A 142,762-nucleotide genomic window follows, 5' to 3' on the forward strand; every position below is an offset into this window, starting at 1 on the left:
TGCCGATATATTTCAACCCTCGAAGCCGGCAGTGTAAACTATTCGTTCCATCGGAATCCGCACGTACGTGTGTAACTCGACATACGCTATTATGCTCGGTCCCGTACTTTAACGTATATCAGATAATGAATGTAATGCTAAAATAAACTAATAAATTTTGCATTAAATTTGCGCAAACAATACCTACTGTTTTACAACAACAAAAGAACAAAACATTAATGCAAACCTCGGTACCGTAATATAATATTCAGATAATAAATCTAATGCTAAACTAACGCGCTAACCGTTAGCTCTCTGGAAAACTCTGGAAGCCACGGCGCGCCACCAATCGCAACCTAAAAGGGGCGAGGACAAGCCTCCCATCTATCCGAACAAAAAAAAAACAAAACACTTTTCTTTCTTTCTTTTTGTTTATTTTTATATCACCAAAAACTTTGAGCTCTTCGTGGCGTACCGGAACGATGAAAAACCAGCAGCTGCAGCTACCAGCAACCTGAAAAAAAAACAAAACAAAACACTTTAAAATATGAAGGAAATAATAAAACTTATTTGTGATAGAAAACCTACCAGCTACCAGCAACCTTCCAGCAATATAGCCCTTCCCGCAGCTGCAGCTATCAGCAACCTTCCAGCAATACAGCCCTTCCCGCAGCTGCAGCTACCAGCAACCTGAAAAAAACAAAACAAAACACTTTAAAATATGAAGGAAATAATAAAACTTATTTGTGATAGAAAACCTACCAGCTACCAGCAACCTTCCAGCAATACAGCCCTTCCCGCAGCTGCAGCTACCAGCAACCTTCCAGCAATACAGCCCTTCCCGCAGCTGCAGCTACCAGCAACCTAAACAAAACAAAACAAAACACTTTAAAATATGAATGAATTAATATATAAAATAGAAAACCTACCAGCTACCAGCAACCTTCCAGCAATACAGCCCTTCCCGCAGCTGCACGTACACGAACCGTGCTGTCGATCGTTTGTTGCGAGCTACCTGTATGGAATATACATAAAAAAAACACGAATTAATAAGCATCGATAATTATTACACTTAGAATGTAATTTTAATTATAATAATACCTCGCGAAAGATATACAAAAATATTAAAACAAACCTTCACAAAGGGACGCCTCATTTTTTATCACAACAAAACACAGCTTGACAGCTTCACAGTGGGCCGCGAGGCGAGTTTGACCAGCATAGCATTTTGCACTGAACAAAAATTCGAAGTTCGAAAGTAAAATTAAAAACGAACCTCCGGTTTGATTCAATTCAAAAAATTTATTCTGAATCTAAAAACTCTGTGTTAAATTCAGTAAGAATCGTATAAAACGGTTAAATTAATTTTAGAGCCAAACTCTAAAACATTAATGCGGCGAACCTCTGTGCCGATATATTTCAACCCTCGAAGCCGGCAGTGTAAACTATTCGTTCCATCGGAATCCGCACGTACGTGTGTAACTCGACATACGCTATTATGCTCGGTCCCGTACTTTAACGTATATCAGATAATGAATGTAATGCTAAAATAAACTAATAAATTTTGCATTAAATTTGCGCAAACAATACCTACTGTTTTACAACAACAAAAGAACAAAACATTAATGCAAACCTCGGTACCGTAATATAATATTCAGATAATAAATCTAATGCTAAACTAACGCGCTAACCGTTAGCTCTCTGGAAAACTCTGGAAGCCACGGCGCGCCACCAATCGCAACCTAAAAGGGGCGAGGACAAGCCTCCCATCTATCCGAACAAAAAAAAAACAAAACACTTTTCTTTCTTTCTTTTTGTTTATTTTTATATCACCAAAAACTTTGAGCTCTTCGTGGCGTACCGGAACGATGAAAAACCAGCAGCTGCAGCTACCAGCAACCTGAAAAAAAAACAAAACAAAACACTTTAAAATATGAAGGAAATAATAAAACTTATTTGTGATAGAAAACCTACCAGCTACCAGCAACCTTCCAGCAATATAGCCCTTCCCGCAGCTGCAGCTATCAGCAACCTTCCAGCAATACAGCCCTTCCCGCAGCTGCAGCTACCAGCAACCTGAAAAAAACAAAACAAAACACTTTAAAATATGAAGGAAATAATAAAACTTATTTGTGATAGAAAACCTACCAGCTACCAGCAACCTTCCAGCAATACAGCCCTTCCCGCAGCTGCAGCTACCAGCAACCTTCCAGCAATACAGCCCTTCCCGCAGCTGCAGCTACCAGCAACCTAAACAAAACAAAACAAAACACTTTAAAATATGAATGAATTAATATATAAAATAGAAAACCTACCAGCTACCAGCAACCTTCCAGCAATACAGCCCTTCCCGCAGCTGCACGTACACGAACCGTGCTGTCGATCGTTTGTTGCGAGCTACCTGTATGGAATATACATAAAAAAAACACGAATTAATAAGCATCGATAATTATTACACTTAGAATGTAATTTTAATTATAATAATACCTCGCGAAAGATATACAAAAATATTAAAACAAACCTTCACAAAGGGACGCCTCATTTTTTATCACAACAAAACACAGCTTGACAGCTTCACAGTGGGCCGCGAGGCGAGTTTGACCAGCATAGCATTTTGCACTGAACAAAAATTCGAAGTTCGAAAGTAAAATTAAAAACGAACCTCCGGTTTGATTCAATTCAAAAAATTTATTCTGAATCTAAAAACTCTGTGTTAAATTCAGTAAGAATCGTATAAAACGGTTAAATTAATTTTAGAGCCAAACTCTAAAACATTAATGCGGCGAACCTCTGTGCCGATATATTTCAACCCTCGAAGCCGGCAGTGTAAACTATTCGTTCCATCGGAATCCGCACGTACGTGTGTAACTCGACATACGCTATTATGCTCGGTCCCGTACTTTAACGTATATCAGATAATGAATGTAATGCTAAAATAAACTAATAAATTTTGCATTAAATTTGCGCAAACAATACCTACTGTTTTACAACAACAAAAGAACAAAACATTAATGCAAACCTCGGTACCGTAATATAATATTCAGATAATAAATCTAATGCTAAACTAACGCGCTAACCGTTAGCTCTCTGGAAAACTCTGGAAGCCACGGCGCGCCACCAATCGCAACCTAAAAGGGGCGAGGACAAGCCTCCCATCTATCCGAACAAAAAAAAAACAAAACACTTTTCTTTCTTTCTTTTTGTTTATTTTTATATCACCAAAAACTTTGAGCTCTTCGTGGCGTACCGGAACGATGAAAAACCAGCAGCTGCAGCTACCAGCAACCTGAAAAAAAAACAAAACAAAACACTTTAAAATATGAAGGAAATAATAAAACTTATTTGTGATAGAAAACCTACCAGCTACCAGCAACCTTCCAGCAATATAGCCCTTCCCGCAGCTGCAGCTATCAGCAACCTTCCAGCAATACAGCCCTTCCCGCAGCTGCAGCTACCAGCAACCTGAAAAAAACAAAACAAAACACTTTAAAATATGAAGGAAATAATAAAACTTATTTGTGATAGAAAACCTACCAGCTACCAGCAACCTTCCAGCAATACAGCCCTTCCCGCAGCTGCAGCTACCAGCAACCTTCCAGCAATACAGCCCTTCCCGCAGCTGCAGCTACCAGCAACCTAAACAAAACAAAACAAAACACTTTAAAATATGAATGAATTAATATATAAAATAGAAAACCTACCAGCTACCAGCAACCTTCCAGCAATACAGCCCTTCCCGCAGCTGCACGTACACGAACCGTGCTGTCGATCGTTTGTTGCGAGCTACCTGTATGGAATATACATAAAAAAAACACGAATTAATAAGCATCGATAATTATTACACTTAGAATGTAATTTTAATTATAATAATACCTCGCGAAAGATATACAAAAATATTAAAACAAACCTTCACAAAGGGACGCCTCATTTTTTATCACAACAAAACACAGCTTGACAGCTTCACAGTGGGCCGCGAGGCGAGTTTGACCAGCATAGCATTTTGCACTGAACAAAAATTCGAAGTTCGAAAGTAAAATTAAAAACGAACCTCCGGTTTGATTCAATTCAAAAAATTTATTCTGAATCTAAAAACTCTGTGTTAAATTCAGTAAGAATCGTATAAAACGGTTAAATTAATTTTAGAGCCAAACTCTAAAACATTAATGCGGCGAACCTCTGTGCCGATATATTTCAACCCTCGAAGCCGGCAGTGTAAACTATTCGTTCCATCGGAATCCGCACGTACGTGTGTAACTCGACATACGCTATTATGCTCGGTCCCGTACTTTAACGTATATCAGATAATGAATGTAATGCTAAAATAAACTAATAAATTTTGCATTAAATTTGCGCAAACAATACCTACTGTTTTACAACAACAAAAGAACAAAACATTAATGCAAACCTCGGTACCGTAATATAATATTCAGATAATAAATCTAATGCTAAACTAACGCGCTAACCGTTAGCTCTCTGGAAAACTCTGGAAGCCACGGCGCGCCACCAATCGCAACCTAAAAGGGGCGAGGACAAGCCTCCCATCTATCCGAACAAAAAAAAAACAAAACACTTTTCTTTCTTTCTTTTTGTTTATTTTTATATCACCAAAAACTTTGAGCTCTTCGTGGCGTACCGGAACGATGAAAAACCAGCAGCTGCAGCTACCAGCAACCTGAAAAAAAAACAAAACAAAACACTTTAAAATATGAAGGAAATAATAAAACTTATTTGTGATAGAAAACCTACCAGCTACCAGCAACCTTCCAGCAATACAGCCCTTCCCGCAGCTGCAGCTATCAGCAACCTTCCAGCAATACAGCCCTTCCCGCAGCTGCAGCTACCAGCAACCTGAAAAAAACAAAACAAAACACTTTAAAATATGAAGGAAATAATAAAACTTATTTGTGATAGAAAACCTACCAGCTACCAGCAACCTTCCAGCAATACAGCCCTTCCCGCAGCTGCAGCTACCAGCAACCTTCCAGCAATACAGCCCTTCCCGCAGCTGCAGCTACCAGCAACCTAAACAAAACAAAACAAAACACTTTAAAATATGAATGAATTAATATATAAAATAGAAAACCTACCAGCTACCAGCAACCTTCCAGCAATACAGCCCTTCCCGCAGCTGCACGTACACGAACCGTGCTGTCGATCGTTTGTTGCGAGCTACCTGTATGGAATATACATAAAAAAAACACGAATTAATAAGCATCGATAATTATTACACTTAGAATGTAATTTTAATTATAATAATACCTCGCGAAAGATATACAAAAATATTAAAACAAACCTTCACAAAGGGACGCCTCATTTTTTATCACAACAAAACACAGCTTGACAGCTTCACAGTGGGCCGCGAGGCGAGTTTGACCAGCATAGCATTTTGCACTGAACAAAAATTCGAAGTTCGAAAGTAAAATTAAAAACGAACCTCCGGTTTGATTCAATTCAAAAAATTTATTCTGAATCTAAAAACTCTGTGTTAAATTCAGTAAGAATCGTATAAAACGGTTAAATTAATTTTAGAGCCAAACTCTAAAACATTAATGCGGCGAACCTCTGTGCCGATATATTTCAACCCTCGAAGCCGGCAGTGTAAACTATTCGTTCCATCGGAATCCGCACGTACGTGTGTAACTCGACATACGCTATTATGCTCGGTCCCGTACTTTAACGTATATCAGATAATGAATGTAATGCTAAAATAAACTAATAAATTTTGCATTAAATTTGCGCAAACAATACCTACTGTTTTACAACAACAAAAGAACAAAACATTAATGCAAACCTCGGTACCGTAATATAATATTCAGATAATAAATCTAATGCTAAACTAACGCGCTAACCGTTAGCTCTCTGGAAAACTCTGGAAGCCACGGCGCGCCACCAATCGCAACCTAAAAGGGGCGAGGACAAGCCTCCCATCTATCCGAACAAAAAAAAAACAAAACACTTTTCTTTCTTTCTTTTTGTTTATTTTTATATCACCAAAAACTTTGAGCTCTTCGTGGCGTACCGGAACGATGAAAAACCAGCAGCTGCAGCTACCAGCAACCTGAAAAAAAAACAAAACAAAACACTTTAAAATATGAAGGAAATAATAAAACTTATTTGTGATAGAAAACCTACCAGCTACCAGCAACCTTCCAGCAATATAGCCCTTCCCGCAGCTGCAGCTATCAGCAACCTTCCAGCAATACAGCCCTTCCCGCAGCTGCAGCTACCAGCAACCTGAAAAAAACAAAACAAAACACTTTAAAATATGAAGGAAATAATAAAACTTATTTGTGATAGAAAACCTACCAGCTACCAGCAACCTTCCAGCAATACAGCCCTTCCCGCAGCTGCAGCTACCAGCAACCTTCCAGCAATACAGCCCTTCCCGCAGCTGCAGCTACCAGCAACCTAAACAAAACAAAACAAAACACTTTAAAATATGAATGAATTAATATATAAAATAGAAAACCTACCAGCTACCAGCAACCTTCCAGCAATACAGCCCTTCCCGCAGCTGCACGTACACGAACCGTGCTGTCGATCGTTTGTTGCGAGCTACCTGTATGGAATATACATAAAAAAAACACGAATTAATAAGCATCGATAATTATTACACTTAGAATGTAATTTTAATTATAATAATACCTCGCGAAAGATATACAAAAATATTAAAACAAACCTTCACAAAGGGACGCCTCATTTTTTATCACAACAAAACACAGCTTGACAGCTTCACAGTGGGCCGCGAGGCGAGTTTGACCAGCATAGCATTTTGCACTGAACAAAAATTCGAAGTTCGAAAGTAAAATTAAAAACGAACCTCCGGTTTGATTCAATTCAAAAAATTTATTCTGAATCTAAAAACTCTGTGTTAAATTCAGTAAGAATCGTATAAAACGGTTAAATTAATTTTAGAGCCAAACTCTAAAACATTAATGCGGCGAACCTCTGTGCCGATATATTTCAACCCTCGAAGCCGGCAGTGTAAACTATTCGTTCCATCGGAATCCGCACGTACGTGTGTAACTCGACATACGCTATTATGCTCGGTCCCGTACTTTAACGTATATCAGATAATGAATGTAATGCTAAAATAAACTAATAAATTTTGCATTAAATTTGCGCAAACAATACCTACTGTTTTACAACAACAAAAGAACAAAACATTAATGCAAACCTCGGTACCGTAATATAATATTCAGATAATAAATCTAATGCTAAACTAACGCGCTAACCGTTAGCTCTCTGGAAAACTCTGGAAGCCACGGCGCGCCACCAATCGCAACCTAAAAGGGGCGAGGACAAGCCTCCCATCTATCCGAACAAAAAAAAAACAAAACACTTTTCTTTCTTTCTTTTTGTTTATTTTTATATCACCAAAAACTTTGAGCTCTTCGTGGCGTACCGGAACGATGAAAAACCAGCAGCTGCAGCTACCAGCAACCTGAAAAAAAAACAAAACAAAACACTTTAAAATATGAAGGAAATAATAAAACTTATTTGTGATAGAAAACCTACCAGCTACCAGCAACCTTCCAGCAATATAGCCCTTCCCGCAGCTGCAGCTATCAGCAACCTTCCAGCAATACAGCCCTTCCCGCAGCTGCAGCTACCAGCAACCTGAAAAAAACAAAACAAAACACTTTAAAATATGAAGGAAATAATAAAACTTATTTGTGATAGAAAACCTACCAGCTACCAGCAACCTTCCAGCAATACAGCCCTTCCCGCAGCTGCAGCTACCAGCAACCTTCCAGCAATACAGCCCTTCCCGCAGCTGCAGCTACCAGCAACCTAAACAAAACAAAACAAAACACTTTAAAATATGAATGAATTAATATATAAAATAGAAAACCTACCAGCTACCAGCAACCTTCCAGCAATACAGCCCTTCCCGCAGCTGCACGTACACGAACCGTGCTGTCGATCGTTTGTTGCGAGCTACCTGTATGGAATATACATAAAAAAAACACGAATTAATAAGCATCGATAATTATTACACTTAGAATGTAATTTTAATTATAATAATACCTCGCGAAAGATATACAAAAATATTAAAACAAACCTTCACAAAGGGACGCCTCATTTTTTATCACAACAAAACACAGCTTGACAGCTTCACAGTGGGCCGCGAGGCGAGTTTGACCAGCATAGCATTTTGCACTGAACAAAAATTCGAAGTTCGAAAGTAAAATTAAAAACGAACCTCCGGTTTGATTCAATTCAAAAAATTTATTCTGAATCTAAAAACTCTGTGTTAAATTCAGTAAGAATCGTATAAAACGGTTAAATTAATTTTAGAGCCAAACTCTAAAACATTAATGCGGCGAACCTCTGTGCCGATATATTTCAACCCTCGAAGCCGGCAGTGTAAACTATTCGTTCCATCGGAATCCGCACGTACGTGTGTAACTCGACATACGCTATTATGCTCGGTCCCGTACTTTAACGTATATCAGATAATGAATGTAATGCTAAAATAAACTAATAAATTTTGCATTAAATTTGCGCAAACAATACCTACTGTTTTACAACAACAAAAGAACAAAACATTAATGCAAACCTCGGTACCGTAATATAATATTCAGATAATAAATCTAATGCTAAACTAACGCGCTAACCGTTAGCTCTCTGGAAAACTCTGGAAGCCACGGCGCGCCACCAATCGCAACCTAAAAGGGGCGAGGACAAGCCTCCCATCTATCCGAACAAAAAAAAAACAAAACACTTTTCTTTCTTTCTTTTTGTTTATTTTTATATCACCAAAAACTTTGAGCTCTTCGTGGCGTACCGGAACGATGAAAAACCAGCAGCTGCAGCTACCAGCAACCTGAAAAAAAAACAAAACAAAACACTTTAAAATATGAAGGAAATAATAAAACTTATTTGTGATAGAAAACCTACCAGCTACCAGCAACCTTCCAGCAATATAGCCCTTCCCGCAGCTGCAGCTATCAGCAACCTTCCAGCAATACAGCCCTTCCCGCAGCTGCAGCTACCAGCAACCTGAAAAAAACAAAACAAAACACTTTAAAATATGAAGGAAATAATAAAACTTATTTGTGATAGAAAACCTACCAGCTACCAGCAACCTTCCAGCAATACAGCCCTTCCCGCAGCTGCAGCTACCAGCAACCTTCCAGCAATACAGCCCTTCCCGCAGCTGCAGCTACCAGCAACCTAAACAAAACAAAACAAAACACTTTAAAATATGAATGAATTAATATATAAAATAGAAAACCTACCAGCTACCAGCAACCTTCCAGCAATACAGCCCTTCCCGCAGCTGCACGTACACGAACCGTGCTGTCGATCGTTTGTTGCGAGCTACCTGTATGGAATATACATAAAAAAAACACGAATTAATAAGCATCGATAATTATTACACTTAGAATGTAATTTTAATTATAATAATACCTCGCGAAAGATATACAAAAATATTAAAACAAACCTTCACAAAGGGACGCCTCATTTTTTATCACAACAAAACACAGCTTGACAGCTTCACAGTGGGCCGCGAGGCGAGTTTGACCAGCATAGCATTTTGCACTGAACAAAAATTCGAAGTTCGAAAGTAAAATTAAAAACGAACCTCCGGTTTGATTCAATTCAAAAAATTTATTCTGAATCTAAAAACTCTGTGTTAAATTCAGTAAGAATCGTATAAAACGGTTAAATTAATTTTAGAGCCAAACTCTAAAACATTAATGCGGCGAACCTCTGTGCCGATATATTTCAACCCTCGAAGCCGGCAGTGTAAACTATTCGTTCCATCGGAATCCGCACGTACGTGTGTAACTCGACATACGCTATTATGCTCGGTCCCGTACTTTAACGTATATCAGATAATGAATGTAATGCTAAAATAAACTAATAAATTTTGCATTAAATTTGCGCAAACAATACCTACTGTTTTACAACAACAAAAGAACAAAACATTAATGCAAACCTCGGTACCGTAATATAATATTCAGATAATAAATCTAATGCTAAACTAACGCGCTAACCGTTAGCTCTCTGGAAAACTCTGGAAGCCACGGCGCGCCACCAATCGCAACCTAAAAGGGGCGAGGACAAGCCTCCCATCTATCCGAACAAAAAAAAAACAAAACACTTTTCTTTCTTTCTTTTTGTTTATTTTTATATCACCAAAAACTTTGAGCTCTTCGTGGCGTACCGGAACGATGAAAAACCAGCAGCTGCAGCTACCAGCAACCTGAAAAAAAAACAAAACAAAACACTTTAAAATATGAAGGAAATAATAAAACTTATTTGTGATAGAAAACCTACCAGCTACCAGCAACCTTCCAGCAATATAGCCCTTCCCGCAGCTGCAGCTACCAGCAACCTTCCAGCAATACAGCCCTTCCCGCAGCTGCAGCTACCAGCAACCTAAAACAAAACAAAACACTTTAAAATATGAAGGAAATAATAAAACTTATTTGTGATAGAAAACCTACCAGCTACCAGCAACCTTCCAGCAATACAGCCCTTCCCGCAGCTGCAGCTACCAGCAACCTTCCAGCAATACAGCCCTTCCCGCAGCTGCAGCTACCAGCAACCTAAACAAAACAAAACAAAACACTTTAAAATATGAATGAATTAATATATAAAATAGAAAACCTACCAGCTACCAGCAACCTTCCAGCAATACAGCCCTTCCCGCAGCTGCACGTACACGAACCGTGCTGTCGATCGTTTGTTGCGAGCTACCTGTATGGAATATACATAAAAAAAACACGAATTAATAAGCATCGATAATTATTACACTTAGAATGTAATTTTAATTATAATAATACCTCGCGAAAGATATACAAAAATATTAAAACAAACCTTCACAAAGGGACGCCTCATTTTTTATCACAACAAAACACAGCTTGACAGCTTCACAGTGGGCCGCGAGGCGAGTTTGACCAGCATAGCATTTTGCACTGAACAAAAATTCGAAGTTCGAAAGTAAAATTAAAAACGAACCTCCGGTTTGATTCAATTCAAAAAATTTATTCTGAATCTAAAAACTCTGTGTTAAATTCAGTAAGAATCGTATAAAACGGTTAAATTAATTTTAGAGCCAAACTCTAAAACATTAATGCGGCGAACCTCTGTGCCGATATATTTCAACCCTCGAAGCCGGCAGTGTAAACTATTCGTTCCATCGGAATCCGCACGTACGTGTGTAACTCGACATACGCTATTATGCTCGGTCCCGTACTTTAACGTATATCAGATAATGAATGTAATGCTAAAATAAACTAATAAATTTTGCATTAAATTTGCGCAAACAATACCTACTGTTTTACAACAACAAAAGAACAAAACATTAATGCAAACCTCGGTACCGTAATATAATATTCAGATAATAAATCTAATGCTAAACTAACGCGCTAACCGTTAGCTCTCTGGAAAACTCTGGAAGCCACGGCGCGCCACCAATCGCAACCTAAAAGGGGCGAGGACAAGCCTCCCATCTATCCGAACAAAAAAAAAACAAAACACTTTTCTTTCTTTCTTTTTGTTTATTTTTATATCACCAAAAACTTTGAGCTCTTCGTGGCGTACCGGAACGATGAAAAACCAGCAGCTGCAGCTACCAGCAACCTGAAAAAAAAACAAAACAAAACACTTTAAAATATGAAGGAAATAATAAAACTTATTTGTGATAGAAAACCTACCAGCTACCAGCAACCTTCCAGCAATATAGCCCTTCCCGCAGCTGCAGCTATCAGCAACCTTCCAGCAATACAGCCCTTCCCGCAGCTGCAGCTACCAGCAACCTGAAAAAAACAAAACAAAACACTTTAAAATATGAAGGAAATAATAAAACTTATTTGTGATAGAAAACCTACCAGCTACCAGCAACCTTCCAGCAATACAGCCCTTCCCGCAGCTGCAGCTACCAGCAACCTTCCAGCAATACAGCCCTTCCCGCAGCTGCAGCTACCAGCAACCTAAACAAAACAAAACAAAACACTTTAAAATATGAATGAATTAATATATAAAATAGAAAACCTACCAGCTACCAGCAACCTTCCAGCAATACAGCACTTCCCGCAGCTGCACGTACACGAACCGTGCTGTCGATCGTTTGTTGCGAGCTACCTGTATGGAATATACATAAAAAAAACACGAATTAATAAGCATCGATAATTATTACACTTAGAATGTAATTTTAATTATAATAATACCTCGCGAAAGATATACAAAAATATTAAAACAAACCTTCACAAAGGGACGCCTCATTTTTTATCACAACAAAACACAGCTTGACAGCTTCACAGTGGGCCGCGAGGCGAGTTTGACCAGCATAGCATTTTGCACTGAACAAAAATTCGAAGTTCGAAAGTAAAATTAAAAACGAACCTCCGGTTTGATTCAATTCAAAAAATTTATTCTGAATCTAAAAACTCTGTGTTAAATTCAGTAAGAATCGTATAAAACGGTTAAATTAATTTTAGAGCCAAACTCTAAAACATTAATGCGGCGAACCTCTGTGCCGGTTTTCAGCAGGCGACCGACCAGTGTACATTATTTGAATTAAGAATATTTTAAATTGAGATGAAAAAAAAGTTAATTGCTGTAAGATGAACCGATTTCAAGGAGATTTAATTTTTAAATAACAATTAAATAACAGGTTTAATATTTTTCATTGTTGCATTATGATTAATGAAAAAAAGTCTGAAAGAAAGAAGCTCATGAACACCCCAAAAGCTTTCAATTGGAGTAACATTTTCTATGATTAGAAAATATAAAATATTCAAATATTTTTAATCAAATTATATATATGAAATATAACTACCCAAGTGCCACAAATCCACTAAACGACCACTAAACGGCTTCTAAACGACTCAAGTTCTCTACCTAAACGGAATATAGAAAGACTTCGTTTAGCAGACGGCAAACGACTCATGCATTCTAAAAATAGAGAAAAAGCTGGTGGCGCTATCTGTTGGTGGGATACCCCAACCAGTTGAGCTTCATCGCTTGGAGGAGAGCTTTCTCATTTCCGCTGTACTGTTGTATGGTTTCGCATTGAAGTTATGCATCGCTAGAACTAGAACGGCGATACGATTGTTTAAATACTAAACTCCAACGGAAATCACCAGCACTGAAGCAAGTGAGATTTGAGTAATGGTCGTTGGTGTTGATACCCACGTATCTGACCACACGACCATTCATGTAGATTTTTGCTCAGAAAGTGAGAAGGCTATATAGGTCATGATTAGATGAAACTTGTCGAAACACATTGCAAGAAAAGGATAGCAATATAATGATGAGTTGTAATACGCCATCTATTGATGAAACCAATGAAGCTGTGGAGCTTTCATTTTTTTTTCTATGGATATTCAATTTTCCAGTCGTTTAAGCCTAACCTGTGGCGCTTGGGTATTAACTTTTCAATCTATGTTTCTGGCCATTTTGAATAAAAATTACTTTAGATGCAAGGGCTCTTTTTAAAATGAGGTTAATGAAGTTAATAAATACTTGTAAGTATTTCATTATACTACTTTATCAATAACTGGGTAAATAAATAAATAATCTTTTTTTTATTATTTACATATTTTATTTATAAGATTGTTAAAATTATAATTCTTGAAGTTGTGACAACTTTTCTAATTATCAACAAAGCTTTTCTAATTATCATATAAAAGTAAACAATAATAAGACATGATTATCTATTAATTTGCTCATCCACGGCGGTTAAAACAAACGTTCAAAAAGATTGCTTGGGTTTGTGATTAACAGGCGTTACGCGTAACGCTAGCGTAACGTAGAGGGCTGAGCCTTACTTTTACCAAACGTGCAAAAGTAAGGCTCAGCCCTCTACGTTACGTTGGAGAAGCGTTACATTCCTTATAACATTCCCAAGCAGCATTTTTATGGCCGTTTTGTCATCCACGCGGTCGAGCAGTGTAGGTTATTGAATTAAAACAGGGGTATCCAAAATTTTCACTTCGCGGGCCGCAAATATCGTTTTTGGGAGCAATTTGACGTCACCTTTAGCTAATAGTCGAACATTTAAAGCTCCTTTTGATAAGAAAAAGCAAATGGATGTATCAAAATTGTGTAACTTACTAGTATTGAAGCTACCCGAATAGCCAAAATTGCTTAAGCAGCCAATTTTGGCAAGCTAAAGATCGTTGCTTGAATTCGCTTTTTGCAGTAGATAAACAGCATCAAAGTTCCAGGTGGACATTCCAAATAGTGCCTGAGCAGCTTCCATATGCCAGGGTGTCGGGGATTATTTTTCTTTGTGTTTTATTTTAAAGCAAGTTGTCATCATTGAAATAGAGAACTCATTTTTTTGTTCTTTTTTGTGTGCATTTTTATTTGTGAACTGTAAATTTTCATAACGCTCACAGAGTTTTGAATAATTTACAGATAAATCAAAGTCACTTCACTTAATATTGCTACTTCAAATAACTAATCTAACTGGAGTAGTGGTGTTAAACAGGAATCACGAGGCGAAGAAATCCAGTACGTGTAAACGAGCGAACGAATGAGATTATCAGTTATATTTTCATCATCATTGCCGCGTGCACAATCGCTAAAGCTTCATCGATTAGCGAAAATTTTATATGGAATTGACACCTCGCACGCAGATTTCTGCATACGATTGCAAATTCTGAACAAATGTGCTATTCGTGTATAAACGCCTTAATAGACATGGGTGGTCGAATTTGAATCATTAGTAGGATCGGAGCGTTGTGTATACGATTGCACATTGTGAACAAATATGCTATTGGTGTATAAACGCCTTAAAAGACATGGGTGGTTGACTTTAAATGATTAGTGGGATCGTAGCGTTGTGATCCGGCTTTCTCGGTATGGTATACATAATCACATGCGTGTATATGTCTGATCTGCTATCTGAAGAGAGAATAATGGAATTCCGAAAATGATACAGGCTCACTTGCTCAATTGGCTCATTCGAGCAATCGCCTTTGTTTCGCTCAGGGAGGCGATGATCCGGATCTTTAAAAAAACTGATGCATGTTTCACTCGCTCAATTTACTGATCCGGATCATTTGAACGAATCCGGATCTGATCTTACATCACTAAACTGGAGCACAAACCACGAGCCGGCGTCTGTCTTTGACACTTGGACACACACAAGAGCCACCTTGTACCGATGCCATGCATTAAAAAGCTTTAAAGTTCCACATAGTTTGGAACAAGTTCTTAGCAAACCTTCAAGTTCTATCTTCAAAACGAAAACTCCATAGCTTCATTGGTTTGGACAATAGATGGCGTATTACAACTCATCATTATATTGCTGTCCTTTTCTTGCAATGTGTTTCGAAAAGCTTTTTCTTATTTTAACCTATATAGCCTTCTAACTTTCCGAGCAAACATCTATATGAAGAGTCGAGTGGTCAGATACGTGGGTATCAACACCAACGACCATTACCTCACTTGCTTTAATGCTAATAGTTTTCATTGGTGTTTAGTACCCCAGAAGTGAATCCGTTCGATATACTCTCTCTTCTTGAGTATAATGAATAGTTGCTCAAGTTGGCCCCTCTAACAGAAGTAAAAATATCTAATACACCGAGGGTGTCAATCAAAGCGATCCGGAAAACCCGGAACCCCTATCCGGGCTGATCTCTTTGGCATTTCTTTTGCTTAGAGGAATGGTCAGGCAATGGTTATCAAAATGGCCATGTCTCAGTATAATGGTCCGCTTCGATGATGATGGTAAATGGTTGGTAAAGCATGTTGGTAAATTGGTTGGTTTTTCAATATTGTGGTCGATGAAAAATCAATTTTAATTATTCAATCCGCGTAATTGGCTTAATATCCTACGGGGACGCAGCTGAAGCTATCAGCAACCTGAAGAAAAACAAAACAAAACACTTTAAAACACGAAGGAGATGATAATACTTATACGTTTGGACAGGTTGCTGGTAGCTTCAGCTGCGGGAAGGGCTGTGTTTCTGCATCCCTCCGGTACGCCACTTCGACGATGAATGCAGACAAGTGACCGAACGTAAGAATACTGCATACCGAGCAATGCAGCAACGGCATAGAACGCGGGCATGCGCAGAGGAATATTCACGGCTCAGACGCGAAGAGAAACGAGTTCACCGCTCCAAGAAGCATGCTTTGGAAGAGCAAAACATGCGGGAACTCGAGCAAACCAGAGAGGCGTACAGACCGACACGAAAGTTTTACCCAGCGATAGCAGGTCACCGAAACAACGTTGTACCTAAGGTAACCTGCTGTCGCAACAAGGATGGAGATCTGGTTAGTAACCAGCCAGAGGTCCTCTCGCGGTGGGCTCAGTACTTTGATGAATTACTCAACGACCAGTTAAACGAACAGCTAGAAGCGCCACTAGCAGATGGTGTCATGCTACTGCCACCTAGCATAGAAGAAACACGAAAGGCTATTCGTCGGCTGAAAAATAACAAGGCACCCGGAACCGACGGAATTGCAGCTGAACTGGTCATGAATGGAGGTGCACGACTAGAAAACGAGATTCATCAAATAGTTACTGAGGTGTGGGATAGCGAATCGATGCCTTGTGATTGGAATCTCGGCATCATCTACCCCGTATACAAGAAGGGAGACAGGTTGGACTGCAACAACTACAGGGGTAATACGGTGTTGAATACCGCCTATAAAATATTCTCCCTGATCCTTCAGGATCGCCTTGTCCCGCACGTCGAAGAGATAGTAGGAAACTATCAAAGAGGATTCCGAAACGGAAAATCAATCACTGATCATATCTTCACCATGTGGCAGATCTTGGAGAAGATGGCTGAATACAGAAACGACACATACCATCTCTTCATAGACTTCAAAGCCGCATACGATAGCATAGCCAGGGTAAAACTGTACGACGCTATGAGCTCATTTGGAATCCCGGCCAAACTGATAAGGCTAGAATGACTATGACCAACGTTACATGCCAGGTGAGGGTGGATGGAAAACTCTCAGGACCTTTTGCTACCACCAAGGGTCTGCGCCAGGGGGACGGGCTTGCCTGTCTCCTATTCAACTTGGCGCTAGAGAGGGCCATCCGCGACTCGAGGATGGAGACTACGGGAACCATCTTCTATAAGTCAACCCAGATCCTGGCATACGCTGATGATATAGACATCATTGGTCTGCGGCTCTCCTATGTAGCAGAAGCCTACCAAGGGATCGAGCAGGCGGCAGAGAGCCTCGGATTGCAGATAAACGAGGCAAAGACCAAACTGATGGTGGCAATATCAGCGGGCCTACCAATAAATAATCCGAATCTACGTAGGCGTGATGTACAGATAGGTGAACGCACTTTTGAAGTCGTCCCAGAATTCACCTATCTGGGGTCAAAGGTCAGCAACGACAACAGTATGGAAGCTGAGTTGCGCGCAAGGATGCTGGCTGCCAACCGGTCATTCTACAGCCTGAAAAAGCAATTTACCTCAAAGAACCTGTCGCGACGGACGAAGCTGGGACTATATAGTACCTATATAGTACCAGTTCTCACATACGCCTCTGAGACATGGACACTGCCCAAATCTGACGAAGCCCTCTTAGCCGCGTTCGAGGGGAAGATGCTCAGAAGGATACTTGGCCCCGTATGTGTGGAAGGACAATGGAGGAGCCGATATAATGACGAGCTATACGAGATGTACGGCGACCTCACTGTCGTACAGCGTATTAAGCTCGCCAGGCTCCGGTGGGCTGGACATGTTGTACGCATGGAAACGGACGACCCAGCCCGTAAAGTCTTTTTAGGCCGTCCACAAGGACAGAGTAGGCGTGGTAGGCCCAAATTGAGGTGGCAAGATGGCGTGGAGGCGTCCGCCATTAAGGTCGGGATAACGGACTGGAAGACGAAGGCGCGAGACCGTGAGCGGTTTCGGACACTCCTGAGGCAGGCCAAGACCGCAAAGCGGTTGTAGCGCCGGATAAGTAAGTAAGTAAGTATCCTACGCGGACATGCCCTACCTTATACAGGCTTTCGACAATTAATTCACTACCACGTAGGTGGATACCCAAGCGCCACAGATTAAGCTTAAACGACTGGAAAATTGAATATCCATAGAAAAAAATGAAAGCTCCATAGCTTCATTGGTTTGATCAATAGATGGCGTATTAAAACTGATTATTATATTGCTATCCTTTTCTTGCAATGTGTTTCGACAAGTTTCATCTTATCATGACTTATATAGCCTTCTAACTTTCTGAGCAAAAATCTATATGAATGGTCGTGTGGTCAGATACGTGGGTATCAACACCAACGGCCATTACTCAAATCTCACTTGCTTCAGTGCTGGTGGTTTCCATTGGAGTTTAGTATTTAAACAATCGTATCGCCGTTCTAGTTCTAGCGATGCATAACTTCAATGCGAAACCATACAACAGTACAGGCGGTCCCCGAGATACACGGTACCTCTTATACGCGGATTCGGAGATACGCGGTTTTCTAAATTTGACAATTCTTTGAGCAAATTGTACTGATTTGACACATCAATTTCAAATTGTCAAATAATTTCCGTTTTGATCGAATGTTAAAAACTATTTCAAAAGGTTTAAAACAGTTATATTCAGTCAGAATCATATCAAATAATTCATAAAGTGACTAAAACCGCCCCCTACTTGCAAAATTACACGAAAATTTGTGATATTTTAGCAGGAAATCACGAGATTCGACTTACGCGGAAATTCGAGATACGCGGTATTTTGCGGCCGTTTTCGGTCCCCATTAACCGTGTATCTCGGGGACCGCCTGTACAGAGGAAATGAGAAAGCCCTCCTCCAAGCGAGGAAGCTCAACTGGTTGGGTATCCCACAAACAGATGGCGCCACCAACTTTTTTGCTATTTTTAGAATGCATGAGTCGTTTGCCGTCTGCTAAACGAAGTCTTTCTATATTCCGTATAGGTAGAGTGCTTGAGTCGTTTAGAAGCCGTTTAGTGGTCGTTTAGTGGATTTGTGGCACTTGGGTAGTCAATCCTTGCTACGAGGGGCTCATGACGTCCATTACAGGCTTGAACTCATGACGGGCATGTTATTAAGTCGTTCGAGTTGACGACTGTACCACGGGACCACTCCCTTTGCGGAACTATGGAGCTTTTTAACAAGCACTTGGTACTCTCTGGAACCTTGCAGCTGGTTAGCCTGATGTGTATGGCTCACGATGGAACTTGAAGGCTTGTTAAGAAAGTGTGCCGAACTTGATGGAACTTCATAGCTTTTTAATGCATGTCATCGGTACGAGGTGGCTTTTGTCAAAGTGTCTGTGACTGGTGCCGTCAAACATCTCATTGCTGCTGCACAAGTTAGATAAGTTAAATGAAGAAGGAATATTGAGTGAAGTGATTGTGATGGTTTAGTAAACTATGTGAAGTTATGTGGAATTCAAGAGCTTTTAGAGTTTTAAAATAAACATGCACATAAAAAACACAAATCGTGTTGTTAAATTCATTGATGACGCCTTGCTTAAAAATAAAACGCAAAGAAAAATAATCCCTGGCACCGTGGCATAAGGAAGCTGCTTAAGCGCTATTTGAAAGACCCACCTGAAACATTGATGCTGTTTATCTACTGCAAAAGGCGAATTCAAGCAGCGATCTTTAGCATGCCAAAATTAGCTTCTTAAGCAAATATGGCTATTTGGGATTATTCCGGGGAATCGTGCAAACTATGGGCTCGTCCGTTCTATAAGAATATTACGATACTTCAAATGCTCACAATATGGACACACCAAAACATTTTGTAAAAATGAAGAAACATGTTCAAAATGTGGTGAAAACCACCTAACAGTAACGTGCAAATCATTATGCTTCAGGTGTATAAATTGTGAAAATGAAAATCTAAAAAATAATGCCATGCTAGATACAAACCATGCAGCCAATAGTAAATGGTGTCCAATATATAAACAAGAATTAGAAAAAATGTCCAAACTTGTACAATAGCAATCAAAGAATAGCACCCCAAAAAAATGGGGAAATAATTTACTTAAACGTCGCAGGTCTTTCTACACATTATATTCTGCTAAGAAAAACTGTGGAAACTATTAAACCCTTATTAGTTTTCATTTCTGAAACTCACATCACAGAAAGTGAAGCATTTGAACAATATTATATTCCTGGATATAGATGTTCCTTTTATTTATCTCATTCAAGACATACAGGAGGTGTGGCGCTGTATATCAGAGATTCTGTTCTTTTTAAACAAATTCTAAGCAAATCAATTGATGGAAATTGATTTTTGGGTGTCAATATTTTGAGAGGCATGTCTCCAGCTTTATATGGTGTTATATATCATTCACCAAGTTCTAATGAAACTAAATTTATTGAGCAACTAGAAATATGGATGGATAGCTTCATTCATTGGACTAAACAATGTATAATTGTTGGAGATTTTAACATAAATTGGCTGGATCAAGAAAAATCCAGAAATTTAAAAAAAATAATGTGTTCAGTAAATATGCATCAAAAAGTAAACGAGCCAACTCGAATCACCAATCGCTCGAGAACTTTAATTGATCTCGTTTCTAGTAACATTGATTCGATTGTAGTACAAACTGAACCATCTTTAAAAATCTCCGATCATGAAACAATTAGCATAAAAATAAATGAAAAAAAAAAAAATATGGACAAAAAGTCAATTATTAGCTGGAAGAACTATTCACCGCAAGGGATTTGTTATTTAGTTTCAACAGCACTGGAACAATCGAACTTTGTAGGGGTTGAAGAAAGTGCTAATGGATTACTAAACATAATGGAATTAGCGATTGATAAACTAACCGAAGACACAATGATTAAGTCTACGAAAACAAATAGATGGTATTCGCGTGAACTTAAATCACTAAAACAAAAACGAGATAGGTTGTACACATAATTCATTACTACTAATTGTGAAATATGGTGGCATCGTTATGCATGTATAAGAAATGAATATGTCAAAAAACTAAATACAATTCGTCAGAAATATAATTATGAGGAAATCAACAAAAACAAGGGAAATAGTAAACAGTTGTGGAAATTCTTAAAATCTTTGATAGAGCCTGAGAAAAAATCTACATCAGTAGTAAAGTTTGATGGTCTAATTAAAATAAATGAGTCTGCTATAGCAACAAAATTTAACGAATATTTCATTACCAGCATAAAAACAATTAATGATAACACACAAGTGGTTCCTAAGCCAAATCAACTAATACAGACTGAAGATTCGAGACATTTGTTCAACTTCAAAACAATATCCCTGAATGATTTAAAAACAATTTGTTTCAATCTAAAAAATACAGCGGCTATAGGGAAAATAAATTCCAGAGTGATTAAGGATAGTTTTGATATCATTGGAGGACAGCTTTTATCAATAATTAACGAATCTTTGGTAACTGGTATATTTCCAAAAGTGTGGAAGATATCCAAAATAATTCCTATTCCAAAAGTTCCTGGTACTATTGAGGCAGAAGAATTTCGACGATTAATATCTTGCATATATTTGAAAAAATATTAGAATTGGTAGTAAAAGAGCAGCTAATGAATCATCTTTCCACTCATGGCTTATTGATACCAGAACAATCTAGATACAGAGAAGGACACTCCTGTGAAACTGCACTTAATCTTGTATTGTCTAAATTTAAATGTTTTATAGAACAAAAATATGAGGTGCTTGCAGTGTTTTTGGATCTCAAACGTGCGTTTGAAACTATAACGAGAACTTTATTATTGGACACCCTGCAATCTTTTGGTATTCAAGGGGTTCCTCTAAAATGGTTTACAGATTATCTCGATGGAAGAACGCAAATTACCTCTTTTTTAAATAGTTCTTCAGATCCACTAGAAAACACCCTGGGAGTTCCACAAGGAAGTGTTTTAGAACTAAATGTTTTAGATGGCTGGCTAAAATTTAAAAAACTGGCTCTAAACATTAATAAAACCAAATACATGATCATATCAAACAAAAATAATCAAGAACAGCTGTGTATTTCAATAAATCAAGAACATATAGACAATACTTCTGAACTAAAATATTTAGGGGTTATAATTGACAATAAATTAACGTTTGGGCCCCACATAGCTAATGTCATAGCGAAAGTAGCAAAAAAAAAAGTGGTGTCATTAGCAGGCTTAGCAAAAATTTAAACTTTTTTGGTAAACTGCAACTTTACAAGTCGCTTATTTCACCACATTTGGATTTTTGTGTTTCTATTCTTTTTCTTGGCAATAAAACACAGATACAAAGATTACAACGTATCCAAAACAAAATTATGAGGGAGATTTTGGGTCTTGGTTCAAGAACTTCTTCTAACGTTATGCTTGACATCCTGCAATGGATGTCAGTAAAACAAAGAATAATATATCAAACAATGATTTTCATACATAAAATATTGAATGGAATATTACCAAGATATCTCGGGGAACAAATAGTTCTAGGAACGGATGTCCATCGTTACCCTACTCGTAGATCAAATGAACCGAGAACACCAAGCTACCTTTCATTAAGAGCTCAGAACTACAAGAATTTACAAGTAAATTTGGATTTTTGCGGTTAGCAATACGTAGTATGATTGGACCCAAACGCCTTTTTTATGACGATGCCGAAACTGACTCCGTTTGGTAGCCGATTCTAATTTATGAGCCATTTCCGATTCGAGAGCCAACTTCGATTCCGGAACCGATTCCGGAGTCGATTCCGGAACCGATTCCGATTCCGGAGCCGATTCCGGAGTCGATTCCGGAACCGATTCCTATTTCGGAGCCGATTCCGGAATCAATTCTGAAGTCGATTCCGGAGTCGATTCCGATTCTGGAGCCGATTCCGGAATCGATTCCGGAAACTGATTCCGGACCTACTATCCGGAATCGATTCCAGAAAACTGCGGAGCTAGCCGGAATCGATTCCGATAAAAACTTCATTTTTCCCATCACTAGTAGTATAGTGTAATGTAGAATGTATACTTCTAGAAGTGCTTGCTTGTTTGTATTGTGTAATAGTATTTAATCATAACCGCATTTATCTACTTGATGATGATGGTGTATTTTTTAATTTGTTTTTGTTTAACAGCTATTATGAAAAAATAAGATAATTTAGAATAAAATTTAAAAAATAATGTGAGTCTTGAAAGATTCGAGGCACGCGCGTGTATAGTGGACTTTGGGGTTTAGACCCACTGGTTGTAAGATGATAGGACTTAGCGGCACCTTATCGGATTCATTAGTGGGTCGAAAACATTCAATCATCCACTCGAGTGTTATGTAGAAATATTACTTTCATTTTTATACCTAAATAACTTTAAGATAATTTCGTCCTTCTCGAACCTTTGAAGGGGAAAGTGGAGGGACCATCATCATCATCATCGTGCAAACTATGGGCTTCACTAACTGCTGAGATCCAGAAGACTTCGAGCCCGCACGAAATGTGAGATATATCAGACATTGAGTCACCTGGTGGTCCTCTATGGGCACAAGTCTTGGACCATCCGAGCAGAGGATACAAAAGCTCTGGGCGTGTTTGAGCAACGCATCCTCCGGACCATCTTTGGTGGAGTGTTCGAGCATGGAGCGTGGAGGAGAAGGATGAACCACGCACCTTAGCAAGATCGTGGTTTCATCCTTCTCCTACACACTCCATGCTCGAACACACCGCCAACGGCGAACCGAACATCCTGACGGTGGCGAAGGCTGGCAGGATACGATAGCTGGGGCATATCATGAGGATGTCGGACTCACGCCCCATCAAGAAGGTGTTCGATAGCGACCCCCCGTTCAGCACGAGGCGCAGGGGAGCACAGCGAACTCGATGGTTGGATCAGGTGAAGCGAGACCTGGCGGAGATTGGGTGTCTACATGGATGGGAGGCTGCAGCCAGGGACCGAGCATCCTGGAGAATGATTGTGAACCGGACGATGTCACATTGACGTGCTCTATCGTGAGAAATTTAAAAAATCATGAATCGTCATAGCTTAATCAATATTACATATTTGCAAAACAATACAGAGTTTTCCAGGAGTTCTCATAGCTGTGGGACACTTTATTGACTCTTTCTTATGCGAAATGAACTTATTGTAATGGGGATTGGACTCTCTAGTACCCTTGTTGGACAAATCCAATAGGAATTCCCAACGAGCCTGACCAAAAAGGGTGCCGTAGCGTTCAATTTCTAACGTATGAAGTTCACTTCCAATGGGAAAGAGTCTAGGAAGTGTCCGACAAGTATGATAACCCCTGGAAAACCCTGTAATGTTAATCAGAACATATTGAAACAAATGGATTGAATGTTTAATTATGGGAAAGTTTATATAAGAACACGATTGTGTGCAAATATTTAGCGTTTGCATATGTGTTACACAAGTTGATCAAACATGTAGATCCATTATACGTCGAAGAAAAGTAATTATGTATACCGGTTTCCTCTGGCGTGTATAACATCACCCATGTATAACATCATCCAGAAAATGTCCTTCAGCTTAAATGAACTATAAACTATAAAAACAAAAAACTAATAGAAGCAATATTTTGGCTCTGCAGCTCATAAAATGAGTACTTGAAAGAGCATTTTTAAAGTTGAAAATTTGCAAAGTTGTTAAAGTTGATTACAAGCAATAGAATTATTTTACTTGATTACTTTCAAACTATATTGCCACATCAAAGCCTGTTTCCTATAATTGTTGTTGTTGTTGCCAGAAATGCTGTAGAATGTGTTTCGATATAGCTGGATTTACACTGTGAAGTAATCACACATGCGCACTCTGCAGAAGAATTCCAGTAATATGTGTGTAACGTTTAATGCCGTTACATTGCGTACCAGCATATTACTAATAAGGAAAGTCTGATCGCAAATTTGAGAAGGATGAACCTTTTTTTTGTTTTTGTACACGTAACTTGTCTGTTCGAGCACGAATGTTACCAATGTAGGATAAATTAGAGCAATGTAAACAAAATATAGTGGTGATAGTTTATCGATCCAGGTTGCAAATTTCAGGAATAACAATATATCACACACACACACACAAAACACACACAAGTATATACATACATATATATATATATATATATATATATATATATATATATATATATATATATATATATATATATATATATATATATATATATATATATATATATATATATATATATATATATATATATGTATGTATATATATATATATATATGTATATATGTATATGTGTATTGAACTTCTACATAAAACAAAGTGAAATCTGTTCATTGTCCTTCAACAGGTATGCACAACACATATGCAACGATATACCGGTACAATGAGTGCGAGTACGTATGTTAGTATGACTTGATTATTTCTCTTGATAGTTTTAGTGAGCTTTGAGACCTTTTGTATGTGTTTGAGAATTTCTAACCAATGTGTTAGTGCGCATGCTCAGATTACCTTCAAATGTGTGGGTAAAAGAGGCTTCTCATTGTCAGAAACTCAAGTTTGCACTCATTTTCATCTAAGAATTACATTACACGAAATGATACAAACCGGTCAATATCCACGTGCTGCCCAAATAGCAAATCTATAAGCCACAATCTAAAAGTTAGTGTGTTATTATGATGTAAAGTTAAGTGTTATTGTGGAATTGCATTACTGCAAAGTTTTTGTAAAAAAGTTGTATTATTTAACAATCTGGGTTATGAACAATTTACAGATTTACTAGTTGCATTTTGTACACCACTCAAAGAGATGAATATACAGGTGTATCGTAATGAATAGGAACAAATTAATGGTAAGATAGTATAAACAAAGCATTGATTCTGACTTAAACTCTGCAAACATTAAACTGTTGAATCAATTGAATATGACGTTATGTTTTATTTTACGATGCGATGTGATTTTTACACAAAGTATAAGGTAATTACGTATCACGACAATATTACCTGCGTTGTATCTAGTAGTTGCGCAATGATTTCTTTGTGGTTTGGTAACTCCGGTTGATTTATTTTATGTATATTATTGACTAGCGAACTCCTTTACAATGCTTTTCGAACTCAAATCAAATGTATTTTATGTTATCCGAGCAGTGACTTCCTGGTTAATTTAATTTCAATTTCGAACAGTTTTCATATGAGCCGCGTAAATAAAACATTTATTAAATGGATAATATGTTTGTAGTAATGTTCGTTTATTTTCCGAGACTCATAGCTGGATGTGTTATGTGAGCTTTATTGTTGGTATGACTCTTATTCTATGGCTGCTATATAGTTTTACTGAATTACAGCCTATCATGTGAGATGTGTGTCATGTGTCATGTGTGTGAAGTATAAGCTGTGCATAATTTCGTTTATTAAATTAGAATTCTGCATTAAATCATTCAATGTTTGAAATATTTACATGGTATTATGGGTACAACAAGCAATGGGTTTGTTACAAAACATTGATGCGAGTAAAGCACTTTTCTTTTTAATTTTTATCAAGATTTTATATCTACATCCAGATAATATAAACAGTTACCAGGCACTAGGTTCACTCATAGGCCGGCAATATGTGTTCATTAAAAGTGTGGGTTTTGTTGTTTTTTTTTTTAAATATTTATCAATGTTCTGTAGTAACCTCCTAACTATTGTGCAGGCCTCCAAACTTTTGACCGTTAGATTACAAACGATGAATACGAAGGAAAGGATGGATTTTATAGGTTCATAAATCTAGCAGTTTATTGCTTTTTCAAAAAGGGCACAAACGGCATAACAATCTAAAGCCTCCCGTCGAAATATAAATTGAAGCATATTTATTACAATTTTGTTCTTTTCCAGGGAAATTTTAACATTCTGGAACATTCTCTTTATAGATACAGAGACCCATCGGTAGTATTGTAATCAACAACGTTCCAATATCGATCTGTTGTTATTTCCTTTTGCGAATTCGATATTCTAAATAAATGTGGGTTTGATTTATTGGATTATTGGTGATAAATGTAACCTGTTCTACAGATGTTGTTGATAGCGTTACGGTAGTAATAAGCATCACTCTGATTGATGCTTTTGGGTAAATAACATACCTTTTTTTTAAGAGCATTCAATGAATTTAAGTGAATTATTCCTTTAGAGCTAAGTCCAAAATCTTTCAAGTTTCTGAAAATAGTCTGAGAAATCCGCATGGTAGAAGTTTTGAAAATACAGCAACTATTAAAAAACCGGCACATAAGAGTTCAACACCTGTCAAAAAGTCGTGTACTGTAATAAGATTTTTTCACTTGTTTTGTATTAAAAAGTCGTGCATACTGTAGAAACATGAACAAAAAGAGCGGCTTACCATCTCGCTGTCGACAAACAATCCATCTAAAAGAATATAATAGCTGTTGGACACATAGAAAGCTGCCCAGAAAATATGCTTTACACATTTAATCAATAAACTTGCCTGAATGTAAAATGTAACTATCTTGGCATCGTTAAAATTTATGTAGAGTTTTGGTTTTATAATATTTGGAATTCATTATTGCAATTAAATAATTTACATTTTTTGTGTTTTTGTCTTCTTTCAGTTTAGATCGTCAATATTCAAAACAACAATGTCGAGGAAAACGAGGTACTGAACTACAAACACGTCTGCATGGAAGCCATTTAACTGAACTAATTCCAGTGCAGTTTCATTCCCTAAGTAACGCAACTGCATTATCAGAATTGAAAAAAAGTATTGAGTGTTAAAGGAAGATATTTAAAAACATCCGATTCTACAGCATTTACTTGGTTTGAGTCATCCAACAAAAAAGCCTTTTTACACAAAAACAATCGATTGACAACGTTGAATCCATACAACCTTCCAACCACGTGTTTAAAAACTAGAATAAACAGGAACCATGCTATACCCAGCAACATACATTGCAACGTGCCGGCCACTGCAGCTGCACCATTGCATTCAATCTACAGTAAACTTGCAACAAAACCGGCTTCACGAATAAAATCGGACTGTCTTGAGGTTGTTCAACAACTAGATATTACTCGGGAGTCTCTATGTGATCATAATAGACCGAACAGTACGCGTTTGCATTTTAAGACAAGTAGTATACAAACTATATTGAAATATTATCAGAGTAACGGTATTCTGTGGCACATCAACTACATACAGCGTTGCTTGTCAGTAGACCAAAAGAAACACAATATATCTCTAGTATCAGATATTGAACCATTTTCAATATCAAAAACATCAAAGTAGTAATATTTACCAGCAAGGTAAAACTAAAAAAAATATACTTCGAGTATTATGAACACATTTTCGATTGAAGTAATAAACGAAGCAAAACGAGACAAGATCAACGCATTGTTAGATGATTTTCGTCAAATAAAACTGGAACCGAGTAATGAATCTGAGCCGTCACGATGTGCGCCAAAAATCATTCTTACGGACTTTTCCAGCAATAATATAGATCATATAAAAAATAGTGAACAATATGTAAAGAACAAATTATTTGAAGACAAATCGGAGACAAATAATAATGACCAAGGAACAGACTTTTCCTCAATTCATTATTGTGCTAATGAATGTGTTCGAAAGGATAGCCGTAAAAGAAATGTGAACAACAATAACAGTGAGGGACATAATTTTCTTTCGATTCCTGAGTTATATTACAGCGAAAAAAGTGTATCTAAATCGAACATTTGTGATTGCTACCGCAGTGAAGCTAGACCACCGTGACGTTGAAAATTTTAACTTTGAATACTTTGCGTAAGTAAGTGTATCCATATGTGATAATAAATGTGCGTAAAATACTTCATTCCCTCAGGAGATCGTATAGCATGGTTTCAATTATGGATGTAAAATCGGATAGACAGGCCTGTGATAATCGTGTAATAGTATCGCAAAGTGCGGTAAGCCAAAAGTCGATTGATCTAGATATCTCGCTTAGACCAATCATCTCACCGACAGAAGATCGTGATACAGGTAGTTTGGCGTCGAATAATCCAAATACTAACGTGAAACAGTCACAGCAGCCTTGTTCATCTTCAGTGTCATCTATAGCGACTGGATCCGATTCGTACAACCATGATATTACCGATACAGATTTGGCAAAAAAAAGTATGAAATTAAATTTGGTGAGCTCATCTAATAATAATAAGTTTGCAGAAAGCAGTATTCATCACGGATCAATCAAGGCAGAATCTTCAGATACCAGTGCAGGAGCTAGCACCAGTAGCGTTGTTACAACTACCACAGCTATCATCATGAAGCATCGCAAACTGAAAGACCGCTCGTTAAGCGATGAAATAGGATCTCCTAAATCACCTGCGGCAACAACAGGTACGATGTTTGAACTAAACCTATATCAATAATGATCATGTAATTGTGTCGTGGAAATAGTAGTAGAGCAAACGGCTTAGTTTTATATTTTGCTATTTTTATATACAACACCAAATCTGTACGAACTACACATTTATAATTGTCTTTAATTAAACCCTTTTTTGTACATCAAAAGAGCCTTAAATTTAGTTATAACAAATTTTTATATGTATTTATGTATGTATCAGTGAAATCTAGAGAATCAATGAATGAGCTGATTTTTCTTTTTATTCTTTTTATTATACTCTTACATGCCCTTTAGGTATGGGCATCACTGATTGCGCATTAATGTATGCCCCTACAATATCACCATCCATTCAATTAGAAGTAGTCGACGATCGGAAAGCACTAAGAGATGCTCTGTATCAAGGAATATTTCATCGACATCGGCGAACTATATTTGCCGTGGGAAGCTTTCTACGCATGTTGAAAAGTCGAAATTCTTCATACAATACAATCCGCAGTTCCTCCGAGGGAGAGGACGATACAAAATGATCGTGCATTAGATAAATTGTTATCTAAAAAATGTAGTAGGGATTCGATAAATGTCTAGATAGAATTTTCTAGTCATTACATCTAAAATATATGTCATTTTAAAACATTATAATTTATAAACATAAACCAAAAATTTAAAGTTTATCCCACCGAAACAAATTTAAGTGTGTTAAAAAATTGTATTATTCCATTTAATTAATTTATAATAATATTACATAAATCAGAATAGGCTCAATTTATCTCATTATTTTACAGCTTTAAATAGTGTGTTAATGAACTTTATTTACAAAACGGTGAAGAACAAGAGCTTTGTTCATAGGATCATTTGCAATCGAATTATTTGATGGGTTGTTGATACTCTACAGCTTTTTTTTAACTCTAGAGCGAATAAAACGACCAATATAACCCCGGTGATACATAACATCAACAGTAACTATCTGCCATTAAATGTTGAATGAAATGCGTAGAATTTCTTTATTTGGATTACGCATTTTTTTTTAATTTATTGCATATAGACATTTCTGGCAATTAAGGTTATCGTTATACGAGATCTAATTTACACCTCTTTAAAATCAAATAAAATTATATCAATTTTATGACAGATATAGTGTTATAGCATTTGTCATAGCTTAATATTCATATTCTCTATTCCTCGCTCGTTCCGTTCGTTGAATTTTTATTAATTATTCTGTACCTTTGCCACAACAAACCATAGATAGAGTTCACGTTTATTTTATCAATTACTTCGTCAACAGCTATGCACATAAAATATTTAACAATTAAATATTTTTTTGTGATCCCGTTTATATGATTTGACAAACTACGTCTTTTTCTTATTCATAGTTCATATCACTATATTAAAACATATATAGCTATCTACATACACATCATCACAAAGTTTGTCGAGTTTTTTTTACTATTCCCAGGGGTTTGAAAATGTTCCCAACAAAATGTTTCTGTTCTTGAAATTAATGGCTTGATAACTGTTCTGGCACGGAATTATAAATTTAATTATGTTGGACGGAGAAATTGTTAAAACAGTGTATAGTGCTATTTTTTAAGTAGTTTATCAGATGATTTGAAAGCAATGTGCTAGATAATTTATTCATTCAATTCAAAACAGGCATCGCATGGTTTAATATTGCCATCGATTAATATTCATAATATTTATCCAAAGGTTTACTGCCAATTGAAACAATCATGTTGAAGCGAGCAAAGTTAACAAGGAAATGAGTAGAATTTTATTACTAAACCACTAATACAACCAATGAACGAAAAAAAAGTAAGGACTGATATGTTGGTTAAAGCTTTTAGGTCACTCGCAGGATGAAGTAAAACATGCGTAAAACAAGTCCTTTGAACATTAGATAATAGAAAAAACCCCATTTTCAAATCATTCCAATATTAGTGAGAGAAAATAAATATTAGCTAATACCCGCCCCATAGTATTGAGTATTGACGCTCTGTTCAAAATGTTGTGCAAAAAAGCGAACAAAAAAGATGGCCAGGCACGGCCCGGTGTTCCAGAATTTTATACAAAGATCCATCAAGCGAATAACAATGGCTAAGTCGAAACGGAAAAAGTAGAGTATAACAACCATATATTTTCCGGAATGAAATAATTGAACGCATTTTTAAATGATATCCAAAGAGCTGCAGTTTTAAACTTAGCAAAACGAAAAATCAGATACGATATTACTAAGGTATTCATTTCATCCATATACTTACAATGAGATAACAGTGTAGAAAACTGCATGTATAGATTTGTGAATAAAAGCACGATGATGAAAATGTAGTTAGCGAAAAACTGTTATACAAAAAATAAAATACACACATGCATTATTGATCCTATTACCATGAGAACTAAAGATGAGTGTTGTGTTAAGGTATAACTTTTTTTTTTATTTCGAGCAAATATTATCTTTACGAATTACAGTCTTTCCCAGAGATACGTGACACTCTAGCTACGCGAATTTTTAATTTTGACTTATTTACGATATACGGGTACAATTTTCTCTAACTATTCTCAAATGTAAAAATAAATTGCTTTTTTGCTCAAAGTTTGAAAGTACTGTAACGACAGAGATAACAAAATTTTCTACATGATTTGTATTCAATTAGAAATTAATTAACACATTTAAGTAATAACATTAATAAATTTTATAATGTATTTATCAGCCATATTTTGTCTGAAAAAAAACGTGATATTGAATTACACAAAAAAAGAGTTTCGTGAATGTTTGAGGAACACATTATTCGCTCAATTCGGGGAATGGCTGTATTACAAACAATTGGCATAACGTTGGCACTTCTGATGCTAATTCTTAGTAATGTATCAGAATGATCAAAAATTTATTACAGGTATACATACTCTTCCTGTACAATTTATGAACTAATGGAGAGACGGTGGATTGATGGAATGAGTGAGTATGTTATTGTTGAGCAACATGCATTTGCACTACTTTGTGGTGTGGTAAACTGCTGAATGTGGTCTATAACTGTCCTAAACTTATTTTGATGCTAAAAGAAGGTAAAATCTTGACTTCAATCGTCGCTCGCAGATGGTATGTTGTTATGTTGGTGAAACGGTACAGTGTAAAAGCATCCTTCGACCTGTCAAAGGATTTATTTGACGTTATTTGACGTTCTACTGTTTTTACACGGACATTCGAAATACGCGGTGCTGGCAAAAATTTGCTACAATCGTACAACGATAATGATGTGACATTCATATCAAAAACCTTGATTGGATTTTTTTCAATTGAATTAATGGTATTGCCGCTTGGCCTCCGTCGTGCACCGATCTTTGCGGCTGGTCCTGGCGATGCCGTCGGCTTCTGTGCGGTAAATGTTTGTCCTCTACCTTCCCGTGTTGTCGAAAGGGATGGACGAAGTGGAGCCGCCGACCACGGAGACCTCCCGCAGTGTCTTTAGCGACAGAGATTAGCGCCTTACGGCTGCTTTCCAGCTAGCTTGCAGGGGCCTATGCGGACGTAAGAGGAATCCTGCCAATGTCTAACACCTTGGTCAGATGACACGAGGTGACAAGACGGGTAGAACAGGAGAAGATGGTGACCACGCCTTTTCGCCAAGTAGTGTCCAGTCGAGATAACCTTGGGTAGGGTCTCGAAGGGAGTACGAAGCATGCGTGGATTGAATCTACTTTCGGAATCGGAAATAAATCGCTTGCACATATTTCTCCTTTTTTGCTACTGATTATTTTATTTCATCGAACTGATTGCAATCGATAACGAGGTTTTTCTGGGAAAATATAATATTTACATCCTTAACTGAAGTCCTTTTCTATGATTTCTAAGATTTGTGTGCGCAACTTCTCCGACTTGCGCATGCCACCGCGCAGCGCTTTTAAAAGCATTCTGCTTTGAACCGGTTTTTTAATTGTTTAATTGTGTATTACTCGTTCAATGGATAACAATGGATCCGTGTGAATGTTCTTAAGTCTAATATTAGTTTAAAATAAGTAGTAAGATCATCTCAATAATTCGCTTCTAAGGCAGTTTTTAAAGGATTGCACTGAGGTTCCAAAATCAAACAAATGACGAACTTCGTTAAACACCCTAATCATGGAGTTGAGGGGATCTCTAGATCCATATCCAGTTCGACTACGGTTCAGGGCAAGTAACGGACGTGAGCGAAGCTGAACAGCAGGCGCGTAAAAGATTAACTGCTGAAGTAGGGATGGGCAGTCGATGTTACTTTGTAGTAAACCAGCCACAAATAGTTGTTGTGTGGTACGGCGTCGGATGTGGAGCGGAAGCAGTCCGAGGAGCAGAAGTCGCGTTTCATAAGTTGGTAACTGACTGCCAGGTGGCCAAGGTAACAAGCGTGTTGCGTATCGGGATAAGGGACGCTGTATCGATTCCATTCTCTCAGAAAGTCTTTGGGTTGAGGGCTTCCAGACGACACAGGCGTATTCGAGTACCGGGGGGATAATACCACAGTATAACGCTTTGATGCAGACTGGGTCTTTGAAATCTCTTGTTATCCGAAACAACATGCCAAGCAATTGATTACCTCGGGTAATCACCTCCTCTGTTTGCTGGTCAAATGACAGCTTTGAATCAAGTATGACTCCGAGATCCTTCATAGCATTAGTGCGTTCTATTGGTAAACCGTTAACTGTGTAGCTGGTGTTCTTAATTTCTCGTGCTCGTGTGAATGAAATGACTCGGCATTTTTCAATGCAGAGGCTCAGGCGGTTTCGATTGCACCATTGGTGAAAATCGAGAAGGTATTGTTGTAGCTCGGAGTGGTCTGTGTCATTTTTTATCGTCATGTAGATTTTAATGTCATCTGCATACATTAAATGATTCGCTGCTGGTACTACATACGATAGGTCGTTGATGAACAGTACGAACAGTAGTGGACCCAGGTTGCTACCTTGTGGCACACCAGATGATGCAATGAAAGACCTTGAATGGCACCGTTGGAAAGATACAGCATACGATCGATTGACAAGGTACGATTCTAACCAGCATATTAAATTTCGCCCAAGTCCCAAATTATTCATCTTGGCTAAAAGGATGTTGTGATCGATGCTATCAAAAGCAGCCTTTAAAAAAGGTTTTGTCGGCTTAGTAGTAGTGATACTACTAGGCTCCACCTAGGCTCATCGGCACTCACGTCGCGTGAGCGGCAGGTATACAAGATACACGCTATGCAAAGTGCCCCATTTCTAAATGATCTAAGCTTTAGTGCCTTGTAATATTTTCGAGTTTCATTTTTGTTCATGAATAGTTGTTAAACCTATAGTTATTGATTAAAATAATATTCTACTAATGAATAATCCATTCATTCAAAGTGAACTGTTCGTAAACCCATTGAATTTTGTAATTTTTATATGAATTTGACATTTCTTGGACCATTATCCATGGAAATAGATTAACCGGAAACCGACCGATCCCGAGCTACCCGGATAATCCACGTTCTACTGTACCTTGCATCGGATGCGATCTTATCAGACTGATACGTCAAAATTATATACGGGATTTGAAGATAGCATTGTAGCTAAAATAATTATGTAAACTATTAAACTCATCCAAATCATCGAGATAGCAGTTACAGTATACGCTCGGCAATCCGCACCTTTTTAATCTGCACCTCGATAATCCAATAATCCGCACCTCAAAAAAGCAGTGAACTATGATTTAAAAAAAATAATATTAATGATGTCAAAACGTCATTCGATAATCAGCACTCAATTAAGTGCGGATTACCGATGGTATACTGTACCAGCACTTCCGATAAAAGCGCACTGACACCAACCATAAATAAATAGGGTTTCAAATGTTCACTAAATTGATTCTATAATTCATTCAGCAAATATCGCATTGGATCTGAGCTGATTACTTATAAAAACTACAAAAAAAAAAAAACAATACAATTCTAAGACGCATAACATCGGTTAACCCAGAAGAGAGGAGTAAATTGAAGAGCTATGTTGCTCTTGGCATTTAAATTTCCGTTTTTATTTAACCCAATTAGGTAATTTGCCTTCCAGAACGGTTGCTAACAGTATAGCACCTTTTGTCTGATATTATCAGCTACTTGGTTCCCTCCTAAATAAAAAACAGCTAAATACTTGTGACCAATAGTACACTTTATGTATTAGTAAGTAGCTATTGCTTTCCAAACGGTTGTTGCAATGGTACAGTGTATTGGAAGTGTGAGAGCGTACGCTATTTAATTTATGCAATATATTCAAGAGGTTGAAACTAAGACAAGCCCTCAATGCATGACCACGACAAAGAGAGTTTTTTTTGTTTTAAATTAAGCGTTACGTTCGTTATTTTTATGCTACTGGTTGGAACAGTTGATTGCCTTGTTGTAGACTTGCGATTCATTCTTAATTGAACATTTGGTCATTCAACAACTAGATCGTGAAAAGAGAGTTTAGGCTAACAGTTGTATTATCAATACTGCAGATTGCCGATTAGTTTCGTGAGCATACAAAAGATATGCTGTAGTTATAAAACCGTTTATGAACAATCGGATACGTTGTCGTAAATTGTAAATAAAAAAGCTTGCAGTGCGACATCATTTTGTTATGTAATAAATAGGTTATATACATCGTGCATAGAGTACACGAGCACAAGTTGGCCGTTTCTGCATGATTTCAAGGTTGGATACTTTTAACCTTATTGACTTTTGTCACAACTATGGCGTTGGTGCTGCGAAATATTTATCAAACATTCAATTACTTTTTCACCGAATACAAAGGTATGTAATCCTTCCGTTTTGTTAAAATAACGTGTAACGATTCTGCGCATTGTTATATTTCATTTGTATGTGAATTTCAGATCCTCGAATCGAAAATTATCCCTTGTTAGGATCACCATGGCCAATCGTAATGATAATAATATTATACCTAAAGTTCGTCAATGATTGGGGTCGCCGATTGATGAAATATCAGACTCCATATGATCTCACTATAGTTATGAATATATACAATCTGATACAGATATTTTTGAACCTTTACATTGGCATCGTAGGTGGTTTAAATTCTTATTTTGATCCTGACTATAGCTGGAGCTGTGAAACGATCAATCAAAAAGACAACCCAGTGAGGCGTAAACTTATATTCATCACGTATCTTTATTTCATTTCAAAAATTATCGACCTTCTAGATACGGTAAGATTTTCATAACATTTAATGCCATATTTTGAATTTTGTTGTTTTTTTCTTCAACTTTTTTTTCCTACATTTCAGGTATTTTTCATATTGCGGAAAAAGTATAATCAAATTACTTTTCTTCATACGTATCATCATGCTGGAATGGTAGCTGCTACGTATATTTTTACAAAATTTTTAGCAGGTATATATGTTGTTATGGTTAATCAGTCACAACCATTTAAAGTAAACGGCATACTTAAAATAAAATATACATAAAATTGACTGATCTAACATCTTGTATCACAGGAAGTCACGCAACACTTCTAGGACTTATAAATAGTTTTGTGCATGTCATCATGTATTTTTACTATTTCCTTACATCGTTTAAGCCTGAATTGAAAAAATCAATTTGGTGGAAACGGCATATAACGCAAGTCCAGCTGGTAGTATAGCAATTATGAGATTTTATAAAACTACACCAATTTTAAAATATTTTCATTACGTATTACAGATCCAGTTTACTATTCTTATGCTACATTTTGGAGTTCCTTTGGTAGGAGGATATTGTGATTTCCCAAAAACTCTCCTGTTCATTGGTTTTACACAAAATATGTTCATGTTCACATTGTTTGCCGATTTTTACATCAAGACATACATTAAAAAGAAGTAACATAGGTTAAAAAATAAAATAACCATATTCTAAAATAAGTCATCTTAATTATTTGTGCCCATACTCTTTATTTGTAACAGTAATTATTTAAATTTGTATGTATGTATGTACAGTGTTTCAAATTTCAAATATTACACTGTATGTGTTGTTAAAAACGTACTCGAAGAATAGAAGGTTGTATATTGGTTGATACTCAATAAGCCTCGAAGTCCCATGTAGGCCAGTAAGGCCACGTTCGTCGTTACGCGAATAAGAAGAAGAGAAGATATATTAGAATTGCTTGCCGTGACTAGAGTAACGGCTATGTGTTTCAATTTTGTTTAAAAGTATATTCGAATTAGAAAGAGAAGATATATTAGAATTGCTTGCCGTGACTAGAGTAACGGCTATGTGTTCCAATTTTATTAAAAAGTTTTAAATAATCGAACTACTTTTAATTTGGTAATAGTTTGTATAAATAATTACTCCTTTTGTCTATTGATTTTTAAATTTACTATTTTAGATGCTAATATCGTTGATGACAATGAAATTATACATAACGGAAAGAAATTAAATGAAAATTCTGTGAATTGGCCTAACATAAAGGAGATACGTAGTTATGTATGTAGAAGTAGAGCAAATATATCAATTTGTGCATAACATAGGTTTTATTTTTTATACCAAGAACAAGTAAGCAGGAAAATTTCACAAAAAGATGTGAAACAATTTAAAATTGAACAATTTAAAATTCAAAACACACAACAAATTCTTACAAAGTGAGGTTTCAGAATTTGAACTAAAAAAATTGCAGCATTGCACCAAAAGTGTATAAACCGAGATGAACCAAAAGATACATCAAATGTATTGGTAACGTTGATTTGACTGATCAACATTATTATATCAATTGTTTCCTCTTGTATGATAAAAAACGGCGATGGATTGTTCAAGGGGCATTTATATCTTAAACGCCTATTTCAGTTGTAACCACCATAGAGACGATAATATGTTAAATCAATTTCCAATAAAAACTAACTTATGAACCAACTGAAAGAAAGCTTTCATTATAATAATCAGTCAATGATGGTCAATGACAAAATACGATTGAATAGTAGGCTATACAATACATCCTATTGAATGTAAAATTGATTGTTAAAATTATTAAGTCGCTTTGAAACTAACGGAGTCACTGGGAAACTGTAACATCATTGACTCATAGACATGTTTGTTTATTGAAAAATTACCCGTCCTCCGCGAAGGTGTGAGGAGAGCCATTCTGGAGAGCAATTCTAATATAAGAAGAAGAGAAGATATATTAGAATTGCTTGCCGTGACTAGAGTAACGGCTATGTGTTTCAATTTTGTTTAAAAGTATATTCGAATTAGAAAGAGAAGATATATTAGAATTGCTTGCCGTGACTAGAGTAACGGCTATGTGTTCCAATTTTATTAAAAAGTTTTAAATAATCGAACTACTTTTAATTTGGTAATAGTTTGTATAAATAATTACTCCTTTTGTCTATTGATTTTTAAATTTACTATTTTAGATGCTAATATCGTTGATGACAATGAAATTATACATAACGGAAAGAAATTAAATGAAAATTCTGTGAATTGGCCTAACATAAAGGAGATACGTAGTTATGTATGTAGAAGTAGAGCAAATATATCAATTTGTGCATAACATAGGTTTTATTTTTTATACCAAGAACAAGTAAGCAGGAAAATTTCACAAAAAGATGTGAAACAATTTAAAATTGAACAATTTAAAATTCAAAACACACAACAAATTCTTACAAAGTGAGGTTTCAGAATTTGAACTAAAAAAATTGCAGCATTGCACCAAAAGTGTATAAACCGAGATGAACCAAAAGATACATCAAATGTATTGGTAACGTTGATTTGACTGATCAACATTATTATATCAATTGTTTCCTCTTGTATGATAAAAAACGGCGATGGATTGTTCAAGGGGCATTTATATCTTAAACGTCTATTTCAGTTGTAACCACCATAGAGACGATAATATGTTAAATCAATTTCCAATAAAAACTAACTTATGAACCAACTGAAAGAAAGCTTTCATTATAATAATCAGTCAATGATGGTCAATGACAAAATACGATTGAATAGTAGGCTATACAATACATCCTATTGAATGTAAAATTGATTGTTAAAATTATTAAGTCGCTTTGAAACTAACGGAGTCACTGGGAAACTGTAACATCATTGACTCATAGACATGTTTGTTTATTGAAAAATTACCCGTCCTCCGCGAAGGTGTGAGGAGAGCCTATTGTATTGCCGCATTCTTAATATGTTTCTAAATTTTGTCACTCTTGAAATGTTAATGGTAGTCAAAAAATTATGCAAGTTCGTTAAATCTCCTTGACATGATGACTTACAGAGGAACCCCTCATAACAAACACCCTTTATAACGAGTTTTTTGCGTAGCAAATATTAATCCTGATTGATACCACTTTTAACGAAAAAAATCTCACATAACGAGCAATTTCAATTGTACTCTATGTACATTTGCTGTATTTTATAGACGTAAAATGACTTGTACGGAACAATAGAATTTGTCATGTTCAAGGAATTATTGTATAAAATTCGAAAACGATTATCAGTAATCCGTTAAAAAAAATGGATACGTAATAATGGCAAATAAATAATGGACTGTATATATTAATTATTCCAGTTATCAGTATTATGATTATGTTTTTCATTTTTCATACCAGCACATCTGCGGTGCTGGAACCAATTATTTAATTTTTCATACTCTTCTTTCTTCTTTTGCCTCAACAACCGATGTCGGTCAAGGCCTGCCTGTACCCACTTGTGGGCTTGGCTTTCAGTGACTAATTGATTCCCCCCCATAGCAGGATAGTCAGTCCTACGTATGGCGGCGCGGTCTATTTGGGGATTGAACCCATGACGGGCATGTTGTTAAGTCGTACGAGTTGACGACTGTACTACAAGACCGGCTCAAAAAACCTGTAACCTCAAAAAACCGAAGTTAATTTTTTATACACATTACATTAAAGGAGTTTTTCGTATAGGGGTTACTGGATCGGATTAAACTCATTATGCGAGGATCCACTGTACTTGGTATACTCTAAGCAACAAATATCTCAAATATGAACTACAATTGGCATTACGTAAGGCAAATATGTTTGTTGGTTTGTCTGATATGCTAAAATATTATCTTCAAAATAACTAATTAATATGTTTTTGAATTATACACGAACTGTTCAAAATTGCTCATAGGTTCAAGTCTCTCAAATACAGAGCACAGATCGGCTATGAGGAGAATACATTACTACAGAGCACAGAACATTATTGATGTGGGTCGCAGATAAACAGTATAGGTGGCTTAAGTCTAAAGTTGAAGAGCTAAATATGAAAAATAATAACGGTAAGTATTTATAATGTTCATTAAGTTAAAAAAACAACTGAGTAATGAAGCCGCGTAAGGGTACAATCGTAACATAACTAAATTTTGTATTATAACACACGAATCGGGCAAACAATTGAATTTATCAAAAATGTGGTAATTTCCAAATGATTACGTTAAAATATTAAATATTAACTATATGGCGATACGAGGAGGAAAAGCAATTTAGTATTAATGAAAACGATCTTTCATATATGTGTATTGTAACTCGTTAGATAGTCGAGTGTTGTTGTGTGTATGAACAAATTCCATTAGTAAATGTAAAGTACAGGTATTCCCCGATATATGCTATTAATGTGGACCGGAGGCAATAGCTTATCTCGAATATTAGCGTATGTTAAATTTCGAGGTTTTCAGTCAAATTATAGGTAATTTTCGTAACACTTCCGTTTTGCTTGAAGTGGTAGGTTTTAGCCACTAAATTAGCTATGTGATCTGATTTTAACTAAAGATTACAATTGACACTTTTTGAAATGGTTTTTAAAATTCGACCAAAAGGGAATTTACTTTGCATTTGATATTCGATGTGTCAAATTAGCACAATTTGCTGAAAGAACTGTCAAATTTAAAACAAAGCGTATAGCGAAATCGCGTATATAGAGTATGGCGTATATCGGGGAATACCTGTAGTAAATGCAAATTAAAGAAGACAGTTGCATTATTTTTGTTCAACCAATGATGTAACGTAACCACTCATTTGACCGCTATTTAACGCTACTTCCAGCTACTTCAATGGTGCAACTGTTTGAACACTTTTCAAAGCTGAACAAGCAACATTTCTAAACCAGTAATGTCTTTTTAACAGACATAATAACCTCTTTGATTTGCCTATAATTTGTATCGTTATGCAATCAATTTATTTAGATTGCAAAACCATGGTTCTGCAAAACCATTGCACACTTCGAATTAAAATTGGTTTAAAAACTCTACTCTAATCATCGATGCAGAGCAGTAATAAGATACTAGCGTAAGGGAAAGCAGTTCTAATATCGCCCTATATTGTGTATAAAGTTGAACAGTGCACCATGGCGACATTCGTTAGTTTTGTTACTAAAAACTATAATGATTTATTTTTTAAGCGAAGAGGTAAATATTGTTTTCCGATAAAATAGGTGGAGTGAGTGTAAGCAATGATTTTATTTTGCAGACGAACGTAGCGTTCACCTTCCCTTGGCTGGATCGCCTTTATTCATCATAGGTATTGTTTGTACATATTTATGCTTCGTCCTACAGTATGGACCGCGGCACATGTTAAATCGAAAACCATATAATGTTCTGAACATGATTAAGATCTACAATCTAATTCAAATGATTGCTAATATTACGCTATTTCTACATATTGTAAGTCTGGTGGATCATTTCTTCGTAAAAATGAAACTTATTTATTTCAACTATTTTTTATTGCAGTGTTATAACGTATTCCTATTGTACGATAATTTTTCATTCCGTTGTCAACCGATCGACTACTCAATATCTAGAGTAGGGATGGATGAAGTGTACTTTAGCTACGCTTATTTCTTACTCAAGCTGCTCGACTTAGCCGATACGGTGTTTTTTGTCTTAAGAAAAAAACAGTCTCATGTTTCATTTTTACATGTCTATCATCATTCATTTATGGTACTTACTACATATTGTGCTCTAGTATTCGTTCCAGGAGGTCATGTTTTGCTGCTAGGTCTTTGGAATACACTAGTTCATGCAATAATGTATTTTTATTATTTTCTTTCATCGCTAGGAGCACAAAACCATAGCATATGGTGGAAAAAATACCTAACTAGATTGCAGTTAATTCAGTTTATTCACCTAGCTTTTCATTTTGGACGTCCTTTACTCAGTGGCAATTGTAATTTTCCGAAATTTTGGCTTTGGTATGGCTTTTTACAAGCAATTTTTGTACTTGGATTATTTTTGGACTTTTATATCAAGACTTACAATAAAACAGATAAATCTATAACAAGTCAGCGTCATTGTGAAAAAAAAAAACGCAAAATAGAATAGAAAAAAGACTGCTACGAAAATATCGTTGTTTAACCGATGCAATAGGCCTTACACAAAAAGCTTCCTGAATCACTAGCTGAAAGATAGATATGTATAATATATTACCAATGCCATCATCCATATCTTAAATTCAGTACATATTGCTCTCAAACTGTATACATTGTACGGAAGTATATACACATACGGTCTTGGTAGGCCTCCTTCATACTGAAACAATATGCTTTCTGCTCAGCTCTGGAACAAAGCCAAATCGTCTTTGTATCTTAGTGCCTCTTTGGCCGTGTCTTTTTGTGTGTGTTGCGTACAGCGAATCTCGTAGCATTGGGGATATGAAGTGTTATACTAATTTCTTGATTTTTTTCTGTAGTGAGACATAATATGTAAAATATTGTCAATATTATTTGGTTTTAAGAAGCAAAATACAATTTGAGGACATTATTAATTTTTTAATCACAAAACGGATTTTCTTGCTATGGGTAATCAATAAGTCTCTGATAAGACTCGGATAAGGTGGTACAGGCAGACCTAGACCGACAATGGTTGTGATGGGTAAATTCAACAAATATATTCCGCCAAAATCAAAAGCGGCTCCGGAAAGTAGGTGCAAAACTCTAAACTGGGAACCGGCCGGAACCGCTAGTCGGCGGCAGTCGGAGCCGTCCGGAGTCAGAATAGTCGGAGTCGTCGAAGTCGTCCGGAGCAGTCAGAAACGTCGGAATAATGGAAATAGTGGGAGCCGTCCGGAGCCGGCTTCGCCTACCGATTAGCTCCGGACCGAAATCGTCGGATTGATATAGCCGGGAACGGAGCCAGTGTAGCAATTTTCGGATATTCAGTGTAGCCGTGGCTCCGATTTCGCGAACCTATCTCTACTACATTGCATGTACATTTTATTCCAAGGTTGGGGAGAGATTTGAACAATTCCATCATAATGGAGATATGATAAAGTCTTTATCTCATTGACCATTCAATTCGAACCGATGTCGATATGTATGATTCAGGCGACAGTAAAGCTTCAATTGCACAATCTTTCATTTGGTATTTTGATACTACTGTAACAGTGTTAAGTACTATTTCACGTATTGAACGAATAACAGTGATGGCTGCAGAACAATTACACTTTGTTATTTTAGGAGCTGGAATAAACGGATTGTCATGTGCGGTTCGTTTGTCACATGAATATCCTCGTTCAACAGTACATATTATTAGTGAACATTTTAGCCCCAATACTACTAGCGACGTTGCGGCTGGACTATGGGGACCGTACTGCCTAAAAGGAACGTCAGAATATGAATGTAGGTAAGTATTTTTAAAATCCATCTAAAGCCATCTCGAGTTTTATAAAATCAAAACCTTCGATGTCAAATTCGTTTCAGGAGTTGGGCACAGGAAACGCACAACTATTTCCTACAGCTTTGGCAAGATGGATATGCTGATAAGTGCGGAATTTGTTTGGTGCCTGTTATAGAATTATTTCATAGAGACACATCTTCTCCGTGGTGGCGAAATATTGTATTCGGATTTCAAGAAATGTACCTAAGTTCTGATGATTTCGATCTCGCTCATCAAACGAATTATCGGAATAGCAAAAGCGTTGCGTTTATGTATACAACGTTTACCTGTGAGCCTTCGAAGATTATGAAATGTTACATTGACACTTTATCTAATCGAAATGTAAAATTTTATCAAAAACGATTGCAAAGTATCAATTGCCTGGAAATGTTAAACATACAGGCAAATGCAATCATTGTCAATTGTCTGGGATTGAATTCGCAACACGTTTTTAACGATCTTGAATTATTTCCTGTACGTGGTCAGGTTCAAAAAGTAAAGTCGAGTTCCGTATTTCATTCGTTTGCCAATGAATCATGTTACATAATTCCTAACACAGACACAGTGGTTCTGGGGGGAACTAAACAGAAAATCGATAGTCTACGTATAGACCCTAATGACCGTTACTATATTAGAGCGAATTGTTTCGCAATTCAACCACGCTTGAAAAACGCAGCAATTGTAATGGATTGTGTTGGATTGCGACCAGCCAGGTCTTCCGGAGTACGTTTGGAAATAGAAATTATTAGTTTTGATAATGGTAAGATTTTATTAATTATCCGTACGCATCATGTATAATTGTTTCTTGTTTTAGGTCAGAATCATGCTGTAATACATAACTATGGGCATGGCGGCGCAGGAATCTCTCTTGCATGGGGTTGTGCAGGAACCGTAACACGCTTGGTGCAACAATACATCGGTGAAACGTCGATTACTCGACTGAAATTATAGTCGATGCAAATTATAGGATACTGCTTACATACAGAAAGAAGTTGTTACTCCTAATTTTGATGAAACAAATATAATATATTTAGGAAATATACTAAGAAAGTTTATCAAATATTCATTTTTTTATGTGAAATAAAAAATTGAAATAACTTATTTTAGCAGTTGACACTACAGTAAAATGGATAATGTTTAAAAACGATCAAATTGTATAACATCTTTCATCATGAAATTTCGCAAATCCCATAAAGCATCAATTACAACCTCGGGGCGATCTTGACCACGTTTACCTAGCCACTGTGATGGAAGTCTGTTGACATCAGTATTAGGAATTGATTCTTTTCTTGCTGTGAACGTTTTTTGCCACGGCGTTATATATGTTGATTTCTGTTGAAGCCTCTCTATATATTTTATATATGCGTCAGAATGTAGCACTCGCTGTGGTCGTGGTGGTACTGTTACAAATAATGGTTCCGCCGGTTGACTCGAAATATCTAAAAGTGCATAGAATGTGTAATAAATATATCAAACGAAAAACATTCAAAAATTGTTTCAGAAAAATCTTACAGCTAAAGTATGGCGTAGCAATCGTACTGCCAATTTGTTGTGCATTGATTCCATTTGCATTGGGCATCGATGGAGGTTGCTGTGCGTGCATTGATTGAATTTGATTGACACCAGGGTTTTGCGATGACAATGCCATAAGGTTTCCGCTAGTACTATGCGATGAATGATTTCCTACGTTACCCATTGGTTGCAAGGTTATCATTCCGATGTTATTGGTGTTCGTGTTACTTCCACTCATTCCTGCATTATTTCCAATCTGTATGCCGGATGTAAAGCGCTTAGAATGTACGTAGTTTTTGCTACGGTCCTGCGGTTGAATTAATTTGCTAACTCCTTTCGTTAGATGTACTTCTTTGACATGTTTCACAAGTCGTGTAACAGATGGAAAAGGAGGCATATTTCGTCGAAGTCGTACACAATTTCTCCAGATACAGATAAATTCTTGTTCAGTTGGCGCTACGAAGGACTTGTAAACACATCCTACACCTTCAGCAATGCAATGCTCAGAGAATTCCGCGGGATCCTCAAACTGAAAGTCACATTTATCCCAACAGCACTCATACGCCTGTTTATGAAGTAAAATTGAGAAATAAAAAATAAAATAGAGAAAACAGATGATTTTAAGCTTACAGTTAGTAGTTTAACGTCGTAAAAACGGCCATAAAGCTACAATTATTAGAAAGAAACACAATGAAAATCTTGCGCACAAAATAGAACTGATAATATCTACTTATTGTCAAGGAAAATTATTTATCACATCTGAAGGATTTAGCATTGAGAATGTTTAAGCAACTTAAAAACAACATAACAACAAAAATAATAAAAAAAACACCATACATGATTGGTTATGATGTCCTGAATGATTGGACTCTCGGTCTTGAGGTTCGCTGGGCTGGGACAATTTGATTCACCCATTTCAGCTGCATGTTTTGCTGCGCTTTCTTCATTCATTTTAATGGCGCGCTGCTCCCATATAGTCTTCTCTTGATCGCTCAAATTACGCCACTCGTTTCCGACTATTCGTGATACGTCACCGAACGTTGCTTCCGGATTACTGGCACAGATAGTCTTCCGATGTTCACTAGAGTACAATATGTAGCCTGTAACTAGCTTCTTGCCCGGCTTAGATGTTTTTTTGGTGGTCATCGACGGGGTACTGGTGTTGATAGAATGTGTTGGATGTGGCGATGCCGTCATGATTGTGTCCGAGCCAATTGACGGAGGGCCATCGATTGAATCATCGATGATACCAAAGTCGTCCTTCATGTCCTGTAAGATTCAGGTGGGGCATAACAGCACAGTTTGTGATGATTTTTAACTTTTCAACACCAGCTTTTAAATATCATGATATTGTGTTAGATTATGTTATTTCCTCCTCCATGTAATTATATGATAACTGGCGGAACACATTTTACTTTATTTGGCTTAATAAACTATGTTGTTGGTTAGGTACGTATTTAAATCTGAATTCATTGTTATGTGATAATCTTTACAGTATTGTAAAACATAGTCAATATTTATGAGGTTGTGCAAAACAGATAAACAAGCATTTTAATCGAAAAATAATAAACTAAAAATATATACAGGTTCATATTCACTTTTAGTCAGATATGCAACCGCTTAATTCAGATATGTTAGGCTACGTGTTAAGTCAGTTAGTAAGTACAACTACACACTCAAGAAATTCGTCAAACTACTGAAGACCAAACATAACGGATGTATTTTTACAAGGTTTGCATTTACGTACCGTCAAATCATTCGCCGAAATCGGTTTATTCTCCTGGGCTGAAGCAATCTCACCACATGTGACCTTTTAGGATGGGCATAAGCGTAATTGACCTTTAAAATTTTATCTCAGGATTTTATTGTAATAAAAGATTACCTTGGGAGGGTTAATAGGACGTCGGAAATGATATATTTCATCTGTTGTGACCATCTGACTGTGAGTAAATTTACGTAATCCAGAAGGAGCGACAATCTTTCTTATTTGTTTTTTGAATTCATCGAAAATGGATTCACACATATATACATCTGATTCAGCTATTTCGGTTGGCCTCCCTAAAAAACATTTTTTTCAGAAAATAAAATACTAGAGTCAAGCTGCAAAACACAGTATATATAACTAAAAAAATCAAACGTTCATTCCAATAATATTTGATGATCATATAATTACCGTTAAACGGTTAATCTTGCTTTTCTCTGTTTTTTTCCTATAATACGTCTTTCAATTAATCTTGCTTGGATATACGGGGAAAATTAACTTCTTGTACAGATGGGGGCATGGCAAATTTAGGGGGTAGAGACTAGTGTTGAGTTTCTTGACTTTTTCGATGAGATTTATTCATATGAATCTTCAGTGATGAGTGATTCGAATCTCGAATCGACTCTTCAAAGATTCACGAATCTCCAAGGATTTATGAATCTCGAAAGTGACATGAATCTTCAAAGATTCATCAATCTAAAAGATTAATAAATCCATTATATATCTCCAGGGATTCATGAATCTTTAGAGATGTATGATTTGCAAAATAGTTAATTTGCGCGATCTCACCAAACAACATCCTCAACATCTTAAACAACATTTTAAACCCGTCGCGGCTTTAAGCCGCGCATGGACCGTCTCCCCGTAGAAAAAAAAATAACCCTGTTGCGTGGACTTGTCAAGAAGTCCCGAAAGCCTGTATAGGCTGGCGTGACCATGTAGGTTGTTGCTTCAAAAAGAAGAATAATGAGATGCTCAAGCTCTATGATTTTTTGGAGATGTATGAATCTCATGAATCATGAATGTATTCATGAATCCCTAGATATATGAATCTTTTGATATTCATGAATCTTTCGAAATTCATGAGTCTTTTGAGATTCATCAATCTTAGGTGATTCAAGAATATTTGGAGATTCATGAATCTTTACAACCGGGATTCAGATTTATTCCAAGATTTATTCAGATTCATGAATCTGAATCATTTACCCAGCACTAATAGAGAAGGGCAAGCTCGGAACTGCGTTCATGAAGCTGGGTGCTGAATACAAGATCCTGTCCTAGATCCTATTCTGCAGACTGGCGCCCCTTGCTCCAAATTTAGTCGGCAGTAACCATGGTGGATTTATTGGAATCAAATCTGCCTCCGACCAAACTTTTACTCTACTAAACCAGCGATCGGCAAGGTACGGCAGGTATGTCACAGGTACGACAGGTTTACTTACTAGTTATATACTCGCTTTGATCTAGAACCGCACAACGCCCAACAATTGCTACCGCGGAAGTTGTTTCTTGAATTGTCGAAAGTAAAACTTCTTGCCTATAAAATAGGCGATTTACCGTGCCTGGGACTTCAGGAGGAGTTAGAAGCCACGGCCCTCGAAACAAAACTTTCCCGCTGTAAGTTAAAGAACATTTTAAATTAATAAATGCACGAAGCAAACTCATCAGGCAGATGATTATTCTCGAAAATAAAGCACACTTACTCTTTTGTTTCCCAAATTGAAGTGATCTGTGAAATCGATTGCTTGCCAGATTCAGTAGCAACATACACATAATCGCCGGTCTTCACTACGCCACCACAAACGGTATTGTATTGTTCGTAGTATACATTACCATCCTCAACACCATTCATGTAAATAACTACGTTTGGTTTCTCCTTTTCAGGAATTGCTTCTTGGAGCTGTAATTCAGAAAGCTCTTCTTTATGCTTTTCCACGCGCTCTTTGAAAACCGACATTACACGTTTCACTTCAATTGGTGTTTCTCGTGCTGTTAATTTCACAGGGTCATTTGCGCGCACAAGATTCCATGTTTTGAGTTTTTTAAACGATCTCGCCTTTGAACTATACCGTGATTCGCATACAAATACATCTTTACTGGAAAAATTTTCAGGTTTGAGTTTAACGTAATCTCGTATATGCATTACAAAACACTTATTTAAAGCCTTTGACAATGGAATTTCTATTCGTTGATCACTTTTGAAAAGCTCTTGTTCCATGAATTTCCTAGTCTGAACGTGAAAAGTTTCGTGGGGGCGAAGCAGTAACAAACCATTCATCATTTTGATGTTGTCACTAGTGGTCCACAAGCGCTCTATGTACATTATGCCAGGAACTGTAAAAAAAAAACTTATTATTCTTTTCGACAAACAACTTAACACTGGCTCACACGTAGCACGTAATTCACACGTAACAAAAAATAAAATCATCTAGCCTACATCATACACTTACTTTTGTTTTCGGGCAAATCGATGTAGACAAAGTCCCCAGGTGAAAATACTTTTTGATCGATCGTCATACTTTCTCCTTGAGATGGTTGCTAATAAAACAGAAAGCAAAACAGTTCTTGAGAGAAACATGATTCTAAATTAAATCAATAAATTTTACAAAAATAGTAAAACAAGAATATAGGGTACTAAATGGCAGGGGATTTTCATTCCCACCTACGAGTGTGCAAAGTAGATTAGCATTATCTTCTTTATACCCTCAGTGGCGGATATAAGGTATCGGTGGCCCTAGGCGATAAGACGAGTCGAAGCCCTCTATAGATGTTGAGCAAGTGAAGGGCGGTAGTGATAGCATCCAGCTTTTCACTATTGGATAATTCAACAGTGGAGGGGGTATGTTTATATAGATATAAATTTTGCATGTTTAAATGCTCTAGTGCTCTTCGCTTTTTGCACAGAAAATCCTCATTTTAACAAAAAATCCTCATATAAATAAAACGCTAAAACTCATAAACTATTGCTTTCAATCAAATAATCTCGAAATATATGTGTAAATTTGCAAACGATACAAAAAGCCTCCGACAAAAACACCTTGAGCGTTTTAAAAATCATATTGCTCTTTTAAAAATAGCTTCGGTGCGGTAAAACAACAACTTTTGACTGATAAATTGAATATTAACCTACTGAAATTCCTTTGCTGACGTTTGATTAGGCCAGACCATGCAGCCGGATAGTCAATCTTTGCTACAAAAAAATCTTTGAAGAAAATTCCGTAATACCCAAGGTTTACACTCACAACACGCATACAATACATGTAGAACATTACTATAATATTTGATAAAACATGTTTATACACCCTATACACTTACCACTGCATCACTATCGGTATCCGCTTCTTCTTCTTGTAGTAATTTTGATTGCCGCAGAGACTCAACAGCAGCACTTAAGTGCATCGTGTTATAGCTCAGGGCTGGAGATTCAAGTACATTCACATTTTGACATAATTCATCTCGTTTTTTAATAAAAAACGATTGTAATTCTATTGAATCTTCAAATACTTGAGAATCTGTGCGACTTAGCCGGCGTGCGCGTTCCAGACAACTAAAAATGTCTTCTTGAAATATATCCAAACGCTTATACAATCCTTTATCAAGTCGCCGTTTGATGAGATCCAATGAAATAGCTCGAATCCTGAAACAGAAAATTGTTTAATTGACGCATGTTTTCTAAATTATAGTTTATTTCGTTACTACCTGTTACCATCGCATTCGTCATACTCTGACAACTCAGCTAACGAATCGGAGTAACATCGACCTTCTTCGTCTTGGTAATTATAAAATGTGGTAAAAAGTGACAGTAGAAGTTCCTGAACCGCTTGTTGAACGTTAGGTACCGTTTCCTCGCTACGCAAGGCTTGTTTCGTTTGTATGAGCAATTGTTGCAGACACAGAGCATCTTTGTAAATTTGAGAATCAGGTTCATTGTACTTGCAAGCGTTTTCAAACATGAGCATAAAATCTGCTGCCATATCATCAACGGTTTCATAAATTTGCTGTCGTAATTTTTTTTCGATTTTTTCTATATCAATTGGATCTTTGATTATGTCGTAATAATCAGGATATTCCTAAAATTTAACAACTTAAACAAATTAGCACAAGAACACAAAAAAAAAAGAAAAGAAGATATGCATTCGTACGTTTTTTGATGGTAGCTTCATAAATATATACGAAAGCTGACGATTTTGCTTCGGTTCTCTGTATTCCCGTATTGTGTCGTACATCTGCTTCAGTTTATTTTCTAGTGGGGTTGAGTTACTTTTGCGTGCCGGTTTAGGACTGGAGATAGACAAGAAATGACATTTAAAAAGGTTACATTTTAGCCATTTCTTTAGATTTGAACAGCATCTTACATTTTTCCTATTATGTTCAATTTTTTGCTTATTCCAGAGAATTCCTTCAATTTTTCATTGAGTGCTTTTTCCAAGATATTGGCATCTTCATAAATCATTGATCCTTCTTCGTTGTATTTTCGGCAATTTGAAAACATTAGGCGATAATCTCCCACTATGTCATCAATTGTGCTGTACCGATCAGCTTTGATATTGTTTTCAATTGTTGTCATATCAATTGGATGCTGTATGACTTGATAATAGTCAGGATACAGTTTTTTAGAAGGCTTTTCCATAAACAGAGCCATTGGCTGATGATCGTCATACGTAAAACCAACAAGGAATTCATGCAATGATAATAACTTCTTTTTGAGAGACACTGCTGGTGCTATGCGGTTGGTTCTAGATACAACTGTATTACTAGAAACCCCATGAGAAGGAGACCCTACACTCTTAGGCATACGACCCTTTTTACGTGTCGAAGCATGTGTTGAAGAATCGGTATCTTCTTCATCTTCATCTTCGTCGCTCTCTTCTAGATCACCAGAGTCAATAAGCTTTTGATTCAGGATTCTTTGCATCTTTAAGGCATCCTGCAAGGCAATTGAAGAAAAGATATTAACAAAGAGCTAGGAAAATTGTTGGTATCACTTACCTTGTGTATCTTGCTGTTAGGAGCATTAGCTTTTTTCGCATTATCTAACATCAAGTAAAGGTCCGCAGTCATGTCAGTAATATGTGTATATATTCCTTTTTTTAATTTATTTCGTATTTGAGCCATCGATATTGGTTTTTTAATCTGGTTGTAATATTCTGGATGGAAGCGTTTGTTGGGAAGTTTCCAAAGAGCTTCACCCAACGGCGCACCTAAGGCATTGGGATCTATGTAAATATATTCGACAAATAGTGTAAAGTAAACGAACACAAAATGGACAAAAACCAATATGAAATTTAGGGGAAAATACATAAAATAAAATAATGGAATACGAATGTTAAAAAAATGATTGCAATACTAAAAACAACATATTATCTCCATTCACAACAAGCAACAAATAATTCCGGTTTCCATCACAATAATTAATGAAAACAGCAATAAATTTGATTTAATACGAAAAACAAATTCATTTGGATACATTACTTACCATTAGTATTCGCAGTATTGTACAGTTGGTCGAATAATTGCCAAAGTGGACCGTCGCCCTCTGTCTCTATCGAGTCATCAAAATCATCATCGGAAGTATCGATTTCCTCCTTTAAGGCTGCTACCATTGCACTGGACGCCTGACGTGGGCGTTTCAGTGGTGGTTTTCTATACCGTCCCGATTCAATTTCAGTTTTTTTTGCCATAAAAATTTTTTTCAACATTTTTGCATCCTTGTAAATTTGCGATCCAGGTTCATTAAATGTGCATGCATTTTTTGTCATTTGCAACAAATCCTTTTCCATTTCATTGAGGCTTGAATATGCACTGGTTTGAATTTTAGTTGCAATCAATTTTAAATCAATTGGATGGTCTATAATATCATAATATCCAGGATAAAGTTTTTTAGAAGGAAGAAGCTGAAACATATGATATAGATCGTGATTGTCTAGAGGATCTGTTGCAGTCATGACAGTTGCAAAAAGTTCTTCATATGGATCGAAGTCTGACCATTCTTCGTATTCGTCCTCTTCAGTAGTAAGTGATTTACGGGGACGAGTAATTTTACGAGTTTTGGATTCTGACCATCCTTCTTCAATATGGTGTTCTACAATTCGTTTTTTGTTTGTGTTAAACAAGTCTAATAATTGACAAGCATCTTGATATTCAGTTGAATCTGGCTTATAGAAAGCTTTTGCATTGTTCACAATTAATTCGATATCTGCGGCCAAGTCTTCAACATCTTCATACGAATCTGTTTTCAATTTCTGCTGAACTTTTAACAAATCGATAGGATTTACAACTACTTCGTAGTATGATGGCTCTTGGCGTCGCTTTGGTGCTCTGATGAAAGTGTCACAGAGTGTTGAACCATCCTCTTTCTTAAACGTACGAATAGATTCGTACAGATGCTGGCATAATTCCATCTACGAATAAAAGAAACCTTCATTATTTGGAGGCAAATACACAATTGTACCCTTTACACTGAGGCATGAGAGTATTTCTTACGCACCGGATCAAGCCTTTTCTTCTTCCTCGTAGTTGTAGGAACCGGACTATGCTCGGGAGAGGCATCTTCCTCACTGTTTTCGTCATCTTGCAAAGAGCTCATTCGACGCCGTTTGCTCATGCCAAATATGCGATACTATATCGCAATTAACTACAATGATGACAAAGAAACAACACACAGGAGCGGTAATGTAAGCACCTAAAGATTATAATCTATTTGTAGTGATGCTGATATTCCTACTAAAGGCGTGCCGGCTATAAATCATATTCAAAACGGCAAATGCTCCAATAAACTTACAATATTTGCTTTAAAGAACTTTCGTAACCAATCGTTTCAATGGAACTCCCAAACCTTAAAGAAACGAATGTGTTTTAGATGTCCACAAACTTATCTTTTATTTTATCTCACGCTCAATTTACAAACGCTATGGCTTGGAAAATGCTTGTCTAATTTGAGCTGTCATAATGGAAGCCAAACCAAGGTGGATCTGGGAGATCAAGTGATGGAACCAAGGTGGATTAATGATAACAGGTAATGGAATCTAGAGCATTCCCGTACAACAAATTCGAGCAGTCTGCGAGAGCGCATTCGATCAAGGTGTATGTATAGAGAAGGTAACCGTTCAAGCCTCGCGCGACAAAAAGTAGCTCAATTTTGTAAACAGAGCTACTCGTTTCGCGCTACATTTCTGCTTCATTTCAGGAATTATCAGAATTATCAGGATTGTTTACGAGCCATATTTATTTCAAACGCTGAGTAATAGATTTGAACAAATTTTAACCTATTTTTGTGTGTTTTCAAACATATAACAAGTTGGTTGACTGAGTCAAATGAGCTACTTTGATTTACACGGAGTTAAATTTTGAGCTATTTTTTTCACGCACGACGTTATTGCTCCATGTCTATTTGAACGGTAAAGTCATTCAGAACAAATTAACGACAATTGACGACTCGTCGTAACAATACTGGAGGGTCTGGTATAAAAATCGCTGAGGCCTGGAGGGGGTATCGGAAATTTCTCCATCCGAGCTTCTTCCTCGTATTGTGTTTATTTTCGAGTCAAATTCAAGCGATTCCAAATTTCAATTTGACCGTTATTTTTATAATAAAATGAAAAAAAACTTAATGAATAAATTAAATAGAATAGAATATATGGTCGGCATTAGTTGCTTACAGCATTAAAATATAGAAAGCATTGATTACCTATGAAAATCGTTAATTTTTTGCATCAAAACGTGTGGAATGGACCGGGTATGCCAGTTGCCAACTTACGTGTGTAAATCTGGTTGCCAACTCTACGGTTAAAGTTGTCATTGAAAAGAAATTGATGTATTTTTTTTGAATTTCTGTGCTGCTACCCGTTATACACACAATTCTAAAGATTCCACAACTATCAGATTTTGAATATCTACAGTAGAACGTCGATTATCCGGGGCCGGATTAACCGGCGGGCGGCTTAACCGTGCGCATAAATCTGACAGCTGTTCATGCGTAAGTTTGCAGCGATAGTCAATTGGCTAACCAGTTTCTTATGCAGCTCTGTAGTGTGTAGTGGTATTTTCGAAATTCTTTTTTGTTCACGAACAGGTGTTAAACCTATAGTTATTGATTAAAATAATATTCTACTAATGATTAATCGATTGATTCCAGGTGAATTAATCATAAAACTAGTGAATTTCATATTTTTTTTATGCGTTTGACATTTCTTGGACCATTATCCGTGCAAATCGATTAACCGGCAACCGTCCGGTCCCGAGCTACCCGGATAATCGACGCTTTACTGTATATTGTGTTCGGCTTTTGGAATATAATTATTACATTATCGAACTTTTTTTTTTAAATGAAATACACGATATCATTGATTCCAACTCTTCAACTTCGGTTATAAACTTTATATTCATAGATATTCGATTTACGACTATTTCGACTTACGCCTGGCTTTGGGACATTTTTTCGATCCCAAATACAGTCGTATCTCGGTGGACTCCTGTACATACACGTCTTATGCTTCTGTGCGGACACAACAACAGGTGCGAAGGAAAACTGTGTATTTTTTATTTAAACTTACAGGGTTTTCGATGATATTCGGCCGTATTATTGACAAGCTCAGCGCGCTATTGAATATTTCGAGCATAAAACGGCCGTGGTAACGCTGATCCTATTGAGCGTATTGAGCGAGCGCAGTGAAACACAACCGTTGCTGTTGATTGCCAATGCTCAACTGAGGTTTTTATTCTAGATTCTAGTTCAAAGTATTTACAAGTGTACAGTTATATATGTGAATATATTAAGCACGGTTTCTACGTATTGAATTGATACTTCAACAGATCCAATGCGATTTTATCGGATGAAATTAACATCGTTTTCGAACCCAAATAAACAATGTAAACATTTGACGGCCAAATGAAACTCTGATGCCTTTCTGAACATTGTTGAATCCCAACCAAGGACTAGGTGTAGGAACGAGGTCAAGTATTAGTCAAATTCAGTTTGACTATCTTGGATGTTTTTTTGACAGCAGATAACCCTGGCAAACACATAAAACCCTGAAACCATTATTATTAAAAGTGGCATCAATACATTTGGTAAAACATCCAATAACCAATTTACCACTTTTATCACAATTAAAGTTTGAATCGTAAAGGGCCCTTAGATGTCGAACTGATTGTAACGAACTTTTGGCTACTTGTCAAATCGTTTTATATTACTTGACCTCGTTCCTACACAGTCCTAGATCCCAACCAAGGTCTGTTGAATGAACCAAATGGTCATATGTGTTCAAATTAAAGGAGAGACACGTCTGTTCCGTTCGGAGTTCAGATCAAGACTGGCTTAATTATATTTGAGTTCTATTTATATATACAGGAAATTGATAATTCCAACAATATGCACAGTCACTCTTATAAGATCTTCACTTTAAGTGGTAGCGTATGGTTCGTATGGTACACTGCTCCTTGCTTGTTGGCTGAACGGTTTCAATAATTGTTGCCTATATATCAGATTTTGCAAAGGAAATGTTTTGTTGGAATTCAGTAAAGTTCAGGTCAGCGTTTTAATCAAAGATTTGGCCGTCACTTAAGTTTATTGGCTTCTTTCTTCGTGCCACGCCTGAGTAAACCCACATACCATTTTTGCGAGATACCGTGGATATTTCTGCACTCCAAGGCATACTAGATTTTGTTACGAAACAAACTATCGAATTGTGGGCCAATGGCTGGTATTCAGCCGTACCGGCGAACTCGTTCGACGAGAAACATTCGTCGCTCATGAGTGTACCACTAGGTTGGCCAGTACAAAATTTATACGGTTTTCTAATTTTTTATCTAAAGGGCTATGATATGAGTGAAAATGAACGTCGCGGCGAACGTTCCCAGGAACGATCGAGTTCGCCGGTACGGCTGATTATTGAATCTGTTCGTAGTGGGAACGTACGGCGCTCACATGAAATTCTAGGGATGGCAACACCCCAAGTGACATCTTAGAGTAGATTTTTTCGTTTTTCGAGCTGCTGGAAGCTTAAATTTAGCTTAAAGAGCTGGCGATATCATCGACTTTAAGCTTGTTTTGACAGTTGAAACGTCAGAGTGAAGCATTTTTTTTCTGGTGCCATTTGCTACCGGTCCAAAACAAAACACGCGTACTATTCAATCCGTATCAAACAAAAAGTTTATTATAAAACACGCTTTCACGTTTTTTTTGGTCCGTGCTTTTCCTCGCTATTCTGATACTCCTGAAAAGATCTTTATTTCTTCTTACTCAGTGTTTTGGTTGTTGAACACCGAGGACGAAACTGTAAGCTTCTTGTTTGTCCGTGTTACAGTTCACACAGAGAGCAAATAAAAACCAACTTGCTAGTTTGGTGGTTAACTATGAACTGATTTATTACTAAACATGGCATAGGCTACTATGCCTAGGAAGTGAAATTCTGCTGAGGCAAAATCCCACTGTTTGGTAGTCATAGTAGTCATAGCCTACTACATCTCCCCCTTTTTAATAAAGGTCGTATGATGAGAGCCATCGAGGGATTCTCGGTGTTCGTACAGAACGACGTAGTAAGCATCCGATGGATTCGGATGCGACGGATTCAGATGCGATAGATTCGGCTATGACGGATTCGGATGTGATGGATTCCGATGCTAATGATGGTTGTTCATGGGTTGTTGGCGGGTTAAAATCGGTTGGCGGATTTTCAAAAACAGGAACATCAGCTGGCACCGTAGAGTTCAAATTAATAGCAACATGATTGCCAGCTGGTTTCACTGCAGCAGTAGTACCAACTTCTTCTAATAAAACTTCCCATGGAAGTTGTTGTTGTTCTTGCCCAGGGGTTTCGGAACCGTAGCGAGAACGCATTTGGTTGACATGCGATCTAACCAGCTTCTGTCTTCCATGCAAGTCAAGCGACACGACATAGTTAACGGATCCTTTTGGTTCAATGACTCGACCAGGAACCCACGACTTTTTGTTGTGTACGTGTTGTTCAACATACACCAAGTCATTCTCTACAAATGATCGCTTGACCGCTCCATGCCGTTTGTTGAATTGTTCATTTTATTTGTGGTTAACGGCTGCAGTCGGAGGATATGGTTTCCTCAACAGATCCAACGTAGTGCGCATCGTTCTTTTTAAAAACGCTTCGGCTGGAGACGTTCCCTTAGGTGTATTCCGGTTGGGTGTTGATCGGTACACTGAAAGAAACGTCTGTAGATGCTGTAATGTTGGTGATTCCCCCTTACCTAACTTCTTAAGGCCGCGTTTGAGGGAATCCACGAAACGTTCAGCTTGGCCATTCGACTGCGGGTGGTATGGAGCAGTACGAATATGGTTGATGCCATTCTCACTGCAAAACTGTTGAAACTGTCCGCTCGTAAACTGCGTTCCGTTATCTGAGACTAGCGTGTCTGGATTGCCGTAACGGGAAAATGTTTCACGAAGCAGGTCCAAAGTTGTTGTCGTGGTGATGGATCTAGTGCGAAAAATTTCGGGCCACTTAGAGTAGGCATCTACAATCACGAAATAGTGATGTCCGTCGATTGGGCCAGCGAAATCGACGTGTACTCGTTGCCACGGCCGGTCCGGAAGAGGCCATGATTCCAGGGTTGCTTTCGTCGGAGCCTTCGCTGCTTCAGCACATGCATCGCACTGACGAACGAATTGCGCCACATCGTCGTCAACATTCGGCCAGTAAATGTAGCTGCGAGCCAGAGACTTCATCCGCTCCATTCCTGGGTGCCCACGATGTAGCTGGCGGACGATTCGCTTCCGGAATTTTGATGGGACGACGATTCGATCGCCGAACATGACGCAGTTATCGACGACTTGAAGTCCCTCACGTCTGACGAAGAACTTCTTCACATCAGGATCGGTGATTAGCTTCACGCTTGCTGGCCATCCTTCATTGATGTAACTAATCACTTGCTGCAGAACAGCATCCTTACGTGTCTCAGCCACAATCATCTGATGTGTGACTGGCAGATTGTTGATGGAGTCTTCGAGAATCGCCTTTGCTTCGGATTCGACATAGACGGCAGCTATGACGTAATCCTCATCTGGTCTGCGCTGTGACGACATCAGCCGGGACAGGAAGTCTGCGTAGCCGAAATTCATCGTCGAGATGTGCTTGATCTCGAAGTCATACAGGAGAAGTGTCAAAGCCCATCGTTGCAGACGATTGGCTGTGTAAACTGGTATTCCTTTTTTCGAGCCGAAAACTTTGAGTAGCGGTTGATGATCGGTTTCGAGAGTGAAATGCCGTCCGTACAGCATCTTATGGAAACGGGTGACAGCGAATATCAACGCCAATGCTTCCTTTTCCACTTGGCCATAGTTCATTTCCGCTGCCGTCAGTGAGCGAGAAGCATGTGCGATTGCCTTCACCTCACCGGTGGGGAAACGATGCATGACGACAGCGCCTAGACCATACTTCGATGCGTCTGCCGCGACGATGATCTCCTTAGATGGGTCATAGTGAGTAAGCAGCAGGTCGGAGAGTAAAATGGTCTTGAACTGCTCAAAAGATTTCTGACACTCTTTTGTCCAGTTCCAGCGAGCATCCTTTTTCAGCAGGTCATCCAGGGGAGCCCTGAGGTGCTTCATCTGTGGAACGAATCGACCATACAGGGTTTCCCACGATTTATTGGTTGGTTCCCATCAATTTTTGGTACGTTCCCATATTTTTTTGGTGCGTTTCCACGATTTTTTGATAGTTTCCCAGAATTTTTTGGTCCAATTGTATTGATATCCAATCGGAAAATACCAATAAATTATGGGAACGAACCAAAAATCTATGGGATACGACCAAAAAATCGTGGGAACGCACCAAAAAATCATGGAAACTGACCAATAAATCGTGGGAAACCCTGTAATAGTTGATAGCTCCGAGGTAGGAGCGAAGTTGCTTCACGTCCTTCGGGGGTGGCATCTTGGCAATGGCTTCTGTTTTGGACGGGTCAGGCCGAACACCGTCCTTGTCGACGATCAATCCAAGGAAACCGATCTGGGGAAGCGCGAAACGACATTTTTCAAGGCGTAAATGGAAACCATACTCACGGACGCGTTCGAGAACAGCATAGAGGATACGGTCGTGCTCCTCTTTGGTGCGGCCAGCAATGAAGATATCATCAAGGTAAGGTTTCACTCCAGAGATGCCAGCCACCATGCTGTCAATAATGCGTTGGAAAGCACCAGGTGCCGACTTGACTCCGGGAGGAAGTCGGTTGTACCGGAAAAGGCCGCGATGTGTGTTCACGGTAAGTAGCTTGCGCGATTCCACCTCGACCTCAACTTGTAGATAGGCGTCTGATAAGTCAAGGTGTGTGAAATAGCGTGCCCCAGCCAGCTCCGCGAAAAGATCGTCAGGATGAGGTAGAGGATGACGGTCACATTCCAGCGCGTTGTTCAGCCCCGTAGAATAATCACCGCACACACGGACCGAAACATTGTCCGACTTCCGTACGACGACTATTGGTGCTGCCCAGTCCGAGAATTGAACTGGAGAAATTATACCGTTTGTTTCGAGCCTTTCGAGTTCCGCATCTATTTTGGGAAGAGCCGCATACGCCACTGGTCGCTTCGGACAATAGCATGGACGGGCATCAGGCTTCAAGTATAACTTCACTTGCGCTTTTGTGCATCTACCCAGCGTGCTTCGACAAACCTCCGGAAACTGGTGCTTGAGGCGATCAACGTATTGGTCAGAGTTTTGATGTACGACGTTGACCAAGCTGTTAATCGGTACGGACCACAGATCAAATAGATCCATAGTATCGATTCCCAAAACGTTGAGATCGGCGCTATCAGAGATGAAAATGCGCCCTGTCTTGGTCACGTTGTTAATAGTGATGTCGGCTTGAAACTCTGCGAGGAGATTCAAATCACTACCAGACGCTGTGACAGCAGATTCATCGGTCGGTTGAGTGGGTGGTCGTCCGATGCTAGCCCATGTTTCGTTCGAAATGATGGTGATGTCGGACGCCGAGTCGTGCTGAAGCTTGACTGCTACCCCGTTGAGCTCGACCGAGACGAATTTGCGTTTTCTTCCGACGTTGCGAACAGTGTAAATGCCATTCGTCTTCATGCTCTCTTTGGGCTTCCATTGCTTGAAAGGCTTGGATGCAGCGGGCTTACTGCTTGAACAGTAGCCTTCTTTATGTCCTTGCTGCTTGCATCTAGTACACATGTGCGATGCAAACGGACATTCACGAACGTAGTGCAGTTCCCCACATTTCCAGCAGGGTGTCTTGGGCACTTTGTTGGTCTTCTTCGAACAAGAATGATTCTGGTTGCGCGAAATGGCGTTGACGGAGCAAGCCTCCTTGTTTTCCACCATCTGCGAGTCATGCTTAAGGTTGGCCACACGATGACATTCTTCCACCAGGTTGTCCAAAGTCACCTTACTTGCAGCTTCTCCTTGTTCAACAACTGCAGATTCATCAGCTTTCAGTTTCGAAATCAATCTAGCTCGGATGTCCGCATCCCGTGGCGATTGGAGTCCACAGACAAATCGGAGAGCTTTGAATTGATCTGACGTGAGCTTGGAAAGTTGAAACGCTTCGCAGTGTTTGTTGACCATGGCAGCATACGAAGTAAAATCATCCGCGTCACTCTTGGCGTACTGCAAGCACTGGTAACGGGCTGGTAACGACTTCTGGCGACCAAACAACTTCTTCAGTTTTGTAACGGTCTCATCCAGAGAGAAATCGCGAGGATGCTTTGGCAGAATAGTGTTCACGTACTTATCGTGCAGAGGGGTGCTTAATTTGCGTAGAAGCAATCTCACACGGGCGGCATCGTCGAGAGAATGACCATCCTGAATGAAGACGTCTTCGTATCTAGCGTACCATGCATCAAAGAAAACTCCTGCGTCCGGATCGTACAGGAAATCTTGGATTCCATTTGCCAACGACTCGATTGTCTTCTCGCTTCCGCTAGCCGCCGTCGAAAAAGTTCGATTTGCTAAATTTTCGATCTGCTGCTGCTGCTTCGCGACGAGATTCGTGAGTTGGACGATGGCGTTTCGCAGATCCTCTTGGGACATTTTCGTTATTTGATGATTTCGCTAAAAAGACCTTCGAGATGCTTCTGAACTTTTCCTCGTCGCCAAATGTTACAGTTCACACAGAGAGCAAATAAAAACCAACTTGCTAGTTTGGTGGTTAACTATGAACTGATTTATTACTAAACATGGCATAGGCTACTATGCCTAGGATGTGAAATTCTGCTGAGGCAAAATCCCACTGTTTGGTAGTCATAGTAGTCATAGCCTACTACAGTCCGGCTTCTACCGAAGTTCTGACATAAACATCAACGCTTCACCACATCGTTGTTCACTCACACACCCATGTTTTCAAGCGTTTATGTGAGGCAATGGGATAAGTCGAGCTGTTCACGAGGAGTTTAACCTAAAAATGTTGAACAGTAGTCACCTGGGACATTTCTTGCGCTCGGTCCTACAACGCCGCGGTGAATAATTGTAGCAACGATCTAGTACGTTAGGAAAATGAGTGTCGGGACATACGACGCCGCTACGAACGGATCAATAATAATACCAGCCAATGTATTGGTGAGGAACAAAGTGAGTGTATATATCAGGGGGATTATTTTCTATTTTTGAATTAATAATTTACTACATGCGTTTACAAACCATTAATTTGGAGTCATTACAATTTTATTCATCATTAAAACACAATTTTGACATTTAAACCATTTTGCAGTTGTTTGGGTATACTTGGGATCAATATGTATATAATTTGGTTACTTATTGCAAACATGAAAACCACTTCGACCATCAACCTTATAATGATCATTATAGTAAAAATCAGTACAAAATATTGTTGAATTTGGACGGCAAATAATTTTATATTTCTTTTGTGGCTGTGATATGAATAAGTTATGTAAACTACTTCATACCGAATAGTTTTTCAGTGTCCATACTCCATGTTCTGTTGCCATACAAACCATCACTGATATGAACTTATTGTCCTACATAGCGAACAGATTTCATCTGTACTCCCTGGCATTGATCTAGCATAATGCCCCTGCTAGACACACCAAAAAGTCATCATAACGAAAAAACTTACTCATGAAATATAAAGCATTGTAACGTTTCTTTTTTCGGTCGACAGATTTCGATCGGCGCAGCGAAATCCAAACGAAATTGCTGTTAGTTTGCTTTTGCAGTACAAACCAACAATTTATTATATATATATTACTTATGTTTTCCAATTATTGTTATTAAAATTGAAGGAAACAAAATTCGATTGGTTTTGGTCACAATTAATTTTGTTTATAAGCGTTATTTTTCGGTTGTCAAAACTTTACGTTACTGTAGTTTATTTTTGGTGTGTCTAGCAGTGGCCTGACACTCAACATGATATGCATTGTATCACTTTACACTGAGACAGGCAAGGGATTTTTGGATACTTCATCAATAGAAAGTGTAGTAGATAATTCACCATTAAAAGCGCAATCCAATGCTGTTGTAGTAGAGTTATCCATGCGATCTACAAAACATCCTTCTTTATAAGACATTTTGGTAAGACTCGAAACACCGTCGCTAGGAATGTTACTGATGTGGGATATTTCCTCGTAATTGGGATTTGATATAGAAAGATGTCCATATCTACCTCCATCGCCATCCTTCAGACTGCGATACGTCCCACGGCGCGACTTATTAGTTTTAGGAGCTGAGTAGAGTTTCAAAACTTTACAGTTACAAGATACGAGCAATGCTATCACGAGACCCTGAAAATGTAATCAAATTTGTAGTTTGATTAAAAGGGAAAGAATGGGTTAGTAATACGTTAAGTAGGCAAAACTTGGTCGATAATTTAAATAAATTACAATAATAACAGTCATGCAATATTTTTCAAATTAGAATTTTTTTTTATTGTATTGAAAAGATACCTCAAATAGCAATATTTATTTTATTAGCGCCAACAAAGTATTGAATTGCGACCATACAGTAATATGTTTTTGTTATATGAACTCTAGAAACAAAATCAAATGTATATGAATATAAATACCAAAAACACATTTTGAACATATTATTATTTAATTAAATTTCAATGGGCTCTACGGGTTCTACGATTTCAACCAAATATCTACGTTTTAAAAACTATATTATTCCTCACCTGTATTCCCTGTGCAATGCTGTAAACAGACCAAAGCTCCATAATATTTCCAATAGAAGCAATAGCACCAAGTGCTACAACGGTTGATAGGACAACCAAGATCTAAAATATAAATACGGTATATATATCGTAGACTCGTAGTATAATATAATACATAATATACGTAAAATAATTACGTAGGATTGAGGTCTTAGGTGTATATGAACGATATTTTGTACACATTTTGGTATGCTGGGAGAATGACTCGTCACAATTAAATGAAGAAAAACGAAAAGAGCACCAAAATAAGTAGAAATAGTTGCAAACCCTGCATACTATGCATCGACCTGTATATCCACTCCTGTCATTTTGTTTTCAATTTTATATAGCACGGCTGTCAAATTGGTAGGGACAATCCCACCTATATAATATACCCACTTCGAATTTCTATTCGCTGGCACCAATCGAACACGAGTCTAATATAAGAGCGTTTCAACATACACCGAGACTGCAGGTGAGAGATGCATGTGAGAGTATTGACAACCGGTTCCTCACTTCGGTGTGTGTAGAAGCTCCGTAGAGCGCCGAATGAGACATTTGGAATTATGTTGAAAAAATCGATTTTAATCGCTAAAATGGTTGTCTGTCCTTCAATGTCGTGTTCGATTGGCTGGCTTACACAGAATATCAAGTAGCTTATTTATTTACCTTAAAAAATAATCCTATTTGTAAACCTCGCTTTTTAATTAACTTATTTTTTGTGCGGGAATCAATTTGTAGAGCAGCAGCAATTTTTATGGCTCCCTCTCCTTGACACGCAAGATAGAACCCTGAGAAAAGTAAAACGATAGCTGGCATTAAGAACCCCCAAACATATGCCGATCCTTCCATTAACCTGTTTAAATAGAGAAAAAATGAGTAAAATTACGTAAATGAATGAGAAAACTAGTTCATCAATCCTCTAACTTTTGTATTGTTAAAATGATATGATGACAGCATATCATATATTTGTATTTTGTATTGTTTGTATTGTTAAAATGATTTGTATTGTTAAAATGATTTATTGTCTACAATACAACACAAAATATAAATTAGTACAATTATAAAACATAAACACAGAATAACAGATACTTCCTCGAAAGGGGTTAATACGGCCAGGCCGTAATAATAAAATAAAAACAAACAAACAATAAGTCGGAAGTAACTTTAGCGGAATGAATGAATGAAACTCTTCTCGCTACACCTAATCGGAAACAACATTAGCGAAATGTAATACTGTTGTGGGCAGCCGTGCGTTTTGACTCCTGGCTTGCCACGAGGATGACAGTGTACACACACGCGCACTATCGCACACACTAAACGCGCAAGACCTAGTGTGTGCCGAGCACCGGGCATAGAGTGCATTAAGGTCGATCGAGCAGGAGCTCTTGGCAGAGGCGCTTGGTGCGGCTGTTGCACGGCCCGTACTTATCGTTTGAATGTTCATTGTACTTTTATGTTTATTTATTACTATACGTTTTATTAGTGTTGTAAATAAAGTATTGAGTATAAACAGGCAGTTCATAACACTAATTCTTCATGATATCAGATTGCGCATATATTTGAAGATTGCGCAGATCTGTCAAACGGCTTGATTTGATATATTTATCGGTAACAAAAAAATATATCTGTCGGACATACTAAGGCATTATGGGCCTACGTAAACAATGTTAAGGTGCTATTGAACATTGTTCACCTATAAGTAAAAATTTGACGGCCAAATGAAATTCTGATGCCTTTCTAAACATAGTTCAATCGAAACTAAACATTTATTTATTTAAAAATTAACATACGTTTATATTACCTGGTTCGTTTGTTTGCTGTTCATTTTGTTGCAATTAAATTGATTGAAACTACAAGCATTATCCGATATACGCTATCGTACGGGACCGATCGCAATAGCGTATTTCGAGTTTTCGCGTATAGCGGATTCCTATGGAAAAATAGTTTACACTACCGGTTCAAGGGTTGAAAAATATCGCCACAGAGTTTTGCATTATAGTTTTTTGTTATAAAACAGGTATCTTTTGCACAAATTTAGTGCAAAATGCATTAAGAACATTAAGGAAATTTAAAAAGAGCATACATATTTCAAAGAATTAAAATATTTGCAAAAAACACATGGAGCTTAGAGTCAAATTTAGAGTCATCGCGTACTGCGAATTCGCGTATATCGAGTATCGCGTACTGCGGATAATTGCTGTAAATTGAAATTGATTTTGTACTTATGTAAAAGTCAGTGAATAATGTTGAAGGTCTCTCTCTCTGTGTCTCTCTCTTACTCTCTCTCTCTCCCTCTCTCTCTCTCTCTCTCTCTCCTGCTCACGATAGAGCACGTCGATGTGACATGGCATGGTCAAAAATCATTCTCCAGGATGCTGGGCCATTGGCTGGCTCCGACAGGTCTCGTTTCACCTGATCCAGCTATCGAGTTCACTGTGCTTTCCTGCGCCTTATGCAGAACAGAAGGTCTGAGTCTCCGGCAAGCAGATACTTCGTCTTGGTCGCATTGATTCTCAATCCAATTCTTCAGTCGCAGTCAGATTCAGAAGCAGTCGCGTTTGAGTCGGGTGTATACCTCACACACCGTCGCTGTTGTCCTGTCAATGATGTCGATGACATACGCGAAGCAAAGAAATTGGAGAGATCGGTAGAGGCGCGCTTCGAATAACACCTTCCTGGGCGTTGCTAATGAGCAGACAGGTAAGTCCGTTACCTTGCTTCAGACCGTTGTTGAGTTAAGCTTAATATAAGGATTAAATTCCAACAAACGCAGTGGTTCCGTTCTGGTTGACGGTCTATGCTCAACTAAATAGTTCATTTATTGTCCGATGAAGATATTTATATTAAGATATTTATTGTTGTAGACACCTTGGGAACTGAGCGCAGCACCGCTGCTCAATCCTGTCGCCACTTGCCAAGGGCTTGTTTCGTACAGTGCGTGTCTTACAAATACGTATATTTTATATACTTTTAATTTGTTAAATAAATAAGAAATAAGTACCTAGTAATGTTTGCAATCCATAAAAGTGGCGACGAGTAAAAAGGAAAAAGACTTTGGTACTGAAAAAGTGAAAAGTAATACGTGTGCAAAATTCCGTCAACGCGTAAACGGTGCCGAAAGGACACGAGTCCGGAAGATATCGAGATGGACGAGGAGCCGCGAAGACGAAACAGCATGGAGGAAACTAGGGCAACTATCATTGGTGAAGCCTTCAGTAAAAGCAAAAACTTCCTCTAACAAAGAACTGAAGCTTTTTGGTGAATTTTCATCAACTGTATTCATGAATAATATCACAAAGCTGGCTCCTTTTATTAGGCGCAGATCTAGTGGATCTTTTCGAGCTTGGTTCCGTTCCAATAAATACGTTTTGTGCAACAATTTCAATTCACACGCATATCCCTGAGAAACTGCAGAAAAGTCTTCCCGAGGTTGTTAATGGCACAGGGTTCTACACAAAAGCGCAGATCAGATTGTAGCTTAAGGCAAATAGTCGAGCCGTTTTCCGTCCAAATGCGTAAGCAATGCATGCAGTAGTCGACGATGAGCTCGAGCGGCTAGAAAAAGCAAAAATAATAACGCCTGTTGATTCGACTAAGCCGATTGGACGATTGGAGTCGTCGTTTGTAAGAGCAATAGTAATGTTCGAATATGTGGTGATTATTCGACCAGGTTAAACGATGCATTGCAGCCTCATTATCCCCTATCATTGCCTGACAATATATTTGCGAAGCCCACTGCCAATAATTTAGAAAAATATATTTGTCCGACGCGTTTTCGCAAGTTGAGATCGAGGAGTATTACAGACCTCTCTTGACTATAAACACGGCTCGGGGTCTTTATCATTACAACCGTTTGCCTCTCGGCATAAAAATCGCGCCGGCGGCTTTCCAACAAGTCATCGACACGATCAAAGTGGGTTTATTATACAGGTGGGCTTATCCCGAACATTTTGACAGCCGTGCTGTAGAAAAATGAAAACGAAATGACAGGAGGAGATTCGATCATTTGTTGATGTATGCGTGTGAATTCCAATGGCTGTTTTGGTTGATGTGTCGTAGTATGGGTGAAAAACTACGTATCACAATCGAATCCCCTCCTGTCATTCGTTCGTCCAATATGGCCTTCCCGCCAAACCTATAAGCCCACCTAGTCCCTATACCCACTTTGGACACGATGCTCGCCGGTCTGCACGATACGTCAAGTTCCGCAGTCGTTGGGGGCAAACCCGAAAAAGAGCATGATACAAATTTGGCCGATCTGTTTCAACGCATAAGGGAGTTTGGGTTCACTATCCGTGCCGAGAAATGCTCGTTTAAGATGCAGAAAATCGAATACCTTGGCCATATAATCGATCGTAATGGAATCAGACCCAACCCAATAAAGATCAACGCGATTAATAATTTGCCAGCACCAACAAACATACAGGAGGTTCGCTCATTTTTGGGTGCTATTTACTATTATGACCAAAGTGGGTATAGGGACTAGGTGGGCTTATAGGTTTGGCGGGAAGGCCATATTGGACGAATGAATGACAGGAGGGGATTCGATTGTGATACGTAGTTTTTCACCTACACTACGACACATCAACCAAAACAACCATTGGAATTCACACGCATACATCAACAAATGATCGAATCCCCTCCTGTCATTTCGTTTTCATTTTTCTACAGCACGGCTGTCAAAATGTTCGGGATAAGCCCACCTGTATAATGAACCCACTTTGATTATGACAAATTTGTTCCCAGGATGCGGGATTTGAGGTACCCCCTGGACAAGTTGCTGAAGGGCGGTAACCAGTTCGTCTGGATGAAACAGTGCGAGGAGGCCTTCAACAAATTCAAAAAAAATTGAACATCTGATCTGCTTTTGATCCACTATAACCTTAGAGCTGAAATCATTGTAGCCACAGATGCCTCCTCCGTCGGACTGGGTGCAACAACAAGTCACAAATTTAAGGACGGGTCAACAAAAGAGGTTCAACACGCGTCCCGTGCATTGACAAATGCCGAAACAGCATATAGCCAAATAGACCGCTAGGGATTGACTACCATTTTTACGGTGACGCGTTTTCGTGAAATGCTGTACGGTAGACATTTCCGACTCCAAAATGGCCTTCAAGTTCCATCGTGAACCATACAAGTCAGGCTAATCAGCTACAAGGTTCCTGAGAGTAGCATGTGCCTGTTAAAAAGCTTCATAGTTCCGCAAAGTACCATCTAACTCTTAATCAGCCACAAAGTACGACATCGGAACGATTGTTCGTTAAACAGTCCCAAATCAGCTATAAAGTACGAGCTGGCTATTTGGCTATTGTTTTCAGCCGGAAGCTCTTTCCCGAGCGCTGTTGCGTACCCCTCTGCCACATCAGCACATCAGGTTGAGCCTTGAGAGTTGAGAGTTTCTGGTGTAGCTTTGTTGTTGAAGATATCGAGATAAATTATTGGCATATAAATCGTAACTAATTTCGTAAATGACAGAAACAAAAGTCTAAACTCCATACAAAAAACGGATCAAGTTGGGGTATAACTTGTTTTGTAACGATTGAACGATGTTCAGATAGGCATCAGTATTTCAGTTAGACGTCAAATGTTTAGTTATAGTTGAAAAAAAAGTTCAAAAGCAACTTAACATTTTTTATATGGGCTCGAAAACGGTGTATAATCTTTAAAATCTATGCGCAATTCCGCCTGCTGTCAAATCTAAGACTTCAATCAAAACAACCAATATAATTCAAACAAGACCCGTTAGGACCATATCACCCTTATTAATGAATCAGGAGGATCAGTTAAATTCGTTTAAATTTAATAAATATTTCCATCATTAAAATTTATTAATGAATTTATGCAATATATTTGCAGATTCTTATTTTATAATGAATTGAATGAATAAAATGTTAAATATGATATGAATGTTTACAGTAACATATTATTATAAAAAATATTTAAATCGCATTATTCAGTTTATATTGATTTGCTAAAAAAATATTTAATGAACCTATCGGTGAACTATATGGATTTTAGCCGTTGACATTTTTCACGGTGAAATATTTTTCCTAAAAGACAGAACATTCGGAGAATGAAACGGTAAATTTCTAATTTTCGCCCGATAGAAATGGTAAACATAAATCGCTTCAACAATATGACATGCATTTCGCTCCACTCAGAATTTCACGCTTTGCTCGCGGTCAAAAATAATGTTCAGCGGGGAATCATAAGGAAACGCATTAAATTCATTATTTGAGCTTGTATTGCAGACTCACTAGCTGGTGAATTAAATACCCTTTGTTTTGCTGTACGATGAGTAATATTCCGATTAATATTCAATGAAATATATCCGAAAAACAAAATTTCACGTTCATGTTCACGCAAGGTCTGAAGCGGCGTTTAGATTGCGCATTGTTTATTTAAATACGTTTATAAAAAACGTTTACCATTGATCTCAACACCATTGTTTTCGATGTTAATATTTTCCACGGCCATGGTCTAAATGTCTTTAATAGACTTTTTTTGGCGGCCTGCAAGCAGTGTGCGTCATAGAAGCACCAGCATTAGCTACATATTGAAGAAAATGTTTAAACATCTGGTAAAGACACATATAAAATTAACAGAGCAATATACACTGCTTGCAGTCCGCTACAAAACAATCAATGGGGCCTTTCACGATTCTAGTAAGTTTTTTTGTATGGCGTTTGACAGTTGGAGGCTGAAATCATGTAAACACTCCATACAAAACCGCACACAAAACTAGCCTGCAATTTTCAGTCTAGATAATTCTAGCCTCAAAGCTAGAATTAGATTCAAGTACCTGCTCGAAAAATGGCAAAACACGGTGTTGTTTACATTTACCCCAAGGTGTATTAAAGAGATCACGTGGTCTAATCTAGAATCAAAGTGTATGTAGTCCAGGTGATCTCATAGCATGTTTTTATAATCAAATTTGAATATCACTTTTTGACAGGATGGGTGAAACTTTTGTTCAAACAAGCTTTCTGGAGGCTTGACGAATACACAAAACACTCTTAAAATCTTCATTCAGTAACAGAAGCGATAAAAATCAGCCTTCTAAATTCATACTTCTTATTCTTCTTCTTCTTCTTTGACACAACAACACAACCACTGTCGGTCAAGGTCTGCCTGTACCCACTAGTAAAGTGAGCTTGGCTTTCAATGACTTATTGTTACCATAGCAGGATAGTCAAGTCCTACGTATGGGGGCACGGTCTATTCGGGACTTGAACCCATGACGGACATGTTGTTACGTCGTACGAGTTGACGACTGTACCACCAGACCGGCCCAAATTCATTCGCATTGTGATATGCCCACCTTCATATTATACTCACTTAGATAGCTGCTCGTAAACTGCTATACAATGCTGACAGCTGACAGGCTGAAATTTCAGCCTACTAACTTAAAATGGAAAGGGCTCCAATATTCGAATTTTATCACATCGAAGTAGATAATGTTGACATCGAATTAAAATAGGTTGAGAATATTATGAGAATATATGAGAATATACATTAGTAAGCCGTGGAAAATATTGACAACGAAATCGAAGATGTTGAGATCAATGGCAAACTTTATTTATTCAATTGAAAGACCCTGTATAAGGTGAGAGGAAACAGTGTGCTGTCAAAAGTAGAGCAATATGATTAAAAATATTATTATATTACTTTTTTTAAATTATCAGCATTCTTTATACCACATGCAAATGTATGTAATGCTACAATTGACTAATGGACCGAAACAAAAATAAGAAGTTAAAAAAGACATCAAAACGTCGTTCGATAATCCGCACTCGGTCAAGTGCGGATCACCGAGCGTGAACTGTATTGCAAGAACCTTTTATATGATGATCAGAAAATAATCCAAGAATACATTTTGATCATTGGTATACATTTTTAAAACAATTTATCCTTGTTGATAAATAATGCTTAAATGAAGAGTGCCCATTTTGTCCCGTTTTCCGCTACTCCGAAATCTTGTAGCGAATAAATAAAATTAAATATTTTTTATATATCAACATTTATACGCGCTTTAATTGTTCCCTCCTGAACAAAAATAAATAAGTAAAAGTGTTTCTCTTACCAGCAGTGATTTTCTCCATTCAATTCTTGCACTATTTGGGAAAAAATTTGTAGGTGTGTATAACCGCTGATTCTAATGTCTCTTTCTTTATATTTAAAGGCAGCTGCAACTCCAAGCATTATCAAAGGATACCCCCATGATACGAGACTAAAAAGTATATTAGAGTAAAAAGCAATTTGTTGTGAGTAATCTCTTACTCTGTCTTCTATTTTTCATACAAACCTATAGTTAATCAATGTTTTACCCATTGTTGATTCTCGACTTGGGCAGAGATTGGTGTTTGAGCGAAATAAAACAAAAGCGTGATGACAACAACAACAAATCCAGCAGAGTGATGCCAATTTCATGAAGAGCAATGCCAGCGACAGTGACAAACATAGTTCCGGGTCCTACGGAAGGAAAACATATTCTTAGGCTCTGAGTATTTATCAAGCTGTATGAGGAGTACGAAAAGGAAGAGGAATTGTATCAAGTATGATCCAGGAGGATGATCAGCAATGGCACTTTAGCAGAGTACTGCAGATAATTATCACGGGAATAACAACGACGTAAATTGATTAGACTATTTTATACAACATAAAACTCCTATCGAGTGAAGGAAATCAAAGGGAGAGGTTATTCGAGTTAACCAAGGCACTCATAGACTTGCCCTTACTTTATATGTTTAATACGTTGAACACATATTCTACTAGTTATCCGTGTATGTTAACGATTATAACGTTTGATAACAAAAGTACCTACTAAAACCTTTTTGACTAAAACATGACCAATATTCACTTCAGATGAGTCCATTTGTTCCACGGGTCTCAGGAGACTTGTCGGCCATGTGGAATATTTTTAACAGACAGTATTTCCCCGAGTTACGCGACATTCTTCTACTTAATAGAGTTGGTAGGTTGAGGCCTCCTATATCATCCGCTTTTAGAACGTACAATCAGAGGTTTGACTACCAGTTTTTGGAGGGGAAACTCTCGACACACAAGTTACGCGAATTTGTAGTTTATTATGTGTCAAATTGATACTCCAACAATTGCCCAATTCAAAATGAATTACAGTTTTGATAAAAGTTTGAAATCGCTAAATACACAAAATTAATCAAATTTTCTACACGAATTGTATGAAATATAGCCGATGCCGCTAAGTTTTGACTCTAACTCACCTATTTTTGTCTCAAAGACACCAATTTTCGACAGCATGTCGCAATTTTCGCATCGAAGGCATCAATTTTTGACAGTGCGGATCAATTTTTGTCTCAAAGGTATAAATTTTTGACTGTGAGTCTATCGCTTTATTTATAATATTTAACGCATTTTCTGACACTGTGTGTTTCAAAATTATCGAAATGAGTTAAGTAGTGAATAATTTCACTGATATAATTTAAAATATAACAATTGTTATACCTATTTTGTAAGTTTTAATGGAGAGAAAAAATTAGCATGTATTTGTAAGTGTAAAAACGGCTCTATAATTTATTGAATTTCATTTTTTTTTTCAAAAAAAAAAAAATGAAAATACACGGTTTTTGTATTTTTTTGTGATTAAATAACATCACTTTGATAGTATACCCACTTTGATAGCTGCTTGAATACTGAGTGCAACCAGCTGATAGATATGATAGATATTATTAACTACACAAAATTAAGCTCACGGACACAGGGACCTTTGCAATTTGCAACCTAGAGGACACAGCAAGCCATAGAATCTTCACATGCCATTAATACAATATGGAACAAAGACTAATCGGAAATCAAAGAGGGAAATTTTAGGCTTGGAAGGCGCAAGACAAAACAAAAATTAGAAAAGTGATTAAATTTATAAAATCCAATCGAATATCTTTCTGAAACGATGCACTCAAGCTCTGTGACTCAAATACATAGACGAAGTACTTTACTCAACAACATAAATAGACAACCTAAACAAAACTTCATGGATCAAATCACAACATAGAGAAATAGGAAATAAGATCTTTGATGCCGTCTAATCTGGCAGAGGTTGTGTGCTTACCAACACAATAACGGAATAATACCGAAGGGCCCAGGAAACTGTCAATCGACCTCGAGAAACGAAAGAAGAAGAAGAAGGATAATCTTACCTGTACACCTCCAACTCCAATAACAAAGAGTAACTGACTCATAAACAATGAAGCTAGAAGGCTTAATAGAGTTGTTCCTGCCAAAGATTTTAAATCTGAAAATAAACTGTAAACATTGACCTTAAATTAATTGAGGAAGCGTTAACCTTCAGGCCGCAAATACATGACGCGCTTTTCCGCACCCGTGGAAACGCGTATAACAATCGAGCTATAGGAGACAAATGAACTGAGGAACTGTTTTACTGCGTCCAGGGAAACACGCGTCGTGTATTTGCCTAACATTAAATTTTGTTTTTGTTTTTTGTTTTGTTTTGTTTTTTAGCACAACAACTTTTGATGGTCAAGGCTAGTCTATACTACTAGAGGGCTTGGCTATCAGTGAGGGCGGTGGCAACGCTCATCGGATGCGATTTTATCGGACGAGATTTCTATGGGATTTGACAGATAATGTCGGACGTGCGATTTCGTCGTCCGACGTTATCTGTCAAATCCCATATAAAAATTTGACAGGCCGTCCGATAAAATCGCATGCGAAAAAGCGTTGCCACCGCCCTGAGTTATTGAATACTCATGGGAGGATAGTCAGTTCTATATAACATGTAATTGTGCTACAGTTAAAATTAATGAATAAAATAGTCTAAAAATGGTTTAAAATAAGGTGTTTGGGTGGCATCGCGAATCGTAACGATCAACGTGTATATACAGGCCGTCTCCGAAATACACGGTCATAGGCTTATTAGACGATGGAAAGTTCTGTCATGCTTGTTTGATATTTTTTCGTCATTTCCGTGAGTATATCGTAGGCTGAAATTTCAACCCATCAGCTGTTTGCATTGTACAGCAGTTTTCGAGCAGCTATCAAAGTGGATATTATATACAGGTGGGCCTATCCCAAGACGTTTGTGTTTAGAAGGCTGATTTTTATCGCTTCTGCTTCTGAATGAAGATTTTAAGAGTGTTTTGTGTATTCGTCAAGATACTAGAAAGCCTGTTTGAGCAAAGGATTTCATCCATCCTGTCAAAAAGTGAAAAAAGTGAATAAAAACGTCTAATGACATTTGTCATGACATGACAAACTAATGACATATGTCTGGATTGTAATACGCGTTTCGGCACCCGTGAAAACATGCGTCGTGTATTTTTGGTGTAATAAGACATGATAATGTTTCTGTGAGTTTTCGCATTTTCACTTATTTTTTTTTTAATTTCTTGAGCTTTATTATAAGCAATCAAGAAATGTTTATCTCTCACATCGTTTTCATCAAACACCAACAGAAAATTCAAATACTTCTATTGACTTTGACGGAAAAATCCTCTTCAGAGCTAATTGGAAATTAGCTTGTCGAATTCCGATTTCCAGACATAAGATTGCGACATGATAGAAAAATACCAAACGAAGGTGACAGTACGTTATAGGAGCGTCAATATTTTATCGGTAGTTTTCGGTAGGAGTTTCAATTTGTATTACCTGCACGTCCAATTTCATCGCATTTCGAGAAGAATAGACACGGGCCTTAGTGGCCATTGTTGAAATTTTGGTTCTGGTCGCTACTGATTTCCATATTTCATATGGAATTTACTGCAGTACATCATTTGGGAAATGGTTTAATGACTTTCCGGTGAGTATTATGAGAAAATATGTCATTTTTGGTGGGATAATTGAAAAATCGTTAGTTTTGGAGAGGTCATTTGTGAATCGATAGGCATATCAAAACTCGGTAGGAATACTAATAAATCGATATTTCTGAACACTGTGCGTACCGTTCTGTCACACTCTCAATATAAATAGAAACGGTACGGTACGCTAGCCAGAAGGTGTAGAGGCCCAATAAGAGGTTCCGTGTATCTCGTGGACCACCTACACCTGTAATAAAAACGTTGAGTTATCCAAAACATTTGGTCTAAAATCGGGGAAAACTTTTGAAAAAAATTATAATAAGTAATTTATAATTTATAATGGTTATAGGGTAATCTAATAGGGCGGAATTACGCGCCCGTAAAATTTCGGTTCGTGTATTTTCCGCCCAAGCCTACTACGATTGTTAATTTGACGATGAAATACTATAATCGACTAGTAGTCAACTTTTTTAACAGTTGTTTATTTTGACGATTTTCATTCGCGATGCCACCCATTGTTAACGCACATTAAGTTAACGAAGATAATAACATAAATAATTTCAAATCCTTACCTGTATGTAATAAAAGCAAATGCTAGTCCAACTAAACTAACAGAGCTACCAAGGACTACTCCTAAAGCAATTAAACCTCCTTGTGAGCCCCATGCAGTGCTTAGAGATCCGTATGATATGTTCGCCGATGGTGGAAATCCATGGATATGTCCCGTGTAGAGAGTTTCCATTACTGTTTCTAGGACAAACAAACATTTATTGTGAAGGTTACAACGATTATACTAGACAAAATAACGAAAACTTCGAACAATAACAACTCTTCTTCTTTTACTTAGCGTAACGACCTACGCAAACATGCAGGCCTGTACAGGCTTTCGAGATATAGTACCACGTATGCAGATAGACAGTCTTTGCAAGAGAGGAGGGGGGTTCATTCTAGACTTGAACCCACGACGAGCATGTTCTTAAGTCGTACGAGTTGACGACTATACCATTCGATAATCCACACTTTTGACTATCAGATTAATGGGATGAAACAGCGTTCGGTCAAAAGTAGTGCAATCTGATTAAAAAGTTTAATATACAGTCTGTTCCCAAGTTACACGGTTCTCGACTTACGCGGATTTGGAGATACGCGGTTTTCTAAATTTGACAGATCAAATGTCAAATCAGCACAATTTGCAGAAGAATTTTCGGCACAAATCATATCAAATTAATGATAAAGTGTATAAAAGTACCAAATTAAATAAAAAACTCTGAGTAATCAATAGTATTTTAGTCAAAAAACGTGAAATTCGACTTTTGCAGATATTCGAGTTACGCGGATTCGTCGGGAACGCAGAAACCGCGTAACTCGGGAACAGACTGTATTTCTATTTTTTTTAATTATTAGCTTTTTAGTACCACATGAAAATGTATGTAATGCAATAATTGACCGCCAAAATTGATTTCAGCACCTGGTCTCTTATATAGGGTTTTCCAATTGAATAAATTACGTTTGCCATTGATCTCAACATCTTTGATTCGATATCAATATTTTCCACGGCTTGCTGATGCATGCATCCATATTCTCATCCCATTTTCATTCGATGTCAACATTGTCTGCTTCGATTTGATAAAGTTCAAATGCGGATTGTTTTGTACTCACATTATTGCTAAGCTTAGCAACATTAATGCTTTTACATTTTGTAAATTGGACACTTTTTTTACAAAAGTTATAGCCGTTTTTCAAAACCTCTTCTATGTACCAATTGTTGTGCTATGTGTTCCAAATGTTGTGTTAGCTGTGTACCAATTGCTGAGCTAGTACAAAAAATACGCTAGAATTGTTTAACCGTAGAGTTGGCAAGCAAATTTACACACGAAAGGTAAATAACCCGTGTATTAGACACGTTTTGACGTAAAGATTTAACGGTTTGAATAGGTAAACTATGCTTTTTATCTTTTAATGCCGTAAGCAAGTAATGTAGACCATTTATTCTCTTCCATTTCATTTATGAATAAAGTTTTATTTCTCATTTTATGATAAAACTAATAATCTATATGAAATTGTAAATCGCTTGAGTTTGACTCGAAAACAAGCACAATACGAAAAGAAGAAGAAGAAGAGAAATGTCATTCTCCGTACAAAATATATGGAATATCTGGGTATGCTGGTTACCAACATACGTGTTATACGGACGTCACACGAAGCGTAAACTTTGGCGTAAACTGGATTTCAGCCATACAACCCTGAAATCTTTTGACAGGAAGTTTCCGCTCTCCCATACAAATCAAGCGTAAACTTTTTGAGTTTACGCCTCGTGTGACGTCCGTATTACAGTTTAAAATAAATGAAAATAAAATATTTACAGCGTATTGAAAATTGCAATTTATGCACAAATCGTAAATTAAAAGTTGGGGGGCTACGGAAAATTTCAAGTGAATAAAAGCAATTAATTAAAATTCTAGTAGTTTAAAATTGAAAAAATACCCGGGTATCCGGTTGCCAATTTTAACCGCGAGGCCACATGAGGTGAAATATACAGCGAAATGAACTATTTGACAGGCGAAATATCTGATGGATAAAGCATCACAGCAACCAGCTGATGTGCAATGTAAACAAATAACGTGCACAAAATCGTATTTAAATCCATTAAAAAACTTCATTATCGAGTACTTCGTCAATTTTCAGTCAACAGTTTATAATTTCTTCCAATTAGGGAAGGTTCTGCTTAAGAAGATATTATTTTTAATAGAATTTCGAAAGCGGATGTTGTGTCTCATCCAATCCTTTAGCTGTACCTGTCAGATATTTTACCTGTAGAATAGTTCATTTCGTTGTATATTTCACCTCATGTAGCCGCGCGGTAAGGTTAATCCAACAAAATGGTTTTTCAACGCTAAGGTAAATGTTTTTCACAAATAACAAAATTTTGATAATGTTGTGGGCAGCCGTGCGTGCCGACCCCTGGACTTGCCATGGCAGTTGCGCTGCCACCGGTCAACGTCCAGGGGGACGACAGTGTGTAAACGCACACTGTGGCACACACTAAGCGCACAAGGCTTAGTGTGTGCCAAGCGCTGAGCAGAGTGTGCACGAAGGCCGATCGAGCAGGAGCTCTCGGCAGGGGCGCTCGGTGCGGCTGGCGCGCAGCCGACTATTTAAAAGTGTATTGTGCTTGTGAGAAACATTTATATTGTGTACTATTTATATGTAGTGTTTAATAAAGTACCTGATAAGCCAAAGACACAACAGATAACTAGATGTTGAAAAAAACAATAATGTATTAAAAATATGGATTAGTACGACAATTTTGTACAATTTTCCATGTGAAATGACACGACTGTTTTTTTTTATATCTGATAGTTTTTTTGATTGGCATCCAGCTATTGGTAAAACAGGAAAATGAAATATTTTATTTAATGAAAAAGTATTTATTGATCGCTCATTAATCGCTTTTAAAAAGAGCCCTCTTACATAATGTAATTCTTATTCAAAATGGCCAGAAATATAAATTATATCTAATATATTTAATTCATTTATATATATTTTCAATATTTTATATTTTCTACTCATTGGAAATGCTACTCCTATTTTAAGCTTTAAGGTTTTCAACGAACTTCCAACTTTCAGACTATTTTTCATAACCATAGTGCAACAGTGAAAAATATTAAACCTGGGTTTTCTTATAATTCAAAAATTTAATCTCGTTTATATCGATTAATCTTAAAACAATAAACCTTTTTTCATCGCAATTTATAATATTTGTTTATTAATCTAATGTATACAGGTCGGTCACGTGGATAACAAAACTGTTATAAGAATGCTGCTTGGGAATATATTAAGGAATGTAACGCTTTTTCAATGAAACGTAGAGGGCTGAGCCTTACTTTTACCAATAAATCGAATTAAATCATGTAATTATGTACTTAAATTAAAATGTAATATTTTTTTATTTATTTTATTTATTTAATTTATATAGAAAATGCGTTCTCACACGGCATTTTCTGCTAGAAAATATCAGTCAACACACACATTTTCACTGATGTTGGGGAAATCTAACAGCCTGCGGCGAATTTTTTTCGAGCAATCCAAGCTATCCTTCTTTGTCAATCCAACACAACAAAAATATTTGCTAAGAATCTTTTGACAGGCCGAGAGAAATATCGTGTTTTTAACATATTTTTTATCATCCTCAATCCCGATGTGCTCTAACGATTGTATAACGTGCAATTCTTATAACAAGAAGCTTTGTTTTACGAAATATTTTCTTAAATTAATATAATTGTATCCAGCGAAGATTCGTAGTGTGTGAACGTCAAAACATTGGCGATTCTTTTTCGAGATTCGCGAAGAAATATATGGTTTGTGAGAACGTACTAAACATGTTTTACAAAATTGTCTCGATTTAGAAAATCATCAACATGATTGTCTATTCCACAAAAAAGAAAAAAACGATGTATTAAAAAGAAATGAAATAATGAAATTTAAAAATGAAGTAAAATATAGTGAGTTATATGTTGCTGTTTACAGTTTACATTACCTGTCTTCCTTTGAAATCGATATTCCCTAATGCACTTTTTTTTAAATTTCCACAATACATATGCATCAATGGTTTGACACGAATCAGTTTTGTATATAACGCTATAAATTCGTTCCAGATGTTTTTTTTTTGTTTTGGTAGGTCATAAAATTACAACGTCCCAATAATTTCTTACATGCATGATTTTGGAGAACAACCAGCATCACATTCGTCACGTAATTCGTCGATGTTTCAAATCATTAACACAAAACCTACACAGAACAGAATATTTCCATTTCTGCGGCCATGAACAAGCACATATAGCACAATAAAGATGCTTTTGTTTCAGTCAATTCCGTCTAAATCATTTAGAACAACACTAATTAGTAACAAAACATAATTTATTCAAAATGCTTGGATGGATATGGGTTACTTTGTATGTGGTTGATAGTCGTAATAGCAGCAAGTTATTAAACGTTCTGACTATATATTTTCACTGTCAGATGGAAGAATAAAAGATATGAGGTGAATATTCACCAGTACACTGCGCATGTGCCTAAAAACTATAGTCGCTCGATGAACATGACTTTGTCTGTTCATGTGATATATTTTGTAATGTTTGATGTAAAACAATGACCGGCATAAAAAAAATATAGGATTTTCCGAAATCGATAAATGTCATATTAGAGTTAATGTTTATGCTAAGCAAATCCACAGGTAGGTTTAACATAACAACATTTTGTGTATACTTTTACAATATCAATTTATACATTTTTGAAAAAATACTAGGGTAATTGTACCAGTTTTCGGAAGGGTAACTAAAAACGTGAAATCATGCAAAAAACGCGTTGAAAATTGTCTGAACATAAAGATATGCTCATTTGTTATTCATTTACGAAGTTTCACAACATTTCTTAGTATACTTTTCAAAATATCAAACAAAATGTGCAGAGCTCAGCATTTTTCGTCAGATTTGCTGTCAGCCAATAGTTCGGCAGCTTTCGTTATTAAGAGAACCGAAGCAATAAACCAATGAAAGTATGCAGAATTTATTATAAAAAATTCAATGATTTCAGAGAAAAATAATAATTTATGAGTCAGTCAGAGTCGTTGTCTATACTAGACATATGTCTCTTTTCTGCAATGCCTCCTTTATTTGTAACTCACATCAAAGAGACTGTAAAAACTGCCAGCTAAATGACCAAAATGGGCAACATAAAATTAATAATTTAAATACTTTTCTATACATCTTAGGAAAATGAGAGTGTAAATCAGTTTTAAATATTGTTGTCAACCTATTTGCATTAATAATAATATTTTCCGACCCGTATTCGCGTTGCCGAAAATAGAAGCACAGCCTGCCGAAAATAGGAGCAAACTGCCGAAAATAGGAACAAAAACAGTGTTTCCATTTTCACGAATATTTCTAAAAAATTCATTTCGGCAAATAAAAAATATCACAACAGAAAACAATAGTTAATCATTCAAAATATCGTCACTTTCATGAGATAAAATAAAAATTGTAAGTGTACGTGCAGTTTTTGTGAAACTGCTGCATTAACCTGCCCGATACTGGTACATTTACCCTATATTCGTACTGATGTTTGAGATGTGCTAAAAATTTATTTACAGCTGAATGTTTTTTACTCTATTACTAGGTGTAATGGTTGCAGGGTTAGTCTAAAGAAAAATCCCTTTGTAATATCATTCTATTCCCTTTTTAATGCTCAATATCACGAATGTAATACTGACATTCTTACATGAAGTAACAAGAGAACGATTGAAATTTTTTACTTTGTTTTTAATATTTTTCAGTTAATCATGCTTTTAAAGCTCATCTCGCAACTTAGAATTGCTACCAATAGCGAAAGAATTTGTATAATGATGTGCTCTAAGTTTTCGCCAGAAAGCTGCACGTTCTTCAAAAAGCCCTGTTTCTAAAGCTACAATCGGTTCCTTAGAAGAATCTAATCTTCCTATTCGAAGATACCTTAGAGGAAAACTGTCAGCTGGACGCCACTGAGGCAGCAACTGATTTTGAGCGGAAGTATTGTCCTTTTCATCCCCTGGAGTTGGATTGCCGGTGCGAGCAAAATTAATCCAAAGCTTTAAAATAACGCGCCGTATCTCTAGCTCATCTTCCGTAGGAATAGCTGTCTGAAAGTTTGGAATTTCCTTTGCAATCGGGAAAATATATTGAAGTTCCTCCGCATGACAAACACCTAATTATGAAAATTAGATAATAAAATAATTAAAGTCGTATTTATCAATGCAGATTATCTTACCATAGTAATTTTCTGCTCCTCCTTTAAATATTTCCGTGAAACTAGCAGAAGCTTTCTGAGCGAAGAGATAAACATATGTTTCTCCTACTTTTAATGTCGAGTTTCGCTTATTATGTCCTAACAAACGAATCCGCAAGTACTCATCCATGCCTGCTAAAAACCATGCATCCGAATACAACTGTTTTTTTTTGTTAAATAAAGATGATTACATATTGCATTATAGAGTAATTTAGTACTGTGCAAGATTAATTAAATAGTTACAGCCTCGAAAAATATAGTACTTACATTTGTTAAATTTCTCTCGGTTGCAGTTACGAGTTTCTGGTTTTTAAAGTAGAAACTATTTATTTTCTGTGTAATTTGTCGCTGCATCTCAGGTTCATGATGATCGTAATATAATGAAATAGGTAACGCACGATCCCAGTGATCATTCAAACTCTTACGAAGCTCGGGGATATTTATCAGCGCTACATTATAAGAACGTATAAATCAATTAACATGTCTACTGCGTCGCTAAACATGCGTCGCGCCTGAAAAAAATACTCACATGCACTTTTTAGAGCTCCCTCATCAAACGTTAATCCAGTCATCCATGGAAGTTCAATAGCATGTGGCTCATATTCATCTCTAGGATGTTTTGTTATAAAAGCTCCCGGAATGTCAGGTTCTATAACAGGCGGAAATGGGATCATTGGATCCGTGTCCCAAAGCTGCAACGGATTTTGTGAATTAGTTTTGATGCTTATATTTATATATATATCTATATATATAAAATAATAATTACATAAAAATCATAGAATTTTCTTGTGATTTCTTCCGCAGGGACTCTTCGGAGACAATCCAGCATCTCAATATAACTTCCATCATTGGTTTTTGTACATTTCAACATTTTACCAAGCTGAATAGATCGGGATCTTGCTACTCCTGGATGTGCTGGCTGAGCCCAGGCATCCAAATTCACTCCTGACTGAGAAATAACTCGATGAAATAAACCTTTCGATAAAGGTGACATCATGTGATATGTTCCACTTGCTCCTCCCGCACTTTCTCCAAATATAGTAACCGATTTCGGATCCCCTCCAAAAGAGGCTATGTTCTCATTAATCCATCGTAGGACTAAACTTTGATCCTTTAAACCATTATTTCCTGGACAATCCACTTGTTCAGTGCTTAGAAATCCGAGTGGCCCGAGACGAAAGTTTGCTCCAATGTAGATAACATCATGTTCGAGCAAGAAATCGGGACCATAGAAAGAACGAGTTCCAGAGCCACATTGCCAACCACCACCATGAAAGAAAACCATCACAGGAAATAAAACTGGATGTGTCATATTTGCATCCACCGACAGCGATCTTGGCCGCTCAGGCACATATACGTTTAGATGTAAGCAATCCTCAACACCGGAAATGGATTCGTCTCTGCGATAGGGATCTCGTTGTGTACATAATGGTGAATCAGTAGTTGCCATTAGATCACCTGACCAAGGTCCGTAAGGTACAGGGGCCTACAAAATGTCATGAAATAGATCGAAATAAAGAGAAAAATAAAATTAGAAAAAACTACAGCAAAAATATTCCTCGTAAAACGTTTGATAATCGCGTTTTAATTACATAAAAAGTTTTATTTTTTTAATAGATTTTATTTCTCTCAAGAACGGCCTATTTGGTCGTATTACAGATACTTCATAAATTTAAATTATTTAAAATGCTTTCTTATCACTATTTAAATGGAATAGATTAGGAAAGTCGTAATTACGTGCATTGTAATAATCGGCCTTAGCACAATTTTTCGATCGAAAAAATTCAATCGATCCGGCTGTCATTTTGGTGTCATTTGACACTCATTTCGCCGCCAAGGTGTTCATTTTACTAGTCTTTTTGAAAACACTCACGAGCAAAATGAACTATGCTACACAAATTCGATCGTTCCGCTTTATATGGCGAAAAATCCGCAACTCATTGAGCTGCGGAAATTTTAGAATATCAGAAAAATGCTATAAATCAAGGTTAATGGTTTTGAAAAACGTTATGTAAAAGCTAGTTGGTAATTGTTCTGGTTCTTTTTCAATATTTTGGGCACCCAGCTCAAACATACAAAACGAATAAAATGGATAACACTGGGCGTCTCCACACGTTTGCGGCTGATACCTCATTATAACTTGATTGCACTCATGATATAATCTAAAGAGCAAAAACTGAATATCCGTTCAACATTGGTCGCGATTGCATACGCGATGGTAAACAGCTGCTGTCAGTTGATAGCTAAAATTACAAATTCATTTTCAGCTTTGTTAAGGCGCATTCGAAACAATCATATGGCTTTGTTACGGCGCAATCAAATAAAAATTTAACACACTACTTGTTAAATAGAAAAGATTATATATTGTTGCTCATTATACGCATTATTACCATTTTTACAGCAATGCTGTATGATTTTTCATCAAATCATTAAAATTATAAAAACGATTTACAACCATTGAAACTGTCAAAAATATGTTCTAGAAAAGCCGAATCTGGAACGGCTTTTAAAATAACAGAAACGTATGTATAATATATTATTTCCTTTAAAATACCGTCGTGTCCAGAAAATTGACGTAAAAGCTCTACATATTCATACAATAAAAGTTGTATCATTACTATTGATTTTTTGGATCAGGGATTTAATCGGATAACATAAAAATATGATTAGCGAACGGTGCTCTCTAGAAATGTATAGCTAGTGCAAATCCATATTGCCCTGTAACAAAATTCTAACACAAGTTTACATTTTGTTCAACTTTAGTGTTAATTTTTTTGAATAAAGTTAATGTATTAATTAATTTGTTTAACTTAATATTAAATGCGTTTTATAGCTATGCATTTTAAAGTAACATAAAAACGATACATTGTTAAACACAGATGTAGATTATAAGACTCATTTTAGATTTCAAGCAAACGGTAAAAGCCTCACAATATTAATATCTAAAGTAATCTTGCAATATTAAAACGTTAAACTGTTTATTAGCAATGTTAACACTAGGTTTACGGAACCCGTCAATTTGACTGAATTAAAACTTTGAAGTGAAATATTAAAAATATCTTTAGTTTAATTTCGATTTTTACGTTTTGTAAATTTAACTGTACAGAATATGAGCTTGTATCATAAGTATTACTTTATTAAATTTAATAGATTTTCAGATACATATGTGGTATACCAATCTCCACGAAACAAATTGACGGGGTGGGATAATTACATTTAATTATGTTTAGATAAATCAAATAACTAAATTGTCCCCAAACGAAATTGGTAACCAACTTATGTTACCAACATGTTTTTCGAAACTCCCGCCGACATCGGTCAAAATGTGGCATCGAAAAGATGTCGGTCCTCGTGTTTGTGAACAATAACGATTAATAGAAGAAATTAGCATTGTGCAGTATATATATAGTAACCAAAATTTGTAAAAAAAATTCACCATTGTAATAAAAATGCCTTTTTTTATTGAAAAAAAAAAAACATTATAAATACGTATTTTTATCCACCGGGGTGTTTTATCAAATTGACGAGTGTTCGTAGAGATAGGTATATTAGAGACGCCCGTAAATCTAGTATTAATATTGGTCTATGAAAAGCAAGGATGCTAAATCTCGCAGTCTCATACCTTGCAATTATTTAAATTTATTATGAATAAATACATTTTATTATTTATAATAATAAAAATAATAATAATAACAATAATAATTATGATGATTATTATTATTATTATTATTATTATTATTATTATATAATTTATGATCATACTCACTCTAAAACGTAAATCTTCAATTGGTGGTTTTGCATACGGTATGCCTAAAAAGGCGAGAATGCCTTGACCACTAAATGTGTTCAAATATCTTCCAATGAGTCTACCACCATGAGGTAAAGTGATTTTTAATTTATCTGAAGTTCGCCCATCAGTTGTAATGGAAGTGATAATGACGATGAACAATATTAGCTCGACATTCGTCCATTTTTGCAACGCGAAGCTGAAACACATGGCTTTTTAACAGTGAAATAAACTCTAGCCCAATATCATAAAACAGACACTTTTGAAACTATCACTTATCCATATAATCATAACCACTTGGTAGTTGAAGTCGATGAAATATCATCAAGCAACCAATTGTATAGTTCACAATACAGAATCGGTACAATAATATTACATTGATCACCTACAATACACCTAACACAAGCTCAACAATGTACATTCAACTGTTACGCACAGCTCTCATAACTGACTGAAGTAAAAAAGATATACTTTAGAGCTTTATACAGATCACTCTTACACCAGTCAAACATGTTTAGCAAACAGGTGTTGAAACTAGTTTTGGAGGTGGAAGCTCGGACATCATGGTGAACCACGTTTAGACTGCGACACAAATTGATCTGTGAATAATCTCCCTAATCATCAAGCCATCCAACGAAACCATGTCGAAAAATGCGTGAGCAAATATTTTCATTATTTCAATACTTTTAGTTTAAACAACGAGTACATATTCGAGATAATATAATAACGAATATTTCTGTTGTAGAAGATGTTTTGTTTTTAGGTACCGCGAACCGGTTTTCAAATATCAATTTATCACAAAAAGATGACCTTGCAAAACTAGATTTTATTTTTGGAGTTTGTTATTGTATTTGTGATAAATATCCCTAGAGTAAAACGAAATGTAGTCGTTTGGCAACTTGCCGGCTTGAATTGTACAATCAAATGACCAAAAAAATACATTTAACACATACAATACATTTGATTATTTAAAAAAAGTGTTTACCACTAAAATGATTTTTTTAATGCTTGACAGACACTTGCTTTGCTTTATTGTGTTATCATTAAAAATACTTCCTCAACCAATTGTTTCATCCTTTTTTAAAGGCGGCATCGGTTTAATGATAAACTGTGAACATTTCCCACAAATTGACCTCCTGGAGTTTTTCAAACATTTATTGAGTATTTTTAGCTAAACAGTTTTGTGAATGGTTGCAGTTATTTAATTATTTATTATTTTACATTTGAGAAAAAAAATCTAAAATGCTGTAAATTATTTATTAAATATACTTATTGGTGGATTGTATGGCATATTAAAATGTCTTGTTCAAATCAAAAAAAGCTCAAATCATATTCATGTGCTAGACCTGCCATATAATTACTTTTTGTAAAAGACTTATTGAATGAAAGAAAGTACTGTCAAAATCGTTTGATATTTTTCTGAAAAACTCAGGCTTTAACTCTAAAAATCCTGTCATACGTATACAAAGAGAAGGAAATTATAAGACAAATTTTAGATATTCCACCCAATTTATTGATTTACTGAGCTTCATTACAAGAAAATAAGTGTCGTTTATCATTCATGATGTCAACAAACAAATCCTTTTTTTCGATCGATTTTCAGATTAGTCGCGAGACCAAAAAAAAAGCAAACGAAGATCACAATATTTTCTTTTGTCTAATAAGCCTATCAGTATTGCGCGAACAACTACTAAGAGGATTTTGGTCTGTATCTTATTGGTTAAACGACCTTACACTGTTATTTTCACGGCAATCGATACTTCAATGTCTTATATATTCATATAAAACAATTAGAAATGTACGCATTAATAACAAATATAAATGATTAAATTGAAATTTTAAAATCAACGTATCAAAATGTATTGTGTGGGGTAAACGTCAAAACACATCAAAACAAAGGGGCCAAATGGATCACAACATTGGACTTCGTTTAAGCTCTTGCTTCTAAAGTGTGAGTACAAATTTAAGCTTATTAGTAATGGTTTTTGTTGAGTAATTTAGTAAAATACTGGAATATTCAAATAATTCACGTGTTATTAATGTAAAGCTAGGGTAACTGTACCATTTTTCGGCATTGTACCTGGTTTCGGCAGGGTAACTAAAAAGTGAAATTCTACACAAATGTGGTAAAAAATGTCACAAAACACAATTTTGTAGTGAAAATAAGGTCATTTGTTATTTATATACCAAGTTACACACCATTTCCTTGCGTATATTAAAAAAAATCAAATACATGGTGCAGAGCTCAGCATTTTTCGGCAGAATTGCTGTCAGCCAATAGTTTGGCAAGTTTTGTAATTAAGAGAACCAGAACAATAAAATAATGAATATGAGGCGTATGTTAAATCGTTTATGCTTTTTTAATTTATTCTTTTTTGGAATTTTATTTTTATTGATTTATTTTTTTATGATTTTATTTTTTAAAGTACAATTTAAAAAATTGGAAAGTTCTGAATTTTTTACCACTGTTTGAAACGCGTTTTTCTATGCATTCTGAAAATGTTGGATCGATTCGATGCTCCAATACAAAGATATTATAAAAATAATGAGCCAAACATACCCAGGTTGTAGGAAAAAAACGTTAAAATCATCCAAATAACAAAGAAATGTCAAGACTGATTTCAAATCACTATGGGTTAAACGCTCATCTCCAGCGCATAGGCTTGTCAAAGACAAAAGAGTGTCCGTGTGGTATAGGACACCATGACATTGACCACTTACTGTGGTCGTGTCAAACGTACGAAAGCTGTAGGTATCAACTCCGTGCATCAGTGAAAACTATAAAAAAGACACCACTCATCCCAGTTCGAGACCTATTGGCTATGTTTGATATAGATTATCTTAAAATTATCCACACGTTTATGCAAAATAATAATATTTCCATATAATCACACATTTCACACACTTCCACACAATCAATACATCTTACAATAGACAGGTTTTTTTCAAGTTTAACAACATACACTTCCTCGAAAGGGGTTAATACGGCCAGGCCGTAATAAAAAAAACAAACAAACAAACAAACAAACAAACAAACAGCAATTTTTGCCGTACCGGCGAACTCGTTCGACGAGAAACATTCGTCGCTCATGAGTGGACAGGGTTGTACCACTAGGTTGGCCAGTACAAAATCTATACGGTTTTCTAATTTTTGATCTAGAGGGCTATGATATGAGTGAAAATGAACGTCGCGGCGAACGTTCCCACGTACGGCTGATAGCGGTGAACGAACGAGTTCGCCGGTACGGCTGATTACCTTTATGCGGTGTGTATGTTATGTGTCTTTCTGATTTTTCTGATTTTCATTTTTAGCTGTTGAAATGGCTTCAAGCAATGCTTGTTCAGCTTGTCGAAATACACGATATAAAGTAAAAAAAGCTCCAAAAGATGTAGTATTCCACAAGTTTCCAGTTGACACATCGTTACGTAGTAAATGGATTAAATTTTGCAAAAGGGGTGAGTCTTAGACACCATCAAAAGACCACGTTATTTGTTCATTACAGTTCGTTAAAGAAGATTACCAAATGGTACATGCAACTATAAATGAAGATACAAGAGTTTTGAAAAAAACTTAAACCAACTGGTATTTTGTAAATGTATTTTTAACATTTAACGTTTTGAAGCGAATAACATATAATTCAATATTTTATTATATAATATGATATAATATAATATTTTTATTTTATTATATCATATTCATGATATAAAGCTTCAAACGCTTCAGAAAACGCTTCTTTGATGGTAACAAGTTTTGAATATCTTTAGTAGGCCGCTCATTGCTCGTAGAAAAGCTACCAACCTACCCAAGTGCCACAAATCCACTAAACGACCACTAAACGGCTTCTAAACGACTCAAGTTCTCTACCTAAACGGAATATAGAAAGACTTCGTTTAGCAGACGGCAAACGACTCATGCGTTCTAAAAATAGCAAAAAAGCTGGTGGCGCTATCTGTTGGTGGGTCCTCCAACCAGCTGAGCTTCATCGCTTGGAGGAGAGCTTTCTCATTTCCTCTGTACTGTTGTATGGTTTCGCATTGAAGTTATGCATCGCTAGAACTAGAACGGCGATACGATTGTTTAAATACTAAACTCCAACGTAAACCACCAGCACTGAAGCAAGTAAGATTTGAGTAATGGTCGTTGGTGTTGATACCCACGTATCTGACCACGCGACCATTCATATAGATTTTTGCTCAGAAAGTTAGAAGGCTATATCTTATCTGAGGTCATGATAAGATGAAACTTGTCGAAACACATTGCAAGAAAAGGATAGCAATATAATGATGAGTTGTAATACGCCATCTGTTGATCAAACCAATGAAGCTGTGGAGCTTTCTTTTTTTTTCTATGGATATTCATATACAATTTCTGCGAGATTTCGTTTAAACTTCAAGGCATACTAGATTTTGCTATGGAACAAACCGTCAAATTGTGTGTCGATGTATTGGTGAGAAAGAACACCATAATCCCACCTGATATATACACTCACTTTGATCGAAATCAAAGGTGTTGAGATCAGTGGCAAAGGTTATTTATTCGATTGGAAAATCCTGTCAAATCGCATCTGATGCAGCACAGATACGGACACGGCTGTAAGGACTAGTGTATTTTGGTTGCTAATAACAGGGTTAATTGCGTTACTTTGGAACACACTGTATCTTCAAGTTTGACAGCTATTGCCAATGTGTACAATTCATGGTATTTATCCACTTGCATCACGAAAGAATAGGTGAAAATAACAAACATGAACATAATCTTCACACTTCCGTACGAAGAGAACTAATAAAGCAACTTGAATAATCGAACATTTGAATAATTGTGAAGTTATAACGATTCTAAAATACAGGCACAAAAAACTTGGTAAGATTGGGTTATGGTTAATACTTGATATACAGTGTTGTGTGACAATTGTAGAAGGTGTGGCTGTGATTGTGCGATCGGATAGATTGCTTAGCAGTAAAAAGACCGTAATCGATAAAAAATGTAAATGTATTTCGGTTATGCTTATTAGTTTCTTTAATTAATGCTCAACTAGCATAAACTGCTGGAATATACACATAAGTATAACTGTTAAATCAGATTGATCAGTGCTCAGACCATGGAAACATCCCGGGAGCATCATGCAAATAAAAGAAAGTGCAAATTCGCAATCCAACATGTTGAATTGGCGAAAGAGTCACACAAGAAGATACTTCTTGTTGCACAGAAACTGTTTTTTTATTGCAAATTCCAAGGCCTGTGTGTTATTTATTTCATGTGCATACTGGTGTGACAAAATTGCACCGTACAGCAAACGTGTTGTATGTGTGTATAATTATGTATTATATATATATAATGCGTTAGTGTCTGTGTATCTGAGTAAACCTTTTGGATTGAGTCGGCATTGCCTACAAACACTGGCCGTGACTGAGCAAGTGTATTTGGTATGGCTACAGAAAACAATATAAACAAAATCATTCGAGTTGAAACTTCTCTTAACTAATCGGTCCATGAAGATCCATCTATGTTATATTTACATTGTTTTAGAAAAAAAATAGGGAGTCTAAAAATTTATAAAAAAATCGGGCCGGTCTGGTGGTACAGTCGTCAACTCTTACGACTTAGCAACATGACAGTCATGAGTTCAAGTCCCGAATAGACCGTGCCCCCATACGTAGTAGGACTGACTATCCTGCTATGGTAACAATAAGTCATTAAAAGCCAAGCTCACTTCACTAGTGGGTACAGACAGGCATTGACCGACAGCGGTTGCTGTGCCAAAGAAGAAGAAGAAGATAAAAAATTAAAATTGGAAAGTGAGCAAATTTAACAGTATACATACAACTGTGATCTGGATTTTGGTTAGAGTGTAAGTTTGATCATAGTTGATCTCTGATATTTATTTTCAATTCACTTTCAAGTATCATTTTGTCAGCCTCACCCTTCTCCCTGTGACTGGGATAAGGGATTCGTTTTGGCGGATGGTGGCTCAGACGCAGTATGATTATGATGATCAATAGGATTACATTATTATTTACTTCAACAGCTTTACGTTATATATATATATATATATATATATATATATATATATATATATATATATATATATATATATATTTGTTTTTTTTTGTTTATTTATTTAGAAATAAATATATAACATACAAGATTTAAGATTTATGACCACATAATCACTGTTTAGGGTTTGACATTCTTGCAGGAATATCATCAACGATGGAGGAAAGGCGCGTTGCAGATTACTTTGTAGTAGCTGGAATGACCGACCAGCCAAAACTGCTAAAAGAAAACATTTTCAACGACTCATCGCACTTACGATCGACTAACAGTATCGATCCAATAACAGACATAGGAGTATATTTTCCTTCTCTTGGTGAAAAAATTCCTGCTGATTACGAAATCCTTGAAAACACCCCCTCGGGACTATTAGCCGATTTAAATTACGGTTCTGTGCGCACCATCGGTTGCTTTATTTACTATCGACGTGGAAAGGATAAGCCGCCTTTGGTCGATATAGGTGTGATGTACGAAGGCGCAGAACGTATCATGGCCGATGCCGAGATCGTTCTTAGTACACCTGGGGATCGGTTGGCGAATGTAAACAACTCCTCTGCCAAAACATTTCTAACGTTTAGACGTGCTACCACGGATATGCCTTGCAATGAACTTGTTGTAACTGATTTGTGCGTCGTGATACCTTCAAAAGGTGAAAAACCACCTCATGCTTTTTGCATGATCCACAAAACACTTAACAAAGGTATCATGGGAAGTGATGTCTATTTGTGTTATAAAAAATCAATGAACCGTCCGAAATTGATCAGCTACGAACCAGAAATTTTGCATCGTTATCCAACGTATGATCATAACGATTTTCCGCTAACGCTGTGTCCAAGTGTACCGTTATTTTGTCTACCAATGGGTACAACTTTGGAAACGTGGCCCCATGTACCGGGAGGGGACGGAAAGGTAAATTATTTATTATGATTGTTTTTTTTTTTCAAAACGGCCATTAATTAAACGTTAATCTTTTTTTAACTTCCCCTATTATATTATAGATGAAAAGAAAACCCATTCAGCCTATCTTTAGTACGTTTGTTTTGACCGTTAACGATGGAACATACAAAGTCTATGGATCAGCATTAACGTTCTACGAGGACTTCAGGTGAGTGAGACGTAATCTATATAGTTAGGGTAAGCGTGCTACATTATATTATTTTTTCTTTTAGTGAAAAACATTTAAATGGACAACAGCGGGAATTACTGGATTGGACTGAGGAGTCGCATAAGACCCATTCACTGCATGTGAACAAATCCATTTGTATTTTGTCAAGATGGCCGTTTGGAGATACTTTTGAGAAATGGCTTCAATTCTTACATGTAAGAACAAAAATCACAGCTATTGAAGAACATGTCTCCAAAAGTTTTAAATTAATTTCAGCAATTATCTATTCTCGACGAAAAACTACCTGTGCCTATCGAACGGTATATTACTCATTTGCTCGATGAGGTGCCTTTTCCTTCCCCAAGCATTTTGCTACAGCTTTCTACGCTGAGTAACAATAGAGTTCTCTTAACGCTACCAGAAGATTCACCTCTGCCACGGAGTGGTGCTGGGTTTCGTCAACTTCTATCCAATCTTGGCCCTGAAAACTGTCTGCATGTGCTTTTACTGGTTTTAACAGAACAAAAGTTGCTTATACATTCATTACGTCCAGCAATACTGACGGCAGTAGCAGAAGCAGTGTCGTCGTTTTTATTTCCTTTCAAATGGCAGTGTCCATATATACCTCTATGCCCACTAGGCTTAGCGGAGGTGCTGCACGCGCCATTACCATATCTAATTGGAGTAGATTCGCGTTTTTTTGATCTGTACGAACCGCCAAACGATGTGACTTGTGTGGATCTTGATACAAATAATATCAGCCTGTGCGAATCGCAGAAACATCTCACGACCAAGTTGTTGCCGAAAAGGGCGGCTAGGGTCCTTCGCCAGACTCTGCGTAACTTGGAAGAAATGAGTCAAAATCATGGATGTGATTCAAGCAATAGCTTAGATCGAGACTTGAAGAAGCGAAAAAGAGAACAAAATTTAGAGCAACGGATCCAAGAAGCGTTTTTGCAGTTCATGGCATGTACTTTGAAGGGTTACAGAGATTATCTGGTACCTATATCGAAGGCGCCTACGATTGGTGCAACGGATCCTAGTGCATTGTTTCGTATGGATGCATTTCTACGATCTCGCGATAAAACAAACCATAAATTTTTTCAGCTTCTCATGAAAACACAAATGTTCATCAGATTTATCGAAGAGCGTTCATTTGTTTCGGACAGTGACCACAATTTAGCATTTTTCGATGAATGTGCCGAAAAAGTTAGTGCATACGAAGATACACAAACTGAGATAAAACTCATTGAATGGGACTCGGGACAGAGTAGTGAGCGTACTAAGTTTATTCTGCCCCCCGAATGCCAGCCAGGTCTGTCGGATCAATTGTATACGTACAGTTCCTTTACGCTTGACCCACTGTTGTTAAAGCAAACGCGCAGAAGTGTAATCGATAATGCACTTCAGCAACATAGTAGTCTAGCACCGGGATCTCCGATGGCGCGACGAACTAAGCATGAAATAAAAACGGCTCAAAAGCTAGCTCGTAAACATCAAGGGAATCCGGAGTTGTGGGCAAAACATTTGCTTGCCACGTGCTACTCTATATACTTCATCGTGTTACCAAGTTTGATATCAGAAAATACCGGTCGCGAGCATTCGGTGCTAAAAGAGGCATACGATTTACTTAGCAAAGCCTGCAGGTTGAAGGTACCATGTGATGAAGTTTGCTATCGCATTATGATGCAACTGTGCGGATTGCACAATCTTCCTGTCTTGGCCGTTCGATTGCATTACTTAATGAAAAGATCGGGTATTCAACCTAACGCTTTGACGTATGGTGTTTATAATCGGTGTGTTTTGGAAGCTCAGTGGCCATCAGACTCAATTTTATCTTCGCAAATGCGCTGGAATAGACTACGTAATATTGTAATTGGCGCAGCACATTTCAAACGAGCAGGCAAAAAATGCGCCGATCGTCGACGACTCTCTTTATCAAACGAAAATAATGTGATAGGCTGTACATTACAGTCCGTCGAAGGCGCATCGAGAACTAGCCTGGATTCTGGATATTCGCAAGCAGAACAAAATGTCAATGTAACGCTCGATTTTTCGGCTTTTGACAAGCTTCGTGGAAGAATTGGAGCAATTGTAAGGCAAAATACAACCCCTGGACATCAAGAATCTTCTGATGTACTATCGAGTGCTGGATTATTGATTAGCGGCGAAGCGAACCATCATCACAAACTACAGTCCAATGCCGCAATTGTGAGTGATGGCAAAGAATCAACTGCTGTATATAAAAAAACACCACCTACGAACTCTTGTGACCTTAGTCCGCGCATGCTAGCAAAAGTTGATAGTTTTGCTGGAGACTCGAAATTTATAGATAAATTACAAAAGCAAATTAAAGGCGATGGAATTAAAGCAAAGAGGACACTCGAGTTTAATGAAAAAGAAGAAAGTAGTACTAATGACGCGTTAAATTTGTCGAAGGAAACTAATCCAAAGGGCAGTCCCACAAAGTAAGTACTGACATATATGGGTCGATGTTAACAGTGTGAAGTGACACATCCTAATTCTTTGTTACAGAATATCGCCTCGCACCCTGGTCACGCAGGGTGATCCATTAGGCGCGTTAAACGATAATGCAGCTGTAGAGAGCGAGATCAATTGCGAACCTGTAGATGAGACAGTTGATCGATGTGAAATAAGTAACAACAACAGTATTTATACCGATCAACCCATTTTATTCAAAGGACAGCGCTCGGCAACATTTGACGATTCTACACAACTCAATAAGAGCATGCAACGGTCAGAAACTATGCCCATGACCAGCACAGCCACATCAGGATTTGGAAGTTTGGGGTCAACATTAAAATTTAATTTTGGGTGAGTAAATGAAAGTTTAAGAAAATACACATGTTTGTAATTCTGTTACATTTTAAATTCATTTTTTTAACTAAGCCTATATTGTAGCCAGCTTGATACAGTTGTTCTTGTTTTGAATGCACTAGTTTATTACCTTGAATTAACACACATTACCTATCGTGTGTTTTTGTGTTTGTTTGCAGAATGTATTTTGTATGTGTAGCAAGAGTTATTTTTGTTTTCTTTTATTATTTTGTTAACGTTATAGCCGATACTCACCCGCACGTATGTCAATGAAAAAAGACTTGAAATCGTTATCAACAAACATGATAGAAAACATTACTAACATAAGGTGAGTTCTAGTGAAAACAATATCTAGAAATAATAGATGATGTATCTTGTATATTGTTTTGTAAGAAAGCGAAAAATGTAAATTGCAACATTTTATAATTACATTATGTTTTTTTTTAGCCCCAGTCTCACAGGGAAAAAGTCGAATGAAATTATACAAAGTGGAATCAGCAGCATAAAAAGTGCTGCCAGCTCCGTAGCAAAAAAATTAGATGATATCAAGGAAGCCATATCGGCAAATACAACGCCTGTAAAGACTGGTACCGGTTTGAACAGCACGATAGAGAGAAATGGCCATGGTTCAGAAAACGATCTTCATCAACACGACGATACGACGATGGCATTAAATGGCAACCGTTCAAGGCGTGTGTCCAGTGAATTTGACCTATGGGGACGTTTTAGCGAATCGCGAAAATCCAGTTACAATAATTTAGTTCCCTTGGGTGAGAATGCCACATCCACTAGCAGCCTAAATGCATATCCAACATTTCCGGACAATATTTATCCTATAATTATAGAGGTATGGTAAATTCTATGCGAACAAAATATGTATTCATACATTGCATACATTGGATCAAAATTTATTTTTAGGGAGGAGAGTCAGATGTAGATGTTTTAATAGAAATAACATCTTGTTCGCAATGCCACAATTGTTCAGTACTCTTATATGACGAAGACGTTATGGCAGGATGGTCGGCGGAAGATTCTAATTTGAACACCACATGTAATGCATGTAGCAAAGTGACAGTGCCATTTTTGAATGTGCAAATAATTTCGAAAGATCAAAATCAGGACCATCGAGAAGACAAATCTTCACCGCGTACGTCTTCAAAGAATCAACAGGACATGATAAGCGTGCCATATTTAAATCCGCTCGTATTGCGGAAAGAATTAGAAAACATCCTAAGTGAAGAAGGAGATCTGGCACTAACTAAAACAAAATTTGTTGAGGAACATCCTATTATATATTGGAACTTAGTATGGTTCATGGATCGGATTGATGTTAACACCCATCTTGCAAATCTTGTTCTACCTAATCAGGTAAGTAGGGGTCATGTAAAAGAATTTTCCAAGAATTGCAATAATAATCTATATTTTATCAGGAGGATGACAAAGCCGATCCTTTAAGTAATGTAAAATCAATTGAAGTCCATTGCTTGTGGGACAATCCTAGACTTCATTCTGAGGCGGGACCGGCAATGTATATGTTGTGGCGTCAAAATCAACCTGATAGTACGTTATTGAAAGCTCTACTCACTGATCAAACGTCGATTAATCGATCGTAAGTATTTCAAGTTTATTATTTACGTGGTATCCCAGATGAATTGCGCAATATATTGTTATTATTTTTTGAATTTCATATCCTCTGCAGTGTGATGCAACAAATAATAGCCTCTATTCGTTGCAACGATTTGTTAACTCCGGTAAAACGATTAGCCAATGAGAGACAAAAGCTGAAACATCGAGGTGTTGATAGAACGCACTCAATTTACCGTGACATGTTATTTCTAGCATTCGTCGAGATAGGCAGGGCTGATATCGATCTTATATCGTTTCATCGTGAATATGCTGCGGTATTCGATAAATTGACTGAGAAGGAATGTAACACATTTTACCGTAGTCAGGATCTGCCGCCGTCGTCTACGGCCATATTTTGTCGTGTTTACTTCAAACCGCTGCTTTTGCCCTGACCTTTGTTTCCATGCAGCTTATGCATGTTTGTGTCGCATCGTTGGTAACATAAATGGTTAACTGGGTTTTAGTAACATTTCATAGTTTTTAGTTTATTTTATGTAGAGCTACGAGCAAAAGATGTTTGGAATATTTGTCTTCATATTGTATTGAAAGTACGGTTATGATAATAAGTTTGCAGGTTTTTTTTTCAAAGAGTCAAGACGTGGGATTGAACTAATTCAATCGTTGTAAATTTAGTGTCAGTGCAATGTAAATATGCTCATTTTCATTCCTGGTTAAAATAGCAGCGAATAACTTAGGAAAATTGACACACACTATACTGAACCTAAGGTTCTTATAATAAAAGATTAAAAAAAATCATGAATAATGTTATGGCTTCAATAGCAATGAAATAGGATCTCGCGTGCCCTGCCTACTACAGATTTGTGTATACTTATTATATACTACATTAAATGTGAAGGGTGTTAGAACTTACTTTGGATTTGTATTGACATCGATTTTCATTTTAACTATGTAGTTAAACATGAGGTTATTCAAGGTCCTATGATTCGCAACGTCCATTTAATTTTGTTTGTATGGTTCACAACTTTAAGGAACTGGTAGAAATATATGCGCTTTTAACATCACATACAGTATTGGTGATCTTTAAGATAACTGTAGGTTTAGCTTACGATGAGAAAACAGTAGCTAGATTTGAAGCGATTAATAAAATGATCAGCATGGAGTAAAATACAATATATGTGCCTTAAATTTAACCATATTTTGGATTGTTTTTTTTACGAACATTATTTTCTTCTGTGTTTTAAAGTTAAATAATTATCTGCATATTAAGCTTATTAACACACATTCCAGATCCACTTTGTGGTGGATTGCTAATAGCAATATTTTAGTTGTAATCTAGTAGACACCGGTTTAGAGCAACCGGTGTTACATCGAATAAATAATAAATATTATTACTCTTAATTCACGCTTAGAACGGATCACTCCTAATTCAAAAATTCGTGAATGAAGATGTCAGAAACTTTCAGTGCTACTGCAGTCATTGCAGTCAAATTACCGAAATTCTGGAAAACGGTTACATGTGGTTTTCACAAACAAAAGTTCAATTTATATTGTCCGTTATTATGTGAGGATGAAACAAAATTAAGTGAGGAACAAACAACAGCCCTCATGAAAGTATAGCTACGTCAAGTGAAAACACGACATCTGAGCGCGGTAGATTGCATTCCGCTTGTCTAAATTCCACTTGGATCTAATGATCAAATTGATCAAGTGCGGATTACCGAGCGCGAACTGTACATATATCACCAGACATTGTACCATGACGTAACATTTATGGTTTTCTGAACAAGGTTACTTCATTTCAATTACATTGCGCCAAATCTAACGTAGAAAGAAAGATAAACAGCAATAAAGAAAGAAGGTAAAATTCACACTTGCAACGAATAGAAACAGGGGAGAGCGCAATCTAAAGCGTAAGGTGCATTTGACAAAGTTGGTGCGAATAATGCTCGCAAATCACGGCGGTGTGACGAGCATTACATTTTCGTAGCCCAAAGCAAGCGATTTCAATAAAAAAATTAAAAGTCGAGTTAAATTTTTGAAATCATTATAGTTCGAATCGAGATGTTTTACACATTTATTTTTTTATTGAATTTGTTTGAGTTTCCATTAGGTTTTTTTCATCAAAAATTTGAGTGTGATTGGCTGGATCACAGTTATGATCTAAGTAACTCGATGGTAAAAATATAGCTTTATTGTAATTTAGATTGATGGCTATAGTCCAGGGATCGGCAAGGTACGGCTTTTTGATATCGAGATGGTGGCTGTAAACAGTTCATATATTTCAAAGAACTTTTACACATTTTTGCTCATGGTTTAACAATTTGGCTCTTCACATGAAACTCAACAAAGTTGTTTTGTAGAATTTAGTTCCGGTCGCAAGTTTACCGACCGCTGCTATAGCCTATATATTTATATATATTTTTTTAAGATGACTCATAGAAACGTAGTGGAAAAAGGTTAAATATATTAAAAAAATGTTATAATAAATACATAAACTGAAGTTATTTTTCTCCGGTACTAAACCACAATGAACTGCAAAGTAAATGTCTCGTGTTATTTGACCTTCCATAACGTCGATCAAATTAAAAAAGCTCCCCCTACAACTCAAAAAACCCTTGCACAAATTAATTTGAAAATGGTGACGCGTTTCTTTTGGGCGTAGATGGTGCAAGATCCATGGTTTTACACACCCATCCTGCAATATCAACGTCCTCCGTTTCAATGTTTTTAATCCATTCGTGATTCTAAAAGATAAAAAAAATATTTTCAAAGTATAAACTCATTAGAAAATGTTCGAATCTTCTTACCATGAGTGTTTTTAAATCTGCACGCTCCTCGGGGTTCTTCTTTAGACAAAGATCAACAAAATTTTTAAAACGGTCGGTAAAAGAATTGTGCTCTAACTTAGGCGGAGGTTCGTTTACAATGTAGTCCAGTAGTTCGAAAATAGCCATTGGTTTAGGTTCAATTATGCTTTGTCCAGGAGAGCAGTCTTCTCCACGCTCCTGAAATATTAAATCTAATGTTTTTGCATCTGGAGGAGGAATCGGATACATTCCAATCGCCATTTCAACTAAAGAGAGTCCCAGTGACCATATGTCAGATTGAACAGAATAATGCGTTCCTTGTAAGCGCTCGGGCTGAAAGAAAAAGGTAATGGTATGGAACTAGCTATTATGGCCATCAAGAAAAAAAAAACAACTACAGAATACTTACCGACATATAACTTCGAGTACCTACAAAAGAATTGGCCATTGAATCAATCAACTGACCGGAAACGCCGAAATCACAAATCTTTATCTCTCCACTGCTATTTACAAGAATGTTGCTCGGTTTAACATCCCTGTGCATAATGGCATGCTTATCTCTCAGATAGCTTAGTCCTTTCAGTACTGCCGATGTTATTTTTGCCAAAATAGCTTCCGGGATTCTTCCTGCTCGTTTTAAAATTAGGTCTAATGAGCCACCATCCATGTATTCCATACATATGCTTATCTCTCCATCACTGTAGAATGCGCCATAGAATCCAACTATGTGCGGAAAATTACACTCGTGTAATACCTTAAGTTCTCGTATAATCTGCTTTTTGATTGCAGGTTTTACTTCTAGGTGTATCAATTTGCGTGCCATTATGAGCTGCGTAGGAATGTGACGTACCTTCATTACAACTCCCCCATTTCCGGAACCCAACTCGCCTAGTTTCTCTAAATCCTCATCACTGAGTTCGCCAATTTTTTCTTTTTGACTGAGAAACACTTTAATGCGTTTACGTGCACTTTCTTCCATTTCAAGTTCTTCCAATGTTTCGGTAAGTGCATCGATGCTGTTCTTAGCTTTTCCCAAAAGATTGTGTTTTCCAATCACGTATTCGGTACCTGATGGAGTTTTAAAGGAGGGTGTTGGCGTTGTTTGTTGTCCAGCAGGAACATCCACGGAACCAGGTGGCAACGTCAAATTGAGTTTGTTTTTTGTCATTTTACTCATTGATATTACAAGAAATGTGTCTAAAAAGAAAAAAAACAATATTGCACATAACATTGCATATTCTTGTATGTAACGCGGGAACTGATTTACCCTTGGGTGTATTAACTGGAACTAATCCGATACAAGGTGCCAAATAGCAGATAGTAGAAGATCTGCACGAAAACAAATTATAGTTACAAAACTTGTTTATCTTAACCGAACTACGCACGTATAACACGTTTCACAGATCGTATGTATAGAAAAAAATAGTAAAATATATCTTGATACAAAACGACTGCAGAAAGTATTTTTGCTTGAGCAAATCTGCAAAGATTTTTCGATTTTCGCTGTTCTATGAATTTGGAAAACTGACAGAAGGAAAAAAGGATTGAAATGAGCGCAGCTTGACATTCTTCCCAAGGTTAATATATTTATCGTACTTATAAAGTTTGACCTGTACAGTCTGTTCTCGAGATACGCGATTCACGACCGATTTTATCGCATGAAATTTACAGAGAAGCACCGTTTATCCGGCTATCCGTTTATTCGTGCTGTTGAGAAATGACAGTTCAATTTAAAGGTGGCATTGCGTTCCGAGGAGGATATTTGAAAAAAAAACGGATACCAGAGTACATTGTTATAACAAAAACCACTATAATTCATGCCAAATTTCAAATATTCTCATTGGAAAAACATTAAGTCATTAAAAATTTGCTAATTTGTATCAATAAATAAGATAAATTTCAAACAAAAACGAAGAATTTTTGCATACATATAGTAGAGAATAGAATAAGAAATAATAAAAAAATATAGAAGATTGATGTATAGGCAAGTGTCAAAATGATAAGAAACCTAGGACGAGAGACGGAGCCAGAGAAAGGTAGCACAAAGTGCAGAGAAACGAAAGCGGCAGAGAAACAAGAGCGGGAGAGAAACGAATTGGAGCGATGACCACGAGAGACGATCGAAATCGGAGAGAGCTTTGGAGACGACGGAGAGAGAGAACGACACAGCGATCAGTTTTTGGACGAATGTTAACGAGAGCGGTCATACAGGGTTTCACACTTTATCTCAAGACCACGGGACCCCTTGCCGAATCTGTCTTAGCCAAGGCCAAGACTGCGGTATGATGCTTGAAAACGTTGATGATACCTGAATTCATCGGATGCAATGCTGAATCTGCGGCACATTTCTCGAACACACTGTTCCGCGCCGAGGACATGTGGTCGAATATTTTTTTACACGTATAACCTTTGTGTACATCAGTGTACTGAAAACAACCTATTATTTCTTTCGTGTTTTTACCAAAAAAGACAATTTAATAAAATGAGTGAATGCATATTTCTGCAATTAAAATATTTACAAGTGTTAAGAGCGACAAGCATCCTGAGAAACATGAGACAGCAGTGGGAGGAAAAGAAAAAGATAATAAAAAGTAGAATGGAAAAAGCGAATGTAGTTGTAATTGGCGAAGAAAGCTGCGGATATCACGACACATATATTCTTTGACTCATTATCCGTGCTATTAGCATATCCGCGCGAGGTCAAGTTTCGATGAGCCTGGATAAACGGCGCTCGACTATATTTGGGATTTGATAGATAACGTCGGACTTGCGATTAGTTGTCCGACGTTATCTGTCATATACCATATAAAAAATTGACAGGCCTTCCGATAAATGTTCGGCAGAAGCCCACAACATTGAGCTGTTAAAAATGAACATTTACTGTGTACCTATTTTTGGCAGCATTTAAAGTGAAATATAACTTGTTTATCGTGATTTTAAAATTCCATTCAAGCTAGAATAAATTAAACTAGTATAAAATATTTAATACCCAAGTGCCACAAATCCATTAAACGACCATTAAACGGCTTCTAAACGACTCAAGTTCTCTACCTAAACGGAATATAGAAAGACTTCGTTTAGCAGACGGCAAACGACTCATGCATTCTACAAATAGCAAAAAAGCTGGTGGCGCTATCTGTTGGTGGGATACCCCAACCAGCTGAGCTTCATCGCTTGGAGGAGAGCTTTCTCATTTCCTCTGTACTGTTGTATGGTTTCGCATTTAAGTTATGCATCGCTAGAACTCCAATGGAAACCACCAGCACTGAAGCAAGTGAGATTTGAGTAATGGTCGATGGTGTTGATACCCACGTATCTGACCACACGACCATTCATATAGATTTTTGCTCAGAAAGTTAGAAGGCTATATAGGTCATGATAAGATGAAACTTGTCGTAACACATTGCAAGAAAAGGATAGCAATATAATGATGAGTTGTAATACGCCATCTATTGATCAAACCAATGAAGCTGTGGAGCTTTCATTTTTTTTCTATGGATATTCAATTTTCCAGTCGTTTAAGCTTATCTGTGGCGCTTGGGTAGGTACACTGCCCAAAACTGGTACAGTTAACTTAGTTTAATACACCGGACAAAATCTTTATTTTGTCCATTGGGTAATGGTTGCTCGATTTCACAAGCAGAAAACGTCAACGTAAACGGTCGTATTCCCTTAACCACCTTGGGCTTCAGTGTGGTCAGATTATTTTGGCGGATTTCGGTAGGAGCGCCAACATTTTATCTGTAGTTTTCGGTAGGTTAAAACTTGAAACTCCTTAGGTGGGGGGGGGGGGGGGAGTGCTAATGCGTAAAATGAAAGATCCATCCCAGGTGACAACTGTTCTACATTTTTAGCTTAAACTCCTTGCGAACAGCTCGATTGAACCCATTGCCTCATATGAACGCTTGAAAACATGGGTGTGTGAGTGAACAACGATGTGTTGAAGCGTTGAAGTTTATGTCAGAACTTCGGTAGAAGCCGGACAAACAAGAAGCTTGCAGTTTCGTCCTCGGTGTTCAACAGCCAAAACACTGAGTAAAAAGAAATAAACGATCTATCCAGGAGCATCAGAATAGCTGAGAAACGCAGGGAAAATAACAAAACAACGTGAAAGAGTGTTTTATAATAAACTTGTTGTTTAATATGGATTGAACAGTACGCATGTTTTGTTTTGGGCCGGTAGCTTGTGCACAACGTGATGACATTTCTCAAAATGGCACCAGAAAAAACGCTTCACACTGACGTTTCAACTGTTATAATAAGCTTAAACTCTGCAATATCGCTTGCTCTTTAAGCCAATTTTAAGCCTGCTCTTTAAGCTTCCAGCAACTCGAAAAACGCTAACAATCTGCTCGAAAATGTCACTTGGGATGTCACGAGAATATGCATCCTTTATCTAGGATATGGATTAGATTTGGTTCAGCGGTTAAACAAATGAAGGTCTTTCTGAAGTGTCGATTTGAAAATTGTACTAGGAATTCTAAGCCAAAGAAGGACTAAGACTCAGTGGTGGCATGTTATTTTTCTCGGGCCTCCACGCGACCGCTTAGAGCCGCAGCAGTGCTCCATCGGATATGATTTTATCGTACGTGCTATCATTCAATTTTCGCTGGATTATTTAGACTGATTTTATTGTTTGGCTAAGTTTTATAGTTCAATGATTAAAAAAATTGAGATTTTTCCTTCAAACCCTAGGCTGGAAATAGACGAACCGAGATCGTCGCGGTACCGCGAAATTCGCGCCTTGTTTATAACAGTTGTAGAACAGTAGAGCTGTCAAATCTTCCGCGCCTCCAATCGCGCTTGCTGTTTCGCAGAGATACCCAACATCGGTATTGCTGAGATTTTCGCGGTAGCGCGAACCGATTATTTTTACTTTTCCTGGCGGATTTGTGTGAAAACTCGTGTCGAGAAATGAGTTTTGTATTTTATTTTGCATAAACTATGTGAAATAAATAATTTGATTCGCAAATTGATAGAAAAATATTTCTTCTTGGCACATTCAATCGTCACCAGACCTCGGATGGTTCCATACACGAACCGCGATTATCTCGCCTATCTGTCAGATTTTATAACATAATTGACAGCTCAAGTCATACGCGATTTTCGCGGTACCGCGATGATCTCGGTTCGTCTATTTCCAGCCCTAGATATATACAGTAGAACGTCGATTATCCGGGGGCGGATTAACCGGCGGGCGGCTTAACCGTGCGCATAAATGTGACAGCTGCTCAAACGTACGGCGAACATTTGCAGCGATAGTCAAGTGGGCAACCAGTTTTTTGTGCAACTCTGTAGTGTTTAGTGGTATTTTCGAAATTCATGTTTGCCCGTGAAAAGTTGCCAAACCTACAGTTATTGAATAAAATAATATTCTACAAACGATTAATCGATTAAATCAAAGTGAATTAATCATAACACTAGTGAATTTTATAATTTTTATATGAATTTGACATTTCTTGGACCATTTTCCGTGCAAATCGATTAACCGGTAACCGTCCGGTCCCGAGCTGCCCGGATAATCGATGTTCTACTGTATATATACATCGGTGTTTCTGGTCACTCTGTTGGGCTTGACACCATAAAACTTATTTGTGCGCGCTTTTAAATGTCAACATACCACGATTCCAGAAAAGACGCGGTTGGCTAAACAATTGGTGAAATATTAAATAGAGTTATCGCATTTCATCCGTGTGATAAGTTCAACGTAAATGGCCAGTTATGTTTGACGAGTAATTATAGTGTCTTGCAGTGTGATTTAATGTCGTATATCTGGTATATGGTGACGTACTGATTCTATGAGCAAAGTGCTGGATTGTTGATACAAAGTGGAAAGAATTGCTACTCCAACTCGTAATAATGGATTCTTCAGGTTCAACGATGGTGCAAGATAGCTCCAAATTGTCTCCAGGAGCAAGTGCTCGTAAAATGAAGCAAAGTCGACTGCCGTTTCAAATATTGTCAACATCTGCCAAAACTTTCGATGAACCTGTAGAAGCACGGAAGAGAAAACCATCAACGGAAGGAATAGATCTCGGACATGTAGCCAAAGCTGGACGCATATCGGAAGTCAAAGAGAATGTTACGACACTGGTCGCGGAAGAAACGCGGAAACAGATAGTTGAGATCGCAGAGCCAAATGTTACGAATGCTGATATGGAAACATCTGAGCCGGCTGTTGGTTGCAGTGGTCTGCCTACAAGTAAGGCGAATAAGAAGAGCAGTGGGAAAAGCGATGTAAAAAGGACAGAGTCACCAAAAATATTAATAAAACTGCCCATAGGAAAACGTAAACGTCCTTTGGGAAAAGTGAAACCTGTGAAACGAAAGGCATTTATTGAAGATAGGTTGAATTTGAGCGGTGGTATTACGAATGAGGTTTTAATTTTGGATGATACAGATTTATCAGACGACTCTATTGATGAGACAGAAAACTGGAAATCTTTAAGTGTAAAAGAGGATTCAAAGATTTTGCATGATAATTCTAAAAATGTTACAATGACGCCAAACTCAACTATAGTGCTGGAATCTTCTGCTAAAGATTACAAGTTTGTAGCAGATTCGGTAGGTGTGAGTGATACAAAAACAAATTACATTGGTTCACCGCAGTTAGATGCGATTGTTAAAAAGGAGCAAGATATGGAGGCTTTGTTTAAGGAAGACATTTTTGCTCCACATACAGAGGTTGAATTAAAAACTCATTCGAAGACGGATCGATCAAGCAGTGCTAATTTTGTAGACCCGTCATATGATATTGATTCTAGCGAAGATGATGTGTATATGCTTTGTACACCTAATTCTAAGATTGTTCCGAATGAAGACGATAATAGGGCTCGTAAACTTACTCCAAAACAAATAGCTCGACGACAAGAATACGAAAAACGGCAAGCAATTAAACAAAAGGAGAAAGAGGAAAAGCTGCGCAAACTGCAACAAGAAAAAGATGAAAAAGCGCGAGAAAAAGAAGAACAGGAGCGATTGCGGCGAAAAGAACGCGAAGAAAAAGAGGAACAAAAACGCAAGGAGCGAGAAGAAAAAGAAGAGTTGAGACGCAGGGACCGCGAGGAAAGGGAAGAACAAAAACGTAAAGAACGCGAGGAAAAGGAAGAACATAAACGAAAGGAGCGCGAAGAAAAGGAAAGAAAACGACAAGTAGAAATTGAGCAGAAAAATGAAGAAAGGCGTTTAAAAGAAGAAGAACGCCGTAAAAAGGAAGAGCAAAAGGAAGAAGAACGCAAACGTAAGGAAGAAGAAAAAGAAGCAGAGGAAAAACGGAAACAGAAGGTGGCACAAGCTTTCACGAGCTTTTTTGTCAAGAAACCGATCAATGGAGGAGGCGTAAAAGCTTCTGATGATGAAAACTCAGTGGAATCTTGTTTTGGTGGAATAACGAGCACAACAACGACTATCATGGAGCGGCAAAGATTTATGCCGTTTTGCGTTAAAGGAGATATGCGACTGGCACCAACAGTTCGTAGAGTTTTGGATGATGTTCAAAGAGATGCTCTGGAAAGGGTGTTCTATATTACCGATGATGGTCAGGCAATGGATCGCACCAATTTGTATCTTGAGAAGTTAAAAAGTAAATCTCATAAGCCCTTAAAGACAGATCGAACTTGGAATGTCGAAGATGAAGAGGAATGCGATGATATTATGGTTGTTGGTATGTATGATTTGAGTGTTATTTCAGTTGTGATGCGCGTATCATTAATTTTTGTTGTTGTTTTTTTAGATGAAAATGTATGCCATCAGATCGAGGAAGATCCTGGAAAAATGAAGCAAAAATTGAAAACCAAGTTTTTTCTGTTTGAAGAAAATCGTCGTCCGCCCTATAGAGGAACATGGCGAAAACGAAGCTGTTTGATAAAGGCGCGACGTCCTTTTGCTCAAGACATGGTAAGAGAATTTAATGATTGTAGAACTTTAATAATAACCCCATGCACAAAAGAAACTAAAATTGATTCTGTTTAATTTAAGAAATTCTTTGATTACGAAGTAGACTCTGACGATGAATGGGAAGAAGAAGAACCCGGCGAATCACTGCATGGCAGCGATGACGAGAAGGATGTAGATCCTGAAGAAGACTACGAGGTTGATAATGAATTTTTCGTGCCTCATGGCCACCTTAGTGACGAAGAGCTGCATGCTGAGGAGGAAGGCGAAATAGACGATAATAGTCCCGAGGTACAAAAAGTAAAGTTGAAACTAATGCAACAAGAGTTTGTAGCAGAGATGAAAAAGAAAACCGAGAAGATTAAACCCAGGCTCATAGGGTGTATTTGGACAAATGTTAGCGCGGAAGACAAAGCTCGTTCCTCGGAGTGTTCTGCAATCATTTGGAAAATGCTTGACGACCGTGCTATGCTTTATAATCCAGATGAACCTATTTCATTTACTCGATCCCACTCAAGGGCAAACGGTAGTTGCAATGATCAAGATTTAACTTCCATTTCTCCTAGTAAAGATATCGAAAAATCAGTAATAAAAAAGGTCAAAATAACAGATGAAGCCGTCTGCGACTTAGCGCGATTGGTTCATGGAAATGTGAATAATCGTAAATTTTTAGTTCGCGAATTTCATGCCTTTTGGAATAGTCGGAACGAATCTGTTGAATTTAGCTTCGAAAGTATAAGAAACAAAATTAAAGAGATAGCTAAATGGGGCGCATGTCGTATTAAAGGAACGATGGAGGGAAAATTATGTTGGACAGTAGAAAATAGCGTTTTGGAACAGTGCAAACTGATGGATTTGCCATTACCGAACGATTGGAAGTATCAGTTACAAAAAGAAAGTTTCATAAAAATGGACAAGAAACCCGACGCGAAGCAAGAGTCTAAATTAGAAACACAAAAAACACCTCCAATTGATACGAACAATGCACGAAAAGATGCAAATGAGGTGACCGTCAGTACATCCAAAACGAAATTAAACGAAACCACGTCTATGGCAGGTAGTATCGTGAAATTTGCAAAAGTAATGTTTAAAGAAGATGAGAATGAGACGTTGGTCTTGGACAGTTCTACATTAAAAAAAGGTCTATCATCATCTCTTCTCAAAAATCTGGATAGCAAAAAAGAAAAAAATACAACAAAACCAGCTACAAAGTGCTCTAGCACTGAGACATTCACAGATCAAAATTCAAAAAAACGTGTTAAACTTTTGATGTCCGTTCCTAGGGGTCAGAATATAAATCAGTCTACAAAAAATAACCTAATCAGTCAGTTTTTGTGCAGGGAGAATAGAAAAAATGATCAATCAATTAAAAAATCAGATGATACAATAATCGAAATCGATTGACCCTTGCGTTGAAATGTAACGTTTGTTTAGATAAGATTCTGTAATATGTATTTATAGTTTATTATTTTCCCATGTTCTTGCAATTAATACAGCCTATCACATGCGAATATATGCGGCAACGAATAATTTGCTGTGTTTTTTTCAATTTAAATTAATCAATTATTACATTTTGATATCCCCCCAACACCCCCCACGCCCCAACCCCTAGGACAACAGCGAAGGTGTTGGAATTGGTAGCAATTGGATTGAAGTTTATTTGATACCAGATCGTGCAGGAGAATCGTGCATACTATGGGCTTTACCGACTGCTGCGATCCAGAAGACTTCGAGCTCGCACGAAATGTGAGGAATAATATCGCACATTAATTCGCCCGGTGGTCCTCTATGGAGTCCTGGACCATCCGAGCGTAGGATGCAAACGCTCTAGGCCTGTTTGAGCGACGCATCCTACGAACCATCTTTGACGGTATGTTCGAGCATGGAGCGTGGAGAAGGATGAACCACGAGCTTGTTTAGCTGTACGGCGAACCGAGGATACGATGGCCGAAGCATGTCATGAGAATGCCGGACTCATGTCCCAGAAGGTTTTTGGTTGTCGGAGCAATCCGGTTATAGCTACCAGAGCGGAACAACTTGCAATGGATTAATGTGTAACCGGACAACTCCGGGTGATTTCGGACGACTCCGACTCCGGACAAATCTGGACGACACCGAATGACTACGATTCCGGATGACTCGGACGGCTGTGGGTGTGCTCCAGAGAGCACATCACTAGTTGAGGGTTGTTAGAACATGAACGTAAGAATGTAGTCTTGCACGGAAGAATCTTAAGACTATTATGTGATTTAGAATGTCTAAATTAACACATTCAAATAAAACAGTTTTTTTGCGGGCAGCTGTAGAAATTGTATGTGCGCAGGTTTTTTTAAAAGTATATTTTTCAGGGCTCTGCGAAGTCTTTATTTGCAGGAATAATGTGGCATTCGTGCTGTATCAGTTTTAGTAAAATTTATATAAGCAAAATAATGGAAAAAGAATGTGGTAGAGAGCATTTATATTCATTATACAGATGGTGGTAGAGAAATGATGGTGGTGACAACAGGGTATGCTTGTGCATGATGAGTATGTAATTTGTGACCCAGCTCACGCTAGATGAATTCTACCTCACTCTGTAGCATAGATGGCTGGGGTACGGAGCAGTTTTTTTTACTATGGATTTGCTATTGTCTGGGCGTTCTGGCTTGGTGTCACACATGTTGACTAATGCTGCACCCGTTTGTTGCCGTATGACTATTTTCCCCGTTGTTCGTCACTCCCGGGAAAATTGAAAATTCCAATGCGTGAACATTGTGCAATGCTTAGCTGTGCATGGGAAGGGATAGCTGAGTAGCAAGGAAAGAGAGGGTGCGGGGTTGATTTGGTTGTGGAATGAGTTTTTTTTTGTATTTTCGTTACGTTCTGGTGATTTCTAGCGTTTAATGATGTTACTGACACGCTATACCTGCAGGTTTAAAAAGTTTGTTTAGTCTTGTGGTAACGCTGTCCCTATTCAGACGTGGTTCTGTTACATGTTGCGCTAGATATTGAGATATTTGCAGATATCCGACACATACTAAAAGGTATTTTTTAAATTTTATATTGTAATGGTACGTACACGTTTTATGGTTAGTTTGGGTTTCATGTATATGTTAGCCTTTTTGTGTGGATATTGAGTACAGATTGATATTACTTTTTTTGTTTGTTTATTTTAATAGAGAATTTGAGCGGAATGGTCTCATTCTCCTCTTTTAATAAGTGAATTAATTCTATACTTAATAACTAACATTCATCTTTGTGGCTTGCAGTTAACATATACCGAGTAGTCTCGGTTTTCTTAAAAGATAGTTATTACTGAAAAAATACAGTGTCTTCGTACATTTATGGTACAGGTTGTCCCCGATATACGCGGTTTTTTACATTCCACAGTTCTTCGAGCAAATTGTACTGATTTGACACATCAATAGTCAAATGCAAAATAAATTTCATTTTGTTTGTTTGTTTTTTTTTATTACGGCCTGGCCGTAATAACCGTTTTTTTTTAAATCATTCCAAAAGGTACTAACTAGAGTGTATTCTTCGGTCAGAATCATATCAATAATTTATTTCGTGGTTCAAACCTATCAAGCAAAATGATAACAAAAGAAAACGAAAATTCACCATATTTTTACTAAATCTGTAAAATTTGACTTATGCGGAAACTCAAGATTAGCGATTATTCCTGACCCGCATTAACAACCTATCTGGGCGACAAACTATACTCTAGATTTTTAACACACTTTCGTAAATATCGTTGCCAGTTCTCAAACTAAACTTAAAATTTGATGCAATACGATAGGTAATCTTTGAGACCATTTATGAAATCGGTTCGGCCACACACTTGTCCATTAAGTCGTAGATGTACCATCAATTGATTGAATTCCAATTATGAGGTTTTGTACGTTTGGCCAAATTAGTAAAAACTAAGTGCTATAATCTTGGATTTTAAAAATTTCAACGATGCTCAGAAAAAAAATTCCTATCCTAAAGATAACATCAACATTTTAAGTTTGAGAAATATCCACGATTTGAGTGAAAATCAGAGGAAAAAAATTAGCGTACCATCAATTTAGTAAGCTGCTAGTATGTGTATAGTGTGTATAATCTCACAATCCTGAACAAGTGATTAGAAAAGCGCAAAAATAACTACATTAGATCGTCGATGATTCGGGTAGCTTGGGGCCCTACGGTTGCCGGTTAATCGGTTTCCACGAGTAATGGTCCAAGAAATGTCAAATTAATATTTATAAAAAAACACTGGTTTTACTAACAATTCACTTTGTATCAATCGAATTATCATTAGTAAAATATATTTTTTGTATAATAAAAATATTGCTTATTAACTTGACTATCACTGCAAAAGTTCTCCACGATTGAACAACTGTTAAATTTACGCGCACGTTTAAGCCGCTACCCTTTTAATCCGCTCCTGGATAATCGAGGATCGTTTGTATTTTCAAATGTGTTCAATTTATTCAATTTGACAAAATTTTTAACATAACAATTATTTTTAGTAGCTTTTCTTCTTCTTCTTTGGCTCAACAACCGATGTCGGTCAAGGCCTGCCTGTACCCACTTGTGGGCTTGGCTTTCAGTGACTAATAGATTTCCCCCCATAGCAGGATAGTCAGTCCTACGTATGGCGGCGCGGTCTATTTGGGGATTGAACCCATGACGGGCATGTTGTTAAGTTGTACGAGTTGACGACTGTACTACGAGACCGGCTCAAGTTGCTTTTATTGTAGCGAAAATGTAATAGCACGACAAGAACAGACCATAACACAACGCAATCATGGATTTCATACACTATTTTTATAGTGTAGTCTTGAAATTTACATGTTAATAGAATGCTTCAATAACAAATTACCATAGATGTAAATGAAGGAGGGACATGATTGCGATCATTTCGATGTAGCTATATCAAATTCAATAGCATATGCATACTAAGTGACTCGCGCTCTAGATCGCAATAAGTAGGTTCGCTTCGTTCAATAATCGGAATAATCAGAACTGTGCCGAAATGTAGTAGGTTTGGTTGGAATCGGGATTTTATTTATTCTAACAAATCAATGTTCATTGAGTCGTAATTTTCTCTATGAAATCCAAATCAGCGCCAATATCAAATACATGTAAGGAGAGCTGAGAAAACATAACAGACCTTTTCTATTATCAATAAACCTTTTCTTTCAGTTTTGTTCCTTTTGTCAAATGAGCCTAGTTGATATATGTGCCAAGGTCCGAGCTAAAATAAATTCAGCATTATAGTCGATAGTAAGTATATCATATAATTTTTTTGTGATGAATTTAATGTGTTTGATGCGTATATGTTTATTTCAGTCAAAAATAGCAATACTTGCATCAATGGATATGACGGAATGGAAATGTTTCGTCATCTTAGGACTGGTGTTAATTAATTATCACGTAGGAATGAGTAAAGCGGAAGATAAAAATACGGAACAACTGGCAGACCATAATGTAACACTAGTAATAACTGACATAGTTGAAATGAAACAAGGGGCTGTTAAGCAGCCTGTAAAAGATTGGAGAGATCCGCTATATCGCAAGAATCAGCTTGCAAATACACCAACATATTTGCGGCCAAATGTTAAGGAAGTTTTTATGTCAATGCAAACTCGTGTAAAACGAGAGCTTCAAAATATAGCTACTGAAACTCACACGAAAACAGAAGATGGTGACGAAAATTTACCTGTGCCCGAAAAACAATCAATGAATACGCAGCCCATAATGCGAAAAGAAGCATGGGTAAAACCAGCACAGATGCATCTAGAGTTTCAATCAAAAAAAGTAAAAGAAGAAATCGATTCCGACGCTGAAGAATCAATATTAATCCAAGAGGGCATAAAGTCACGTGCTCCAAAAGTAAACTTTATCACACAACAAAGAAAAAGTGGTTTCACGCCATCAGACACTCTGGAAAGAACGAATGATAAGTTGATACAAGAGTTGTATAAGAAACCACAGAGAAGTCTGAACTATGAACATCCATGGACATATGATTCATTTATGGCCACATCTCAATCTCCGATGTATCCTCAAATTCACAACAAGTACGATTCATTTCATCGTGACATGATTAACCGCATGCATCCTCCAGCACCGCATCACTTCGACCATTACTACGAGCGTCGGCATGACGTAGAATACGATTCGTATTTCCCTCGATACAAATTTCCTTATTATTACTATTATCCGGATATGCGTTATGACGTTCCGTTGCACTATAGAGATAGGAACAATCTTTACCCAACTGAACAGTTGACACGCGCCATTCCTTCATATAACAGACCTTTGCCAACCACCGTGGTTCCGCCAACAATGCGTAATCGTCGTATAATATATTTCGCAACATTGCCGGAAATAGTCCGTAAACATCCAAAAGAGAACATCATGAACGATCGTTTATATCAAGGAGATCGATATAGTACTTATACTATGAAATATTTCTATCCCTCAAGCGCCTACAAATATCCTCGGCCTGCAAAAAAAGCAAACAAAGATGATAAGTACGTCAGTTCGAAGCCAATAAAAATTGTACGTGAGGCAGATGTCATTGAAAATAGACAATCTTCAATAAGAGATCTACAGAAAATTAATCTAGAGCTACAACCAAAAACATCGGCTAACTTCCGAGGATGAATGAATGCATCGTTCGACGCAAGAACATCTTTGCTCGGAATGAGGCGATTTTCATGATGATAATTTTATTATGCGTGGATCGTTCTTCGTAATTAATTCTATGTATGTAGTATGTTATTTTTCTGACAATAAGGGCAACTACGTGCATAAATTTAGTTCATTTTTTCTGTGTATTTTTTTTTCAAATAAGTTTTAACGGTATGTTCTCAATTACAAACTATATTATCTGAAACTTTAACACTTTGCAAATTACAGTTCACAAATATGAAATTGCAACATGTGCGTCGAATTTCTTTTAAAAAAAGTTAAGAAAGGAACCCGTAAGCTTTTATCGTTCATGTTTTTCATAAGTTTAACAGTCGCTGTTAGCGAAACTTGGTTGCATTTGGTACAGTAACATAATTTCATATATATTTTTTTAGAAAATGTTCATATTAATGGTTCATAGTTTCAGCAACCTTCTTCTTTTTTGGCGCAACAATTGTTATCGGTCAAGGTTTGCCTGTATGTCTGAGAGCTGCATATCTCGGGAACAGACTGTAATTCATTGAAGAACCCCTTTTTTTAATTATCGAAATTTTAAATTTTGCACATGTTATAGTTAGTTGGGTTTCGGTGTGGTTTTCTTGCGTGTGCCTTATTAATTATGTCAATCCTTTGCAATCGTCGTTGGCGAAAAATGTACGATAATTATCACACATCGCGAAAGAATTTCACGCTTTTATGTACGTGTCCACGTACTTCGGAATCATTGGATCATTAGTTTTCAACAATAATGATGAAGTTTGAACATTAATTTGATAACGTGGGAGAGGTGGGCAAAATACAAAACGGAACATGCTATTTTCTGTTTTTTTTTTTTTTTTACACATGGCAATTATGTTTTGCTTTCGTCATTTACTTAATTCCCATTTAGTTTCCGAAATCTTACGATAGCGATTGGCGTTTATTCGTTAATTATTTTTTCCTCAATGCTATTATTACGTGTTTGATTTTGTTTGGTGGGGCGTGTCGCTTGTGAAGAGGATACTATAAAGTTTGCTCTTGATCCCAGTACGCCTTTTACGCCGCTACACGTGAGCTGATCTGCAGATTGTCAAAAGACCTTCGGAATGTTGGTTATGTGCAATGCCAATTAATTAAATTCGAAAAATTTCACAAATGCTTAACAAACACATGCTAATTGGACGAATGCATGTATTACAGGGGGTTCCAAGCTACTTTCGAATGAAAACATTGTTTTACATCGCGTGCAAGAAGTTACAGGGGTTTCCAAGTCATTTTCGAATGTAAACATTGTTTTTCACCGCGTGCAAAATGTTATTCCACATCAATCTGATATTTAAATTCCATCAAAATAATTTTTAATTTCTACAGCATGATTTTCAATACGACTCAAGCTGGATTGAGTTTGGCAGTTCTTTGTTATGTGTTGAAAATCATTTGTTGAAACTTAAATTTCATATTGCAACAAATAAACCATTAAATAGCTGTTGAAAAACATACTGGATGCGGTAAAGAACAATGTTTACATTCGAAACTGACTTGGAAAACCTTGTAATATTTTAAACCAGATACTTAAACTTTGTCTTAAAAACTGGTTTTGCACAAGCAAGACATTAGGTTAATTTGTGCGTTCTAAGCAAGAGTTGTTCTTAAAATAATGACAAAATAAAATAGGGAAAAATAATAAAAGGGAACTAATAATAGATAAAATGAAAAATAAAATAAATATCTTAGTTTCAATCGTTCAACCAACCCACAGGATAGCGCTAGAGGTGTCAAATAAATTTAGGCCAAACAAATAAATTTAGTTAACCAGAAAACATAAACTTTTATGTCCTATGTGTTACTCATCAGAAATATACGTAACATGCAAAGGAAGAAAAAAGCGTAACAAAACTTGCAAAACCATATTTTGCCATGTTCATGTTTAACATCGAGCATTCGATTTAAAATATTAAAATTTAATCACAACTTTTGGAGCATTATGTTTTAGCCACCGTGGCGAAGGCACCACTGCACAGCACTTATTGTCTGCAAGAAAGACATGAAGGGCGTAAATGTGACTTTTCTAACAACATTCACGTGCTTGATACCGTGGTGTCATTATGAAGGAGGGGGGGGGGGGTGTAGAGCAATTGTTATTATATTTTTATGTACGCAATCGAAAAGTAGCAATCGTACATGAAAAAATAAAAAAAATGCAAAATTTTAACCATTGGTTATCATGGGAGTAGGGGCTACGTGTAAAATGTTTGAACCTTTATAATCACAAATCTCTTTTCTATAATAAAATTCTAGTAAATGCTGATCAGCGCGTTGCTTTCCAGCGGCTGCTTGGATACTTTTTGCTCAGTAAATCAAAGTTCAACCAGTGACTGCAGACTTTTTATATGCGATTTTTAATTACATTTACATTTAATTATATAGTGATAAATTATATTGCGTGATTTTTCGAGATAGTCAATCCTTGCTTAGGGCGGCGATAGTACCGCAGGACCCGTCTATTAAAAAAAACCCACTGGACTGGATAGTCCCCTGACTGAGATTGATAGTGGTACTATTTTTGGAGACGAATTAAAAAGGCAACAGAATCAGGACCCGGAAAGGGGTCTGTTCCAGGACCGATTCCATTTCAAGGACCAGTATGGGTGTGAGATCAGTTCCAGTAACGATAGGTATATGTAACAAGATTTGAAAGGGATCTGGATCAGTTTTATGACCAGTATAGGTTAAGTGGAAGTTCTGGTATGAGTTTAGAAACAATTTCAGGGCCGGTACAGATTGGAGAACAGTGCCAGGACCGGTAAAGGATCAAGATCAATTCCAGGTCCGGCATGGGATCGGGATCAATTCCACGCCGGCATGGTGTCAGAATCAATTCCAGGGCCAGAGAATGCATAACCTCATGACTAAGGTGGCTCTCTGGCACCAATCGAAAGAGAAACAAACACGACACGTTCGATAGGTGCTCTGTCAGCTGTTCGATGCCGTATAGACCTGTCATGATGAACTGCAATACGCCTATCTTTTCATCTTAAAAATGAATCATTTTCATAGTTTAAATGAATATCCATCTACAGGGGGGAGATTTAATAAATAATTAACTAGTAATTCACATCAATAATAATATAAAAATGTTCTCGAGATACTTGGTTAATGCGTTTCGAAGGCATCCGCATTATATGAATACAGGCGGTCCCCGAGATACACGGTTAATGGGGACCGAAAACGGCCGCAAAATACCGCGTATCTCGAATTTCCGAGTAAGTCGAATCTCGTAATTTTCAGCCAAAATATCATTAATCTTCGTGTAATTTTGCAAGTAGGGGATGGTTTTAGCCACCAAATTAATTATTTGATATGTTTCTAATGAATTGAACAGTTTTCAACCTTTTTAAATGGTATTTTACATTCGATCAATACGGAAATTATTTGGTATTTCACAATGGATGTGTCAAATCAGTACAATTTGCTCAAAGAACTGTCAAATTTAGAAAACCGCGTATCTCCGAATCCGCGTATAAGAGGTACCGTGTATCTCGGGGACCGCCTCTACAGTAGAACGTCGATTATCCGGGGACGGATTAACCGGCGGGCGGCTTAACCGTGCGTATAAATCTGACAGCTGTTCATACGTACGGCGAAAGTTTGCAGCGATTATCAATTGGGTAACCAGTTTCTTGTGCAGCTCTACTAACTAACTAACTACTAACGATTAATCGATTGATTCTAGGTGAATTAATAATAAAACTAGTGAATTTCATATGTTTTATATGCGTTTGACATTTCTTGGTCCATTGTCCGTGCAAATCGATTAACCGGCAACAGTTCGGTCCCGAGCTGCCCGGATAATCGACGCTCTACTGTATCTGAGTATGCAAAATACAGTGAACCCTCTCTTATTCGACACCTCTCCAATTTGAAAAACCTCTCTTATTTGAACATTTTGCACAGTCCCTTGATTTCCAGTACATATTTGTTCCTCTAATTTGGAAAACCTCTGAAATCTGTGTCCCTCTTATTTGTGTATGGTGTTGCCATGGTTATTGAATGATGTATGCTCAAATTGGCAATCCTGTTCGCAGTTTCCTATAGCAACAGTTAAGGCTGCATACTAAATGTTCTGTCTCTTTCTTGTTTGGATGGACCTTTCATTCACTTTCCATCTCTGTAATTTGAAAACCTCTCTTATTCGACAGTCCCATCGCCTCTCAAATAAGAGAGGGTTCACTGTATCACGTTTTGCAATAAAAATACATATGAAAAATAGTTTTTTTTATAAGGTTTACGTACTATTTACCATGCCTGTTATTGGTTCAAGCCCCGAATGGACCGTGCCCCCATACGTAGGACTGACTTTCCTGCTATGGTAATCAGTGTACAGTCTTTCCCCGAATTACGCGAATATTTAATTTTGACACTTTATACGTTAAATTGGTACAATTTTCTCAAAGAATTGCCAAAATAAAAATTAATTTCAGTTTTGTTATATGTTTGAAATCACTAAATACACATACTTATCCAAATTCTGTACATGAAATGTATAAAATAACTAATAATGAACATGAAATTATTAAATTTAATTATAAATAACTTTGTATCATTCATATTTTGGATAAAATAATGTTAAATGTTTAAACTTACGTGAAAATCCTCAAATTACTCGGGGAAAGACTGGTCATTATTAATAGTACAGGCAGGCCGTTGATCGACCGACAACGATTGTTAAGACAAAGAAGAAGAGTGTTCACCAAGCCAGATATTCAATGATGTGGAATTAGAATTTGTGTCACTTGTTGAGCAACACAACGACGATTTTTGTAGGACTACCATTAGTTGGAATGCTTCTCATTACGAATAGATCATCGAACCAGTCCTTAACAGTCTCGCGGTTTTGAAGAAATAGATCAATGAATTATCATCTAATTTTGTATTTATTTTCGAAAGTTAAACTAAACTTCATAAAAAAACGAACTAAAAAAATTTTTTAAAGAATCCTATATGGACTGGTCGAGCACTGCTCGTGCAAAACTGTAAAGTCACGCTCACCTTGTCCGAGCAGTGCTCGGGTAAAACTGTTAAGGGGATTACAACTATGGTACATCACGATATTATCGGAGGTTATCGAATTTCCGTCACACTATTTTATTTCTTAGTTGTCTTGAATGCGAATACACTGGCCGATTAAAAATTCGCCAGGCTAGGCAGATTAATATGATTTACAAACTGTCTTCAAACAGTGCTATGTTCGTTGATCGTAAAGAGTTTGTTGAGATGTTGAAAATCAAGTGGAGATAAGTAATCAGCCAACCGTAGAAAAGGCCGTCATTTTTCATCCTTCACATGTCAACTGTGACAAAATGAGCCGCTCTCCCGCGACACGACAATTCGCCTGAAACGCGAGGCGAAGATCATTTAAATCCATTTACGATGGTTGTCTTTTGCTTTGTGGTATATTTTGTTCTCTGAAACTGAATAAACCGCATTATTTTCTGCAACTCGTTTGAGAGACACAAAAAGAAAGAAACAACTTTAGATGGTACGAAGTAAAGTTGAAAGAAACCGTCTTATCCCAGCGATGAAATAAATACGTCGCTCAAAAATGCCGCAAACAGTCTAAAATGTGACTATAACGTATAATGGAGCTTACCATAAAAAAAATACTAAAATTCATTTCGGGTCTTAAATTGATGTGCTTAGGAGGTTTCCGTAGCTGAAGTTTTAATCAAAACCAGAATCGTAGAATACCCACAAGATTGAAATGAATGTAACAATAAGGCTTATTATTGAGTTGTTTTAATTCGAAATTGTTGGACATGGAGACATCTTCATTGCTATAACCAATACACAACAGCCAATTGTCACAAAACACTCATCTACAATCTTAAACGTTACAATCATATGAATGACCTTTGCACTTTTATGGCCAAAGGTGTATAACCTCGACATTTAATTTATTCTGATTCACTAATTACTATCCAGATTTTTTTTCTGAGTTTTTGTTCTATTGTTGGTCAACATACAAACATCATCCAAGGCGAGAGTAACACAGAGAGAATACAAATTACCCAGTAGACACGAATATTGGTTCAAATGTGAGTACCGACACTTTGTGCGAGGGGTTGTTCGATATTAAAGGAGAATATGTAGTCTTTGTTTTCATTTCATCTTGTAGTACAGGATTCCCTTGTAGCTAGTAGAAAACGGTAGGAAAAACAATAAAATAGAGATTAGCACCCAACTGGCATTAGTTGATTGGCATCTTGAGTTTGTCATGTGGTAGTGTTCACACATTTCTTTCTCATTAACGACCGTATCCACAATGACCACTTTCATGTACTTGTGAAACGTTGATGGATTCGTGAAAAATGTGTGTTCATCTAGAAAATTGTGAACGAAAGCTTCTAAACTAGTAGTCCAAATATTTTCTTATAGAAATAATAATTGAAATAATCAAGCTGAATCTGGTTAATAATTTTGTTCAATATTCAATTTAACGTAAACAATGCACAGTAGAATATAGCATAATATTATATAATGATAATCCTGCCTAGTTTGACTTATAGGTTAGGACTGAAGTATTTTTTATTGCTGACCGAAATATTTTTTTTTAAATAATGATTTTGAATGTATATGTTTGTCTAAAAAAATATTTTATTTCGAAATACGGTTTCGTTGTATTTTGTATTATCGTACGCCAAAATAGTTTTAAATTCAAAATGAAAATTAAAAAAAAACTGTTTTATATCCATCTGCAAGGAGCTCCAGATACATGAGAATCGATGGTATTCAAAAAAGAAAGGGAAGGTGTTGTTGATGGTGTTGTTTTCTGTTTCCCACCTCAACGCCCTTGTTGTCGGATTTTTATACGCTCACTTTCCTTTCAATTATAAATGCTTTATGAACATCTGTAGTTGTTTTGGAAGCTGTAGCTTAGAACGTAAATTGTTTTTGCTCTGCTCTCACAGACACGGCTACGTATTTTGATACTTTGGATATTTTTTCCTTGCTGATTTCTTGCACAAATTGTTTCGTAAGAAGATTACGCCCAAAATCCTCTGGCCTACAACAATTTCACTCAATCACAAGTGTCCCTAATTTCATGCTAAATTGCTAAACATCCGTTTTGGTGTTTGTCGTTTCGTGTTGTTGCTGCATAGACAGCGTGTTAATCAAATAATAAATGATACAATATTTTGCTGTGCGCCAGCAAAAGTCAACGCAGAAGTGAAGAGCTGCGGCAAAATTTAAACCGATGTACAGCAACTTAAGCTTGAAGGATTGTAAGAAGACACATTAATTCAAAACGCTGCTTATACACCACTCTCTGCTGTTTTGTTAACCTATTAAATATTTTTGCATATCCACATGGACATCATATGAGGAGAGTATCACAATACGAAGAGTAAAATATCACATTTGATAACTTTAGTAGACCATTATGTAACAATAATACAATAATTATTTATTGTAACATGATAGGACATAATAAAAAATAAATCAACATTTTGTAAGTTAAATTTTGGTAGAATCATAAATCAATGTCTAATTATTATCTGTACGACTGAACAGCGGAATGAGTAGTATTATTTTTGTAACCTTTCTTTCATGATTTTATCTACGGATGTATGGAAGTTATGTGAATTGGGGGGAATCTGCTAGTATTGAATCCCAACAGTAAGTGTCAACGACGTGGTTGAACCGACTCTGAAACACCCATCAAGTAGAGATTAGATAGCGTGCTTGGAAATAGTTCAGAAATGGTGAGTTATCGCTAATAACATTCCTCATACATTGTATATGAAGGCTAGATAAAAGGTAGCTAGAGAGTCATATCGAAAAAAGGAGTGAGTGAGCCGATAAGAATGAAATATTGTGAATAAAAACACCAAAAACCCAGAAAAATGGAAACCAACTGCTAATCAACATGGATAGCTAATAAATTGTTCTATTAAGTACTATAGATTGTTATTGATTTGTAAAAACTGCAAATAGCTAGTTAAGCACTTTCATTGTTTCCTTGATGGTCAAATTCGTTTGTAATAATGTAAAGCGTTGATATGAGTTGCATTAAATTGGTTATTAATATGACAACAAAACGAAACAAATACGAGTATACGTTATTCTACACCGTCTACCGTAACTATATGGACTGTCGTATTTCCAGATTTGCAGAAAATTCAGAAAATATAGATAAAACCAGTAAATGTACGATTTGTTGCGCCTTTGTAGCAATCTAAGAGAACATCGATGGTGAAGTGAAGGGTGGTGGCAGGAAAAAAAACATGTCAGGCTATGATAATATTCCTTAACTATTTATGTTATTTATTGTTTCCCATGATTAGTTTTTTCGTAATAAATTTTATAATGATGACTGATACAGATGATGATGCAGATCATATAATAACTTTTTTTATTATAACACATTTTTTATTGAAGGTGCTTTAAAAAAACAAATTTGTAAAACATTTCGATTCGAATTCTAATGAATTCAATAATTTATGTTGATTTTTATTATACGTTTTTTTATTGAAGTCGTTAGCTTTTGGCTATGAAAATGTAATTCTCGTCACATTGCCGTGTTTTTGCGAGCATTATTCTCATCAACTCTCTGAAATGCATCTTACGCCTAGTTTGCTTTCCCCTTGTTTCTATTCGTTGCTGAGGAGAATTTTGCCTTCTTTCTCGATTGCTGTTTATCTTTCTCTCTACGTTAGATTTGGCGCAATGCACTTGAAACAATCCAAGTAACCATGTTCACGAAACCATAAGTGTAATGTTATAAACTGCTCAATATCTAGTGCAAGATCTTTTAAGGAGAACCCGTTGCTAGGTTACCATTTTTAGATCGCTTTTGACAGTTTCATAGTTAACGTGGAAAAGTGGACGAATTTACTATTAGGAAGATTTTATAGGTTAAATTTCTTGCGATTAACTTCTGGAGAATAAAGGAGAAATAATTGCAGTCTACTCTGTATTCAGATAACCATATTGTTTGCCATTCCGTAACCACGAATCACTACCGTTTACAACGGTCCAGCTGGAGGAACGAAAAGTTTAACAGGCATAAAACAGCACAGTACATATTCCAACTGGGTAAAATAAGTCCTATTTTTATATCCTAGTCCTCACATTTATTAAAGCATTTTTAGTACGGTTTTAAACCATTTTTAGTGCATAAGTAAACGAGTTTTTAAACTATTTTAAATTTTTAATTTATTTATTTCCTTTACACATATTTGTATCTTTTTCTTGTGGTAATTGCAACTTGTTGTCTTGTTGTGGTTGTCAGCTCTACAACTTCCGGCTTAAAAAAGACTTACGAATAGTATGTCCTGGTCCGGATGAGAAACGATTCTCGTCATGGCTTGTATGAACCAGCACTTCTTATTGCGATGGTAGGGGTTTGTGTAAGGGAATATCCAAACTTGTTAGAGAATTTGATTCTGGTAATGGATGTGAACCTCAATTACATCGATTTTGGAGTTTCTTTTGATATTGACGTATTCTAGCTGTATAAAATACATTTTGCAATTGTACACCACCGGTAAAAAAGCAAGTAACCTACGCTTACTAAACAAATATAAAAGGGAAAAAGGTCAATCAGCTGAATTAAAGGTTAATGAATTATGTTAAGTGTACTGTTGTCCCTGAAGTATGCCGTGTGGCAAGTACGATGGTGTCTTGCCTTCCAGTTTGATTTGTCAGGCATCAGCCACACGTGGGTCGTAAAATTTTATGAAAACAGTCGTTTTTTGGCAACAATAAAAAGCACTCCAAATTGAATACGTCAGTGATACGTGATCTGAGAGTACGATGGGCTTGCACAGATACAGAGAGAATGTAATGGGAAAATATGGCCTTCTGTTTCCATCCCGTAATTGTGTCGTTTGCCAAGGGCGAGAAGAATCGTGTATTCAAATACTCTATCCGATTGATTCTATGTTTGCAGTGTATAGATAAAAAAAAATCGGTTCACACTTGACAAGAGTAATAGTCATTATTTTCGCACATTCGGTCATCAAAAATGTATAATATCGTTTGTTTAAACGATTTGTACTTATGGATATCCGTTATGTTAACTGTGAAAAGGCATGTTCGATGCTCCCCTTGTACATCAGATAAATAATATAATATTTCTCTCTATTATGTATTCCATTCATGTTAATACATCGAAAAGAAGAATAGGAGCAAAATCAAAAGATAGAGATTTGTAGGTAGAACATAATTTACTTGAAATTGTATTTTTATTATTGTTTTAGTAGTTTGAAAAGCAGCACCTATGGGATTTCTTTTTGTAAAGTTTTACAATTTAACATTCTCTTATACGGAATCATCTTGACTGTATTACTATTGTTTTGTTACATTGTAAGTTAAACTGGTGTACAGGCATTTGTGTAGCTATATATGCTGCTACCAACTAGAAGGTGAAAAAATAATCCAGGGCAAGAGCATCTGTTAACACCAGCAGCACAAGGCTTGGCCAATAAGTGCGTGAGTGCTAATAAATTGAATGACATAAATTAAGAGCCATCTGAGACAAAGAATGATCGATTGGCGTCTGACCAAAAGAGACTAACGCCAACTATCGTAAATCGGTCCTCATGGGGATTGTTCCGTAGAACGTAGATATTAGAGTTCAGTCATCGTCAACCAACCGGCAACAACTTCCTGGTCGGATAGACAATGGTCGAAAATCACGTACAAACTTTTTCTATTTGCAGTCTATTAATTCCCTTGTTTTTCTTTTCGCATAGTTTCTTCGTATGTTTTGTGAACCTTTATCTATTGCGGTCAAAGGTTTTTACTTCCGTTTCAGAAGACATCTGACAAGAAAGCAACACAAGGGCAGAATCATCTTGCGTGTCCTAGATTCATTACTACTCGAACTTCCATCGCACACATATTTTCAGAAGCAACGTGTAGGAGAGGGTGTAAATATGACCACAGTACAGGAGTGCTTTTCATGTTGACAAGAAATGTTACAATAATGCAGGACCTATGCAAAATTAAGATACCATATTTACATTATTATGAAGGATTTCATCAATGTTTGTTTTTTATGTTCTGAGATTTATTAAGTAAGGTTATTTCAGTAATTCACCGCTTGATTCGCGTCAGTTCTTTTTTATCATTAAAATAGGGTATTTATAATTCCATATTCTATAAGAATATGTTTCCCTGGTATGCATGCTGGTCAATACAACATGCTCATCATGGGTTCAAGTCCAATACGAACCGAATGAGAACTCCTATACGCTGGAGTGAGTATGGTTCTATAGGTAGGAACACTAATTCATGCCAGACATCAACCACAATTGATGTGCTTAATCAGATAAACAGTAATTTAGATTGTACAACTCGTCCTTTTGAGATGCGCGCACTGCAAGATATGTTATTGATATATGTTTTAATTTTTTTATTGAGCTTAAAATGGTTGTTGGTGGAAATTGTGAACTTGAGCATGGGCGCAAGTAGAATTACGTTACATATCCCGATCCAATCAAAGTCTTGTGGTTGCAGACATATGTGTGAATGATTAATGTTGATTCATTTTTGTACTCGATAGCATGCGACCTAAAACTTACGTTTATTCCTCCATTTAGAGATAGTCATATAACGAATTCGTTAACACCTTTATCCATCTTCTTTGCTTGGTATCTTAGTACACTAGTGCTGGTGTCAGCTCTCTATTTACGGCCAGTGGGATCAAGGGACACAACTAATTAGTGTTGGTCATTCATCCCAATCTTATTTATTGCGATACCTAGAAGTTCATTACCGTTAACTGTGTGGGAAGCACTATAATGTTGGAAAATGCGCCACTGGAGTGAAGATGAATGGACCTAGTGCACCGTAACGACTTCACTTTCCGGAACACGTTTTGTGTCGAAAACTAAAGTAAAGGGAATGATTAGTACGTAGTGCTCCGTTTTGTTGTCCTCGAAACACCGTACGACAACACTAACGCTACCGAAGACGAATGCTTCGTAGCGTGGATGTTTATTCACATTCTAAATGAAGGAGCTTATTCGTTGCAATAAAAGTTGTAGGTGACTATTTCTGGTGAGACAAAGAAAAAACATAAAATATATTCCGTTCGTTGGAAATAAGAGATGAGGCTAATGATTACTTCTTCATCAACCCTCTTTAAGGTAAGTAGAAAGAAAACAATCGATTTGCTCTGTCCGTCTTCAATGCGCCTTGTAGCTAGAGTATTTTTCTCTATTATTCTTCCTAGCTTGTAAAAGGCGGGTTGATGACATCCCCCACAATTATCTAGCATTCCAATGTTCCACTATCCCCAATGCACTGATTTTTATTAGATAGAGACAAGACCTGCGGATTTTATGCAGTAAGAATTTAAAATAATGTGTTTCTCAAATTTGTAAGAATTTGTTGTGTTAAATTCATAAGCGTAAATTAAAAAAAAACTTGAAAAAGTTGCACAGAAAGTCAAGATAATGAATTATCAGAAACCGAAACACCCAGTTTAATATAGTTTGGAATAAATGATTATGCCTACCAAACCCGTTTTTTACATATAATAGAAATAGTATGATCTATTCATCATACTAGAAATAGAAATAGTATCTAATCATCGGTTTTGGAGTATGTTGCTCAAGCAAATATAAGTTCAAACCGCATAAAACACTTAAACTTGCAAAAGGTATGATAAACATACCTCGATTACATTGAAAAATAAACGCTTCCCGTTTGCGGTTGGCAGAACTTTAAAACTAAGCAATTTGGGACTCAACATCCGCTGTTAACCAAAATCTGTTTTATCCCAAAAATTTGGTGTTAGGCGGTCGGAACCGGCGTAACGGTCTTTTGCGGAATTTTTATCAAAACTGAAAAAGGTATTGAGGTCGTGTCATTAAATGATATAAGGCTGGAAATACACGAACCGAGATTTTCGCGGTACCGTGAAAATCGCGTATGACTAGTACTGTCAGTTTTGTAATAAAATCTGACAGATAGTCGAGATAATCTCGGTTCGTGTATGGACTCATTTGAGGTCTGGTGACGATTAAATGGCATGATTGAAGGCACGAAAGATTTGACAGCCCAGCTGTTCTACTACTGTTATATACAAGGTGCGAAATTTGCGGTACCGTGACGATCGCGATTCGTGTATTTCCAGCCTAACATCAAAACACATAAACTATTATATTTCGAAGCTATATAGTTTAAAAACAAGATCTCAATTCCCTTTTTCAGTTTGGAAAAAATCCCGCAAGCAGACTGTTACACTATTTTGCTTTTAAATTGCGAGCTTGCAGCATTACAGAAAATTTCCGTTTTTCGAGGATTTCGTACTAAAAAAGTATACATAAATTCCGTTTGAGATTTTGATTCAGCAAAATAATGTAGTTTTTGATATTTTGGATTATTATTTTAAACATGCCTTCCATTTCTACAATTAAATGAATGCGACATTTACATTTGTACAAGAATGACATTTAAAAAACAACGATAGAGCTCTTCCTAAAACAGGACAAACATCAGATACTTTGCAGATGTCCGGCGTTATCACTTGTGTTGTCGTTGTCGTACACTATGCTTGTTTGAGATGCAATGATCGCTTGTGGAATTTAATTTAAATTATTCAAAACTACCCCTCGATTGGCCATTCCAGTTGGCGGTAATTTGTCTGCTACTTGCCGTTCCCCTCAATGAGCCTTGCTCATTTCCAGATGACGTCGGGTACAGGAGGCTGCGGATGATTTATTTCAAAACATGATTCAGCGGTGAAACCAGCGGTGCTTCAGTTAGGATCAAGATTTAAATCAATTATGTAGCGGAAACACTACAGTGAAGGGAAGTCGTTTTGAGGCCGGAAATCGACTAAACTGTTACAGTTTACAAATTGAATCCGTTTGCCCCCGGCGGTTCCAAGACTGAACCTTCTGCAAACAAGATTACACTTAAAATTAGGGTTGACATTCGTCCATGACGGACGGGGTCGGCGAGGCATGCAAATGTTTGCTCATCATTTCAACCAAACCATGTCCATGGCTTTCCCCTGCTTTCCCAGACAGGATTCTTTGTACAAAACATAGCGCAACAGGACCGCGGTCGCAATAAGAATTTAGTTTTAATTCGTCAAAGCAGGTATGCATGAACGGAAACGAGCGGTAAACGGATGCAAAAGTAGTGCAATGTGATGTAAATTCCTTTTTATTTCTTAGCTGTAGTGAGATATCCTAGATATGACTAAATTTTACATTTGCTCACAAAAATATAGAGCGGTACTTGTTTCATTTCATCTTTTCTGGGATGGCACATGCCTATTTTATGGTTTGATGACTTTTGGGAAGCTACTTTTGAATTGGAGGATGTGGTTCCGCGGACACAAAGTTATTTTCGTAATGAATTTTTTTCTTTGATCTAACCTTTTTGCGATGCAATGAGGACGAAAAAATCTCCAGGATAACGGGATCGTGTTGTGCTGTTAACAGGGTTAGAGGTGGAGAAATACATAGCTGTATTTGTAAAATCTTTTTGCATGATTCAAGTTTACCAACAGAATGGTGTTACGTTTTCATAGCAAACGATGTTTTATGTTTGTCTCTTTTTAATATTATTCAGGGGCGCCCGGCTGCTTTGTCAATATTAAATGATGATCGCGAGGGTATGGCAGGAGTGTGGGATATTTTTTTTCCAAAGAACCTGATGTTTATAAGCATGTAATTAATCAAGCATTGGCGGAATCCTTAAACTGTTTGGAAATCGAAAGAACTTTAACCAACCTGCATGATAAATTCGATAAGAATAATTAGTTTAGCGAAAATGTCTACTCGATGTATGAACGCTGCAAAATGACGATGGTCTGTAAGTAATAGAGAAATGAAGAACACAAGATAATATGATATATAATTAATCTTTTCAACTTTTAATGAATGCTGTAAAAATGTATATCTCTAAAGTAAATAGAAAATTGTATGAAAATTATATTACATTGTATCAGCTTGTTATTTGAATTTGCAGGAGTTGTCTTTCACCAAATGGTTCTCTAATTTGCGACTAGCGTAGGAAAATGTTAAATTATGAAAACGAATGATAACTTTTAGTTCATTACTTTTTGTTGTCGAAAAAACAAAGGCATGTGTTGTAATTTTCTAGCACTGATTTTCATAACATTGAAGCCGACGCAGAGAATTTAATGTCACTTCATTTGTCGAACATAACAAAAAATCAACAGAAGTAAACTCTTAAAACTCAAAACAGTAATATGTAATTAACATATGTGAAAATAACCATTTATCTTCTTTATCCATTTAGAAATGCAATTCTGCTGTTACTTCGGTGGTTCTCACTCATTTTTCATATAATGAATCATCGATGTGAATGTAACTAACGAACAAAACCGATGACATACAAAATTATAGTCAAACATTATTTCGCTTTATGAGCCGAGTGTTAAATCGATAGCTAAAGTACAGACATAACTAAGCTTAGACAAAGTTATTTAGGATAAATTATTGAACTATAACAATGCAGAGTTTAACATGATAGTTTTATAGTTCTTAAAGCAAGGAACGGTAAAATATTTGAATAATATTTATTAAAAAAACTCTGCTATTTCATGAATATTTTTGAATAGGTTTTGTAGTACATTTGGTCCATTCATCCTGAGAAGGTGTAGGAGAAGTGTAAAATCCTTGTGAGAAAGTGAGAAATCCACAAATGCAGTCTAGTTCATAGACTTAATGCTATATTCAAGACCGGATTTGGTTTGAATATAGTTACTACAGTTTTCCATAACAACGGTACCGAATAGGTTGTGTTGAAATGTGTAAGATACATTTAAATTTAAAAAAAAAAATACTTATGTCTTTTCATTACTTTGTTCATTCACGTTACATAGTGTAAGACTGAATGTATAAAGCTAGTGTTAATTGCTGTTAATTAGTTCTTTAGTTGTCATTGTCCTGAGGTGCTCTTGACTTTAGCTGGTTTGTTAACATGATAATTGAAATGTAAATAAGCTGGAACGTACAAAAGCTTCAACGAATTAATACTGTATTGTCTGCAAAGTACGTTTTTGTGAACTCTTTATAATAGGTAGCCTTCTACTGCCATATTCACTTAAAATTGCTACATAAGCGTCGCGAAGGAGTTAAAATTCAACAGAATACGTTAATTGGCTAAAAAGGTGTAATTTTTTCATGCAATCTTTGCCAAATAATTAACATCACCACGGATGAGTGGATATTTATGCAAAATACTGGATGTTCTGCAACACGAATTAATATCGGAAACTGATGTTTCTGCAAGGAGCAGGAGCAGCCTTATAAATAAATAGGGAGATATAATATTTATATCCTCTCACTTGCATGAGTTGATTGATTTTATTGATTGATATCATGGATTGAATGGTTTTATTGATTTTAATATTAAATATTGAATAGTTCTGAGTCCTGGTTTCGTTATCTAAACTAGTTTGTTGGTACGTTTGTGGCCAATATCAACTGTACGCTATGGTTAGTACTAGAAAAGTGGACTAGGTATAGTACAGCTCACGAACCGCATTTGATTGTTTCCTTTGATATTGATGGTGGTTTCAGTTCATCGGGTAGATTACTTCTATTTCGAATCGATATGTTTTATATATCTTGACTCTTTGTGTTGGCACGATATCGACCTCGTGTGGATTAACCAAACAAATAGCAAATCAAAACAACGAGCTGTCAAGGACAGCTCGAACAATTGCTAAAGGTTACCCCAGATGGCGCTGTCGAGAGAGATAAGGACAGAAAGATGCGCCAAGATATGAGACAACCAGCTGATCATAAATAGGGCCAATTGGATAAAAGTTCGGCTAAGTTCACTAAGCGGGGTCAGGCAGGGTCAAATAGCACAGCTGATCGAGGAACAGGGCGCCATCGCAAATCGCGGCAGTAGCAAAAGTTAAGCTAGAAAGGACAGACGAATTTTTAAACTGATCGGCGATAAATTTATACGCGAGCGACAGTTGTAGAAACGTTTGTAAAAACCTACTCAGAAATAAACGGATTGCTACATCCGTAGCAACACTTTGTATCTAATGTTTGGAGACTACGGGTCTTATCAGATTAAAGTCGACAAAAGTAATTTTATGCTCTGCAAATTAAGAGTACAGTCAGAATGTAAAAACGTTGTTTTCCCACAACGATTCTTGCTCGAATGTCGCCACCTAAGGCGCCACAATTTGCTAAAAGTACTGTCAAATCAAAAAAGCGAAATCGCGTATATCGAGCATGGCATATTTCGGAGAATACCTGTACTTAAAAAAGTTGACGAAAACCAAGAAAAGATAAAATTATAGCGCAATTATCGATTATACAAGTTCAGTGCCCAAAATTTGGATGAAATCATGTGCAGCTCAAGAGGACCAAAGTGAAAAGGCTAGTTTCCTGATTGTGGTCGTTTTTAAGTGATGAATTAATGAAAAATCTTCTCCATGCAACGTTCTTGAGAAGGAAAAATATAGTTACACTAGGTTTTGTACAGAAAATGCACAATTGGCCCTAAAAAGTGTTTGGTTGTGTGGAAATGATTGTATACGCTTTTTCATCTAACTGTCAAAAATATGCTTTGAAAATGGTGGTCCACAATTAAGCTATGCATCTACCACTGTATTATATAGACTTTGAGTACATGCAATCGAAGTTCAACCAGTGAGGTCTGATTGCAATACTATTTTTATCCCTGGATAGACCGGATGGAAAACAATCCACGACCGGCTTAACATTATATGAACGACTTCTTATTTGACGCAATAATCGTGGTCGGTCTGGTGACCAGACTCTGGTCTTCACTGAGTCATAAACTAATTGGTGTACCTATAAAAGGAAAGACACTTACGTATATGAGGATGGGGGGTTCGGTCCATCCAGGGATTGAACTCATAACGGATTTGGTGGTAAGTAGTGCAAATTAACGACTGTACCATGTTATACTTTAATATTATAAACGATAAATGATTTTTGACCTTATTCGTTATTGGTAGAATACTTACAAAAACTACCGGTCTCCTAGTACAGTCAACTTGTACGACTTAACAACATGCCCGTCATGGGTTCAATATTCGAACCGTGCCGCCATACGTAGGACTCATTATCTTGCTATATGTAATCAATAAGTCACTGAAAGCCAAGCTCACCAGTGGTACATGCCTTGACTGACAACGGTTGTTAAGCCAAAGAAAACAAAAAATACTAACGAGCAATGTATTTTACATTATATTATTCTTTCTATTGAGTTTTCATCAAATAAGCTGCTCCAACTGCTCCGTTTTCTTTGTATGTCTATGCGACTAAGATATACAAATTCTAAAATTGTTTTTGTGTTGCACTTATTTCTCGTACGAATTTACAGTTAAGTTTGCAGTTCATATGATCTGGGCTGTCCCTGATTCCAAATGTGCCAAAATAGTCTAAGAAGTGTTAACACGTAGACTCGACTCGGGCTATCAATTGTAAGAAAAAGGCAAGCACATTTAATTAGCTGTCAATCACACATTAACTACATTACAAACATGGACGACAATATCTTCACATGGAACCACAACAAACTATTTTATTGCGAGGGTTGAAAGTGGATTGATTTTCGATGAAAGTCGTTAGAATGAAAAAAGGGAGATGTTTGAGTTTAGTGCGGAAATCACGATGATAACACGATGGCCAGCTGAATGATGTGTTGTAGAAGGAATCAACGTGCTATAACGTGCCGTGTTGTAGTTTTCCAGCTGGATTAATCTCTGAGTGAAAGGCTTTGTGTGAGAGACAATGATATCGCTTAACTTACACTCGAATGGCGTTCAAAAGCTTTCAAAGGATGATTGGATGGCTGGAAAATTGAGGCACATCAATCAATTCTGTAAGTAAAAAAATGGACTTAATACAGTCTATTAAAAGCACAGTTGAATGTATTTAATATGGTACTTAGTTTTAGACCATTGTAGTTATTAATTTAAAAGAAGATATTTCAGGAAAAAAATTAAATTAGTAAAAAACGAGAATTTTAAAATTGTGAAATATTTTTCGGCATTTCGGTATATCTCTTCTACCGGTGTATTGAAACATTAGAATGTTCTATCTGAACTAATGAACTGTTTTGTTAAACAGGATCAAAATGACAGGGCTGTGCCAGAACATCCCTCGTCTGACACAAGACAATAATGAAAACAAAATAAAAAATCAAACTTTTATCAAATTAAGTTAAGTGCATGTGCATTCCTCTGTTATGGGTAAGATCAAAATTTTGTTTTTTGGGCGAGTTACGATATCTTTCTTTGTTTTCAGCATTTCTTCTCCAGCCAACCTACTAGGTTTCCAAGGGTTTGGTGTCCTAAAATATTTGGATGCTTACCATATATACAGAGTTATCATAGGCAGAAGAGGACGTGAATTCTTCGCGTGCTCGAATTAGTAGTATAACCTCGACGCTCGAAGAATAGCCTTCGTAGGATAGGCGCGTGCTGCTTTGCTGGCGAAAAAAGTGAAAAAAGGTGTTGATTGGCGATCTTTGCCGCTGTCTCCGAAGTGTAGTGCGTTAGGAGGGGTAAAGTGTCTAGAGCTGCCATTCAAACAGATTCAAACATATTCAAGCAAGATGCAGTATAAACCATATATTCCAGTAAATCATAGCATTAATTTTGTTAATACTGCAACAACCACAACAAACCGTACCGAATATGACCGTTGTGCAATCGAAAATGATAATTGTGTTATTAAATTGGACAGAGTAGCTTACACCATCTGACGAGTGCTCAAGTGGTAGACAGCGGTGCCTATTAAAAAGACAATTGTTATAAACAAGTGGACAGTTGTTTATTGTACTGGTAAACCATGTATTAGGAAAACACTCATATTAAGAATCTCGAGATTAGTTTCGTTGGTTGGTTTAGGGTAATAATTTTGCAAGATGGCAGTGGATAGAGAAAAACCAAACCAGACCGAAGCTCGCTTAATTTTGTGGAACACTGCTGCTGATATGATGCGATCGGCAGGATTTGATGAGTCGGGTGTATGTCTCAGTGCTGCTTTGCCTCCCTGCGGCTTCGTTACATGCGTGTTTGTCATGACATGTACATTGTCGCACGAGCCAATGAAGTGTGGTGCATGTAACAATATGTGATGTTTGATATTTATTCATACATTCAATTGGTCCCGCGAGGTACCCTTGATACCGATATTTAAACGCACGAATCGTTAAACAAAACTTCGTTACACGAACGAAAAGAGTGAATTTTTCAATAACCTCAACCAAAAAAGTCAAGTGCGTCGGGTACCATTGCAAACGGTAGTGTTGGAAATGGCAACCTAGCAACGAACTGTACTCGTTTATACTTCTTGCATTGTACATTGATTAAATTTTAAATAATCTTAGTTAACTCTGACAGATTGTGTAAAGTGTTACACCTCCGTTTTGTAAACATTCAAAAAAATGTCTGAAGAGATTCCAAAAAAAATCTATCGTCATATTCTTAAAGGCTTACAATTTTATCATATTGTGAAAGGAAGTGGTATGTACTCAATATATATTTCGGGGTAATTGTATTACAAAAATGTATATACTTCTAGGAAGCCACCTTGATGAATTAGTTTCATTTGTATTTTTGAAAAATAAACGCACGGTTCATCCTACAGTACTGCAAAGATGGATAAAAAATGCATTAGAATCTTTTAAAAGTAACAGACTTGTTCAAGATGAGTTTTTGGATTATTATCGATTACACGAGGCTTTTTTTAACGGACCGTTTGATAATGAGGAACATTTTGTGCTCAATTCTGATAGAAATCATTTTCGTGACGAGAACAACTCGAGCCAGGAAAGTCTATCAACAGTGCCTTTTTATCGCAGAACTTTAAATCGCAAAGGCAGTTACTATAAGCTACCCAAACATCGAGTTCGAGGTAATTTTCAAAACCCTCAACATCTAACCAAACAGAAACAAACGAAGAAAAGTACTGAAGAGAACAATTTATTGTTGAATGTACCAAAGGATGAAAAGTTCAGCACAACTTCATTGCACGAGACCTTAGTTTTCGGAAGCATAGAATCGCATGAAATATCCTCTGATGAAGATTAAAGAACGATATTTGAGTGCTCAACTACATCTATAATTGACTAAGAAAATTTGAAACGTTCACAACGGAGAGTCGTTAAAGATTATTGTTTGAGCTGTAAAATAAAAAGCCTTGGGCTGAAATTGTCTCCAACATAAAAGGACTCGTGTTACGGTACAAGCTGTGTGAATTTTATTCAATAAACTTGGAAAGAGCAACTCGCCTGAAGCCATGGGGTGGTGTAAGTGTTGTGAATTTGAGAAGCCGCAGTGTTTCCAAAGATCCAACCTTGAACGCGTTTGTTTGTATGTTTGTGTTTGTAGATTAGATCAACTTGTTGAAACTGTGTTGTGTCTTACTGCTGCTATTTGCTTTGACGATTAATGTGAGCGCAAATTAAATACTGAAAGACATTTGTTATTTATAACTATAGTTTCAAAATGCGACGAAGCCTGTACCTAGTTGTTCTCCAATTCTAAACAATTTTTATATATTAATTTAATGCATTAATTATGCTCTGAACCTGTACGTGAATTACTTTGACAGCGTCTGATGATGGATTCTATGTTTTTTTTTCTATGTGTCAGTTTTTTTTATATAAAACCTGTCTGTTCTTTTGATCTTTGGCTTTAGGTTTTATCAGAAGATAGATGTTTGTACAAAGTATGGGTTGTAGTGGTACAACCAAAAGCTTTGAGGCGCCTTTTCTTCGTAATTTAACCGCTAGCACATCTGCATGTAGCATCTGAAAATGATGGTGGTTTTGTTTCTGGTATGTTATGTTTACGGGCCCATTTTTTATTTCCTGGAATATTTTTAACACAATGAGCAGCAGGTTGCCCGGCCATATGTTTTTAATAAGAAATTCTTAATTGAATTAAGGAGGGAGCTTTCCACGCTTACCACTTCCAGTATACAGGTTCGTTAAAGCAAAACTTTTCCCCTGTTGAACACTTTGCTTCGTCTTTGAACACCACTCGTTTGCTTAATCTTTGCATGCCAAATTTCTATCTGAGGAAAGTTTAGTCAGAATAATATTACAACTATATATATGCTTTGCGACGATTGCAAACGGACAATATAACATGATAACCCAGTTGGTTAGTTTCACCAGTTTAATCGATTAAGGTTGTTTTGTGGTACATTGAGTCACAATGATACCATACCAATCATTTAACCTGTACAGCTATACGTGCAAAATTCAATACCAGGACATCAAGGACTCAGTAAACAAAAAAAACTTTACTTTTTCTCACCCTTGGAACAAGGATAAGAATTACATGATAAGCTAAAAAACACCCCAGGAATCTGTAGGTGAAAAAAGAAAATAAACCAAATTATGGGTAGGCGAATTTCAAGACTAGAATAAAAAAACATCAAGCCTGTTGGTAGGCTAGAAAAATCTCAAAGATAAATAAATATAGGGGAGATGATAAGGCTTGTTAGATGGAGTTGAGTGTTCAAAGACGCTTCGGATGGGTGGAAAAATAAAAGAGGAGTACCGACTGTACGACTGTGGAAAGTAGATGGGGTGATGACTGGGGAAGACAAATAAAAAAGGCACCAGCTTCACATATATTCAAGGAACTAAGGCACGGCATGCTGGTTTGGCAGGAGTAAAAAGATCAACTGCTAATTTTCCCCAGGCCGTTTGTCGGTGTGTGTCGGTGGGTTTGACTTGGTGGATTTTCTGGCTTCTCTGTGATCTGCGGAAGTGTTGTTTATTGTGTTTAAAATACTTTTTTTATTACAAAAGGAAAAGAAGATTTCCGAAAGATTAAGCAATTTAAGTGACGGATCATTTTCCGTTGGTTTCATCCCATGTTAGAGATATCGCTCGTTAATGATGATAATTGGACATTGATTGGCGTTTTGCTGAGTTCGATTTGTATCCTGAAAGAGTGGGGAAAAATAAGTAATACAATGTAGACAACTGGTAATAGTTAACACGGTAGCTGACATTGTTTTTTATCGGGTTTGCTTAAGGTTGATTTATTAATTCAACCCTTTTTTCCTAAATGGGAGCACATACACCCGCAGGCAGCGTTCAGCAAATCCTTTTCTAGAGGCTCAACGAGAAGTCCAATTTTCCGGCTGTGGTATAAGCGACTGGAACCAATAAGCATTTATGTCCTTTATGGGTCCATTGGGAACAGTTTTCCTGACCAAGAGGATGGACCAAACTGATGCTGTATCCAACGATCCGGACATCCGTACCATCAAGAGAATAAGTCTTCCGGTAGAGCACATGTGAGAATCTTAGCTTGGTCGGTGAACGAAGCTAAAAAGGACGAAAGAAGCAGTACGACCGATGACTTATGGTTCGAAAAGGAGTAGATTCTTCTTGTACAATACCACTTTATGTCCAAACCACATCGTCCCCTCTCAATTGCTTTTTCCTAGACAGGAAGGCGATGTTTCCAATGTGAATGTGATAGCGATAAAGGTCACAGTGAGGAGAGTCAAATTTCGGTTAACCCAAATTTTGATTTACTCGATGTTTTTTCCGGCGTAACTTGAACAACAACGACGTCTTTGAAAATAATTTCCGCCTTAAGGAAGTATTTGCTTACGGTCAATTAGAAATTTCGATGGGGAGACAAACAAATTTTATTGTGGCATACCACTAGTTTTATATGAATTTATTTGCTTGTAACTCTCAGAAATCAGTACGATCTTCATGCTGTTAGGTATCCGGTAGCTGTTATTTGACATGGTAGGTACAGTATAATTATTCTTTTTAATGATAAAACAAATTCTGAGCTATTAGTGTTTAAAGTTATATTAATCTTAAAGATGTGGGATTTGAAACAGTTTAGTATAGATAATATTTCAGTAACAGCGAATTGATTTGATCAAGGTCTCTCGATTTGCTCCAGATTCAATAATTGAAAGAAATGACACATACGTGGCATATCCTAAGGTGCGTCTTGGCAACGACAAAAAAGAACAAATTTGGCCGACACAAAGAACGACACAAAGAACAAAAAACATACGATACAAATGCTCATGAAATCAAGTGCTCTTTTATACGCATAGTGTAAGGAATGTCGTGAAGCTGTCACCTCAAGCACATTATTCTGGTTTTCATAATGGGCTGCAAAAAATTCTACAATATCCAACCACCAACAACCATCTCAGCAGGAAATCTCTATTCGTCAGGCCAAATTTCTTCAGAAAGGAGGGTCCCCTTATCAAACACTTAGCATAAATTCGCAAATTCGCATGTATACTATCCAGTGGTGGAAAGGATATAAATGTGCGATACAAAGAGGGTGCCCATCTATCATTGAAAAAGATACGGATATTAACCCTCGAATGTTGTCCTATACCCGTATCCGGAAACAATTTTCCCTTAAACGAACGCGCAACATAGCAAGTAGGAAATTTTGAAAGTAGCAAGGGAACTGGTTGCAGGTTTTTGGCAAAAGTACTTTATAATGTGCGAAAAAGAACGTCATAACATGATAGCAAAGGAGCGTTCCTTACTACAGCCAGTTACAAGTTGCGTTTATTCAAGGCTACTTCTGAATATACCCAGAAGCCTTATTTGTGTACACGCCTAAATTGTTCATTTCTGTACATATCAAACATCCTTATTTATGCATCACGTTCAAGAAGTATCGTCTTGATGATCCCATTAATGGTAAAATAAATGCGTGGGTGTGGACAGATGGGAATAAAAGAGCATTAAGGAAGCCATTCTTCAAATGGAAAATACCGTTAATTAGAAATAAATTAGACCATCGCCAAAAGTGTGACATTTAATATCAAGCATAAATTACATTCAAGGTAGACTGGGAAGGGTGGACAGTTTAGAAGATGTACAAGAATAAGCCATTATTTTGTTGTTTAGTTTCCAGGGTCCTCCTTACTAAAACTGAGGAAATAAAATGTTGTTTACTCAAAAGTACCCAATTTCCGGTCACGTTTACCAATACTACACTCCGCCCGGATAAAATTTCGGTGGCTACATTTAATACGCGAAGTAACTTTGAGGATAGCCATAATCGATCCTTGTTGCTGGTCAGAGCCTGAGATTACTCCAGAGATTCGGGATCAGTTCCGTTGTCGTAAACAGGAATCAATTTATTGACTATAAATTTTAAACGATGACGCCAATGGGTCCTTTTCAATCGAGGGACTAAAGGTAGCACCATAAATTCTCAACTTGTATGTCAAGATCCACAGACTTTGGGGTATCATTGGGAGAGCTTTGGTATCTTGCTTTGTGTTTGTGTCTGATTTGCCAACCAACACATATGACATGAACGGCCTGAATTTGGCAATGAGTTTGCTCCAAAGGGATGGTAAACCACCTTGGTGAATATATTTGGTACATAAGAGGACTATTGGATTGGAAAATACCTTCCCAGGGGAAATGAAAAAGACGAAAGAATGGTGTAGGATACTTTCCAATGTTTAAAATATTAAAAGTATAGGGAATAAGCTGCCCAACTTGGTATGTTGGTCACGTTTGATGACATTTTTTTCCGATTGAACGATACGTACCTGTTCAAAAAATAGCCAAATTTCATTTGATTTTTTTTCATTGAGCTCAGTTTTTTTAAGCGTAAAAAGTTGTTGAGATAATGGTAGGTAAAAAAAATCGCTCATGGCTCTCATTTTAAAAGATTCTTCAAATTACTTTTATTTGGCTAAAAACTACCAACCCTGTACCATAAACATTATCCTTATCTTTGATTAAACAATTTTCATTTTAGCAGTCCAGTATTCTAGCTACTTTAAAGAGTATAACCCTATCTTAACCAGGTTATAAATCACCCCTCTACACAAATGCAAAAAAAGCCTATCCTCTTTCACGGGGACATTGTGTTTGTTGCAACATAAAACTTTCATAATCATAAAACCACGGTCCTTTTTCTCTAAAAATCGCCCATAGGCAAAGCAAATGCGTCTTGTAGCCGTAACAGCATCGTAGTCGCGGCAAAATATTCCCACTGGAACAATATGATTTGACTCATTTGCATATTTCTTGTTTTTTCCCTAACTAACCTAAGCGACACTTTGATCACTTCTGGGTGGTAATGGATAGAATAGCCCACCCGCTGAAAGAGTGCTAATTCACCCTATTCGTATCCTCCTTTTCATTTTGATGCATTGTAATGTTTCTAAAAATACCATATTTACCAACGGGAGTCAGAAATATTAAAATTGTAATTGAATAAAATTAAATTTTCAAAAATTAAGTATACCTTCCTACCCGTCTTAATTGTGCGTTTTTTATTAGATTTTTGACAATGTCATGTTTCACGTTGAATATCATTTGTTTAGACGACATGAAACAGACAATAGTATATTTAGAAGATTAGCATTGTACGTGTAACAAGAAGCGATTAAACATAAGTATTCTCACAAAAGTGTTAATGTTATTCTTTTATTTAACAATAAGTTAACGAAACGAAGTATTACATGATATCATGGAATTTCGATACGTATTTAGTAAAAATCTCGAATTAGGTCTTCATCAATTAGAAGTGAACAGAATTTCTTACATTTTTGTTGAGATTGTTATTAAGAAGCAGTACTCAGAAGCAAAATAATTATCTGTCCATCATCATGAGCCGAATGAGAGAGGAAGCAAGTGGAATGTGTCAAGGATCAACGTTATCACACGAAAGTACAACGCTTTGGAAATGCTGCATTCTGTATTTACGTCACGTGAAAGTGATTTTCCCCATTTCTGTATTGACCAGAAACTAGTGAGGAGGAGAAGGCATTCAACATAAATACTCTTTTAATTGTCGAGGGTGTCAAACGTTCTTGGACAAGTGATAAATGGGAACTTTGTCACCTCACTCCTTACTAACGTGACGCACTTTGAAAGTAATCGATTGGACAGGATAGCTGAAATGACCACCGTTTGTATTTTGTATTAGAGTATTTCGGAAACAAGGCATGAAGATTGATTTCATTATATTATTTTTACCTAGCTGAACGAGTTGTTATTTGTTCTACACTTTCCAGTTATATGTGGAGATTGTTGATGAGATAGAACTAAAATGTTGAGATGTCGCTACAGCAACACAAGAATTTACCATATGCTTGTGGATGTCTGCGTTTGGTCATTTTTAATTGATAGCGTTTACAATATTTCACATCCGTGAACCTTAAGGACGCCTCTAATGCTACAATAATTAGTTTTTAAACATTCCCCTAATATATTGTTG

The 142,762-nt window shown here is 36.9% G+C and overlaps 12 protein-coding genes across 42 annotated transcripts; 7 read left to right on the forward strand and 5 right to left on the reverse strand.

Annotated features, from left to right (window-relative positions):
• Positions 1 to 25,194: 25,194 nt before the first annotated feature.
• Positions 25,195 to 31,889, forward strand: LOC3290419 (uncharacterized). Of its 10 annotated transcripts, none has more exons than XM_061647681.1 (4): positions 25,358 to 25,480; positions 25,593 to 25,670; positions 27,423 to 29,176; positions 29,478 to 31,889. In XM_061647681.1, the coding sequence occupies exons 3-4, from the start codon at positions 28,675 to 28,677 to the stop codon at positions 29,708 to 29,710; spliced, it is 735 nt and encodes a 244-aa protein (XP_061503665.1). In that variant the 5' UTR covers positions 25,358 to 25,480; positions 25,593 to 25,670; positions 27,423 to 28,674; the 3' UTR covers positions 29,711 to 31,889. The 10 variants fall into 10 exon arrangements, with proteins under 10 accessions (XP_061503669.1, XP_061503665.1, XP_061503668.1 ...); XM_061647684.1 differs by having other exon boundaries at positions 27,428 to 29,176; XM_061647680.1 differs by having other exon boundaries at positions 25,363 to 25,504.
• Positions 31,890 to 35,186: 3,297 nt separating this feature from the next.
• Positions 35,187 to 37,052, forward strand: LOC11176055 (elongation of very long chain fatty acids protein 4). Its single transcript, XM_003435699.2, has 5 exons — positions 35,187 to 35,950; positions 36,031 to 36,362; positions 36,441 to 36,546; positions 36,651 to 36,787; positions 36,856 to 37,052. Exons 1-5 carry the CDS (start codon positions 35,890 to 35,892, stop codon positions 37,012 to 37,014), a joined length of 795 nt encoding a protein of 264 aa, XP_003435747.1. The 5' UTR covers positions 35,187 to 35,889; the 3' UTR covers positions 37,015 to 37,052.
• A 4,134-nt stretch (positions 37,053 to 41,186) lies between these two features.
• On the forward strand, positions 41,187 to 42,895 carry LOC1282068 (elongation of very long chain fatty acids protein AAEL008004). Its single transcript, XM_322072.6, has 3 exons — positions 41,187 to 41,533; positions 41,595 to 41,788; positions 41,855 to 42,895. The coding sequence occupies exons 1-3, from the start codon at positions 41,473 to 41,475 to the stop codon at positions 42,443 to 42,445; spliced, it is 846 nt and encodes a 281-aa protein (XP_322072.6). The 5' UTR covers positions 41,187 to 41,472; the 3' UTR covers positions 42,446 to 42,895.
• A 538-nt stretch (positions 42,896 to 43,433) lies between these two features.
• Positions 43,434 to 44,878, forward strand: LOC1282066 (D-aspartate oxidase). Its single transcript, XM_322069.6, has 3 exons — positions 43,434 to 43,744; positions 43,822 to 44,537; positions 44,592 to 44,878. The coding sequence occupies exons 1-3, from the start codon at positions 43,434 to 43,436 to the stop codon at positions 44,726 to 44,728; spliced, it is 1,164 nt and encodes a 387-aa protein (XP_322069.6). The 3' UTR covers positions 44,729 to 44,878.
• LOC1282065 (protein polybromo-1) lies at positions 44,520 to 54,084 on the reverse strand. Of its 9 annotated transcripts, none has more exons than XM_061647659.1 (16): positions 53,833 to 54,084; positions 53,539 to 53,733; positions 52,528 to 53,452; positions 52,041 to 52,252; positions 51,407 to 51,978; positions 51,194 to 51,332; positions 50,751 to 51,121; positions 50,367 to 50,688; positions 49,502 to 49,589; positions 48,755 to 49,385; positions 48,494 to 48,666; positions 47,172 to 47,347; positions 47,037 to 47,099; positions 46,127 to 46,558; positions 45,290 to 45,854; positions 44,520 to 45,216 (listed from the first exon to the last, which is right to left on the reverse strand). In XM_061647659.1, the coding sequence occupies exons 2-16, from the start codon at positions 53,653 to 53,655 to the stop codon at positions 44,915 to 44,917; spliced, it is 5,088 nt and encodes a 1,695-aa protein (XP_061503643.1). In that variant the 5' UTR covers positions 53,656 to 53,733; positions 53,833 to 54,084; the 3' UTR covers positions 44,520 to 44,914. The 9 variants fall into 9 exon arrangements, with proteins under 9 accessions (XP_061503643.1, XP_061503641.1, XP_061503636.1 ...); XM_061647657.1 differs by having other exon boundaries at positions 53,539 to 53,685; positions 53,833 to 54,059; XM_061647652.1 differs by having other exon boundaries at positions 52,041 to 52,267; positions 53,539 to 53,685; positions 53,833 to 54,034.
• A 4,378-nt stretch (positions 54,085 to 58,462) lies between these two features.
• LOC133391707 (uncharacterized) lies at positions 58,463 to 62,071 on the reverse strand. Its single transcript, XM_061647497.1, has 4 exons — positions 60,692 to 62,071; positions 59,894 to 60,031; positions 58,543 to 59,631; positions 58,463 to 58,501 (listed from the first exon to the last, which is right to left on the reverse strand). Exons 1-4 carry the CDS (start codon positions 62,069 to 62,071, stop codon positions 58,463 to 58,465), a joined length of 2,646 nt encoding a protein of 881 aa, XP_061503481.1.
• Positions 62,072 to 62,668: 597 nt separating this feature from the next.
• Positions 62,669 to 80,836, reverse strand: LOC4577405 (adhesion G protein-coupled receptor L1). 9 transcript variants are annotated; one of them, XM_061647670.1, is made up of 9 exons: positions 80,695 to 80,835; positions 79,209 to 79,235; positions 76,555 to 76,726; positions 74,366 to 74,471; positions 72,496 to 72,662; positions 72,274 to 72,420; positions 64,854 to 65,040; positions 64,167 to 64,268; positions 62,669 to 63,777 (listed from the first exon to the last, which is right to left on the reverse strand). In XM_061647670.1, the coding sequence occupies exons 1-9, from the start codon at positions 80,720 to 80,722 to the stop codon at positions 63,424 to 63,426; spliced, it is 1,290 nt and encodes a 429-aa protein (XP_061503654.1). In that variant the 5' UTR covers positions 80,723 to 80,835; the 3' UTR covers positions 62,669 to 63,423. The 9 variants fall into 9 exon arrangements, with proteins under 9 accessions (XP_061503654.1, XP_061503653.1, XP_061503658.1 ...); XM_061647669.1 differs by having other exon boundaries at positions 76,555 to 76,732; XM_061647674.1 differs by having other exon boundaries at positions 80,520 to 80,745.
• Positions 80,837 to 80,881: 45 nt separating this feature from the next.
• Positions 80,882 to 87,056, reverse strand: LOC1282064 (venom carboxylesterase-6). Its single transcript, XM_322067.5, has 6 exons — positions 86,568 to 87,056; positions 83,568 to 84,287; positions 83,331 to 83,493; positions 83,069 to 83,250; positions 82,784 to 82,961; positions 80,882 to 82,720 (listed from the first exon to the last, which is right to left on the reverse strand). Exons 1-6 carry the CDS (start codon positions 86,796 to 86,798, stop codon positions 82,326 to 82,328), a joined length of 1,869 nt encoding a protein of 622 aa, XP_322067.4. The 5' UTR covers positions 86,799 to 87,056; the 3' UTR covers positions 80,882 to 82,325.
• A 4,184-nt stretch (positions 87,057 to 91,240) lies between these two features.
• Positions 91,241 to 99,572, forward strand: LOC1282063 (DENN domain-containing protein Crag). Of its 6 annotated transcripts, none has more exons than XM_061647664.1 (11): positions 91,241 to 91,449; positions 92,768 to 93,549; positions 93,639 to 93,745; positions 93,810 to 93,960; positions 94,022 to 96,213; positions 96,281 to 96,580; positions 96,828 to 96,911; positions 97,031 to 97,430; positions 97,502 to 97,951; positions 98,014 to 98,192; positions 98,283 to 99,572. In XM_061647664.1, the coding sequence occupies exons 2-11, from the start codon at positions 92,800 to 92,802 to the stop codon at positions 98,599 to 98,601; spliced, it is 4,932 nt and encodes a 1,643-aa protein (XP_061503648.1). In that variant the 5' UTR covers positions 91,241 to 91,449; positions 92,768 to 92,799; the 3' UTR covers positions 98,602 to 99,572. The 6 variants fall into 6 exon arrangements, with proteins under 6 accessions (XP_061503648.1, XP_322065.4, XP_061503650.1 ...); XM_322065.5 differs by having other exon boundaries at positions 91,246 to 91,449; positions 92,786 to 93,549; XM_061647662.1 differs by lacking the exon at positions 91,241 to 91,449 and adding an exon at positions 91,489 to 91,572.
• Positions 99,573 to 100,202: 630 nt separating this feature from the next.
• On the reverse strand, positions 100,203 to 102,513 carry LOC1282062 (dual specificity mitogen-activated protein kinase kinase dSOR1). The gene is made up of 4 exons (XM_322064.6): positions 102,245 to 102,513; positions 101,387 to 102,174; positions 100,978 to 101,310; positions 100,203 to 100,914 (listed from the first exon to the last, which is right to left on the reverse strand). The coding sequence occupies exons 2-4, from the start codon at positions 102,152 to 102,154 to the stop codon at positions 100,795 to 100,797; spliced, it is 1,221 nt and encodes a 406-aa protein (XP_322064.4). The 5' UTR covers positions 102,155 to 102,174; positions 102,245 to 102,513; the 3' UTR covers positions 100,203 to 100,794.
• Positions 102,514 to 106,560: 4,047 nt separating this feature from the next.
• Positions 106,561 to 110,400, forward strand: LOC1282061 (chromatin assembly factor 1 subunit A-A). Its single transcript, XM_061643514.1, has 3 exons — positions 106,561 to 108,640; positions 108,710 to 108,873; positions 108,955 to 110,400. The coding sequence occupies exons 1-3, from the start codon at positions 106,837 to 106,839 to the stop codon at positions 110,272 to 110,274; spliced, it is 3,288 nt and encodes a 1,095-aa protein (XP_061499498.1). The 5' UTR covers positions 106,561 to 106,836; the 3' UTR covers positions 110,275 to 110,400.
• A 111-nt stretch (positions 110,401 to 110,511) lies between these two features.
• LOC133391254 (uncharacterized) lies at positions 110,512 to 116,349 on the forward strand. The gene is made up of 3 exons (XM_061643515.1): positions 110,512 to 111,893; positions 114,040 to 114,120; positions 114,187 to 116,349. Exon 3 carries the CDS (start codon positions 114,211 to 114,213, stop codon positions 115,504 to 115,506), a length of 1,296 nt encoding a protein of 431 aa, XP_061499499.1. The 5' UTR covers positions 110,512 to 111,893; positions 114,040 to 114,120; positions 114,187 to 114,210; the 3' UTR covers positions 115,507 to 116,349.
• The last annotated feature ends 26,413 nt before the right edge of the window (positions 116,350 to 142,762 follow it).

The sequence above is a fragment of the Anopheles gambiae genome, chromosome 2 (assembly GCF_943734735.2).
Source record: "Anopheles gambiae chromosome 2, idAnoGambNW_F1_1, whole genome shotgun sequence".
Lineage (NCBI taxonomy): Eukaryota > Metazoa > Arthropoda > Insecta > Diptera > Culicidae > Anopheles > Anopheles gambiae.

Bases quoted from the DNA above. Each gene is read 5' to 3' on its own strand.
- LOC1282068 (XM_322072.6), top strand. From the start codon at position 41,473: ATGGCGACATTCGTTAGTTTTGTTACTAAAAACTATAATGATTTATTT. The intron at 41,534-41,594 runs GTAAATATTGTT...TTTATTTTGCAG, and splicing joins TTTATTTTTTAAGCGAAGAG to ACGAACGTAGCGTTCACCTT. The intron at 41,789-41,854 runs GTAAGTCTGGTG...TTTTTATTGCAG, and splicing joins TTACGCTATTTCTACATATT to TGTTATAACGTATTCCTATT.
- LOC4577405 (XM_061647669.1), bottom strand. From the start codon at position 80,722: ATGCTGGTTGTTCTCCAAAATCATGCAT. The intron at 76,733-79,208 runs GTACTTTATTAA...TGTTTGTCCTAG, and splicing joins TTGTGTCTTTGGCTTATCAG to AAACAGTAATGGAAACTCTC. The intron at 74,472-76,554 runs GTAAGGATTTGA...CAATGTTTACAG, and splicing joins TTTGCTTTTATTACATACAG to TTTATTTTCAGATTTAAAAT.
- LOC133391707 (XM_061647497.1), bottom strand. From the start codon at position 62,071: ATGTCCCAAGAGGATCTGCGAAACGCCATCGTCCAACTCACGAATCTC. The intron at 60,032-60,691 runs GTTTGTCGAAGC...GCGCTTCCCCAG, and splicing joins TCAAGCACCAGTTTCCGGAG to ATCGGTTTCCTTGGATTGAT. The intron at 59,632-59,893 runs GTTTCCCACGAT...TTCGTTCCACAG, and splicing joins GAGCTATCAACTATTACAGG to ATGAAGCACCTCAGGGCTCC.
- LOC133391254 (XM_061643515.1), top strand. From the start codon at position 114,211: ATGGATATGACGGAATGGAAATGTTTCGTCATCTTAGGACTGGTGTTA.
- LOC1282063 (XM_061647664.1), top strand. From the start codon at position 92,800: ATGGAGGAAAGGCGCGTTGCAGATTACTTTGTAGTAGCTGGAATGACC. The intron at 96,912-97,030 runs GTGAGTTCTAGT...GTTTTTTTTTAG, and splicing joins GAAAACATTACTAACATAAG to CCCCAGTCTCACAGGGAAAA. The intron at 97,952-98,013 runs GTAAGTAGGGGT...ATATTTTATCAG, and splicing joins ATCTTGTTCTACCTAATCAG to GAGGATGACAAAGCCGATCC.
- LOC1282065 (XM_061647652.1), bottom strand. From the start codon at position 53,655: ATGAGCAAACGGCGTCGAATGAGCTCTTTGCAAGATGACGAAAACAGT. The intron at 47,348-48,493 runs GTAAGTAAACCT...AATGTTTTTTAG, and splicing joins TCAAAGCGAGTATATAACTA to GGAGGCCAACCGAAATAGCT. The intron at 45,855-46,126 runs GTATGGTGTTTT...CTTCATAAACAG, and splicing joins AGGACATCATAACCAATCAT to GCGTATGAGTGCTGTTGGGA.
- LOC1282062 (XM_322064.6), bottom strand. From the start codon at position 102,154: ATGAGTAAAATGACAAAAAACAAACTCAATTTGACGTTGCCACCTGGT. The intron at 101,311-101,386 runs GTAAGTATTCTG...TTTTTCTTTCAG, and splicing joins GTACTCGAAGTTATATGTCG to CCCGAGCGCTTACAAGGAAC. The intron at 100,915-100,977 runs GTAAGAAGATTC...TTTATCTTTTAG, and splicing joins CAGATTTAAAAACACTCATG to AATCACGAATGGATTAAAAA.
- LOC11176055 (XM_003435699.2), top strand. From the start codon at position 35,890: ATGGCGTTGGTGCTGCGAAATATTTATCAAACATTCAATTACTTTTTC. The intron at 36,363-36,440 runs GTAAGATTTTCA...CCTACATTTCAG, and splicing joins TTATCGACCTTCTAGATACG to GTATTTTTCATATTGCGGAA. The intron at 36,788-36,855 runs GTAGTATAGCAA...TACGTATTACAG, and splicing joins ATATAACGCAAGTCCAGCTG to ATCCAGTTTACTATTCTTAT.
- LOC1282064 (XM_322067.5), bottom strand. From the start codon at position 86,798: ATGTGTTTCAGCTTCGCGTTGCAAAAATGGACGAATGTCGAGCTAATA. The intron at 83,494-83,567 runs GTAATTATTATT...AATCCGTTGCAG, and splicing joins GAAAATTCTATGATTTTTAT to CTTTGGGACACGGATCCAAT. The intron at 82,721-82,783 runs GTAAGATAATCT...TTTCATAATTAG, and splicing joins AGGAGCAGAAAATTACTATG to GTGTTTGTCATGCGGAGGAA.
- LOC3290419 (XM_061647685.1), top strand. From the start codon at position 28,675: ATGGTTTCAATTATGGATGTAAAATCGGATAGACAGGCCTGTGATAAT. The intron at 29,177-29,477 runs GTACGATGTTTG...CATGCCCTTTAG, and splicing joins ATCACCTGCGGCAACAACAG to GTATGGGCATCACTGATTGC.
- LOC1282066 (XM_322069.6), top strand. From the start codon at position 43,434: ATGTATGATTCAGGCGACAGTAAAGCTTCAATTGCACAATCTTTCATT. The intron at 43,745-43,821 runs GTAAGTATTTTT...AATTCGTTTCAG, and splicing joins ACGTCAGAATATGAATGTAG to GAGTTGGGCACAGGAAACGC. The intron at 44,538-44,591 runs GTAAGATTTTAT...TTCTTGTTTTAG, and splicing joins AATTATTAGTTTTGATAATG to GTCAGAATCATGCTGTAATA.
- LOC1282061 (XM_061643514.1), top strand. From the start codon at position 106,837: ATGGATTCTTCAGGTTCAACGATGGTGCAAGATAGCTCCAAATTGTCT. The intron at 108,641-108,709 runs GTATGTATGATT...TTGTTTTTTTAG, and splicing joins CGATGATATTATGGTTGTTG to ATGAAAATGTATGCCATCAG. The intron at 108,874-108,954 runs GTAAGAGAATTT...GTTTAATTTAAG, and splicing joins GTCCTTTTGCTCAAGACATG to AAATTCTTTGATTACGAAGT.